This window comes from Puma concolor, chromosome B4, assembly GCF_028749965.1.
Source record: "Puma concolor isolate L17-30 chromosome B4, mPumCon1.1.hap2, whole genome shotgun sequence".
Lineage (NCBI taxonomy): Eukaryota > Metazoa > Chordata > Mammalia > Carnivora > Felidae > Puma > Puma concolor.
In genome coordinates, this window is record NC_141673.1 from 97,945,162 (window position 1) to 98,061,924 (window position 116,763).

The 116,763-nt window shown below is 41.4% G+C and overlaps 3 protein-coding genes and 1 pseudogene across 6 annotated transcripts; 3 read left to right on the forward strand and 1 right to left on the reverse strand.

Annotated features, from left to right (window-relative positions):
• The first annotated feature begins 1,850 nt into the window (after positions 1–1,850).
• Positions 1,851–27,987, forward strand: YBX3 (Y-box binding protein 3). Of its 2 annotated transcripts, XM_086714079.1 has the most exons (10): positions 1,851–2,312; positions 6,282–6,345; positions 7,397–7,430; positions 9,920–10,009; positions 11,552–11,674; positions 16,350–16,553; positions 22,614–22,711; positions 24,542–24,713; positions 25,417–25,516; positions 27,422–27,987. In XM_086714079.1, exons 1-9 carry the CDS (start codon positions 2,048–2,050, stop codon positions 25,480–25,482), a joined length of 1,116 nt encoding a protein of 371 aa, XP_086570205.1. In that variant the 5' UTR covers positions 1,851–2,047; the 3' UTR covers positions 25,483–25,516; positions 27,422–27,987. The 2 variants fall into 2 exon arrangements, with proteins under 2 accessions (XP_086570205.1, XP_086570204.1); XM_086714078.1 differs by lacking the exon at positions 16,350–16,553 and having other exon boundaries at positions 1,857–2,312.
• A 15,275-nt stretch (positions 27,988–43,262) lies between these two features.
• Positions 43,263–88,694, forward strand: STYK1 (STY kinase 1). Its single transcript, XM_025930688.2, has 10 exons — positions 43,263–43,397; positions 71,661–71,805; positions 72,473–72,607; positions 75,009–75,275; positions 76,023–76,204; positions 79,280–79,363; positions 81,726–81,934; positions 83,735–83,775; positions 84,382–84,478; positions 86,968–88,694. Exons 2-10 carry the CDS (start codon positions 71,760–71,762, stop codon positions 87,170–87,172), a joined length of 1,266 nt encoding a protein of 421 aa, XP_025786473.1. The 5' UTR covers positions 43,263–43,397; positions 71,661–71,759; the 3' UTR covers positions 87,173–88,694.
• Positions 88,695–93,732: 5,038 nt separating this feature from the next.
• On the reverse strand, positions 93,733–94,765 carry LOC147579320 (small ribosomal subunit protein uS10 pseudogene; annotated as a pseudogene).
• A 915-nt stretch (positions 94,766–95,680) lies between these two features.
• On the forward strand, positions 95,681–104,719 carry MAGOHB (mago homolog B, exon junction complex subunit). 3 transcript variants are annotated; one of them, XM_086714080.1, is made up of 5 exons: positions 95,681–95,854; positions 99,009–99,111; positions 100,279–100,389; positions 102,584–102,666; positions 104,368–104,719. In XM_086714080.1, exons 1-5 carry the CDS (start codon positions 95,694–95,696, stop codon positions 104,465–104,467), a joined length of 558 nt encoding a protein of 185 aa, XP_086570206.1. In that variant the 5' UTR covers positions 95,681–95,693; the 3' UTR covers positions 104,468–104,719. The 3 variants fall into 3 exon arrangements, with proteins under 3 accessions (XP_086570206.1, XP_086570208.1, XP_086570209.1); XM_086714082.1 differs by having other exon boundaries at positions 95,683–95,854; positions 99,053–99,111; XM_086714083.1 differs by lacking the exon at positions 95,681–95,854 and adding an exon at positions 95,969–96,708 and having other exon boundaries at positions 99,053–99,111.
• The last annotated feature ends 12,044 nt before the right edge of the window (positions 104,720–116,763 follow it).

Here is a 116,763-nt window from a genome sequence, read left to right on the forward strand (position 1 = left end):
AAACAGGTACTGATGTACGTCTTTCGTAGAAGGCAAATGGCTTAACATGAACCTTTGCAAGTTGGGGATACTTGCATATATTTTAAGAAAGGGCTTTAGGATGAACTAGATTGGAGTTTGAAGAGCTCAAGCCCTCTCATCTTTTTTCTTGCAATCCATTTCTACATGGTAAATGGCAATGATAATAATTTTGTGGGGTAAGGAAGTCAATGGCCAGTCTTCGCCAGAATAAGTCCTCCTTGTGACTTAAAGACTAGAGTCTTTAAAATTAAGAAATACTTTAGTCATGCTTAGTATTTGACCAGGATTTTTTCAAACACGCGCATTAACAATACCGAATGCTACTTACTGAAGTCAAACTAAAATATGAATCTAACATTTAGATGTTTGTAATTTTTAAAATATAGTAGTACATGGAAAAGTAAAAAATTCCATATTCTGCTATTTTTCTAAGAATTCATTTTCTTTAATTTGTATTTTTTTCATGTATGGAGTAAGAAAGAAACAAGGCAGGGTATTTTCACAATTATGGATAATGCACGTGTTGATAGGTTTGGGAAAATTTGGTCTTTTTGTTTGTTTTCATTTAGTAAACATTCCCTGTGTTCTAGCTCTATTCTAGGCACTGTGTTAGCCCTCGGGGATACAATGGCGAATCATACTCGCCAGCAACCCTCTTGATGTAGCCACAAAACAGACAATTCCGGGGGGGGGGGGGCAACCATTGGTAAACGATTCAGGAGATTAGGAACTGAAGAAAATGAGCTTTTGTTGGACTAGACATGAGAGTTACATAGGATAATCTCAACTACTTCCCAGAGTGCCTTTGAGAAACTCCCTCAAAGGAGGAAATGCACTCTGCATACCTAGTCCTAGTAAACTCCCTCAAGAAAGAGCAGTACTAGAATGTAGACCTAGGTGTGCCTGCATCCTATAGGCCCAGAACACGAAATACTCCTAAATTCCAAATAGGCGCTGGGTCCAGGTCATTGTCCCTCTGGCCGTGTGTTTAGCCTGATTCTCTAAAAGCCGGGGGGGGGGGGGGGGGGGGGGACTCCTCAAACTGGGAATATCGTTTATTGGGTGATCTGTTTCTCCGTACCTCTCATCCCTGAGACTAAGAGGGCTCAGTTGCTTAAGCTTTCGCCAGCTGAGAGATGCAATTGGAACAGACGGTAGGATGTGAATTTATTCAGTCTTCCCCAAGTATAGTATTAAACACATTTCAGCGGCTCGTTACTTATCGCCATGAAATTGGGGTACGCTCTGATATGGACATCGATTCTCTGACGTTTGCACCTCAGTTTCCTCACCTGGGGCTTGCAGGTGCAATTATCCCTAAACTATTCTCCAGGGGTAAACGGCCAAGCAGAGTTTTTTTGTTTCAGTTCTGTATTGTCGTGTCGGAAATAGTTCCTGGTGCTTCGTAAACGTCGGACGAATACACAGCAAGGGCTTAAAAGCAAGGGTTTGGGGGACGAGAAGCGCCGCGAAACTTGGAAGCCGCGTTTTCCTTCGCGCAGGGGTCAGTTTCAGGCGTCAAGATGCTGCGGGGGCGGGGCCCCGCTGCCCGGCTCCAACAAAGGGCCGGCGGCGCGTGCTCCTCGGAAAAGTCCAGGCTGCCGTGCAAGGCGCGGAGTTAGCCTGGCTTTCCTGGACTCCTCGACTCGGCCCCTGCGCTCCCGTCCCGGGCGGATTGGTGGCTCGGAAAGGGCATCGGGCGCCTTTAAATGCTAATGAGAGTCGTGCCCAACTCCGAGGCCAACTTTCCCCACCCTCTTCCCTCCCCGGCCGGTGCGCCGCCTAGAAAAACTTGTGCGGGGCCATTTTTGGGGCAGTAAGATCGAGCGAGGAGCCCAAGAGCGAGCGCGCAGCCCGAGAGCTCGAGCCGCCTCCGCCGCGAGACCCCACCTCGGCCGCCGCCGCCTGCGCCGCGAGAGCCGCCACCGGCCTCCCAGAGAGCGAGCCCCGGCCGCCGCGACCTCCAGCCGCGCCAACCGCCGACCAACCGCCACCGAGGTGCCCGAGTGAGAGCAGAGGAGGCGGCATGAGCGAGGCGGGCGAGGCCACCACCACCACCTCCACCAGCACCACCCTCCCGCAGGCTCCGGCGGAGGCGGCCGCCGCGGCCCCCCAGGACCCCGCGCCCAAGAGCCCGGTGGGCAGCGGCGCGCCCCAGGCCGCGGCCCCGGCGCCCGCCGCCCTCGTCGCAGGAAACCCCGGTGGGGACGCGGCCCCCGCAGCCACGGGCACCGCGGCCCCCGCCTCTTCAGCCCCCGCCGGCAGTGAAGACGCGGAGAAAAAAGTTCTCGGTGAGTCAGGCCCCGGAGGGTGGGGACCGCTCCGAGTGGGGCGGGCGGCCGGGCACGTGCGGGCAGCGCCCGCCGCGTTTCCCACCGGGGGCGCCGGAGTGACAGCAGGGGGTCCCCAGCGCCCGGGGCCGCAGCCCGCCCGCCCTGTGGGGCTCCCGGGTGCGCGCGCGCCGCCCTGCGCTCCTCCCCGCCCGGTGCGCGCCTCTCCCGGTCCCGGGCCGGCGAGCTGGGGTCTTGACTTTTGTCACCTTAGGCGCAGGCACTGTGGCACCTTCCCGTAGTGGGGGGGGGCTACCTCGGTCCAAAGAGGAAAGGAGCGGCGGTCTGGGAGCGAGGACGCAGGGCAGGGATGGCCGTGGATGGAGGGGAGGGACAGACACGTGGGACGGGCACCGTGGAGCCCTCGCTGGGGATCGGGGGTGAGGGGAGGATTTCCCCCGGCGGGGGGGAAGCGGGGGAAGTGGGGGCCGGGGGACGGGCAGGGCAAGGTGGAAAGGCTTCTTGCTGAGAAGGCTCAGGTGTCTGTCCCTGACGCCCTTCCCACATGGGCACGGGAAAGACGCCATACTTCTGTCGGCCACATGCCGGCGAAGGGGTGTTGCAATCCTCTCCGGGAAACTTGGGTCTCGGTCCCACGTCCTCCTCCCTCCCCGTGCCCACTGCTGCGCTCACCAGTCGCTCACGCGTATTCTCCTTCCCGGACTGTGGGAACGCGCTCGGTGCAGCAGCTGAAAAAACTTGGTCGATAGCGTGGGTATGACGTTTGTTCAGAACACCCTTATCTTGGGACTTGTAACTTAGCAGAGCAGGTGGGAAGAGGTCTCGTTCAGGTTTGTGCGGGCAGAGCCTTCGAATGGTTTTCTGTGGTCCTTGTTGGCTTCGTCGTCTTGCTTCAGCGTTTTCAGCCCTTCTGGAACGCCCTGTGAGGCCTTAAGCGGGTTTATGAAGCAGGTGGGTGGTGAAGAAACCCTCCAAAGGGTTCGTGTCTATGTCAGTCGCTCTTTTAAACAGGAAAGTTAAGAGATGGTGTCGGATGCTTCGGAGACATTTCCAGTGTTTGGGGCGGGGCGGGTTTGATCTGTCTGAGCCTTGCCTGCCCAATTTCGTGGGAAGAAAAGCGAATAATGTGAAGAGCGTGTAATACAACAGTTCCATGTTCCCTACCTTGAGAGGCCGGTTTGCTTGTTTTTTTTTTTTTTTTTTTTTTTTTTTTTTTACCGGGGCTTTTTCTCAGTTGCTGGGGAGCGGCATGCTAAAACTAACCTGTGTAGGTTAAGAGAGAAACTTGCCCTCCTCTGCACTGACAGCCTGGAACCTGCTTGGGATTCTTTCTCTCTCCCTCTCTCTCTGCCCCTCCCCTGTGCACACGCGCGCGCTCTCTCTCTCTCTCTCAGAAAAAATAAATAATAGTAATTAAAACAAAAAAACAAAAAACCCCACAACTTGCTCTTATTTTGCTGGACTAAAGGGGTACTTCAGTCTAGTCAGTATTCTGATTATTGTTTCCAACAAATGTTTCTGGGAGCACTTCTGTGCAGAGTGAGACAGCCTCCCGCTTTCCAAAGCAGAGTTAAGATATACTCTTAACGGTAACTTATTTTGTGGACAGGAACTTTTGCAGGTTTTCCCTTGATCCTTGTACCCTTCTGGATCTCAACTGAACTGCTGGATTTTAAACTAAAGCAGGCATCTTGAAAGATGAACGGAACAGAGAAATTAATTCTCTTCACCACCAACTGCTATTAAGCCTCTTCCGCATCCCAGGTGATGAGTCTGGTGGTCTTGTATCTTTCTGCTGTAACTCCCCACTCTTAAAATGAAGGATGGCCTTCTACATGACATTTCAACACTGGCTGTCCCTGCCCAGAGTGTCCTGCCATCTCCTTCCCTCTGCCAGGCAAACACAGGGGTGCCTAAAATGTGCCAGGCACAGTGCTGACTGAAATGGAATTCTGGTTTTGGAGTCTTCATTTGAGTTCCTACAAATAGTCCTTAGCCTCAGTGGATAGCCATAGGCCGGAGAAAGTGGTTTCCCCGGGTGAAAGAAAACTTTCCTTCTAATAAACATTATGGAAGCCATATGGTCTTCCTCTGTCCCCTCTTCCTCCTTGTGTATGTGACATGAGGGTATGGTTTTAAAGCAAGAAGTGTGCATGAATGTGTTTGACCCTGTGAAATTGTTGGGAGTGTTGGTGGAATTAGGAAAATTTAAAAACCTACACTGAGGAGTCAAAATAGCCTTCAGCCTGGTTTGAAGTTAGATTTGAAAACCATTTTTCATCTTTTTTTTGCTGTTCTGTTAGTATTGCCTTTCTAATCAAGATTATTCCTTTAAAAGAGTTCCTGTCTTTATATTGTCCTAGGTTATTAATTTTGGGGCAAATGACAGGAGGCACAAAAACTCTATCACTTGAAATAACTTAAAAGTGTGACATAAAAGCCTATGGTTTATCAAAAATGGGCTCCTCTGTGTACATTTAGATCTAAAACATAATTTTTTTTTCTTTCTTCCTTGACCTTCTAATTTCTAATTAAATGGTTTAAAACCGAACATTCCAAAGGTTCAGTCTCTTCGTTGGAAAGATCTTCCTCACTTGGAATTAGAGCTGGAGATTGCTCAGTCAGTGATGGGCTCTGAATGACTTTGGAGGCATAGATAGAGCTGGGTTTTTTTTTTCTTTCCTTTTTTTTTTTTTTTTTTCTTTTTACAAAGAGAGCTAAAATACTTCCTTAAGTATATCAATATAGCGAAACTCAGAACTGGCTCTGTCCACAACAAAACGAGTCCTAATTACTAGTTTAGTCTTAAATTTGAAAACTGAATTCTCATTGTTTATCCTTGGAAGTTATAAAGTTTGTATGTCATAGAGAAGCAGCCCTAGTAACAGTTAATGCTGTTGCTTTCATTCTCTTCTAAGCGTTTTTTTTTTGTTGTTGTTGTTAGGTACTGTATTGTCAGATTTCCTGTTTCATTGAGTCTTGATAATCGCTTTATGCATTTCCTGAATTTAGACATAGGCATTTCCTAGAGGTTCTGAATTTGACATTCACAAGTGATTCAAAGGAGTCTTCTTAAATCATACTTGACGGCTGACATAAATATGAATGTACGAAGTACAAGTTATAGGACCATCCTGTTCATTTAGATTCCTCCTCTTCAATTCTGTTGAAGTCTGACATGGTACAGAAAGGGCCCTACTCAGCGATGGGAAGTAGAGACATTCAAGTTAAAGAGGGAGATTTTGTAAAAACAAAAACAAAACCCAAAAAAGGATGAGTTTGACTCTCCCCAACTGCAGGGAGCAGGGTAAACAATGAAACAGAAGCCCAAATTCATCACTATGGTTTGGAAAGGCCTGTTACCTCCTGTCTTGGGGTGGTGAGTACAGAACGGGTTGAGACAGCATCAGTTCTATTATTACTCTTGACTCCTCTGATAGGCCCCCATCTGGCGGCTGGACAAGCTACTTTATGTCTTTGTAGATTAGCTAGTAACAGGGAGCTACTATTTCACTTACTAAAGTTTGCCTAATCTCAAAGTGCAAAAGTGATGTGTTAGGGTCATTGGTACTTGACCTTGTTCGTCTGTCTACATTCTCATTTCATTAGACCCTTCTTTGGCACCGGCAAAACTTTTCCATGTGAAAACTTTAATCGTAAAGAACGTTGTTTGTTTTTTCCGTGATGTCTTTCAATTTGAGTTATTGCAGAAATGTATAGACTTTCCGACCACTCCTTATGACCGTACTGAAACCTTTAACGAGGAAGAAAGCTGTAGGCTTCTGGAAAGCATTTTCCTATGGTGTCTTCCCTTGCTCCATTTTCTTTTCCTAATATATTTTAGAATTAAGCCTTTAATGGTTTCCTCGGGTATGTTTAGGCTTTATATAATGCTATCAAGACCTTAGTGATATGAGCTTTATCTCTTTGTAGGTCAGATACTAATTTATCTGCTTAATCTTATTTTAGCCACCAAAGTCCTTGGCACTGTTAAATGGTTCAACGTCAGAAATGGATATGGATTCATAAATCGGTACGTGCTTGTATCTCCGTACATGTTTTAAATGCATGCTTGCTTTGTGGCACCAGCAGTTTATAGATCCTTGACCAGACTTTTTAAATGGCTTGTGTAAGTTTTTTTGTTCATTTTGTTTTCAGTTGATGGCTGGAGTAAGTTTTAAGATTTGTAAGCACTGTGACCATTCTCCTTTCTAAGCTAGTGGTTATTAAATATGAATTAAAATACACTTCCAGAGTATGGATAAATGACATGTTTTTAAACATCCAGTCATTAAAAGAAAATTGAAGGTGAGGGAGATAAAAGAGACATGGGAAGGGCCTTAGGACGATTGAGACCCTATCTGTAATTTCACAGATGGAGAAATGGAGTCTTAGACTGGTTAAGCAACTTTCCCAGGGTCACACAGCTAGTGAGTAATTGAGCTAGATCTGTAACCCAGGTCTGGCCCAAGTCCTGCGTAGAAAGTATAGTGTTTTCTTTAAACGACGGTAGCTTCTAACCCTATAGGAAGGAGAACGCAGCTGTGGACTGTTGGCAGTCTGGTGATGTTTTTAGGTGATACAGTCATTCGCTTTGCCCCCCCCCCCCCCCCTTTAAAGATTCCTTAATTTCTTCCTTATCTGATTTGGTGGGGGGGTGGGGTGAGTTAGGGCAGGGTGGTGGGGAGGGTGCTGTTTTAGGTTTCAGTGTAAGGAGAGCCTAGTTCACAGCTGTGCCCTGTCCTTTTACTGTCTTGCTTTGCTTTTTACTGGGAAGGAAATCTCGGGCTCTGATTACATTCCACGTGATTTAGGAGGCGATGAGAGGGAAGGGATGTTTCTGTAGATTCCGTGCACTTGGATCTAAGCACTGTGGTAATATGGAGGAGTATGACGGGGATCTTGCAGGTTTGGAAGTTTTTTACCAGGGACCGATTCTGGACTTCTGAGTTAAGTTGAGGAGAAACAAAGATGTATGTTGCCTTTTTTTGAGGTCTTGGGATCTAAACTCATAAAACATCTGTTCTTTTAAGTTTTTCCCCATATCTAGTACTTTCATTTGTGAACTTTTTGTCTTCTAACAGAAATGACACCAAAGAAGATGTGTTTGTACATCAGGTAAGAGGGATAATAAATGCTACGTTTGCTGTGTGAAGAGACGGGTGTCTGTGATCTGCTCGTGTCCCGTTTCCAAGATGAAGTCCTGTAAACCATCATTCCACTCTAAACGTTTTGCACGGTTTTATTCTGGCAAGAGAGCACACTTGCACATTTTAAGATCGGCAGATAAACTCTTCTGTCCCATCATTTTAGCCTTTTATTTTTGCAGTCGAGCGAAGTAATACTCAGACCAGTTGCTAATCTTTAAAGCCTTTGACTCCTTAGCAGAACTCTGTTCCCGTGTTACCATCTTATTTTCCTGATTTTGTGGTTCCCCTTCCGTGTTTGGCTGGAACTGATGTGGCTTTTGCCTGGGTGGGTGTTGGTTAAAGCTCTTCTCCCCGAGTGGCTCTGACTTGAAGTAAATAGCGCAGCAAAGCAGATGGTTAGGGTGTGTGTAGCCAGGACATGAGAAAACTCCCCAATGCCCAGGATAATCCTCTCTCCTGTAAAAATGAGGCATGGTTAGCACATGTCCGGGTCAAAAGGTCCACATCCCTTTGGATTCGGAGATGTAGGAGATGGGTAAAATATGGGAACCATGGGCTTCTTGGCTACTGATGTCTTTGTCTTTCTTTACATTCCTGGCCTAGGATGCTCTTTATTTCATTATGCAGCCTGGACTTGTTTTACAACACAGGTTAAAAGAAGAGATGCCTGCCCTCGTTGTTCCTTTTGTATATTTATTTAATTTCCAGCCAACTGTCTCAAGTCTGTGGGGAGCTTTAGTGTGTAACAGGAAAATACAGAGTCAGGTACTAAGACCAGTACCTACCTGCAGGGCTCTGTGAAGCAGCATCTGGTTTTCTTTGGTTTTGTTTCCTTCTGTTTTGGGTTGTGGGCGAATTGGGGTGGGAGTGGTGACTGGGGAGAGTAATATCTAAGATTAAGCTCTCTATTGTGGTTTCTGCTGTTTACGTTTCTGCTTGACTGGATGTATTTCAGTTGTGCCTAGATAATCTGAGATTTTTTGTTGTTGTTGTTGTTGTTGAGACCCAGTGACCTTTAAAGTTAAAACAGACTGAAAGAAAGTGTTGCTTCTCATACCTAGAGGTTAATGGGTAGACCTTTGGGGTTAAGCAGTCTGTGTTTGACAGCTACATTATAGGGACCTCACAAGTTTGTGTCCTGGTGGCCAGCATCATTAGCCTGCGAGTCTATGACCTGATTCCAGCCCCCATGAGGTTGCGTGGTGAGTCACCTCCATGTGTTGAGGCCTGCCCCGTTGAACAGGAAAAAGGGAACGAGCCGGCAGGGAGGGGCTGTTTTTGGAATGGCTGAATGTGCTAACTGCGCGCCGATATCCTGCCCTGAGCCGCCTTTCTTCCTCCGTGGGTGAGGTCTCTGTGGCATTGGCTCCTTTTTTTCCCCTCCTCCCTCCCACTCAGAGTAAGGGAAGGGCTGGATTACACATGCCTAATCGCTTTATAAAATAAGGTTGACCTAGTTCCATAGAAACTCAGAGCCCCTTTAACTATTTAGAGATACCAGCTAAAGAAATGGAAATTCTTTGCAGGAATTATTCTCCCCGCCACTGACCGAAAAGGGGAGGCCTTTTCATACGCAGATACTGAGGTGCAGGTGTTTCATGCAGCAGAGCATCTCCATTAAACTTTTAATGTATTATCACAGAATGTGTAGGGATGAGTGAGATACAAATGGTGTGATGGGGAAAGTATTGGATAAATATCATATAGATACAGTGCAGGGATATGGATTCCCCCTACCCACCCTGCCTACCCCCCCCCCCCCCCCCCCCGCAGGCTGTATCTTTATGTCTTCAGCAAAATCCCTTACCAGCTTCATTGTTTTTCTTCTCCATAAAATGGAGGAAGGGGGAGAAGAGGCCAGATTATGATTATCAGTAATGTTTCGTTCCTGAGGTAATTGTGTGTGTTCCATCAGGTGTATTTATCCCCCCTGGCATTTTAAAATTCCTTTTCTCTAGTCTTCATCATCCCTCCTCTCCTTCGCTCCTTTTAAAATTCTTTTTGAGATTCTCTTGTCTGTAGATAGTTTCTCCACCTAAAAAGAAAAATAAAATAAAAAATATATGTGTGTTAAGCAGGACTTCATGAAGGCATCCCCCCTTTCCCCTCACCCATAGAGGTACAGTCTAAATCTTAGATGCCTAATAGCCTGAGGGAACTAATATTTCCAATTTCATGATCAGGCTGTAACGGAGGTGGGTACTAACTCTGCACATGCCGTTGAATCCACCTACCAAGATGAATTTCAAAGGATACCACAAATTAAGAAAACACGGAACATAGTTTTACTGTGTTTTTGTTCTGTTTTGTTTCGTTTTTTATTACTGTTTTGAAGATCCAGGTGAGTGGGAGAGTAATTTCAAAAAGTAATAAACTTGTATGCAGTAAACTTGCGAGATGAAATCTGTGGCCAATATTGACATACTCTTCATTTAGAATTTTCTGTTCTCTTGACAGACTGCCATCAAGAAGAACAACCCACGGAAGTACCTGCGCAGTGTAGGAGATGGAGAAACTGTAGAGTTCGATGTGGTTGAGGGGGAGAAGGTGAGACTATCGTGGCTGGGTATCGAAGTGTGCTAGCATACGGTTTTCTTGCATAGTGAGTGGTCTCTCAGCCCCTTATGAATTAACCTTATTTTGGATTTTTGACAGAAGTGACTTTTAAGTAGAAAATTTTTGATTACTGAATACCGCTATAAATGTTCTTTGATTGATTATAAAAGGAGGTTGTAATTTCTCAATAAATGATGAAGAGCCCTATTTAGTTATAGAGGGAGAAGCTAATTTTTCAAAAGTTAAAGGATGTATTTTATTTCGGTACCAAATGTATATTCCAGTGTAGATTAAAATTTTATAGTATTTTTTTAATCCCTGCACCCAACATGGGGCTCCAACTCATGACCCTGAGATCAAGAGTCAAATGCTCCACAGACTGAGCCAGCCAGGTGCCCCATAACACTTATAGTATTACAAACAGATAAAAGTTGCTTTGGGGAAAAAGATATCTTTTTTTTTTTAAGTTTATTTATTTATTTTGAAAGAGCACGAGTGGGGTGGGGTGGGGGGTGGGGGGAGAGACGGAGGGAATATCCCAAGCAGGCTCCACGATGAAAGTGCAGAAAGAGATCATGACCTGAGCCAAAATCAAGAGTCGGATGCTTAACCGACTGAGCCACCCAGGCTCCACATTTATTTAATACAGAAACTTAAATTATTTCTTTACTAATGTGATCCCTCAGCTGTGTTGCAAACCTGGAGTTTCAAATCATCCACCAGCAAATGCTGACCTGTAATGATCTCTGTTATCCCATCCAACTCTTAAAATTTTGTATTGCCAGGTTAATTTCACCTTCATATGTTTTCAGAACTTGAGGTTTTACAAATAGATGTTGAATGTGAAATATATTCTTTTGAATCTCTTTTGTCTGATTTTTTTTTTTTATGTTTTTGAAGCATTATTTTATCTCTTTGTCTGTAAGAGAATAAGAACGCTGAGTGTGTTTGAAGGATACTAAGACGGTCTAAAGCGGCACCACATTTGTGGAAACGATGTCTTACTCAATCCAGGACTCTTCTGTTGCTGCCGAGATGGGAGAAGTTTCCCTCTCAATAGCTCAGTGCTGGACAGAGCCACTCGAGCCCATGAAGAGCTGTTCTCTTAGTGCCTCTTAGAATAATCTAGGTTTCAGCGTTGTTCTAGGATGATAACATCTAATTTTTTTCCCATGGAGAAATATTCTTCCTGGTCTAGCATTACTTCTTTCACAATCGCATTACATTTACTGGTGTGTGTTCTTTAAAGAGGTACATACCGTTTTTGAAGTTAGCATAACCAAACAAGAAGGGAGAGTTTAGGTTGTGTGAGCAAAGAAACTACATTTATAATCAGGACACCAAGCACCTTGCTGATCTTATTAAGACTTGGGTGAGTATTTGAGATCACGGTAGGAATTGTGGGTACGTTCTGCCAGCTTTAAACATTCTGATTGTCCCAGGCTGGTTTTTTATGGGGGGCATGGGTGAAAGGGGTTAGTTGAGTTAGCTTCTTTTGATTTTGAGGCCGTCTGTGTTTGTCTTCTTTCTCAGGGTGCAGAAGCAGCCAATGTGACTGGACCGGATGGCGTTCCCGTGGAAGGGAGCCGTTACGCTGCTGATCGGCGCCGTTACCGACGTGGCTACTATGGCAGACGCCGTGGGCCTCCCCGTAATGTATGTTGTCTCAGTGCCCAAAAGAGTTTTCACGTGTAAAACGAAGTATACATACCTGCAGCAGATAAATGTATCTCCTCCCGGAGGCACAGAATGATTTGGTTTGGGAAGGGAAATTTGTAGTGCCCAGAATTCATCCACAGCCACGGGTCTCTTTGGAAATTTGCCATTCAGAAGTTGTATCCGTTTGTACGTATTTGGCTGCAAGTAACAGACAACTATCTTTTAAGAGGGAGGGCTTAATTAAGATAGGCTGTGCCAGGGTCGTCAAAAGGGCTTTCTCTTTATTTGGCTCTTTTATCTGGCCAGAACCTGGTCATGTGGCATTCACTGGCAAAGGGGAGCGGGATTTCCATGATTGGCCCAAAGCGGTTCATCTCTTGGCACGAGCACTGTTGACCTCTAAGAAAAGAAGTGTTTGGTTGGCAAGGAGAATGGGGGACAGCTCAGGAATAGGCAAAAAACCCAGCACTGACCGCAGAAGTATTAATTTACCTCGATTAAGTAGCTGGTTTATTCAGCGTAGCATTTTCCCATTATTTTAAAATAAAGAAGCAGTAAGTGATACTCCAGATGTTTAGTTCTCTAGATTGGTAACAATCCAGGCGAAAGGGTTTACAACCGGGTCTGTCTGGAGCTTACTTAGAAGGCTCAGTTTGAAGCACGCTCAAGGCACCCAAAAAGAATCCCATTCATTTGTGGTCATGAGGAGCCTCTTAAATTTGAGTCCTTTTTTGAGGTTTCTAGAATTAGTACTTGGGATTGGCACTTACAGAATAAGACTCGAGATGCTTTGTGAGCCCTAGACTATGACTTTGCGTATCATCCGAGGAAACCTTTTGAAAAATGTCACCAGAAAAGAAAGTCTGCAAAATGAGAATGATTTATTATTATGCTTTGATAGATTTATATCTTTCCACTTACCTTAATGCTTTCCCTCTTCATTCTGTCATCTTCACACCCTGCCTAAGTTGATTTTTTTTTAATGTTTGTTTATTTACTTTTGAGAGAGAGAGTGCGCACACATGCAAATGAGTCGGGGAGGGGCAGAGAGAGAGGGAGACAGAAATCCCAAGCAGGCTCCATCCTGTCAGGGAAGAACCTGACACGGGGTTTGATCTCATGAATTGTGAGATCATGATGTGAGCTGAAATCAAGAGTCGGATGTTTAACCGACTGAGCCACCCAGACGTGCCCCACCCCCCCACCCGCCCTCCAGATTGGTTTTTTATCAGCTACCTGATGACCTCTTATTTTTCTTTCTGTATTTTTCTTTATTTTATTGCTATTTTATTTTTATTCTTTTTAAGTTTCTATTTTGATTCCCGTTAGTTAACATAGGTGTTACATTAACATGTTTCAGGTATATCATCTAGTAATCCAACAGATGCATACATCACCGTGTGCTCATCGTGACAAGTGCCCTCCTTCATCCCCATCACCTATTTCACCCATCTTCCCATCCCCTCATCTAGTTTTGTATTTTTCATACCCATGTTTTGCTTATCTTACTGATTTTTTTTTTAAAGTTTATTTATTTTTGAGAGAGCACACACATGCATGGGGATGGGGCAGAGGGAGAGAGAACTTTAAGCAGGCTCCACAGTCAGTGAAGAGTCCAACGTGAGGAGTCCAAGGTGGGGCTGGATCCCACGACCCTGGGATCATGACCTGAACGGAGTTGGACGCTTAACTGACGAGCCATCCAGGTGCCCCCCTTATCCTGTTTGATTGTTTTTTGTTCTTTGTTTTTTTTTAACATTTATTTATTTTTGAGACAGAGAGAGAGAGCATGAACAGGGAGGGTCAGAGAAAGAGGGAGACACAGAATCCGAAACAGGCTCCAGGCTCCAAGCTGTCGGCACAGAGCCCGACGCGGGGCTCGAACCCACAGACTGCGAGATCATGACCTGAGCTGAAGTCGGACGCTTAACCGACTGAGCCACCCAGGCGCCCCTCCTGTTTGATTGTTAATAAAAACCTGTGCTGGAGGTGGCGAGTAGGAATGAGCTACTGTAGCATTTATTATATAGCATGTTAACTTTTCCAAGTTCATCAGATTCACAGAACTCTGGTTGTGATGGCAGTCGACCCTTGAATAACACGTGTTTGAATTGTGTGGGTCCACTGACAGCAGGTGTTTTTTGGTAAATACAGTACATGAATATAAATGTATTTTCCTTATGATTTTCTGAATAACATTGTCTTTTCTGTGGCTTAATTTGCTGTAAGAATACAGTGTATCATACACGTAACATACAAAATAGGTGTTAATTGACTGTATGTTGTCAGTAGGCTTCCAGGAAACAGCAGGCTTTTAGTTGTTAGGTTTTGGGGGAGTTCGAACACATGGGTTTTTGACAGCGTTGGTGCCCCTAACCTTGTCGTTGTTCAAGGGGCAACTGGATTTTGATTATTACGTGAATTCAGAAGTAAAAGTGGTAGAAAAACGTTAGCAGTTTTTCCTTAAAGACTTTCCTCCTCAGCTGGAAATTGCAAAGTCCTGCGTGTGAAAGCTACTTAGAAAACTTTCAAAATTCTGAAAGTACGTGTAAATGAAGGTGGTTTTTTTTTTTTTTTTTTAATTGGGTTGTCCTGACATCCTGACAGCTTATTGACTATCTCTCAACAGCATGTTTGGCAAGGGTGGTGCCATTATTCCTATTTGGAAACATAATTAATGCAAGATTTGGCTGTTTAAAACTCAAAAAGGTATAGAATAGCCTAAAAAGAAGAATAATGCAGTCTCACACTTACTATTTTGGTGTATGATTTCTATGCTAATGTTTCTTTTTTACTTTTTTATGCTAATCTGTGTTACGTAGTTGTAGATTGTAGCTGATACAGGTTTTATGTAGTATACAATGGCTGGATTTTTCTGAAATTACTGGAGGCGATAGCTGAAACTTTCACCTTTTGGGAATTTAGTTGCCCGTGTGGCTGATTCTGGAGTGTTCTAAATCTTAAATACCCTCACCCCCAAAAGAAATGGGTCATTATTTTATTAGTTTTTAATTTATTCATTTTTGAAAACTATAATTACTTCCCTTGATTGCCTTTTGTATTCGCATATCTATATCCTTTAGTGTAAGATTTGAAATAAATTCTTTGAGGGATGTTTGGCTATTTATGTTTTTATATAAAATATTAGTATGTGATATATAGTAGCTTAAATATAGGAAAAAATGTGGGGTCGGTAGTTTCCTTTGTTAATAAGGCCTATATTTAGAAACTGCCTGTATCTATTACTTACTACTATAAAAGTGCCATTAAAACTTTATTCCAAAGCCTATAAAGAAAATCATGCTGTAAGTCAGTGGTTCTCAAACTTACTGGTTTTTGGACCCATTTGTATATTTAATTATTATCGATGACCCCAGAGGTTTTATGTGTGTTTATATCTGTTAGCAATTAGAGCAGACATTTAAGAGATATTTAATTGATTGTAAATAAGCTCATTACACATAAATATAAATAACGTTTTTAATGAAAACTGGGCTTTTATTTTTATTTTTTGATATTTTTAACGTTCATTTCTGAGAGAAAGAGAGCAGGGGAGGGGCAGAGAGAGGGACAGAGGATCTGAAGCAGCACAGCCCAATGCAGGGCTCAAACCCACGGACCGTGAGATCGTGACCTGTGCTCAAGTCAGACACTTAACTGACGGAGCCACCTAGGCGCCCCTGAAAGCTAGGTTTTTGAATTGAGTGAGAAGAGTGGTGTTGCTTCATATTTTTGCAGGTCTCTACTTGATTTAATAGAAGCCAGCTGGGCTTTCGTATCTCCTTCTGCATTCAGTCAGCTAAGAGGCTCTGTGTCCCTGTGGCTGTTTGGAGCCTCCATATACCCATGAGAGAATAAGAGTGGAAAGGGCAAATAGTATCCTTGCACCATTATGAGAATCGTTTGAACTGGGTACCCGCCCCCCCGCCTCTGAAAGGTTTTTGGAGACCCCAGCCACACTTTGAGAACGGCTCTAGGAAGGTAGGACTCTTAGGACAAAACTGTTAACACCACACAATGTTTTTTTTCTTGCTTTGCCCTGACTCTGCCCCATTGGATGGCAGATGTTGGGAGACACACATTAGCTGGAGCTATTAAACTGTTAACAACCTTGTACATGTTTTCTTTGGTTGTTCAACTGATGATTCACCAATTCTTTTTTTGAGAGAGAGAGAGAGTGAGAGCATGCGTGGGGGAGAGGAACAGAGGGAGAGAGAGACCAGAGGGGGAGGGAGGAAGGGAGGGAGAACGTGAGGCAGGCTCCACACTCAGCACAGAGACTTACGTGGGGCTCAATCTCAGGACTCTGGGATCGTGACCTGAGCCAAAGTCAGGAGCAGGGCGCTCAACCGAGCCACCCAGACACCCTCCCCAGCCCCACCGTTATTCACCAATTCTAATGAGATGACTCGTCAATTCATTATAGATTGATTGCTTTTGCTTTTCTGCTTCTTAATATTTTATCTGCCCAGATCTACTTTAATCTTAATGTAGTTTATCCCAGGTAATGACACGATAACCTGGGCTAAATGCATTTTGTCCGTATAATAGAGGGGACTATTCCCTTTGGGGGAGATTTTGTTTTTCCTTTGGTGATATTCATCCTGAGCAGTATTCTTTGGTTCTGTCCTTGCTGAAACTTCTTCTGAATCTCTGTTTCTTTGCTTGCTAGTACGCTGGGGAGGAGGAGGAGGAAGGGAGCGGCAGCAGTGAAGGATTTGACCCCCCTGCCACTGACGGGCAGTTCTCTGGGGCCCGGAGTCAGCTGCGCCGCCCCCAGTATCGCCCTCAGTACCGGAGGCGGTTCCCGCCTTACCACGTGGGACAGACCTTTGACCGTCGCTCACGGGTCTTTCCCCATCCCAACAGAATGCAGGTAAAATTGCACCTGGGACTTTTCTTCAGCCGTCCTCACCCCTCCGTCCTTCCTCTTCCTCCTCCTCCTCCTCCAACACCAGCCGCCGGAAATCAGACCTTGCTTGTGGCTTCCTGATGCTCCAAAAGCTGTGAGGCGAGGCCTTTAGTCTGCTCTTTCGGAGCAGCCATTCTAGTGACATTTTCAAAAGCATAACCACAGGAGCCATGCCCGTAATTGGGCGCCCTGGGGAACACGGACAGTTTAAAGTAGAGAGACAGGTGGTTATGCGTTTTAAGACTTTGAACTCTGAAGTCAGCAGACTTGGATTTGAATCTTGTCTCTGCCAACTTGAGTCTGTGAGCTTTTGCAAAAACTGAGTTAATTCTCATCCATTGAACGGGCATAATAACGTGCCTCTTCCATGGGGTCATGGTGATTAAATCAAAGGCGAAGATATTTAGCTTGGTGTCTTAGGACAGAGGAAATCTATAGAGTTTTTAATTTGCGTGAGATAGTGTTAGTAAGAAAACCTGTTGTAGATGGGGATTGTTGATGAGTTATTACTCTCCTTTTTTGCTGAAAAATACTGACAGAGCTATTGTGAACCTGACCTATAATCGATAAACATTGTAACAACTCTGCAGTTCCCCAAGAAACTTGGAAAACTTGGCATAGGACATGATTTTTTGTTACCACTAGCTATAACTTTTTCCTCTTAGTGTCCTTGGTTTTTGTTTTCTGTTTTTCCACGAAGTGTTTTGACTGAACATTATGTTCAGTCTGTTCTTTGCTACCCATCTCTTATCCCATCATGCATGACTATGTTCTTTCTACATTGCTTCTTGTTATTTCTCTTCTACTCTTTAACAGCTGTCCCTGACGAATGTGCTAAAAATAACGAGTAGACTTGCATATATGGAGAGACTGGGTACATGGGGCATAGTAGGTTTCTTTAGGGCAGCACTCTGGGCTTCTAGGAAATGAGAACAGGAAGAGTCAGGGAGATTGTAATACACATTTATTTTTAGGGCATTAGTAGTACTTTCCTGAAATAATCTTTCTTAGTATTTTGCACATCCACACGTATCTTTTTTTGAGAACACGATTCTTTGCTATGTGGTTTAAAATAAAGTATATTTTACCTTAGGAATTGAAGGTTCAGAGCAAAGGGATTCTTCAGTGCTATGTAGAACATCGTTTGCAGAAGCTGGTTGAAAACTAGTTTTGAAAAACATGTGCTTATTCTGATAATCACATGGAGTTGTTTTAACTTGAGCTGACTATCTTACCCATTCCATATATGAAATAAAAGCTGTCCTTAGATTCCTTCAGTATTTTTAGAATCTTTCTAATACATCCCATGCTTGGATGTTCAGACACTAAAGAAGTCTGCTTAAGGCAATCAGGAGCATCAAATGAAAATCCCTAAAACTCTCTTCCATAATAGCTAGGCTAATGGTTTAAAAGTATAGTGAGATCTCTAGGATGTTAAATATTGAGGTCAAATAGAAAAGTCTTTGGAAACATTTTTTACTGTATAAAAACCAAAACTGACACAACAGGGGGAAAAAATGATAATATACAGACCAATAGAATTTCCCTTCTGTACAAAGGACATGATATAGCATGATACATCAGTGACCACACGACTTCTGGTTTTTCAAAGATAATACCTATCTAGCTTAATTTGAATTTAATTTCCGCTTGGAAATTAAGTCGAATCGGTTACTGAACCGATAGCAACATTTTGCCGTCTCTGAGAAAAGAACTGTATGATAGAGAAAAGGGAGCATGAATTATTTGGCACTGACGAAGTGGCAGACGTTTGAAATCCGTTCTCGTTCAGTCTTCCCTGTAGCTTTATGAAATTGGCAGTGGTTTCCATATTTTTGTTGGTGTTGTCACAAATGAAGAGATTTGCCTATTCTAAAAAATGGGCAACTTGTACCTAAGGTCCTGCGGCAGAAAGTTGTAGAACTGGATTCAAACTCAGCCTCTGCTAATGCTCTTCCCGTTCCACAGTTCTAGTAAACTCTAGCCCTTCACACATGCTAATTGCTTTTCCTGTCTGCTTTTTGTGGATCAAGGTTCCTGAGGAAGCAGCAGCTTGGCCTGTTCAGAGAACTAAAGGGAGGCTCCTGTGGTGACAGTGTGGGTGAGGCCCAGGGGGGTAGGACATGAGATTAGGGCGATGTCTTAGAGCAGATAGAGCATGTCTGGTAGACTGATAAGGACTGCTGACCTACTCCAAATGTGATGAGAAGCCAGTGAAGGGATCTCAACAGGGAAGACATATTTAGGAGCCCATCGGACTATTTATGGAAGCTAGACCACAGGAGGCAGCAGTGGACGTGGGAGAGACCGGCTGCTATAATCCCCTGTGCGGAGATGGTCCTGCCGTGGATGAGAGTACTAGCAGTGGGGGTGTGCTCAGTGGTCACATTCTGGCAATATTTTAAACCTAGACGTGACGGCATCTGATGATGGAGTGAATGTGTGGTGCGAGGCGTAAAAGATACCCCTGTGGTTTTTTATTTAAGCAAATACGGGAAAACAATAAAGATTGGGTTTAGGGGAAAGGTGAAAACCATCTGGAGATCTTCCCTCCCCCTCTGCCCCCCCCGTGCGACCCCCGCCCCCCCCCCCCCCCCCCCCCCCGTTAAATTTTACCTCCAAGTGGAGATGTGAAGTAAGTAGGCAGAAAAATAAAACACAGCCAAGAGGGAATATGCGGCTCAGGTTAGGAAGGTGTAATTTTAGATAAGGTGGCTACAAAGTCTTTGGGCTCATGTTTGAGAAGAGACCTACGTGAAGCGAGGGAGCGAGTCTTTTAGGTCCTGGGAGAAGCCATGAATGGCCGAGGGAAGGGCAGGGACAGAGGCCGAAGAGAGCCTGAGGAGGGCAGACGAGACCAGGTGCGAGTTTGAAAGGTCTGGCGCAGGATGGGATGAACTCCAAAGTGGGTGTAGGTGGAACACTGATCCTAGGACTGAGTCCTGGGCACACCAGCTTCCTCCAAGATGAGGAAGATGAAGAGTCTGGGATGATGAGATGGAGCAGATAGGGAGAACATATTTCCAGAAGGAGATGCCGTGTCAAATACTGAGGAGGAGAGGAGGGAGTTAGACTGCGAGTGGATTCCTGTTGTTGGTAACTTGGGAGTTAGTGGTCCGGTAAGGGCAAAAGTCTGATTAGCATGAGTTCAAGAGAGGGAGAAGAGGTCTCGTATTCTCCTTTGAGGAGGTTTCTGTGGTGGTTAGTTAGTGGTGGTGGTTTTCCTTTCGTCTGTAAAGGAACTCAAATGGGGCAGTAGCTGGGAGGAGGCTATGGGGTCAGAACAGGGTTTTTGTTTTTGTTTGATTTTGAGATGTAGTGAGTTCTCTCCTGGCCTCCCAAGCCCTCTCTTCACCAACAACTTTGTGAAAGCCGTTATAGGTGGACAGATCAAGTATGCTCTACGTGCACACACATATACCCACGTTTATATATGTGGAACTCATGCTGTGTGTGTGCATATATGTATTTGTATATGTGTGTTCCTTATTTCTGTCTCCAGAAATGGCCTGAAATCAGTGACTCCTTAATAACATTGAGCATACCTGTCCTCCAGTGTTTTGTTTCTAAATACCATTCTCCAATAAAAAGAAGCTCTCTTGGAGAAGTGGCTGATTTCAGAGCTGGGCCAGAGAAAGTACAATATGAGCCCGGAACATCTTGTTGTGCCAAAACGCAAGAAAGTACTCAAAGAATGTTGGAGACATGTCAGAGGGACAGGAGCCAGTTTGAAAGGGTTCCCATTGGCCAGTAATGATAGTAACAGATTATAACTCATTGAATAAAATAGAAAACCATGAGTCTATGCAGATATAAATACATAAATGGATATATTGAGAACTTGATGAGGAATGAAACATTTACACACTTTGAACGTACTGCTCCAAATCCTCACTAATTACAAAGAGGAGAAGAGTAAACGTACAGCAGAGTAGGCTTGCCAGATACTACCTTAACTACTTCTGAACTTGAACGTTGTCAGTAACGGCACAAATTGAAACCATCTGCCGCCCAACGGGATGCGATGCGAAGGGTGCGGTGTGACTTTTATGGCTTCCCTGCCAGATACACAGGAGCTAAATCATGAGGAAACACCAAACAACCCCCAAACTGAAGGATAGCGTATAAAATAACTGGCCTCTAATTTTTAACAGCGTCAAGGTCACGAAAGCCAAGGAAATGTCGAAGAACTGTTTCAGGCAAAGAGCTAAATTCAAGGCATGGTTCTGAATGGGTCTTGGCCATCAGGGACATTACTGGGACAACTGGTGATACTTGAACCGGGCCTGAGGATTAGATCTTGTACTTCCAACTGTTTTGTAAGTTTGTGATTATATTGTAAGAATTGCAAAAGATGGGTGCCCTTTCAGCATGTTTATGCACCTGGATGGAAATGATGGAGTAGAGAAGGGGGAAAAGTATACAGTGAAGGGGAGGAGGGATAGAGAGTTTAAGTGTTCTAGGAGGTGAGAGAGGGGTTGGCTTTGGATATGAGCATAGACCACTTACCCAGGGTTAGGAGAGAGAAGAAAATGACAGCAAACACGTAGGTGGGTAGATTTGAGAGTGAAAGAATGTGGAAATCCTTTGCTGTTGGCTTTTCTTTTCCTAGTGTAACATGGAGAAGTAAAAGATGTTAGTGTTGAGAAAAAAAGGTTAAGATGTGGCTGTGTTATAAAGAATTTTGGAGATGTTTGGTGGGTTTTCTTGTTTGTTTTTAGTTGTCTTTTCCTTTGGAAGTTCCACAGTAAATAAATTTTGTACCCCCAGTTTGAAATAAGTTTATTATCAAGGAAGTATGATTTTATTTTTTAAAAGATTAAATGCAAAGAGATGGAAGGAAGCAGTCAGAAGCGAAGGTGTTAAAAGGTGTGGGAAAACGTTTAAATGTAGAAACCATTAATGGTTGAAGGGATACCCTGTTCATAGAATTAGTGGATCTGAGTTTGAAAGGGGGAAGAGATTCTCATTGCTCAAATGTAGCATATCATTCTCTTTCTTTCTTTCTTTTTTTTTTTATTAAAAAAAAAATTTTTTTTTTAACGTTTATTTATTTTTGAGACAGAGACAGGGCATGAACGGGGGAGGGTCAGAGAGAGGGAGACACAGAATCCGAAGCAGGCTCCAGGCTCTGAGCTGTCATCGCAGAGCGCGACGCAGGGCTCGAACCCACGAACCATGAGATCATGACCTGAGCCGAGGTCGGACGCCCAGCCGACTGAGCCCCCCAGGCGCCGCCCCCCCCCTTTTTTTAATGTTGTATTTATTTTTGAGACAGAGAGACAGAGCATGAGCAGGGGAGAGGGGCAGAGAGAGAGAGAGAGTGAGACACAGAATCCGAAGCAGCTCCAGGCTCTGAGACGTCAGCACAGAGCCTGATGCGGGGCTCGAACCCACAAACCACGAGATCATGACCTGAGCCGAAGTCAGACGCTTAACTGACTGAGCCACCCAGGGGCCCCTCATTCTCTTTTCTTTTATAATAATGGGTCCTTTTTTCTTTTTTTTTTCATGGTAAGAGATGAATGAAACATTTCAAAGTGTTTAAATTAGTATTATCAAATAAGACTAAGAGCTCTGTGACACAAAAGACTGTTGTAGTAGAAGTAAGTTTTTCTTTCCTATCATTCACAAAGATCTAAATCATTGAACAGTTCACTGTTAAAGTTGAGGGTTCTCAGCTTTATTATGAAGCATTTTACTTTTTACTTAAAAAAAAAAATCTGATGGGGCACCTGGGTGGTTCAGTCGTCTAAGTGTCCGACTTCGGCTCAGGTCATGGTCTCGTGGTTCGTGGGTTCGAGCCCTGCGTCGGGCTCTGCGCTGACAACTCAGAGGCTGGAGCCTGCTTCGGATTCTGTGCCTCCCTCATCCTCTGCCCCTCCCCCACTCACGCTCTGTCTTTCTCAAAAATAAGGAAACATTAAAAAAAAAAAAAAAAAAATCTGAATGCAACTGTGTGCTCTGTGTCTCTTCTGTCTGGTCGTATGACATTGACTTTCGGCTCTGACTGCCTTCTTGTAGGCTGGTGAAATTGGAGAGATGAAGGAGGGAGTCCCAGAGGGAACGCAACTTCAGGGACCGGTTCATCGAAACCCAACTTACCGCCCAAGGTACCGGAGGTATGTGACATTGCTCCCTAACAGCCAGTTGAAGGACTTGAGAGAGACAGCATAATGGATGAGACTGTTGGGGGGCCTGTTGTACGGATCTATTATTGGAAGATCCATTGGAAGAAGTGGCTGCTTCGACTGGAGGTCTAAGGATTAGAGGGACTCTGCAGTGTGTTTTCCAACGGCCGTGGGACATGTCCCCCCTATTTAACAAAATATTTTGGTATTCTTGTGCAAAACCATTGGTTTGTATGGGTTAGCTGTGATACGGTATATAGATGAATATTAATTTTTTTGTTCTATTGAATGAAACAAACAGAAAATTAATTGATGGGTCGTTGGTCAGTGGCCGTGCCAGAGAAAGGAGGAAGTGAGTGCCAGCCAGCATGTGGGGTACTGAATAGTCCCATCACCAAGGCAGTCTGGGGGTTGAGTCAGGCTACAGATCAAATTGTGTGTCCGTTCCCACCTTGAAGTTAGTAGCTGTGTCTCCTTTGGGAGGTTCCTGGACTCTTAAGACTTACTTACCAGGTCTATAAAAATGGACGTTAAGGAATATTTTACAGTTTTTAAAAATACTAACGAATCTAAGCTAATGGTACCTGGTGTATATATAGTAAGCCCTCAGTAAATATTAGATACTGTTACTACACCACCAATGGTATTCATATTAGTGAAGGAGTAGGTTTTTGTGCTTTGTGCCTTGTGAAAACTGAACTGAGCTCGACTCCCTCAGAACCTTTTAAAGCTCTTTGTGTCATAAGCCTTCCTGTTCCTTTTCCTGGTCCTTGATGTAAGTGAAGAAAGTAGACCTTCACTCCTGATCGATATTTATACCACCTGGAGGTTTGGCAACATGGGTTTATTGAAAGGAGAATATATTATTTTGGGAAAGGATTTATGCCAGTCTGTGTCCTTTTCCTCACAGGATTCATTCCAGTTGTAGACATAATGACTCTTAACGATTAAATACTAAGAACTTCCAAAATAAGAGGTTTCACAGAAGTGCCTTAACAAAAACAGGAGACAGTGGTTCCATCCCGGTCAATCCCTGGCTGTGTGATCTTGGGAAAGTTACATTTGACTTTTTTCGACCTGTAAAAAGCAGCATTTCTCTACGGTCCAACCAAATACTTAACCTCTCAACACCTCTTGATTTTTCTCACTAGAAATCCAATGTACAGAATTAGCATTGAAATTAAATGTTTAACCCAAAAACATACCAGCACAGACTCTGGCACGAAGTAATGTTAGAGTTCCTTCCGTGTTTAATCCCTCCAGGCTCCACTAAACTCAGTTCGTGGAGGGCAGGTACCAGGAGCCACTCTTCTTTTAAGATTTTACTATCTGTGCCTGTCAAGTGCCTGGCAGGACCATGATATGTGTCCAGAGTGTGTTTATTCACTACAAATAGGTATTCAGATGAAGAGGGAAAATGGTGGAAAAATAGGCTTTTTTCCACAAAAATCTCTGCTCCATTTGCTGCAGTAGCCTGTGTATCATTCTTTTTCTTTTGTTTGTTTAGTGTTTATTTTTGAAAGAAAAAGTGTGAGCGGGGGAGGGGCAGAGAGAGAGGGAGACACAGAATCCGAAGCAGGCTCCAGGCTCTGAGCCGTCAGCACAGAACCTGATATGGGCCTCGAACCCACGAACCGTGAGATCATGACCTGAGCCAAAATAGGGAGGCTTAACCGACTGAGCCACCCAGGCGCCCCAAGCCTGTGTATTCTAGCAATAAATACCGATCACTTGACTTCTTAACCTTCAAAAGTAAAGATTATTCTTGCGGCCCCCTGTCCTGTTGCACTGTTCTCTTTTCTTTTGCATTCTCTGCTCTAGAGGCCCTCCTCGCCCCCGACCTGCCCCAGCTGTTGGAGAGGCTGAAGATAAAGAGAACCAACAAGCGGCCAATGGTTCAAACCAGCCATCTGCTCGCCGTGGATACCGGCGCCCATACAACTACAGGCGGCGCCCCCGTCCTCCTAATGCTCCTTCACAAGATGGCAAAGAGGTAAATCCAACCAGCCGGAAGGGGATGTTGCCACATCATCCTTAATCACGTCAAACTTTATTTAGTATTCCATCCTAAGTGTGGTTTGATAACCTGCCAACTGGCAATCATTTAACATTTTATGTTATCATTATATTACGTATGTATTTATATTTGCAAATCATATAAATGTCTACTATTTATATATTAAGGTAATATGTATATAGCATTTATAGGTATTCTATTATATAATCTGTATATGAAAGATAATACAATATTTTTAATATTTTAGTTAAGATCTATGCGTCTATATATTATGGAGAAAGAATGCCCTGTACGTAACATAAACAAACATTTGAGTTCAACTAGTTATCATTCTCTGAAAGGATTATGCATACTAATGGAGATTCAGAATTAAAATGTTGAAGGCTCTCCGAACGTAGGACAGCATTTACAGAGAGGAAGCTCTCTCTAAGCAAGCATTAAAAGCAATTGTGTATCAGAGACTTTGTTGCGGAGAGTGGTGGTGTTTAGTTGCCATTTATTGGCCGTTCTTCTCTGATACTAAATTTTGACTCCCACTTAAGAATAGTTACTTTTGCAGAGTGATTTATCTTCGTAAGCAGGAAGATCCCAGCTTTTGAGACCTTTTAGTCTTGAACTTTCCATTGTCATCCGGGTCGATTAATTTCCGGACTGTGGTTTTGTTTCGTGGCTTACTTAGACCAAGGCAGGCGAAGCGCCATCTGAGAACCCCGCTCCAGCCACCGAGCAGAGCAGTGCCGAGTAACACCAGGCTCCCCAGGCACCTTCACCATCAGCAGGTAAGAGCTCGGGCAGCCCGGGCCTTGAGTTGATTTTTTTTTTTTTTTTTTTAATGTTTATTCATTTTTGAGAGAGAGAATCAGCATGAGCGAGAGAAGGGGAGAGAAAGAGGCAGACACAGAATCCAAAGCAGGCTCCAGGCTCTGAGCTGTCGTCACAGAGCCTGGCACGGGCCTCGAACTCACGAGCCATGAGATCATGACCTGAGCTTAATGACGTGAGTCGGACGCTTAACCCACTGAGTCACCCAGGCGCCCCTGATATTTTAAGTATTGTTGATTTCAGTCTGAGCCAGTTCTGTGGTTCATCTGGATCAGCCGTCCTCTCCTTTTAGGACTCCGGAGAAAGATCAGTTTTAGTGGTTAAATATGGGATTTGACCTTACTTTGCTAGGTTTTGGGGGGCATAAGCATTTGACAGTTATTGATGGTCATTTTTTTTCTCTATAGACATAATTTTTAATATTAATACCTCTTAACTTTTGAAAGTTTTACTTTTGTGACACCTAGTGGCCAGTTTGAACAGGAGACCGATCTACAGAATAAACTAGAGTATTTTTTTCTTCCCTTCTCCCTTTGATAACTAACATAATTGATTTTGAGGCCGTGCAGTATAATGAGCGAGAGCCAAGAGGTTTATGTACTCAGTGCGGGAGCCACTGCTCATTTGCTGGGTGGTGCTGAGCAGTTTGTTTATTCTCTGCCCCAGCAATGTCTGCTGCTGGTAAAACAGGGATACCAACTAGACTTACTCACCAAGTGTTGTTGCAAAGATTTAGTGAGATAACACGTGTAAGGTGCTTAATCAGGGCGTGGTGAAGCATAACCTCCCCATAAAGGTTAGCTTGTCTTTATTGATGTTTCCTGCGTTTCTGTTTTCTTGGTAAAGGTCTTGGAAACTTTCAGTATAGAGGTAGAAATAGAACTAGACTGACCCAATTGTAGAGCCACTCCTAAAGGGATTTATAAGCCATAGTTGTTTTCTTTCTGGGTTTTTCACCTACTAACTCCTGGGGCTTAAATTTTTGAATATTTGTTGGTTGTTGTCCTTTGCATTAAATAAAGAATATGCTTTTAGTTAAAAGAGACTGTAGAACTCACAGCCTTCCATCAGGTAGACATTTGCTGTGCTGGGAATATTCAGTTTTATCTCTAGGTTGTGTGGACAGTATCATAGAAATAAACTCCCTATTTAAATTTGCTTGCATGAACTGACTTAGAAATATGTATCAGTCATTTGGCTATAACCTTCTACTTAGTAACGTTATTTCTGGGTATTGCTTCTAAGGGAATAATCCAAAATACAGGGCAACAAATATTTGTACTATTTATAATTTGTCTAACGCTGGGAAGTGGCTCAGTGTTGGGTTTGTTCACGTTAGGAGATATTGTGCAACCACCAAAATAATTATGAAGAATTATGGATGCCGTAGTATCATTTATTTGAAAAGGCGTCCTGATGGTAATTTTCTTTTATATAATTTTAAAAGAAATGTTGGAGAGAGAGAGAGTGCACATGAGCAGGGGAGGGGTGGAGAGAGAGGGTGAGAGAGAGAGAATCCCAAGCAGGCTCTGCGCTGTTAGCCTGATTCGGGGCTCAGTCTCATGAACTGTGACATCATGACCTGAGCCGAAGTCAAGAGTCAGATGCCTAACCGATTGAGCCCCTCAGACACCCGCTTTCATATAATTCTATAAAATTTTTACTATGTACTGAATGTTCTGGTTTACACAAATGTTGTATTAAATGTGTAGGGTTACAGATCTGTAGATGCGAGAATAGATTATGTGTAGACCTTCTGAAATACTGTCTCCTGAATTACATGAAAAGCATACTTTTTGCCTTTTTATTCTTAAACTCTTGGTCATTTTGTCACTCTGAGTTTGGTTTCATTTTTTTTCCAGGTGACCTAAGGAAATTAATGACCATTAGAAAAAGAAAGCACAGAGCAGACCGTGACCTTACCAACACCAAAGAGACATGCAAGCAATAACATGGAAGAGTCATGACCAAGATGTGGACATTAGAACGTTTACTATCCTTTATGAAACAGACAACTATGAAAGGAAAATGTCAGCCAAGTTTCCTAGCCAGCTGAGATCCGGGAATGCCTGCACACAAGACGAGAGAGCAACCTCCCCAGTTTCAGCAACCACTAGGTTTATATTTTTTTTCCTGGTTTTTACTGTTTTGGTAATATAAATTGAAAGAAGAAATATTAATACCACATGGGGAGAACCCCAACCAAAGAAATCTGAAATATATAGTAAATGCTTTTTTTCCCCCTTTTTTGTTCATTTTGGATGCTGGTGCTAAACTTCCAAGTGTCGTGATTTAAAAAGAAATTTTATGCCCTTCTTATTTATTTCTAGGATGAGGGGAGGATAACATTTTTGCTTTCTTACGTGACTTGCTAAAAATGTGCAGTATGGAGTTCCTCAAAAATAAAATTTTTACCCTTGAAAGGAAATGATGTATAATTGGAGTACGTTTTCCTGTCTTGGCATATGTTTTGTCTTCCCCCTGTTATGCCCAGAATTCATGATCCCCAAAGACCACTAGGGAGCCGAATCCGATGGAAAAGCAAAAGAGCCTTTATTCGAGCTAGCTTGAGCTCAATCCCCTACCTGCACCGACGCAGCGGTGAGATCCTGGGGAGAGAGAGCGCGAGTTTCAAAAGCACAAAGGTTTTATTGGGGCCTAGGGGCAGTTGGTGAGGTAACAGCTGTGGCCTCAGCCGATTGGCTGGGGAAGGGTCGGAGTCCTGTTACGCAGGTCGCCCGGGTGTGTTTTGATCAGGAAGTTTGAACGGGTGAGCGGGAGGTTACTCAAGGGGAGGAGGCGTGGTCTAGGTGAAGGACACAGAACAAGATGGAGTCGGCCGGCGTAGGCCCGCCCTTTCACCCCCGACTTGACTCATGTAATAGTAAACTCCGCCAAATGGAAAGGTGCGTTAGTGCCATTTGGTAAATGTAGGCAAATGAGCTTGAGATCGTGAGATTCCTCCTTGAATGTACAGCCGGGAATGAACAAGTTCACGTTGGGGTTTGGCAGTAGGCGTGCTTTGTTTGGTACTCTGTCTCTTGAGTAATCTTCATTGAGGTGACCTGATGGCATTTAGGTTAACAGTTTTCTTTATATAAATGAAGGAATGGGTAGTTCTAACCTTGAACTCCCAGCCCGAGGTTTTCAACACCCAGCTGCTGTGTTGTATGTTTGTAGGTCTTTCAGAAGAGAGGAAGAGGGGCTCTTTCCAACTGCATTACAGATTTCTTCCCGCAGGGGAATATGGTGCCTTCAAGTTGAGAAATGTTACACTATGTCAATCAGTGCTATGCAATTACTTCTTAGATACACTGCACAAATTACGGATCCTTTACATCAGGTACATTTGGAGCCCCAGGTTTGTGCCAAGCCACTATTCTAATGGCTGGGAGGGAACAAACCAACAAGAGATTCTAATCTCCACGAGCTTGCATTTTAGCGATACAGGGAATAAACCAATACGTAAACATGAAATAGAATGTCAGGTGGCAATAAATAGTGTAAAAGAAAAAAAAACACCAGAAAGGGATAAGGATTGGCGTAATTGCCGGAGGCACCTTTATTTTAAACGGGGAGGTCTCTAAATAATGAGAGAATATGAAAATGGTTTCGTGAGGTAGGAGAGCAGTAACCATTTGAATATCTAGGGAGAAGAATCCAGGCAGAGAGCAGATGTAAAGACCGCAGGGAGGGAGCATACTTTGGCCTGTTTCAGAAATGGCAAGTAAGGGGAAGTGGGTAGTTCAAGAACCTTGGATTGCCTTGCAAGTTAAAAAAAAAAAAAAGTTGGTAATAGACACAAAATGACAATATTCAAAGGTATAAGAAAGTATTTTATGGAAAAACATTATCCAAGTTCTGATTCCCTCAAGTCAATCAGGTAGTATTGTTTTTTTTTAATCTCTTTCCGATTTGTGTGTGTGTGTGTGTGTGTGTGTGTGTGTGTGTGTGTGTGTGATTGGCAAACTGATGCAAATTCAGGGAAGGGGGGAAGGCATCGTTTTTACTCTAACAACAACCATTAGGTAATGTCTTTTTAAAATCCTATGGGTAAGTTTACTGCCCAGCTGGTGCTGTTTTATACCTTTCCCCTCTGCTCCTGCTCATTTTAAACAATTTTATGATGCAGTCTTTCAAACATTTTTTAAATGTCTTAAAAAACACTACTCGCTCCCTGGGCTGCCTGGGTGGCCCGGTCGGTGGAGCGTCCAACTTCGGTTCAGGTCACGATGTCACAGCTCGTGAGTTTGAGTCCCATGTCTGGCTCTGTGCTGACAGCTCAGAGCCTGGAGCCTGCTTTGGATTCTGTGGCTCTGTCCCTCTCTGCCGCTCCTCCGCTCATGCTCTGTCTCTCTCTGTCTCAAAAGTAAATAAGCATTCAAAACCAAAAAACACTCTATACTTCCCGGCACTGAGATTTTTTGCCCATCTGGTATCTTTACTGTTATTCCTTTATCAGTATAGGTAGAGTCCTCTCATTTGTACTGGCTATTCAACGCTTCAGTTATATAGCTATCCATAATTTTGTCAGCCCTCTTACTGGATATTGAAGCTTTTTTTAAAATTGCAATTATACTTTATCTCATAGTTCTAACATCCTTACCTCTAAACACTGTTGGTTTCCGGGTTACATTTATCCTATCGCTGGAGGGAAAGACAATAACAAGGGATGCCGAAGAGTTGGAAAGTCTTCAGTAGTGGACATAAGTACGACCCTAAAACACTGGTTGAAGGTACAGAAGAAAGAATACGAATTGGATGGGCCTGAAGTAGGTTTGTTTTGTTTTGTTTTTTGGTTTTTGTTCCTTTACAGCAAGGTATCGGGGACTTGAATTGCTTTACCAAGAGACAGAGGCTATCTGGGTGAGAACATAGCCAGAGATTAACTAGAAGGCTATCATCCGGTGGTCACACATTAGCTGTAATTGGTATAAGGCTCATGAGTTTTGCATGTTTGATAGAATAGCACCTGTTGAGACAATCCTACACCCGAAATACTTGCATGCTTTTCATTTGCCGAGAGTGATGCTATCACAAATAGCTCAATTGACACGTTGTAAGGGGCTCCTGCATTTATTGCAAGGGTGCAGTTTTTGAAAGTACTTTTGCTCTTAGTGGAATGGAAAAATGTATTTATACAGACTAATCCTTTGAGATTCTTGAATAAAGTTCATAAATCTCTAATAATGTTAAATAAAAAAGCTCTTTAAATCTTGGAGCCAATGCAGGTTGAAACTTTTGGGAGCTTGTACTTGGTTTCAGTTGAAAAGGGGAGAAGACAAAATCTCTTGACTTCAGAGGAGTGATTTTGTATATTATGGCATAAGTGTCTTTTTTGTTTAATAGGAAAAATCTAGAAAGGAAATTGGCTGATATAAATCTCTATAAGTTAGGTAATCTCATCCAGCAAAGGTAAGACTTCATCAGTTTCATCATTCTCTTAGGGTGAAAGCAATTCATCTGACAAACGAGCTCCAGAACCACCCAAATTTTCACTATTAATAGGGCCAGTAAACTGTAACGGGACTGAAATCCACACTGCGAATGTGATACATGTTGCTTACTTTGTTGATCCCTCCCTACCCTTCTGTGGTTTGGTGGGCAGTATTCTATTGAAAGGATTGTAGAATGGAGGCATAGTGATAAAAGAGAGGAGAAATCACTGCTTTGTTATTACCATAGTATCTTTCCTTTCCTGCATGGATCTCACTGTTTAATTCATAGAAGATTTCACACGGGTGGGGTTTGAAATGACTCCTGTGCCTCCCGGGTGTACGGGACACCACTGGTGAAAGTCCCTTTCATCAGTTGAGGCAGAGCTTCTCGAGCAATAAAAATACTGGGAAAGTGTGTGTGTGTGTGTGTGTGTGTGTGTGTGTGTGTGTGTGAAGAAATTCTTAAACTATTAAGAAATTCTTAAACTATTTTCCAGAATGGCTGTTGCTGAATTGTGTCCCTCCCAAATTTATGTTCTACCCCCCCAGTAGGGTTCTAACCCCAGTAGGGTTAAGTTCTAACCCCCCAGTAGCTCAGAGTGTAACCATATTTGGAGATGTGGTCTTTAAAGAGGTGATTAAGTTAAAATGAGGCCGTCAGGGTAGGGTCCAAAAGAACTGGTGCTCTTACAAAAAAAAGAGACACGTAGGGTTTGCGGACACAGAGGGATGACCACGTGAAGATGCAGCAAGAGGGCAGCGGTCTGCAAGCCAACAGAGGCCTCCAGAGAAACCAAATCTGCTGGCACCTTGACCTTGGACTTCCACCTCCAGGAATGGGAGAAAATAAATTTTGATTGTATAAGCCACTCCATCTGTGATACTTTCGTGCGGCAGCCTTTGCGAACTGATAACCATTTTAATTTGCAGCAGCAATGTATGAGCATTTCTCTACATCCTTGTCAGCATCTGGTGTTGTCCCTTTAAAAATTGTAACACTTCTATAGTACGTGTGTGGTGATACTCATTTTGGTTTTAACTTACATTTCCCTAATAGCTAATGACGTTGAACGTATTTTCATTTGCCTGTTTGTCGTGTATTTATGCGCTGGAAAATGTCTCTTCGTGTCTTTTATGAAATTTTTTATTGGACTTTATTTTGTTTTTGCTTAAACTGTCTAAATTTTGAGAGTTCTTTATGTAATCTAGATATGAGTCCTTTGTCAAATATCTGATTTGTAAATGATTTTCTCTCAGTTTGTGGCTGGTCTTTTCACCCTCCTTAACACCACATTTTGTGGAGCAAAAGGTTTTAATTCTGATGAATTCCAATTTATTATTTTTTCTTTAGGGATTATGGTTTTAGTGTCGTACATAAGAACTCTTCACCTAGCCTAAGCCTTGAAGATTTTTTTTTCCGTTTTCCTCTCAAGATAATTTTTGTATGAGATGTAAGATTTAGGGTGAGTTTTGATTTTTTTGCCTATGGATTTCCAATCATCCCAGAAACACTTCTTGAAAAGACTATTTTTATTTAATTGCCCTACTTTTATAACTTTGCTAAAACCCAGTTGACCTTACTCATGTGAGTTTAGTTCTGGTGTCTTTCTTCTGTTCCACTGGTCTAGTTTGTCTTTCCCTCCACCAACCACACATTGCCTTGAGTACTGTAAATCTTACAATCAGGTAGCGTTCCTCCCACTTTATTCTTTTTTTCAAAATTATTTTAGCCATTCTAGTTTTTTTTGCCTCTCCATGTACATTTTGGAATAATCTTATCTATTTCCACAAAAAGTCTTGCTGGGATTTTGATAAGAAATGTATTAAACCCATAGATCAATTTGAAGAGAATTGACATTGAGTCTTCTAATCCATGAACATGGTATGTATCCGTTTCTTCAGAGCTTTGATTTCTTTCATCAGTATTTTGGTTTTTAGCATACAAAAAGAACATTCTTAGTGAATGTTCTATGGGCTTCTAAAAATAATTTTGTTATTTTTGGGTGGAGTGTTCTATAAATGTCAACTAGATCCTATTGATGGGTGGTGGTGTTAAATTTTTCTATATTTTTTGCACTGAGGGAACATCTAACTGTCTGGGACCTGTGGCTTCTGCTCCATGAACATGATACTGCTGAGTTTGGGGGGAGACAAAAGAAATCTGGGGCCCTTTAGTAACTGAGTTTGTCAAAAAGACTTATGAGCCAGGCTGTGTGAAGTAAGGGCATGATCTTAGTACCTCTCCCTCTTTGAAACCTCCTTTATGGACTCATTAGACCTGACTTAAACCTATCTTAACTCCTTCAAATGTTCAAGAAACTGGGTGGGACAAAACACAAGATCATAAAAATTTTGTGAAAAAAAGTTAAGTAATTATAGTATCATTAACTTAAAAACTTTAAAGTTTCTTGCATAAATGAAGAATATGTTAAGTACCAACATTCTCATTGTTTTGGACCTTCACAATAATCCTGGCTAGTAGTTTTTTGTTTTTTTGTTTTTTTGTTTTGTAAGTAGGCTCCATGCCCAGTGTGGGACTTGAACTCACAACCCTGAGATCAAGAGTCACATGTGCTACTGACTGAGCCATCCAAGAGCCCCCTGGAAACTTTTGTTGCTATTTAGTAAGGGCGTTGTGGATCTAGGTCACACAAATTTATTTATAAGGCTCAAACTCACAGAAATGGAGGCTACAGAGAGAAAAGCCTGGAAGTGAGTAGATGTAGGTTCAAGTCCAAAGCTGTCACAATCTTTAACCTCAGGCTACTCATCCAACATCACGGTCTCAAGGTGTTTGCCTGAAAAGAAGGAGTCATATGGATCAGAGGTTTTCAACCAGTGGTCAGAGTGAGGTCATTTAAGAATTATCCTCGGGGCGCCTGGGTGGCTCAGTCGGCTAAGCGGCCGACTTCAGGTCACGATCTCGCGGTCCGTGAGTTCGAGCCCCACGTCGGGCTCTGGGCTGACGGCTCAGAGCCTAGAGCCTGCTTCCGATTCTGTGTCTCCCTCTCTCTCTCTGACCCTCCCCCGTTCATGCTCTGTCTCTCTCTGTCTCAAAAATAAATAAATGTTAAAAAAAAAAAGAATTATCCTCAGCCCTCCCTCCACTCAAATATGTCATTGTTCTTTGCGTGTTACTCTGCCAAGGTCACGCCTAGGGATGGCACGAAAGAATTGCATTTCACTGGCTGAGATTTGTAATCTATAGCTGTACGTAATTGAAGGACGAAGGCTCTTGGAGACCACAGTCAATGTAGAGTGTTCCCGGTGTGTGGGAACATTGTGCAGTAAGTATAACTCCAATAAGGGAGAGGCTGAGCAAGGATTACACACCTTGCCTTCTCTGCTCACTTAGTGTCTCTTTAGAATACTGTTTAGAATTCTAAACAATTCTAACAATTGTTTAGAATTGTTTAGAATACAATCTAAACAGATTGTAATATGAGAGCCTTTCTGACAAGTATAGTTTGAGGTAACCCTGAAGTCATTCAAAGGAAAACATACTAGTAAAGGTTAAAAATCACTGAAGTCATTTTCTTTTTTTTTTTTTTTTTTGATTTTTAAAAAAGTTTACTTATTTGAGAGCAAGCGAGTGAGCAGGGGAGGGGAAGCGAGGGAGGGAGAGAGAGAACCCCAAGCAGACTCTGAGCTGACAACCCCTGACATGGGGCTCCATCGATGCGGGGCTCAATCTCATGAACTGTGAGATCATGACCTCAGCCAAGATCAAGAGTCAGACGCTTAACAGACTGAGCCACCCAGACGCCCAAAATTCCCTTGACGGAGCTGAACTTTTCAGGCCTTTCCTTCTTTGCTTCTCTGTTTAGTCTTTTCCTCCTCTTTCTTCTTATTCACATTAGGAGTAAATTACTGCTCGTGCTGTGTGCAATTGCTGGTCATTCCCATCATCCCAAACAAGCAGCAATCGATGGATATTGAGATAGTGATTTAATTATAGCAGTACCATCTTCCCTTACATATATGACCCCAGTTCAAAAAGTTGTAGACAAAACCCAGGAAGATTTTTCCAGTGCTTCGACTCTGCACTTCCCTTCCCGATCTCACTCCTCACAGTGCCCGTTTGTGTACTTCTAACGTAGAGTGTGCAGGTGGGGGGTGGGGGTGGGGTGGGGGGAGAGGGGTTCCCTGCCACAACGCTCAGGAATAAGTTCCCTGAAGTTCATGAACAGAAGACTCAGTGGTACAGTTTTTCTCATGATATTTTGCTAGTGATTCCAAGCAGAGTTATTTACATTTTAGATATACCATCGAGAGCAGTCATCTCTCTGTGCTTTTAATCATTCATTCTAATTAAAAAATCAATTTGAGGGGCACCTGGGTGGCTCAGTCGGTGAAGCCTCCGACTTGGGCTCAGGTCATGATCTCATGGTTCTTGAGCTCGAGCCCCGCTTGGCCTCTTTGGTGACAGCTCGGAGCCTGGAGCCTGCTTCAGACTCTGTCTCCTTCTCTCTGCCCCTCCCTGACTCCCACTGTCTCTCAAAAATAAATAAACATTAAAAAAAAAAATTTAAGGGGCGCCTGGGTGGCGCAGTCGGTTAAGCGTCCGACTTCAGCCAGGTCACAATCTCGCGGTCCGTAAGTTCGAGCCCCGCGTCAGGCTCTGGGCTGATGGCTCAGAGCCTGGAGCCTGCTTCTGATTCTGTGTCTCCCTCTCTCTCTGCCCCTCCCCCGTTCATGCTCTGTCTCTCTCTGTCCCAAAAATAAATAAACGTTGAAAAAATAAATAAATAAAAAAATAAAAAATTTAAATATCAGTTTGAATCCATTTTTTATTTTATTGTTTTCAAATTCTTTTTTATTTGAGAGAGAGAGAGAGAGAGGGACTGTGAGCGGGGAAGGGGCAGAGAGACAGAGGGAAAGAGAATCCCAAGCATGGAGCCTGATGTGGAGCTTAATCCCATGAACTGTGAGATCGTGACCTGAGCCAAAATCAAGAGTCAAATGTTTAACCGACTGAGCCACCCAGGCGCCCCTGAATCCATTTTTTAAAGTAAGCATATACCCTGATACATGTATATTTTTAGTATACAAACCCCATGTATGTACATATGAGTATCCACTCACAGCATGTGTTATAAAACAAAAAACAAAATTGCAAGATGAAATATTTTGCAAATATTTTATTAATGTAACAAACTTCTTGCTAAAGTACTTTAATACTAATCAGTATAGTGATTTAAATGTTTCATTATTTGTAAATGTGTCTACTTAATCTACTTTTTTGTTCAGTTTAATTTGATAGTTGATTTCGAGGGCTGTAACAGCAGAAAAGAATATACAGTTTCGAATGGAAGAAAGTATTCTGGCCCCGTCATACGTATTTTTTACTTCATCGACCAATTATTTAAATGTTTTTGTTGAAATTTACATAACTTCCATTTCCCTTGTATCAAAATAGTTTATGTAAACCAGTTAGAAATTGTTACATAACTTCCAAAATAAATGGAAACCACTTAGGATAATTTGCAGAGTTTAGAAAATTCTTTTAAGTTTTATAATATGTAAATATGAGAGTATTCTATGTGAGACATTTTTTACTTCAGCAACAAAAACACCAGATGATGAATAGTGACATTTCCAAAAACCTATTTTGAACCCAGCAAAGGTTCTTTTCAAAGAAATTCCATTTTCACTCACCATGAAGAGTTTTGCTCATTGTAAAAAATCACTTTCCCTTTGAAGATGTTCATTTTTTTCTAAAACTATCTGCTAGGTAGCATATTCCTGCCAGCTACTCATCATAGAAAAGAATAAATTTAGGAGACCTGACTTTATGCAAAAAGAAAATAGTTAATATTTTATTTTATTTTTTTAAAGTTTATTTATTTTCAGATAGAGAGACCATGCGCTTGCGTGCACGTGTGAGTGCAGGAGGGATGGTGAGGGGTGGGAGAGAGAGAATCCCAAGCAGGCTCCATGCTCCCAGCAGAGTCCGATGTGGTGCTTGAACGCACGAACTGTGAGATCATGACCTGAGCAGAAATCAAGAGTTGGATGCTTAACCGACTGAGCCACCCCGGTGCCCCAGGAAAATGCATATTTTAAATGTGACAATTCTCTTAAGTACTTTGACAGTTGTTTAACACTAAGCACCTGGGTGGGACAATTTTCTTTTTCTTTATTTTCCTTTTTTTAATTTGGAATTTCCTTTTAAGTCTGGTTGACATCCAGTGTTGCACTAGGTTCGGGTGTGCTTCGCGGTGATTCAAGTTCTTTATGCCATGCTCACCCTAGGACAGTTTTAGGTATTAGTCCCCTTCTTATTTCAGAGTATTGCTCTGTTTATACCATTTAGTGGTTTGGGTTTTATAAAACAAACCACACTGATCCCACAGGCGGCATCATGTTAAACCCGCACGAACACATCCATCTTGCAAATGATCGACTCCGTCCTTTCATGCATAGGCCTCCTTTGCGTCGGGCTGCCTCATCTTCCATATGCACTAACACGGACGCTGTGACACACAGACGCGGAGGGTGCCGTCATGGCTCTTCTATATGAAAACGGAGTGAATGTTAGTGAAAGCTGGCCTTCACGTGTTTCAGGATAAAAATACAAGCAAATCTTGGTATTTTCCTCCTAACTTAGGTAGCTTTCACTAATGCAACCTCGGCACCCAGCGTTGTAAATCTGTGGTCTTCTACCTTTGTTTCAAGACATACTATTCCCCATGTGGAGAACAGTGGCTCTGGAAAGTTGGAGGTGCAGAGAGATGTACTGTGGATCCCGCATGATGTACCAGTGACCACACATGCTCATGTCGTCTGATCAAGGCGTATTTCCCCCTAGGTTCCGGCTAGCTGCTGTAACGACCAGTCTGAAATTTCAGTGGCTTGATAGATTACACTTTTTCCTTGCAGATGCGCTTGGGTGGGTGGCTCCCCCGGGCAGGTTTCCTCCCAGGGGCTCCTTAGGAATAGTCTCCTCCCATGCCATGGTGCTGTCATCTTTAATATGTGGTCTCAGCTTGTCCCACTGTCATCCAGCAGGTAGATGGGGAAGTGAGAGGACAAGTCTGTTTTGGATCGTAAGGGAAACATCACTGATGCTCAGTCCCTGGGCCAAGAGCTAGTTACGTGGCTGTACCTAGATTTAAGAGGGCTGAGCAAGGCCTTAACTGCATCGGGAGAGAGGAAATGGGTTAGGTGAGCAGATCTGACCATAATCTCTGCCCCAATTCCAAAGCGTGATGTGTTAGGAGATGAATCTGGGCTTTAATCGTGGTCTGATTGACTATAAGATCTATGCTTTTCTCTTTATGCTACGTTGCCCTGCAAAGCTAAGGAAGGACCAACAAAAAAGACTAGTTGGTTCTTCGTGCTGCACTTGGTAGGGGCCTAGTCAGGTCCTCAGCTCTGCTCCCTCATAAACCTTCTACTTGTTAGCTCACCGAGCCTTGTTTATTGCTGTGTTTACAAAATATGATTTGTTACAAATGACATTTTAATAATCTAAACCTAAAAACTTCCCTAGGCTTAGTGATATTTTTCTCCTCCCTATTCTAAGATGAATTACAATGATATATGGCACAAAAAGATCAGATCAGTGAAACATTGACAAGAGAACGAGGTGAAGGACGGATGAGGTTCGAGTCAAGGCTGAAGCAGAATTGAATACGTTAGCCATGAAATCATATACATAATAGGGCAGACAATGAATTTGGTTCTAAGATTTGTAGCAACTACGGTTCTAAGATGGAAACACAGATAGTTATAGGGTGCACTGAATCTATGAGAAGAATTAAATCATTTGCTTCAAAAACATGTACAACCACAATAAATATTCAAACCAGAAGAAAATATAACCCATGGAATGTTGGTTCATCCATTCATCTATTTCATGATGGATGAATACTTATCGAGTGACTACTATGTGACTACTATGTGTCTGGGGATACATCTGTGCAAAGAATAAAATTCTGGCCTTATGTAATTAAGGAAGAGAGATGATAAATAAATGATGTTTTAGTATGTGTGGGGCTGCTAAGTCCTAAGAGGGGGAAGTGGCAAGGGGGATAGAGGTACCAAAATGGAGTGCGTGGAATGGTCATGAAAGCCTTCACTGACCAGATGACATGTGAACAGAGAACCGAAGGAAGTGAGGTGATCAGCTGTGCAAAAATCTGGAACGTTCTAGAAGCAGTAAATGGCAAGGACACTGGTCTGGGAACATGTTTAGAGTTTTTGAAAGTGGGAAGCCGGGGAGGTGCAGTCAGAGAGCTACTGTGGATCTTGCATGATGTAACAGTAACAACATGTTCACATCATCTGATCAAGGCATATTTTCCCCTAGGTGATGCTGAACGCACTTGACAAATTTCACTCGTTGGTTTTTCTTTTTCTCTACTCTACTTAGACCACTGCATTGGTATAACATAAATGAGTCCTTAACAGGATTTGGGTTTCCTAATCTCAATGCATTTCTTCATCACTTCTTAGAGACTTTAGATATTTATATATATTTTAAAGTTGAGTTTTTTAATGTTTATTTCATTTTTGAGGGAGACAGAGTGCGAGTGGGGGAGGGGCAGAGAGCGAGGGAGACACAGAATCCGAAGCAGGCTTCAGGTTCTGAGCTGTCAGCACAGAGCCCGAAGTGGGGCTCAAACCCATGAATGGTGAGATCATGACCTGAGCAAAAGTCAGACGCTTGACTGAGCCACCCAGGTGCCCCTAAAGTTGAGTTTTATTATTAATTTTCAGATATTTAAGTACAAGTATGTACTTAATAAAGCATTTAACTTGGAAAGAGATCTTGGTTCGGATCCTGACTCGGAAGCTGACTTTCTGTAACCATGGAGGAGCCACGATTACTGAGTCTCAATTACTCTACAGTAAAGAAATACACATTTGAGGCACCTGGGTGGCTCAGTCAGGTATGCGTCCGACTTTGGCTCAGGTCATGATCTCACTGTTCATGGGTTCGAGCCCCAAATTGGAATTCGTGCTGACAGTGCAGAGCCTGCTTGGGATTCTCTCTCTCTCTCTGCTCCTCCCTGACTCATGCTCTGTCTCTCAAAATAAATAAATAAACTAACTAAATAAATAAATAAACTAATAAATAAATAAATAAACTAATAAATAAATAAACTAAAAAAAAAAAAAGAAATACGTGTTCTTCACAGTATCCATTTTCTCTGCCCCATAAAGCTGTTCTAGGGATCAAAGAAGATGATGAGTCTCAAAGTATGTTGAGACTTGAGTTTAAGACCGTTACTTCTTCTGATCTGCTTCCCCTATTCGATAAACCTGTGCCAGATATTTTGCTAGGGTCTAGATATAGTGATAAATTGTGGTGTCTGCTCTCAGGGAGAATATAGCCTAATAGAAGAAATAAAGAAACTTCTACCAATGAGAGGCATTCTGGGTGCTAAGAAGATGGAGAAGGACAGTCTGTGTAGGAGAGGATTCGAAGTGAAGGTTGGGAACACTTCTCAGAGGTGAGCTGAATCCTAAAGAACCAGGAAGAATTATTAGAAATGTTAGGAGAGGAAGGGCAGTGCAGGCCTAGGGACCAGAGCGTGCAAATGGTTGTGGGGTCAGAGGACGTAGTACTTCTCATTTATTTTTTCTTATGGTAGGGAAAGGGAATGTGAACAGTATGACTGAAGGATATTGAGGCTGAGGAAGAAAGAAGGTGTTTACGGAGATGTGTAATCAGTAAGAGATTTCATTCTTGAATAGTGTCAAGATTCCAGATGGGAAGAGGTGTTCCATGGCAAAACTTGCTTGTTGGAGAAATCATTCTGGCAGCAATACGAAAGATGAGAGGGTGGTGAGGCTGAGGGTTGGAGACTCGTTAGAAGACTTACAGAGATTCAGGCAAGAGAAGAGGGTGTGAACTCAGTGGAAAAGGGGAAAGAGGAATGATAGAGATGTATAGGTAGGACTGTCCTTGGTGCCATCTGTTGAGCTGGAATGGGGTAGAAAGAGTGATAAGCCTCAATGCAGCATTTCCCAGCTTAAAATTTGCACAGTTAAGTGGATTTGGTACTCTAAACTTGAAGCTTCTTAGAGAGACCGGTAGCTTTTTGGAAAATCATATCCAGAGAGTGTTATCAACTAATTGGGGTCAATCTTTAGAGAATTATTTAATGGCACATTTTAAAACCCTGTTCTTTTACTGTTATCAGTGAGGTACATAGAATATATATATATATATATATATATATATATATATATATATATATATTATAAATATATATGCAGTCAGCACAGAGCTCAATATATAAATATTTATAAACATATATATATATTTCTATGTACCTCACTGATATATGTATATACATGTATATGCATATGATATATACCTCACTGTATATATATGTATGTGTGTGTGTATATATATATATATATATACATTTTTTTTTTTTTAAGTAGGCTATACACCCCACGTAGAGCTTGAACTCACAACTCCAAGATCAAGAGTCGCACATTATACTGACTGAGCCAGCCATGGGGCTCTTGAGGTACGTAGAAATTTTTAAATATTTATTTATTTATTTATTTATTTATTTATTTAAAGGGCACAAGTGAGCTAGGGGCAGGGAGAGAGAGAGAGAGAGAGAGAGGCGGAGCTCACCTGAAGCGGGGCTCATGTATTTTTTTCCTTGAAGCAGGGCTTGTGTTCACCTGGTGTGGGACTTGAACTCATGAACCACAGGATCATGATCTGAGTCAAAGTCAGATGCTTAACTGACTGAGCCACCCAAGCACCCCTCATTTTTTTTTAATCAACTTGTAGTTGACCATGTCTCAATAATACAGCCAGAAAAGTGTAAGTTGGAGATTTGATTCAGGATTATTTTTAATGTTTTGCATGAAGGGGACTGAAATAACATAAAATTTAAAACAACAACAACAACAACAACAAATGTACAACCCATCAGAGCTTGCACAAGTAGAAGTTAATAAAAATCTAGATTGTTATTAATACTTTCAGATAATATTAGTTAATATTTATATAGTGCTCTTGATTTTTGAGTACTTTCAAGTGTATTTTCTTTCTCTTTCTTTCTCTTTCTTTCTTTCTTTCTTTGAGACAGAGACAGCATGAGCAAGGAGGGGCCAGAGAGAGAGGGAGACAGAGAATCCCAAGCAGGATCTGCAGTCAGCACAGAACTCAACAGCTAGAACTCAGGAACCATGAGATCATGACCTGAGCCAAAATCAAGAGTCTGATGCTTAATCTACTGAGCCACCAAGGTGCCCCTCAAATATATTTTCTTTCTTTTTCTTTTTTTAATGTTTATTTATTTATGAGAGAGAGAGAGCAAGAGAGAGTGAGAGAATGTGATAAGGAGAGGGGCAGAGAGAGAGGGAGACACAGAATCTGAAGCAGGCTCCAAGGCTCTGAGCTGTCTGCACAGAGCCCGACCCGGGGCTCCAACCCACGGACCGTGAGATCATGACCTGAGCCAAAGTCGGACACCCAACCGACTGAGCCACCCAGGCGCCCCTCAGAGAGCTCACCTGCAGTAGAGAAGCCTCTAGAGAACTAAAGAACCTCAGTGTGTAAATTTATTGTACCCATATTACATTGCCCCTACCTTCTTTCTGTTCAGGTACTGCTTTCTGTTTGATATGCTATCGGTCCTCAACAAACTGGTCCCCTACTTCAGTTATCTGTGACCCGCGTTTCTTTACCAGAACTTGTATTAAGTGTTAGTATCCAATTTGGAATTACTTCAGCTGTGTATTTTCTTCAGTGTTTCCTGTGATTATAAATGCCACGTGGGCAGGTAATAGAACTACTTCTGTTTATGCTACGTCCCTAGAAGAGAGCCCAGAATGTATTTAGACAGTATGTGCTAATGACCGATTACCTACTAATGACAGTTTTGTTTCCACTCATTCCTTCGCGATTTCCCAGCAAAGGCTTGAGGTGGAGATTATCCCAGGAGAGGACTCATCAAGCTCAAATTCTCCTCGAACCCGGACTATTGCGAGCACCGACGAAGGCTGCTGCTATGAGGTCGGGCATGAGGTGGCGCTGTTGCGCTTTATCATGACTTTTTTTTTTTTTTTTTTTTTTTTACCTGGGCTGCCTTCTCCTTCACAACGGACCATGTAGCGATCTCTAGAGGAGGAACACAGTAAGCAGAACAGCAGCAAGTGCAGCTTTTACAGCTTCGGCAGAGGTTTCCTGCTGGCTGGTGCGCGGTGAGTCCCGGAAACCTCAGTTGCCCGCAGACTTCCCCTTGTGGGGAGCCCGCCCCAACTCCATCCTTTGCGGGCAGCCACGCCCCACAGTGGGAAGGAGGGACTGAAAAGCATTTCCTTGAGGCTGGCACACCTTGTCACATCCAAACCGATCATTTTCTACCCCCCTGGCTGGGCCGGTTCCATCTGAGAGCAGAGTGGCCGGAGGAGGGACACGGTAGTGAACTGGGGTTCAGGGGTAGGGCGGGGGTGGGAGGTGGATAGCTTGGGCGTTTGGGAGGGAAAGGGGGGAGAAGGCCAAGAGTGGGAAGGTTGTGAGAGGCGGTTCGAATTTTATCTGAACGGGCAATGATCACCAGGTGAACGAACCTGTATTTCTTTGGAAGGAACATCTTGTGGATTTTGACTTTTATGTTTTTATGATTGTACGATGTGATATGCTGTTCCGTGTTGACCGGATTTTTGCTTTCTTCTGAATTTGTCTTCTCTTTTTCTGTGTCTCTTTCCCTTCTACCTACCTGGCAATGTCATCCCCATTTGTCTCCTTTTTCCCTTTCATTTCTTTTTTGAAAAAAGATTTTTTTAACATTTATTTATTATTGAGAGACAGAGAGACACAGAGCACGAGCAGGGAAGGGGCAGAGAAAGGGGGAGACACAGAATCCCAAGCAGGCTCCAGGCTCCAGGCTCCGAGCTGTCAGCACAGCACCCAATGCGGGGCTCGAACTCATCAACCGTGAGATTGTGATCTGAGCTGAAGTCCCTCGCTTAACTGACTGAGCCACCCAGGCGACCCTTTGGTTTCTGTGACTGTGGCGTCTTTCTGTTAGGAATCCCCATGCCATCTGAGTTTCTCATACATTTCAGACCAAGCTTTCTTCCTGCTACTTAGCGAGAACCATCAGTGGTTGTGGGAATCAAGCACCAGAGCTCCTGTAATGTGCAGCTCACACACACACAGTGAAATGCACCTGGAAATGGTGACTTCGACCTGATTGACCCTCCTCAGTACTCCTAACACTCAGCGAGGGGCCATCTGGGTCTCTCAGTGAGACATGGGGAGATACCATTGATCCTTGAACATCCCGGGTTTGAGTTAGGTGGGTCCACTTATGCATAGATTTTTTCAATAAGTACAGTACAGTACTGTAAATGTGTTTTCTCTTCCTTACGATTTTCTTAATGGTGCTTTCTTTTCTTTAGCTGACTTCATTCTAAGAATCCAGTGTATAATACGTGTGATATGCAAAATATCATACACATACAGTGTTGCTCGATTGTTTATGTTATTGGTAAGGTCGACTGTAGGCTATTAGTAGTTAAGTTTTGGGGGAGTCAGAAGTTTTACCCCTGTTTTCTGCTGCACAGGGGATCGGTGTCGCTAAACCCTGTGTTGTTCAAGGGTCAACTCTATTGGCATACTTTGGAGATATTGTGGGTTTGCCTTCAGACCACTGCGTTAAAGTGGAATTAATATTGGAATGAAGTGAGTCAGATGAAATTTTTGGTTTTCCAGTGCAAACAAAAGTTATGTTTAGTCTGTACTGTAGCCCGTTAAGTGTGTAATATGTCTACAAAAGCCATGTGTATACCTTAATTAAAAATTCTTTTTCTCTTTCTTTCTTTCTTTCTTTCTTTCTTTCTTTCTTTCTCTTTCTTTAAAAATGTTGATTTATTTTTGAGAGACAGAGACAGAGTGTGAGCAGGAGAGGGGCAGAGAGAGAGGGAGACACAGAATCTGAAGCAGGCTCCAGGCTCTGAGCTGTCAGCACAGAACCTGACGCGGGGCTCGAACTTAACCGCGAAATCACGACCTGAGCTGAAGTTGGACGCTTAACTGAGTGAGCCACCCAGGCGCCCCCCAAATACTTTTTTTTTCTAAAAAAGGCTGTCATCTGAGCTTTCAGAGAGTCATAATCGCTGATGGCAGACCACTATAACGAATACAATAATAATAAAAAAGTTTGAAATATTGTGAGAATTAGCCAAAATGTGACCCAGAGACACGTAATGAGCAAGTGTTCTTGAAAAAAAAAATGCAAAGTTGCTACAAACCTGCCATTTGTAACAAAACAAAACAAAACAACCTGCAATACCTGTGAAGCACAATAAAACAAAATGCTTAAGGACCACACGCCTGTGTTGCTTCCGTGAAAATCATACACTCTTCCTTTAGTGTCTTCATCACTATTAGCTTGCTAGGGCTGCTCTAACAAAGGGCCACAAATCGAGTGGCTTAAGCAACAGAAATGTATTGTCTCACAGTTCTGGAGGCTGAAAGTCTAAAATCAACAGCCATGTTGCTTCTCTCTGAGCACTGGGAGGGAAGGATCTATTCCAGACCCTTTGCTTTGGCTTGTAGATGGCTGTCTTTATGTTGGTATGGCATTCTCCCTGCATATGAGTCTGTCTTCAAATTTCTTTCTTTTTATTTATTTATGTATTTATAACGTTTATTTTGAGAGCACGTGTGCGTAATTGCAAGTGGGGGAGGGGCAGAAAGAGGGAGAAAGAGAGAGTCCCAAGAAGGTTCCGAGCCACCTTTTGAGACAAAGAGAGGGAGAGAGACAATCCCAAGCAGGCTCTGTGCTGTTAGTGGAGAGCCCGAGGCAGGGCTTGAACCCACAAACCGTGAGATCATGACCTGAGCCAAAACCAAGAGACCAATGCTCAACCGAGCCACCCAGGTGTCTCCAAATTTCCCCCTTTTTAAAGGACATTGGTCATATTGGATTAGCGCCCACTTTAATGACCTCCTTTTATGTCTCTATTCCCTCTGTTAAAGACTATTTCCAAGTAAGGTCACGATCTGCGGTACCGGAAGCTAGGACTTCAGTGTATGAACTTTGGGGTGGCACACTTCGATCTGTAACAGTTCCTTGTTCTTTCATTATGTACATACTCAGAGTGAGTTGAGTGTCGCACAGAGAGTTTTGTGATTCTACGGCTCTGTTTTATTTTGTTAATGTTTATTTCTGAGAGAGAGACAGAGCATGAATGGGGGAGGGTCAGAGAGAGAGGGAGACACAGAATCTGAAGCAGGCTCCAGGCTCTGAGCTGTCAGCACAGAGCCCGATGCGGGGCTCGAACTCACAGACTGTGAGATCAGGACCTGAGCCGAAGTCTGAAGCTCAACCGACTGAGCCACCCAGGCACCCCACTACGGCTCTGTTTTAAACTGAGGGTGTTAGTTTCCTATTGCTGCGGGAACAAATCATCCTACATTTGGTGGCTTAAACCAACACAGGTTTTTCTCTTCCAGTTCTGGAAGTCAGAAGTCCAAAAGGGTTTGCATGCCTTCTGGAGGCTCTAGGAGAGAATCCCTTTGCTTGCCTTTTTTTTCAGCCTCTAGAGACTGCTTGCCTTCCTTGGCTCAGGACTCTCTTCCTCTATCTTCAAAGCCACATCAAGTGTTTCTCACAGTTCATTTGCCGGCAGTGACACCTGTGCCCTTTTCTTCCATATTCAGGGTCTTTATGATTACATCAGACTCACGGGCTAATCTAGAATAATCTCGTCATTTTAAGGTCAGTGGGTTAATTCCACCTGCAATCTTCTTTCCTTTTGCCATTTTTTTAAAAAAATTTTTTTTTCAACGTTTTATTTATTTTTGGGACAGAGAGAGACAGAGCATGAACACGGGAGGGGCAGAGAGAGAGGGAGACACAGAATCGGAAACAGGCTCCAGGCTCGGAGCCATCAGCCCAGAGCCCGACGCGGGGCTCGAACTCACGGACCGCGAGATCGTGACCTGGCTGAAGTCGGACGCTCAACCGACTGCGCCACCCAGGCGCCCCTCCTTTTGCTATTTTAACACTATTAAAAACTAACATATTCGGGGCACCTGGGTGGCTCAGTTGGTTAAGCATCCGACTTTGGCTCAGGTCATGATCTTGCCGTTCCCGAGTTTGAGCCCCACATCAGGCTCCGTGCTGACAGCTCAGAGCCTGGAGCCTGTTTCAGATTCTGTGTCTCCCTATCTCACTCTGCCCTTCCCCCACTCACTCTTTGTCTCTCTCTCAAAAATAAATAAACATTAAAGAATTAAAAAAAAGAAACGAATATATTCATAGTTCTGGAGATTCGGACATAGATGTGTTTGAGGAGCCACTGACAGCCACACTGAGCTTTGAATAACTGGGTTTTCTTTATTGGGTTTATTGTCCTGTTTTCACTCTGAAGGATCCGTGTTTTGCTTGCTATGTGTAGCAAGGAACTTTATATCCCTTTTATAAGAGAAAACCAGCATCCTGTCTAGTGATAGAGCTAAAAATGTGTTCCCATTGAGCAGAAACCTGGGTAGCATGATGCTTCTATCGAATACTATTAAAAACGACTCCCCATCCCTTGCACTTTTAGCATTACAGCTTAATTCTTTATACCCAACTAATTTGTATACGTTACTTTTTCATAAAAATGTCTTTCTAGGGGCGCGTGGGTGGCTCCAGGCGGTTAAACGTCCGACTCTTGGTTTCAGCTCAGGCTATGATCTCACAGTTCGTGGGTTCAAGCCCCTCCCTGGGCTCTGCCCTCACAGTGCGGAGCCTGCTTGGGATTCTCTCTCTGCCTTTTTCTCTGCGCCTCCCCTGCTCTGTCTCTCTGCCTCTCAAAATAAATAAATAAATAAACTTAAAAATAATTTCTTTCAGATCCAATGTTATTTTTCTTGGTGAATTTAGCTGTGTATTTATCGAACAGCCGTATGAATTTTGACATGTGGGCAGACGCTGCTTTAGGCACAAGGGACATAGCAAGGCAGAAAGGAGCTGGGGTCCTTAAATTCTTGTTGTTGTGAAGGTGTCCCTCTCACTTCCTTCTCGTCCTTCCCCCAGTCTCAATTCCCCACCACATCCCTGGCTTTAGATGTGGCTACTGCTCTGTGCCTACGTCTGGGCTGTACTAACGAAGGACCTAAGGAAGGAAATTGCCATGCCCTCGAGGAAACTACCAACTGTTTGGGAAGAAGCAGATAATAATAAGCAAGCCAATGAAGCACTGAGTCAGCTGGTTGGGTATTCAATGCTCTATATTAGCATATCACCTCTTGGACATGGTTTCTAACTGGGAAAAATGAAAGTAGAAGGGAATGAGCGCACACATACCAAAAAAAAAAAAAAAAAAAAAAAAGTGCTTGCACAGACATCAGCGTAGACCGGAATGAGTCCTGTCCTGAGTCCAGGGACCTGAAATCTGGTTCAAGCGCTTGCACCCTTTTTGCGAGCAAAGAACAAGGGACTTACTTCAGTGTCCTTCATTATTATTATTATTTCGTTATTATTATTGTTATTATTTCCTCTCTTAACAAATGAAGGGTTGAAGTAGACTGGGAAACGTCCGGGGATTCTTCCAGGCTTAAAACAAAATGAGTCTTTTATTTTTGAATTTCTCACAATTTCTCTGAGTTTCCGAAGCAGAATAATAATGAGGGGACAGGTTCGAATTCAGCTGGGGAGATGGTCACCTCTGGGCCAGAAAGGAAACTGGGGATGGGGTGCAGGGGTTTCTATCCATCCCTTGACTTCAGCCTCCTTTCCTGAAGGTACTCTTACCCGTTCAGGTCAGGTGGCCTTCACTACTTTTCTCCTGTCTACAAGGCCAGCTGAATTGGGCGGTGCAGACTCCTGCTGCCTCATGTCGTGAATGCCATTTCCTAAGGGTGAGTTTTCAGGGAACAGAAGGATCTCCCTAGGCTCATGCCTCCTTTAACCCTCATCAGTCTCTGTTGTGGCCCGACTTCTAAGAATCGTCGCCACCCACAACTCAGCCAACCATCAAGTCAATACAGCTAATTCTCGGTAATGGCCATGATCAAATCAACTTGAAGACAGTGATTGCATGTTTCAAACCTGCACTTTTAAGATTTTTATGAACTAAATTACTGGCAAGAATTATAAATGAGAAAGGAAACCTGTTTTAATTTTCTTTCTGTTATAGCCTCAGCCATAGTAAACTGCCCCATCGGTATATATTTGTAGAGCAGTGTTTTTCAATGTTGGCAGGTAACAAAATAGATAGAAATATGGTGCTATTTCCAGAATACTGATCTAAATTAAAATTATGACATGTATATAATTCTAGGCTCTGCCAGAAATCTACTAAGAACAAATTGTAGCAGATGCTGTAGGGTAAGAAAAAAAAAGTATGTTTCAAACTGTACATTGTGGCCATAGGTAAATTTTAATAATACACGTTTACATAAAATACACAATACACAATACACAATTACATTTACACAAAATACACAATACACAATTACATTTACACAAAATACACAATACACAATTACACAAAATACACAATGATACACAAAATAATACTCGTATTTTAAGCCAATTAGCTTTCTAGAGAAATCTTCCAAGTTATTAGCTTGTGTCTCATCACTTTTTTTTTTTTTTTTTTTTTTTAGTGTTTATTTATTTTTGACAGAGAGAGAGAGAGAGAGACAGAGCATGAGCAGGGGAGGGGCAGAGAGAGAAGGAGACACAGAATCCAAAGCAGTCTCCAGGCTCCAAGCTGTCAGCACAGAGCCCAATGCAGGGCTCGAACTCACAGACCGTGAGATCATGACCCGAGCTGAAGCCAGACGCTCAACCGACTGAGCCACCCAGGTGCCCCATTGTCTCATCAGTTTTGAGTGATTTAGCCAAATGCACTGGATTGTTGGGTAAATGCAGAGGTTTGTGTTGAACAACTCTAGGAGACACCATTTATTTTCTATTCATATTATGCTATCAACTCAATGTTGAAAAACATCTGCCAAAGACGATAATTTGGAGTTTGGAGAAATTGATCCAGAGCTCTTCTTTTCTGACAGAACTCTCTATCCAAGCCACCCCCAGTTTGTGTCCTTTGGGTCAACTTCTCCAAAGTCCCTCTTACGTCAGATGGGGCTGGCTTGCCTAAGTGCTCAGTCCAGGCCTCAATCTAGTGCTCCTTCTGGCCAGTTAGAGACTAAAGAAGCAGGAAAGGACTTGATTTATCTGAGTAGTAGAAGTGACAGGCTTGCTTCTGGTTCAAGGAAGGAGGAGGAGGCGTAAGAGAATGCCAAATATTTACCTCCATTACCTTGTTTTCCATCAGATTCATAATCAGATTCCACAAATCCAGCCAGTCTGGTCTGAAGCTGCCCTGCGTCCTACCTCTGTGGTCCTTCCTCGTAGGTCTCCATGCCCGATTCCTTTAGCGTTGCTGGGGGCTGATCATTAAGTGTGAGTCAAAATGAATTCTGGCAGAGGTAGAAGAAAGAAGGAGAGTATCCCCTAAAATATTCATAAAGCCCGGAAGTGCCAACAATTAAAAACACAGCCAGAATGTGAAGTCTCGAGTCTTCAACCTGGGGCATGCATGGGGTAGAGATTTCCAGAGGCTCGTCCAGACACATAAAGAGCCCAAAGACCTGGCAGGCAGAAGAAACTATGAAAGCGTACGCACATTATGAACTGTACAAACTGGGATCCTTTTCCTTACCCTCATCCCTCCAAACCCCAACTGGAAAAAAGGGGGATCAAATATCCAGCCAACCTTATGAAGGGTGGAAAATTGTAGGGAAGGAGCACTAGGTGGAGATTCAAGACACGTAAGAGTAGTCTTAGCCTGAGTGTTAACTGGCTGTTGGAAGATACCTCAATCTGTGCCTGAGTTTGCTCATCCATAAGTTATGGAGGTGAGGGTTTTTTTTGGTTGTTGTTGAGTTCAAAGGGCTCTTCCGGTTGTTTAGGATTCTGTGGCATTGGTGGAGCACGTGTTGCATTTCAGAGTGTGCTTGTCAGGCAGAATAAGCAATGGAAGGCAGGGTTGCTGTTTTCATTGTTTCTGTAGCAGCGAGTATGGCCCAGAGGAAACAGCAGTGGTTACTTAATTCGCAGCATGGGAATAGAATGGCTTTTGGGGGGCGCCTGGGTGGCTCAGTGGGTTAAGCGTCCAACTGCAGCTCAAGTCATGATCTCACACTCCGTGAGTTCGAGCCCCCGCGTCGGGCTCTGTGCTGACAACTTGGAGCCTGGAGCCTGCTTCAGATTCTGTGTCTCCTCCTCTCTCTGCCCCTCCCCTGCTCACGCTCTGTCTCTCTCTGTCTCAAAAATAAATACACATCATCAAAAAAAAAAAAAAATGAAGATGGGGCACCTGGGTGGCTCAGTCGGGTAGGCGTCTGACTCTTGATTTTGGCTCAGGTTATGATTTCATGGTTTGTCAGTTCGAGCCTCGTGTCGGGCTCTGCACAGATGGAATGGAGCCTGCATGGGATTCGCTCTCCATTTCTCTCTCTGCCCCTCCCCCACTTGTGTGTTCTCTCTCTCTCAGAATGAATAAATAAACTTTAAAATCTATCTATCAATATATATAGATATATATCTATATAACTATATAACTATCTATATAACTATATCTATATAACGATCTATAGATAGTTATCTATCTATCGATATATGTATATCTATATATATCGATAGATAACTTTGAGAAATATACCAATTCTATAGGATTGGGAAAAAAGAAATATTAATAAGCCAAATGTGACTTTATAACTATCTGTAAAGCATCACTTCTTCAGCACATCACATTTATCTTTCCAAGTCTGCTCTCCTTGGGCTGATATTGAAATTGATTATTTTTAATTCACTGAGTTAGCACTGACCACGGAATGGAGGCAAGCTGACTTCAAAACCAAAGTATGAGCTTACGTTATCTACAAACAGATGGGCAATAAAGATTTGATAGTATCAGCAAGGTTGCAGGTTGTGGGTTTATAGGTATTCAAAAACTATGTGAGATAAGTCACTCACCAAAAGGAGTTGAACGCTGGGCTAGAACTCTCTGTGCTAGATGGAGGTCCTTATAGTTTTACATGTGAGTTACGGGATTTAATGGTGGTATTAGGGACTGCTCCTTTTCACCTCTCATTTAAGCTCAATCAATAATATTTTGGGTGCCCAGGGAACAGTGTTCTCCATAGGTTTGATGTGCAGAAGCATTTATGGATAGGAATTTAGAGATGTGACTCTGGGTACCAGAGTCCTACCAAATTCAGGGCAATGTGAGGAATCAGATGAACTCAGGCCCGTCAAAGAAAATAAACTGGGTGCTGATGCTAAGAACTACAAAATGTGCTCTATAGTGTGTGCCTTTATCCAAACATGAGAAGGATCAGAAGTGGCCTTTTAGTATGCTATGGTACCATATGTAAATAGCATGTCTGGCCAGCCTCTAGGAGGCATGTATTGTCCAACCTGTTCTAGAATGGACCTTCTCAGAGACAGAGCATTCTGTGACATTGCCGAATCATACACAAATTCCGGTTTAACCTTTAGAGGCCATGGAACTGTATGTCATCATCAACAACAAATGAGACTTGCACACTGAAAACTACAAAATATCATTGAAAAAATTAAAGAGGATCTAAGAAGACTTAATATCGTTAAGATGGTAGTACCCTCTCAATTGATCTGTACGGTCAATGTAATCTCTACCCCAATTTTTTTTTTTTTACAGAAATGGCCAAGATGATTCTAAAATGCACATCATAACATAAATGTCTTAAAATATCCAAAACAGTCAAAAAGAGATTAAAGATGGAGGAGTCATGTCTAATGATTTAAAAACTAAGTTTTTTTTTTTTAAATTTTTAATGTTTATTTACTTTTGAGAGACAGAGCATGAACAGGGGAGGGGCAGAGAGAGAGGGAGACACAGAATCCCAAACAAGCTCCAGGCTCCGAGCTGTCAGCACAGAGCCCCACGCGGGGCTCGAGTTCGCGAACCGTGTGATCATGACTTGAGCCCTAGTCAGATGCTTAACTGACTGAGCCACCCAGGTGCCCCTAAAAACTCACTAAGTTTTAAAACTAAGTAATTAAAACTGTGTACTATTGGCATAAAGATAGACATATAGACCAATGGAACAGAATTGAGGGTCCTGAAATAAACTCATACCTATGGCCATTTGATTTTCTTTTTTATTAAAAAAATTTTTTTAAATTATTTTTCTTTATTTTTGAGAGGCAGAGAGAGACACAGCGTGTGTGGGGGACGGGAAGAGAGAGAAGGAGACACAGAATCCAAAGCAGGTTCCAGGCTCTGAGCTGTCAGCACAGAGCCTGATGTGGGGCCCGAACTCATGAACCATGAGATCATGACCAGAGCCAAAGTCGGACGCTCAACCGACTGAGCCACCCAGCCGCCCCGGCCATTTGACTTTCTATACAGTGCCAACACAATTCATTGTGCAGACGCACTGGATATTAACATGCAAAAGAATGAAATTGATTGCCTACTTCACAACATTTGCAGAAATTAACTCAAAATAGGTCAAAGATCTAAATGTAAGATCTAAAATCATTATTCAGCCATAAAAATGAATGAAGTACTGATTTATGCTACAACATGGATGGGATGGTTAATTTTTTTAAAAAAATTTTAATGTTTTTATTTATTTTTGAGAGAGAGAGAGAGAGAGAGACAGAGCAAGCAGGGGAGGGGCAGAGAGAGAGGGAGACCCAGAATCTGAAGCAGGCTCCAGGCTCCGAGCTGTCAGCACAGAGCTGATGTGGGGCCTGAACTCATGAGCTGTGAGATCATGACCTGAGCCGAAGCTGGATGCTTAACTGACTGAGCCAGCCAGGTGCCCCCAGGATGGTTAATTTTATGTGTCAGTTTGACTGGGCTGAGGAATGCCCAGATGATGAGGAAACATGATTTCTGGGTGCCTCTGTGAGGATGTTTCTGGAAAAGATTAGCATTTGAATCAGTGGACTGAGTAAAGAAGATCTGCCCTCGCCAGTGTGGGTGGACATCATCCAACCTGCTGAGGGCTTGAGGAAAGTAAAAAGATGGAGGAAGGGTGAATTTTCTCTCTCTTGAGATGGGACACCCATCTTCTCCTGCCCTCCACCATCGGAACTCCTGGTTCTCCAGCCCTTGGGCTCTAGGACTTACGCCCATGGTCCCCCGCTCTCAGGCCTTCAGCCTCACACTGAATTGTACTACGGCGTTCCTGATTTTCCAGCTTGCAGACAGCAGGTTGGGGGACTTCTCGGCCTCTGTAATCTCATGAGCCAATTCCCATAATAAATGTCCTCCTATATATTTGTCTATATATCTACATCTTTATATCTTATTCGTTCAGTTTCTCTAGAGAACCCTGATTAATACAATGGCTGATCCTAAATGCATGCTAAGTGAAAGAAACCAGACACAAAGCTACAGATTGTATGATTCAATTCGTATGAAATGTTCAAAATAGGTAAATCCAAAGACAGAAAATAGGTGATTGCCAGGCGCTGGGGAGAGTGGGCATTGGGGAGTGACTACTATTGGTACAGATTTCTTGGAGAGGATGATGAAAATATTCTAAAATTAGATAGCAGTGATGGTTGTACGATTTTGTGACTATAAAAACCACTGATAATACACTTTAAAAAGGGTGTGTTCTTGGGCCCCTGGGTGGCTCAGTCGGTTAAGTGTCGGACTTCAGCTCAGGTCACGATCTCACGATTCGTGAGTTGGAACCCCACATCGGGCTCTGTGCTGGCAGCTCAGAGCTTGGAGCCTGCTTTGGATTCTGTGACTCCCCCTCTCTCTGCCCCTCCCCTGCTCACACTCGGTCTCTCTTTGTCTCTCAAAAATTAAATAAACGTGAAAACAAATGTTTTAAAAGGGTGAGTTCTCTGGTATGTGAATTATATCTCAGTCAAAAAGAAAGCAATATTGAAGGTAATTCTAATTTTGAAAAAAAAAAAAAGAAAAGAAAAAGGACAGAAAAAGAAAGAAAAGAAAAGAAAAAAAGGTTTTCAAGAATCTGCTAGGAAGATGATATAATGTCAGAAAATAGATTCCAAAGCCATACAACCTGGGAGTTCCAAATCCCTGTTACTAGCTGAGTGGTCCAGAGCAAGTTACTTTACCTCTCTGTGACCCAGAGGTCATTGGTGCCATTGTAACTATATGCCTACTAGGCTGTAATGGGAAGCAAAAACCAGTATGAAGGAAGCTGTGCTGCATGTAAGTGACGGTTCAAGAGGGGCAGAGCAGGGCAGGGTCCAAAGCAGATTGCTTCATTGGTTTATTGTCTGAACTCTGCTCCAGGCTGACTCACGGAAAGACACTGGGTGTAGTGGAAAAGGAGGAAGAGATCATATGGATCCAAGATACCATATCTATATTTAACCTTTCCTGGCCCTGGAAAAGATCCAAAACTATGTTAGGAGAGACACATAGAGGAGGGCACCAGAGCAAGGTATGATGAAAAGTATTGGATAAATTTTTTGTTGCTCAGTTTAAATAAATATTAGACAGAAATGTTGAGGGTTTTCCTCTGGTTTCAGACAATAAACTTAAGATTTTGTTCTCTCGTCCTATCTCTACTGGGACCTTGCTTCATCTTTCAATTCAAAATGAGATCAGACAGGGGCACTTGGGTGGCTCAGTCAGTTAAGTATCTGACTCTTGATTTCGGCTCAGGTCATGAGCTCATGGTTTGTGAGTTCAAGCCCCGCATTGGGCTCTGTGCAGAAAGCATGGAGCCTGCCTGGGATTCTCTCTCTGTCTCTCTCTGTCCCTCTCCTGCTCATGCACTCTCTCTCTCTCAAAATAAATAAATAACCACTTAACAACAACAAAAAAAGATCAAACAAATCTTTAAAGTTCATGTCACTGCCACATTTTTATTCCCAGGACAGATCAAGAAGCTAGGACAGTGGCAGGTGTTTGTAGCAAGATTCACATTCCTTTGTTTTTTCAATTAATTAATTAATCAATCAAAGTTTTATTTAATTGTAGTTAGTTAACATATTTGCAATATTGGTTTCAGGAGTAAAATTCAGTGATTCATCACTTGAATACAACACCCAGTGTTCATCATAACAAGAGCCCTCCCTAATACCCATCACCCATCTTAGCCCATCCCCCTCCCACCTCCCTCCATTGACCCTCAGTTTGTTCCCTATCTTTAAGAGTCTCTTACCGTGTGTCTCTCTCTCTCTCTCTCTCTCTCCTCCTCCCATGTGTTCATCTGTTTTGTTTCCTAAACTCTACATATGAATGAAATCATATGGTATTTGTCTTTCTCTGATTTATTTCGCTTAGCATAATACATCTAGCTCCATCCACGTTATTGCAAATGGCAAGATTTCATTCTTTTTGACCACATCCCTTTGTTTTAAACTGCTTTAAGATGTACTTCCCATTCATGACTTTTCTTTAGATCTCACTCTTTCTGTCAGCATACAGCAAAGAAGGACTATATTACATAGCCATTTTGAGGGAATGATAGAAAGATGTCACATTTCTTACTTAAAAAAAAATAGAGAAAACTCTGTTGTTGACCTTTCCTCTGGTTTTACACTTCTGAATTCTCTTCTTTATGTGAGTATATGTTGTATACCCTTGGTTTCATCATCGTTTTCCTTTCTTGGATTCTAAATAAATAATTATAATGCCTTGTATTTTTACTCTATATATTTCATGGTGTTTTACATACAAACCTCAGACTAAGACATGTTAATTAGCTTGCTTAAGGTCACACACAAGATGGTGCTAACCCAGTGTCATAACTGAGATCTCACGTCTCCTTTGCCTGTATTAGGAGAGGATTCTTTCTTTTCATTCTACATTTCTCCTAGAACTTTCCATTGAGAAATAATCTAGGTGAGGAAAATATAACCAATTCCAGGGCAGAAGGCAGCTGAAGCCAACGTGAAGATCAGTGCTGGGGCCTCATTATACTGGAGTCCATGCTAGTGTAGAAATAGTGTTATTTAAAGTTCATTTGATCACAGGGTTTTCTCCAAAGTGCATCTCATATCTGCATTAATCTCTGGCTTCCTCAAAATCACTGGTATTGATATATGAGAGGAGAAAGAGTATGATTAGCAAATGATGGAGCAATAAGTAAGTAGAACTGGCTTGAAATTCTTTGAAATACCAAAGCCTTAACACCAGCTTAACAGATCTCCAAATCATTTACTATAGAAATGCTTTAATGGTGGAAAGCAAGGTACATCAGAAAAGAGGGCAGTGGACCTGTGGGGGCAGGGGAGAGGGAGAACATGATAATACGACCTTGGATTTCTGAATTCCATCAATTTCTTTTATTCTAAGACTTTAAAGTCTTGTCCTGTGTTTTATCTTATTTGTCTTGCCAGAATGTCTGATTAGGCAGTTCAAGGATTATGATCCATTACTTTATGGATCAGGAATTAAAACCCAGAGATGTGATAAAACCTGCTCCAAATGATAAAGACAGAAAGGGAGAGAGAAGCAGAGATAATGTTAAGATATGGCTGCCAATTTAGAACTGTATTAAACTAGATCCTGATGAATTTTATTTTTTATTTTTATTTATTTTTATTTTTTTTTAACGTTTATTTATTTTTGAGACAGAGAGAGACACAGCATGATCGGGGGAGGGTCAGAGAGACAGGGAGACACAGAATCTGAAACAGGCTCCAGGCTCTGAGCCATCAGCACAGAGCCTGACGCAGGGCTCGAACTCACAGACCGCGAGATCATGACCTGAGCCAAAGCCGGACTCCCAACCGACTGAGCCACCCAGGCGCCCCAATCCTGATGAATTTTAAATCTGCTTATATCACTTTACCTATGAACATAAGAAAAGCCCCTTTATTAAAAACTTTCATGAACGTAAAATTGATATATTTATTCTATTGTGTAGCTGTATAAAAATTTGGCAGCCCTCTTTGCATTAGAGCTTTCCAGAGAAATAGAGCCAACAGGATGTTTGTGTGTCTATGTATGTATGTATATGTATGTATGTATGCCTATATGTATCTATGTATCATCTATTGAGATCTAGTTTGAAGAATAGATCTGAGCCTGGATGGCTCAGTTGGCTAAGCATCTGACTCTTGATTTTGGCTCAGGTCATGATCTTACGGTTTGTGAGATTGAGCCCTGTGTTGGCCTCTGCACCGGCAGTGCAGGGTCTGCTTGGGATTCTCTCTCTCTCTCTCTCTCTCTCTGCCCCTCCACTGTTTGTTCTCTCTCTTTCAAAATAAATAAATAAACATTAACAAAAATTAAGAATCTGTGGATAGTTGGGAAGTCCAAAGTCTTCAAGGTAGACCAGCAGGCTGGAGACCCAGTGAAGTGATGCAGTTTAAGTCCAAAGGCAGTGTGCTGGCATAATTTCCTCTTCTGGGGAGGTCAGTCCTTTTCTATTAAGACCTTCAACTGATTAGATGGGCCATACGCACATTATGGAGGGTAATGTGCTTTCTTCAAAGTTCCCTGACTTAATTGTTAATCTCATTTTAAAAATGCCTTCACAGAAATATCTAGAATAACGTTTGATCAATTATCTGGGTACCATGGCCTAGCCAAGTTGACACATAAAATTACCCATCACACACCTCTTCATGAAAATTTAATTTTATTTCTACTTTTAATGTTAATACAATTTGCATAATTGTATAATTATAATAGTAATTTAAAAATAATAATCATTATTTATTAATAATTATTATTAATAAATAATAATAACAATCAATTATTATAATTATTAAATAAAATGATAATTTTTTTTTGCATGTTCAGAAACATCTTCCATTAAAAAAATCCTTTTATGGGGTGCCTGGTTGGCTCAGTCAGTGGAGCCTGCAACCCTTGGTCTCAGGGTTGTGAGTTTGAGCCCCATGTTGGGTGTAGAGATTACTTAAAAATAATATCTCTTAAAAAATCCTTTTATAATTGAGTCTTAGGAGAGAAATTACTGGGTCAAAATTATGAACATCATTCAGACTCTTTTCTTACATTGCCAAATTCGTTTCCATAATGTAGAAATTTAGATTCCCTGTTAATGTGTAAGAGTGGGCTTTTTAAAATAGGGTTCTTCAGAACATCAGAATTCTCTTTCTTTTTTTTTTCTTAAATGGAAATACAAAAATTTCACATCTTGGTTTTACTTGAATGTATATTATATAATTACTAGTTAAATTGAACATCTTTAATCTTAACATCACCCTTCTCCCATATTTGTTAAACACTTTTATTTGATGTATTGGTTTTCTTTTGATTTCACTGTTTTTTTAATTTTTAATTTTTATTTTTTAATTTTAATTTTAATTTTTTTTTGAGAGAGAGATAAAGAGAGAGAGAGCCTGTGTGAACAGGGAAGGGGGGCAGAGGAAGAGAGAGAGAGAATCCCAAGCAGGCTTCACACTCAGTGTGGAGGTTGACATGGGGCTCGATCCCATGATCCTGGGATCATAACCTGAGCCAAAATCAAGAGTCAGACGCTTAACCGACTGAGCTACCCAGGTGCCCCATGTTTTTCACTTTTCATGACCATTTATTTATTGTCATCTTATTAATTTTCTTACTATAGTTACTAAGTTATATAGAATTTCTGTTTTTATACATTGATCCTTTCTTTGTGGTTTTACTTTTTCTGTTGGAAGGATTCTTCTATTTACTTATTTACTTGTTTATTTGTTTATTTACCTTATGCATTTGTATCTCTTTTGTTGTTTATTATTTATTTTTATTTTTAAATCTACATCTAAGTTACTTAGCATTTAATGCAGTAATCATTTCAGGAGTAGATTCCAGTGATTCATCCCCTACGTGTAACACCCAGTGCTCATCCCAGCAATGGGATGGGCCCCTTGCTCATTTAGCCATCCTCCCATCCACAACCCCTCCAACAACCCTCAGTTTGCTCTCTATATTTAAGATGTTTAAGAGTCTCGTATGTTTTGCCCCCTCCCTCTTTTTACATTATGTTTGCTTCCCTTTCCTTATGTTCATGTGTTTTGTATCTTAAATTCCACATATAAGTGAAGTCATATGATATTTGTCTTTCTGTAATTCCGGTTAGCATAATACCCTCTAGTTCCATCCACGTAGTTGCAAATGGCAAGATTTCATTCTTTTTGATTGCCGAGTAATATTCCATTGCATATATATACCACATCTTCTTTATCCATTCATCTGTCAGTGGACACTTGGGCTCTTTCCATATTTTGGCTATTGATAGTGTTGCTATAAACATGGGGGTGCATGTGTCACTTCAAAACAGCATACCTGTATCCCTTGGGTAGATACCTAGTAGTGCAATTGCTGGGTCTGAGGGTAGTTCTATTTTTAATTTTTTGAGAAAACTCCATACTGTCTTCCAGAGTGGCTGAACCAGTTTGCATTCTCACCAGCAGTGCAAAAGGGTTCCCGTTTCTTCACATCCTCGCCAACATCTGTTGTTGTCTGAGCTGTTAATTTTAGCCATTCTGACTGGCGTGAGTTGGTATGTTATTGTGGTTTTGATTTGTACAGGAATCTTTTCTTTTAATCTTACCTAGTCCTCACCAATCCCATATAACGTACAATGTTAGTTTTTGTTTCTTAAAACATATAATCATTTGTCCAACTAAAATTTATTTTTGCACAGGAATGAAGCAAGGATCTAAATTATTATTGCCAAGCGAGTAACCATAATATGCATATGATGCATAATCCACATAATGATAATCAATCTCAATAGTTCGCAACCTGGCTGTAATTTAGTGTCTCCTGGGAAGCAGTCCCTTTTTTCAGTGCTGATAAGTGAAATCATACTTATGGGATACATAAACATCATAATTTCTTCTAAGGTAGGGAGTGAACCCCACATGGGCATTTTTTAGAAAGCTCCCTACAAGAGGCTAATGTGTAGCCAGGTTTGAGAATCTGCTTGTTCTGTTTCATGCTGACTTCTTTATATTAAATCCCTAAATATGTCATTTATTTCTGGGATATTTATGTGCTCTGTTAAGCTTACTCTCTATTTTTGAGTGTCACTGGGTAGGTTAGTGTGTGTGTTAGGCTTTGTAACATATTCAGGCCTAGAATATGCTTCTTGCCTCAAATCTTGTTTTGTTTTTGGAATGAGAGATTAATGCATGTTGGGATATCACTAGTTCTTATCCTCATCTTGCTGGAGCCCTAAGTTTGCAAAACAAAAACAAAAACAAAACAAAAGCAACTGTAACAAGCCCTTATTGAACTTCTCAACTTACTTACACATCTTAGAAAAACTACCTAAACTTTCTCCCCGTCCTCATTTTCTGTTTATTCTCTGAACTACCCCCCTCTCTAGCTCCGCTATTGTTTATTCTTTCTAGGACCATGAGTGATCTCCGTTCTGCCTCTATCCATTGGGCCACTTCTCTGAGAGAGTGATTTGAGATAAACTAACTAGGTTTTGGAGGTAAATTCTAGGTAAAGGTCGACAGTTCGGTGATACATTCACATGTAGGTGAGAGTAAGCAACTTGGGTTTATAGTGTGGCGAGCAGAACAGTAGGGGCAAGAGGTCCAGGGGCACGTGGGTGGGCGTGAAGTAGAGTATGGATGGGGTGATGGCCATTATTCAGGTGCAAGGCCATCAGGGTATCTATCAGGAGGGGGATGGCTTTCCATTTGTAGTAGGACGTCAGTAACCAGACTATACTGTGCAGTTCTAATCTCATGAAAGAGGATTGATTTAGGCAGAGAGGACAGTGAGGGCCTATCCACTTGTGAGACATTCAGGATAGGACTCCAGACTTGAGAGTACTTGGGTACTCAGCATGAGTACCTGGACAACCTTACGAGAAATGAGCGACCTGTCTTCTCAAACTAAGGAGGGCGGCAAGAAGGATAGGGAGAAGGAGCCGAGACTATTGATCTCCTTACTGCCTCCATCCGGATTAGTTCAGGAATTTTACCCAAGACTGGGTAAAAATGTAGCCAGCAGATAGGTGGTGTCAATGGAAGCAGCTAGAAGGCATTCACAGAAGGTGAATTAATTAACTAATTAATAATATACCACCATGTAGCATTCTATCTGTTTTATACCTTCGTTTACAGCATTGTGCTCTTGATCCGTCTTGTTTAAATCTCCCGTCCTCAACATGATTGTCAAATTCAGAGACCTCTTAGCAGGTGTAATACTTAGACTGTCCAATCGTACATAGTTGCCGTATGAAGTTTTAACACCCACGTTCCTTTATGATTAACTTCCTCTTCGCACACAGGATTACGTGGAGTTAGATCTACCAATATTATAAATGTCTTGACAATAGGGGTTTTGTTTTGTTATCTGGAGTTATATACGCTTACCTGATTGGTACAGCTATATGACTACCTCCCAACCTGGGAGACAGGTGAAGAAGGGAAGGGGGAGGAAGGGAAGCACTACTTTATATTGATTGTCAGTAATGGGCCCAGCACTATGCTAGGTACTATACGTAAATTATCCTGGAGAGCTTTCCACAGTCTCGGGAGAGAGACATCATGGTCTCCGCTGACAGATGGCCAAACGGAGGCTCAGAAGGTTAGAATGACTTATACACAGTCTGGAAGAATGTTGGACCTGAGATCCAAATAGAAGTCTGACTCCAAATCTCCTTCTCTTGCCACTTCCCCGGAGGAAAGTACAGGCAGGGCAGGGATAGGAAGGAAGCTTGTGAGCTTCTGGGGCTGCTGGGATATGGGTAGAAAGAGGCAGGTCTGCAGGACCTTCAGAATTTGAGAGGCAAGGTCGTCTCACTGGTTGAGGGGACTTGCTCATTGCCCTGCCCCCTTTTCTGGCGGGACTCATTCCTTGCGGCTGTCTGTGGTTCTTCACTGCCCTCAGGAGAGAAACAGGTGTCCCGCTCCCTGAACTAGGAAGGGAAGGCATGGCAAAGTCAGGTGTCCTGCCTCTGGACGCTTGATGGATCACCTATCAAACCGGAACTGGCACCTCTGTTATCATAACACCAGCTCAGTGCTGATTCCATCTTTCCCAGCTTCCAGACTGCTCAGCTCTGAGGCACACGGAGCCACTCTTTTTTTTAATTTTTTTTTTCAACGTTTATTTATTTTTGGGACAGAGAGAGACAGAGCATGAACGGGGGAGGTGCAGAGAGAGAGGGAGACACAGAATCGGAAACAGGCTCCAGGCTCTGAGCTATCAGCCCAGAGCCCGACGCGGGGCTCGAACTCACGGACCGCGAGATCGTGACCTGGCTGAAGTCGGACGCTTAACCGACTGCGCCACCCAGGCGCCCCAGGAGCCACTCTTAAGGAGGGACTCCGCTGTTTGCTCCTTGCTGCGCAGAATGAGGTTCCCGGGGGCATCGTTTTCATCTCGCCAGGCGTTTGTGGTTGTGTACCTGGGATTACCTTCTCTGTGCAGGATCTTTACAAGGACCCGCCCTGTGTGACACAGCACTTCACACATTTCCTGCTTGTGACATCCCCTGTCCATTGTCTCTCTGCCTGCCCGGGTCCGGGACTCATTTATCAGAGTATGAGACAGCGTGTGTACGTGTGTGTGCGCGCGTGTGCGCGTATGTGTGTTCCCGCCATCTTTCGCAGAATGCCTGCCTTCTGTCCCTTTTCAGTGTGGCTCTCCCGTCTGCCAGAGGGCAATGTGCTAGAATGGGCGGGAAGAGTCATAGAACAGGGTGGAGCGCCTCACTTACAGGGGAAACTGCTAAGACTTCTCAGGTTCCAGAAGTCCCCCCACTGCCCCTGAATGAAAAGTCTAGCAGAATGAATAGCAGAGAGGGGGACTGATCTTTGGAAATGCAATGTGACTGACCACAGCAGCGGCGAAGTGTTTGAGAGAAGCCCCAGGGAGGCGTCTCCTCTGGCGTGTCCAACGGGTAGGAGAAAGGAGACGCAGATAGAAAAGAGGCGATTCTGCGTTTAGAGGGGGGTGGTAGTTGTGTGTCCTTGGCTTTTCCCTTATTGAGAGCCCTTTTTCGTGGCGCTTGGGTGCCTCAGTCAGTTAAATGACTGACTTCGACTCAGGTCATCTTCTTCGGGTCAGTGGGTTCGAGCCCCACATCGGGCTCTGTGCTGACAGCTCAGAGCCTGGAGCCTGCTTCGGATTCTGTGTCTTCCTCACTCTGCCCCTCCCCCCCCCCTCTCTCTCAAAAATGAATAAACACTAAAAAAAAAAAATAAAAATAAAAAAAAAAGAGAACCCTTATTCTGGGCTGGGGAAATTGTTGATTGGTAATCTCGGGAAGAGAAAACAATCAGCGAGATAATGTCTAATTTGGGATATATCATTTCTGGGTTTTTGAGGTTTGCCTGTGGTAGATGGAGAATTATGGAATCGAGAACGTGAAAAACAGAATGATAATTATAATACAAATAAAATGTATTGAATTTGGGTGACACCTCAAAGGACCTAAAATTAATCTCTGCAATCATATTAAAAACCTCATGGGGTGGGTAGTGTTACTGCGATTCTTACTTAGATGTTAAGGGGCCTGTCTGTCTTGCAATCACAGTACTCCTCTCCAAAGCAAATTTTTTGGGAGCTTCCAGGATACAAATTAGGCTTCTTCATCTCTACTGGGTCGTACACGTGTTTTAGGAATTTCTGCAGACACGAAAGAAGGAAGACTGGGACGCCTGGGTGGCTCAGTCAGGTGAGCATCTGACTTCGGCTCAGGTCATGATCTCACATCGGCCCACATCGGGCTTGCTGCTGTCAGCTCAGAGCCCACTTCAGATACTCTGTCCCCCTCTTTCAGTCCCTCCCCCGCTTGCGCTCTCTCAAAAACAAATCAAACATTAAAAAAAAAAATAAGGAAGAAAAGCTGATAACACCCAGTCTCCTTATTACAAGACCTTTGTTTAAATAAGGTCAGGATTCCCAAGCACCATGGGAGCCTCTCTTCTAATGGTTTCAAAGTGCATTTCAAGCCCTGGGTCTCTAGGAAGGTGGGGGAGGGAGAGGGGGAGGATCAGAACAATCACAATCCTTCAGTATCTGAGGAGAACAGGAGGACAAGGGATTCCCTCTGGGTGACCTGCCCTTCTCTCTGCCTCATCCACCCTAGGAGATATCACCCGGCACAAGGCAAGTTGTCTACACTAGTCAAATCCTCTGGATCGAAAGAGACTCACCTCTCCAGTGTGCCTTTGCCTGTACTCCTTGTCCTCTGGCAAGTGTGCTTCAGGAGAAAGGTGGGGCCTTGGGCGTTGCATGGTGCTCCCAATTCTCAGGCCAGTGCCCTGTCTCCTGGGAGTTCTAGCTCCTTCTGGACCTTCATGCTCACAGTGAGAGATCGCCAGTCCTGGAAACTAGACCCTTTCCCTCAAAAAGGGATTTAGGATGGAGATCAAATCCAGGAAAATGAACAGACAAAGAAAATGATCCAAGATTCCATAATCTGGGGAGTACTGGGGGAAAGTTTCTGATTCTACCTTTATCTTCTGAAGACAGACACGCAGTCATTGTCTGTGGCCCTCTAAGACCTTGGAGCACACACTTAACAGGCAGATTCTCCTCCCTTGTGCTTTCCAAATTCTGTTGCATTTGTTGGTGAAGTTTGGTTTCTGCATTACGGTTTCTATGATTCTTTCGGATTCGGACATAATTTCTTCTTCCATGTGAGTGACAAGTACAGATGTGCAGTAAAGTGGTTTAAGGAATATTGGGTTTGTAATTAAAAGACTGGGGCATGACACCTTGCTGTGGCATTTGCTTGCTGTTTTTTTTTTTTTTTTTTAACCTGGGCTTATTCAGAATTGAATCTTTTTGAATGTTTTAATGTTTATTCATTTTTGAGAGAGACGGAGACAGAGTGTGCGCGGGGAAGGGGCCGAGAGAGAGGGAGACTCCAGGCTCTGAGAATCGGAAGCAGGCTCCAGGCTCTGAGCTGTCAGTCAGCACAGAGCCCAACGTGGGGCCCAAATTTGTGAACTGCGAGATTATGGCCTGAGCCAAAGTCAGACACTTAATCAGCTGGACCATCCAGGTGCCCCCCAAATTTAACCTTTTCGGACCTCAGTTTCCCCGTTGTGTGAAAGTGCCTAGCATCACACCTGGCACATTATAGTTGCTCGACATAGGTTTATTGGAGCTGAAAATAGGAAGGACGGCTTGCTGTTCAGAATGTTAAAGACTAATTTTGGAATCCTGTAGATAGATCTGAGCAATTCTTTTCGATCTCATTTCCAATTTAACACGTTCATTCCATTAAATGGTGTTTTGTTTTGTTTGTTTTGCTAGGACATCTCATGGATGAGGAAGAAGGGGGAGGGGAAGAGGGGAGTGAGCTGGAAGGCAACTGCCTCAGTCTGGGGGCTGCTACCTCTGTATGTTTTACTCTCCTCACCCAAAGCCTTTGGGTCCTCTGCCCCAAGGTCCATAGCTATTAGTAACTCCCTTACCCAGTGTGGCATTCATCTGGGTGGGTGGGTCACTTGTCTTTATAAAAACAACATGGCTGGCAGATCCATTTGTGTTGATACACAGGTGGTAAGGTTGAGGGTGGAGGCTGGTGTAACGTTTAACCATATTCTACGGGAATGGGACCAGATGTTATATGGAGATCAGTCAAGTGATTTCTCACAACACTTAGGCAGTTGGAGTGCAGGAGAATGGATCTAATTTTTAAAGTTCTGTTTGTACCCATTCATCAACCGATGGACATTTAGGTTCTTTCCATGTTTGGCTATTGTTGAAAGTGCTGCTGTAGACATTGGGGTGCAAGTGTGGTTTATACACACAATGGAATACTACTTGGCAATGAGAAAGAATAAAATCTGGCCTTTTGTAGCAACGTGGATGGAACTGGAGAGTGTTATGCTAAGTGAAGTAAGTCAGGCAGAGAAAGACAGATACCATATGTTTTCACTCATATGTGCATCCTGAGAAACTTGACAGAAGACCATGGGGGAGGGCAAGGAAAAAAAAGTTAGAGAGGGAGGGAGCCAAACCATAAAAGACTCTTAAAAACTGAGAATAAACTGAAGGTTGATGGGGGGTGGGAGGGAGGGAAAAGTGGGTGATGGGCATTGAGGAGGGCACCTGTTGGGATGAGCACTGGGTGTTGTATGGAAACCAAGCTGCCAATAAGTTTCATATTCAAAAAATAAATAAGTAAAATAATAATCATAAACAAATAAAGTTCTATTTGTAGATGTATTTTGGTAAGATGAGTTTCTTCTGGACACCCATGAGTAAATTGCTGATCATATCTGGGAGACTATTGTGCTCACTGGACAGAAGTGTGGCTCGTGGGGGTTGCACTATTCTTGGAAATAGAACTGTCTTTGTGTGTAATGAAACAGACAGAGAGGGGACGTGGCGTTACGCTTGCATCGTGCCTATGCATGAGGGTTTGGAGAGTTTACGTTAAATAGTTAGCTTAATTTCAGTTATAGTCATTCGACTCCAGACTCTAATTGTGCAAAGATTTGAGCTGCACTGTACTCCCCATTTCATACTCCTTTGTATCTCTTTCTTCATCGTGCTGTTTCCTCCTCTCGGTTCTCAGTTCAAGAAGGGAGCTACACTTCTCAATATGCCGACAGAAAGAAGCAACTGAGAAGAGAGAAAGTAAAGAATGATAACCACAAGTGAGGCAATAATATTGTTTTAATGAGAGGCCTGTCTGAGGGGATTTGGCATTGTAGATATAGGTATGTGAAAGCTATAGGCAGCCTACGTACATATGTTCCAGCCACCGAATAGAATGATCAGAATAAACAATTTCACAACTTTTCTAGATCCTTGATTCCAGTGGCTTGAATATAGTAAAACCTAGTGATACATGGTACCAAGGAGAGAACTGTGGGGTAATGTTTTACATGCGTGAGGATTTTACAGTCTAGGTAAGGAGAAGAAGCAGTAGCCAGTATTATTTTTTTCTTTTTGAAGATTTTTTAAAATTTATTTTGAGAGAGAGAGAGAGAGAGAGAGAGTGAGTGAGCAGGGGAGGGACAGAGGGAGAGGCAGAGAGGGAATCTGAGGCAGGCTCCATGCTGCCAGCGTGGAGCCCAATGTGGGGCTTGAACTCATGAACTGTGAGATCATGGCCTGAGCCGAAACCAAGAGTTGGACACTTAACTGATTAAGCCACCCAGGCGCCCCTTGAAGATTTAATTTTTAAGTAATCTCTACACCCAGCATGGAGCTTGAACTCACAACCCCAAGATTAGAAGTCGCACACTCTACCGATTGAGCCAGCCAGGCGCCCCTATATATTTTTTCTTAACACAGTCAGAAAATGGTCTAGATATAATAGAAGGGGATAGAGTATTCGTCTTATTGTACAGAAATGTTGGTCAAGAACATTCTTCTAATACATAGGTTAGAAGCTAACCAATAGGAAAAGTCATCCTAGAAGGTTTGGGCACCAAGGCATGTATTTTCTCACGTTGACACACTGGGCAGGCAGAGTCATGTGGTAATTGAATATAAACTGCAGAGAAGAGAGCGATGTAGAGAGGAATATTGTCGGTACGGGCAAATATGAGCATCTTCTGATATAAATGCTTTGGTGGGCTCTAAGTGTTAAGGTAAGTGTAGGCTTCCATGCATATGTGGGTAGGTATGGTTGGGTGTGTATACCTTAAAAATTCTAGACTCATGTGGTATGTTCCATATGTCTCTAGCCAAACTGTAATAATTGGAAAGAGCTTATCATACAAACACGTGGAAAACTATCTACTGAGTGGGCCTCACCATAGCCCTATACATTTGTTTCCTTGCTCCAGCATCTGATCACATTGGGCTTCTAGTTGTTAATAAACCTAGCTTCTTTTTTTTTTTAATTTTTTTTTTTCAACGTTTTATTTTTTATTTTTGGGACAGAGAGAGACAGAGCATCGGGGGAGGAGCAGAGAGAGAGGGAGACACAGAATCGGAAACAGGCTCACGGCTCTGAGCCATCAGCCCAGAGCCTGATGCGGGGCTCGAACTCACGGACCGCGAGATCGTGACCTGGCTGAAGTCGGACGCTTAACCGACTGCGCCACCCAGGCGCCCCAATAAACCTAGCTTCTTTAAAGTATCCATGCACAGGGGCGCCTGGGTGGCTCAGTCGGTCAAGCGGCCGACTTCGGTTGAGATCAGGTCATGATCTCGCGGTCCGTGAGTTCGAGCCCCGCGTCAGGCTCTGGGCTGATGGCTCAGAGCCTGGATCCTGTTTTGGATTCTATGTCTCCCTCTCTCTGACCCTCCCCCGTTCATGCTCTGTCTCTCTCTGTCGCAAAAATAAATAAATGTTAAAAACATTTTTTTTAAAGTATCCATGCGCAAATAAAATTACACACAAATGAACCTTGTTCAGGAAATGTAATAGAAGGTCATATTGTATCCAAATGACCACACTGTGCCCTGTAATAAGTGTGATATGTAGGTGCCAGGGTCTAGGCGTGGATTTGAGTCATTGGGTGTGGGTATGTTTGACCACGTGTCTGTAGTTGAGTCTGGCCCACCATGAGCAGTTCTAAGTGAGGATACATGCGCACACAGGCCTTTAGATTTCTTTCTTCAGTATGTATTAGTGGGTTCGTGGTTTGGCTTCTGGGCAGAGCTCGCAAGTTGGGGGCTGGCTGCTGACTGACTTTTTCTTACTGGTACTGTGGTTAAGAGAGATTATGTTCACAGAACATTCCCCAGAGAGCCAGACTCGTTTAACTGGCTGCTCCCTGGATGAACACAATTACATCTGATAATGCCCTGAAAGGGAAGTAAGAGGAAAGGAAAACAAGAATGAGAATGGCAGTGAGAAATTTTCAAACGGCTTTTGAATTCACCTGACTGAGCCAGTGTTTTATTATTTAAGATCTCCTTCTCCACCTTCTCGAGGCTCTCTGATTCTGGCCCCGTCCCAGGGCTTTTCCTTCCATGGGGTCTTGTGGAGTTGTGGAAACGTTCTCAACCACCTTTCCCCTTGCCTTTTTGGCTTATAATCAAATGAGATGGATGTGGATATCTTATAATTCATTGACTGCATAGATCCCTTTTTAGGCACAAGCCCACAGATAAGCAGGTGCCTCTCCTCTGTGCTATTTTCTTCCTGGCTACTCCTCTGTTTGCACGGGCTTCTGTCAACAAACCACACACCTGTCTTTCTTCTGGGTGGTAAGAAAACTGTTTAACTCTCATCTCCCCATAAAGAAGAGTGAAAAGGGGGTGTGGCTGGAACTGGAAGGTCTCTTTGTATGTGTTTCCGGCACTAAGTGACTCTGTCTCCGTAAGTCACATTGTGGTTATTAGGACCAACAATAAAGCACAACAGACAATGTAGTAAAAGACCACCTAATATGGTGAATAGCACATATGTACAATATAGTATAATATTATATAAGCTACAGCTCTGATTCGTAAAGTTTTACCTCGTTATCAAATCACTGCAAAACTAGATCATAAACTTAGGATCACCTAGACAGTGGAAAAAAAAAAAAAAAAAACCACTGTTTTTTTTCCAGGTCAGTCAGCATTGACTAGAACCAGGCAAGACTCTTGTTAACCAAGGGCAAAATAAGGTTTGTAGATGGATATGAAAGAGTGGTAACCACCAGTTCTCTTCAGAAAGAAAGAACCAAGTTTTTGGACGTGTAATTTCAAATATATGCTGATGATATAGAATTAAAAGTGATGTACATAAAGCATCTGTGGCCCAATAAGCAAGAAACTAAGAACTACCGTTTACTTGGAGGAGAATCGGGACTGGGATAAATGGAGAATGATGGGGTGGGAGAAAGATATTTATGGTATATCACTTTGCCTTATTATTTTATATATATATAAAATATACCTTATTACCTTATTATTTTATATAAAATAAAGGTAAAAATATATAAATATAAAATATAAATTAAGGTAAAATATAAAATAAAATAAGGTAATATAAAATATAAAATAAGGTAAAATACCTTATTATTTTATATATACATATATATGTGTGTGTGTGTGTGTATATATATATATAGTTTTAGAAAGAGAAAGAAGATGGCTTGGTTGCAATAATCCCTTTAATCTATCTACTTGTTAGAATGAATGCCTGTGTCTGTCTATATAGAATGCGCAGGAGAAGGTCCAATTAAAAAATAAGTAATACCCAGAAAAAAATTAAACCTGCTTAGGATTTTTTTAAAAAATGTTTATTTATTTTGAGAGAGAGAGAAAGAGAGAGTGTGGGGGAGAGAGAGAGAGAGAGAAGAAAAGAGAAGAGAAGAGAAGAGAAGAGAAGAGAAGAGAAGAGAAGGGAAGGGAAGGGAAGAGAATCCCAAGCAGGCTCTGCACTGTCAGCACAGAGCCTAACGTAGGGCTCCATCCCACAAACTGTGAGATCATGACCTGAGCCAAAATCAAGAGTTGGATGCTTAACCAACTGAGCCACCCAGGCACCCCGAACCTGCTTAGGATCATAGGGTAGGTAGATCATTCCCATATTGCCTGTGGACCACAATTGCTCAGACAGGTACTATGGACTCAAGCATTGGAGCAGCGGTCTTGGGTAGAAGGGAAGCCTTTGAAATAATTTGAGAAATAATGGCATGAAAGGATGAAGCCAGATCAGGGCTATACTCCCTCTATAATAGAAAAAAGGAAAAATGCCAGGAAAAAATAAAGTTCTTCACACTTGAGTATCAGGCAGATGGATAAGATGAATAGATGACTCAGAAAGTTCCAGGTAGTCATGTACTTAATACCTAATGATCTATAGAGGTGTCTTAAAACTCTCTATGCTCCATTTAATGTTTTTTAGAACAACTCAGTCCTTGGGAATTCTTCTCAGTGGTGCCCTGTGCATTCTCTGAGGGCCAAGCATAGAAGTGGACAGCTGTGTGGCTGAGATGAGAGGGTCATGACACGAATGCTATTGGAATGCAGTCTCAGTGACAAGCTGTGTGGTAAGGACAAACACCACAGATGCCTATCTTCTGATTCTAGGATGACAGAGACTAAGGTCTGCACAGATTGTAGAAGGAGGATGAGATGACTTCTAGTAGAAATGAAGACGGTGTTGATAAAGGAATGGGCACACAGGAGGTCATTTTCTTTTTTATTTAATGCTTATTTATTCATTTTGAAAGAGAGAGAGAGAGAGAGAGAGTGCTCGAGCTGGGGAGGGGCAGAGAGAGAGGGAGAGAGAGAATCCCAAGCAGGCTTTGCACTGTCAGCACACAGCCTGATGCAGGGCTCAGTCCCATGAATCATGAGATCATGACCTGAGCCAGAATCAAGATTCGGATACTTAACTGATTGAGCCACCCAGGTGCCCAGGTCATTGTCTTTGAAGAGGGGGGCAAGTGCCAGAGATCCAGATGTTGCATCCTTAACCCCAGCAGGAAAAATGGAAGATGAGGCACAGAGCACACTTGATAGGCTGAGAAGCAGGGACACTGGGGTCTCTGATTAGAGAGCTGCTCCCTGTAGTGGTTCCACTGTATGCAAGTAGAGGGGAAGAAGGAAGAGATGATCGTTTCATGTATGAGGAGCTGAGAACGGGTGGATAGGGGAAGTTGAGTGAATATCAGATTTTCAATCTCTTCTTTTCCTGCTTGATTTCCTACCCAGTTGTCCGGGAGCAGCAGTATGAGATCATCATCATCCCAACCATTCTGGTGGGCACTTTCCTCATCCTTCTTGCGGTCATCCTGTGGCTTTTTATCAGAGGGCAAAGAGCTCAACAACAGTCTCCTGGACTCCGAGGTAAAACTCAAAGTGGGGCTGGGGAAAGGCTCAGAGAAGATGGAGATTACAGAAAGTAAGACCCAAGTGTCAGTGAGCCCACGTCTATAAGGTGAGGTCCCCGCTGTGGGAGAGGAGGTCTGGGGCCCCTCTTGTGGAGTTGAATGGAGGTGAGCTCTTCTCTAGGAAATCATGAGTAGCAACTCAGTATGTGCTTGGTAGTTGAAACTACAATTGGCAAGAGAAACCTCATGTGGCCTGTTTCTGTCTTCTTTTCCTACTGCACTATCAACTATTTGGCCATGTGAGTGTCTACATATTGGGAAGGAAGATTAGTAGGTAAAGCCCAATGCCTTGTTACCAGCCTTGAAGGATGACATTTTACTCTGTAATACGTCCCAGCCCTGCTCTGTGCTCCTGGACTATGTGATGAAGAGGGGTAGCCTTCATAGCAGTCTCTGAAGTGTTAAGTAGGAGATGATGTCCTGTCCTGAAAATATAATGCAAGAGATTTAGCTCACATGAAACTAAGGGTGAAAAGAAGGAAAAAAATTCCCGACAGTGATCAGAAACTGTATAGTGGCTGGTCCTCAATCCCTCTCTACATTTTATCCCCACTGTCTTTGAATTCACTTACAGAAGAACTTCTCAAAGGAGTTGTCTAAACTCATTCTGATGACTTCTACTTGTCACATTCTCCGAAGCTTTTATCCCCACCACTCTGCCAAAACAATTATTTCCAAGATCACCACTGACAGCTATATTGAGTCCTCATCGTGGCCTGTCAAAAGCATTTGACACAGTTTTGTACCTCCTCCTTCTCGAAACACTTCATTTTTCCTTTTAAATCTATAGTCACTTCCTAAACGATCTCATTTTCAGTCTTATGGATTCAAACACTTTCTCTGTTCTGAGTCTAGTCCCCCTTGAACTCCAGATTCCTATATCAAACCACCAATTTTGTAGTTTGGATCCGATGCACATCTTTGTAATATGCCCTGAACAAAGGCCCTGCAATTCCCTCACAAATGTCCTCCCCCAATCGTCTTTTCTACTAGTAAATGGCAAGCCCTGTCTTCTATGTGTTCAGTCTAAAATCTTGAAGATTTCCTTGACTCTTCTCTCTCTTGCATTCCATGTCCAATCCGTTAGCAAATCCTGTCAACTCTATCTTCAGAATAAACCGAGGAAGCTCTCACCTCTCGTAGATCCTTGTAATACACGCCTAACTGGATTCTCTACTACCACTATCCCTTTATGGTCTGTTCTCAACAGGATAGCAGAATTATTCTTTTAAGGCCTAAGTCAGTCCTGGCCATCTCTCCTTGAAACAAAATAGAATGTGTTTTCTTTTTAGAATTAGAAAAGCCAAAATTCTTTCAATAACCTTCCATGACTTGGGCACTCTCTGGCCTTGTCTCATATAATTCTCCAGTTATCCCATATGGTTCCAGCTGTACTAACTTCATTTCTCTTCCTTAAATATGTCAGGCATGCTTCTTTCCTGATGCCTTTGCTCTTACTGTTCCCTCTGTCTAGAATATCCTTCCCAATACAAGTATGGTTTGCTCTTTAGTTGCTTCTAGGCGTTTCTCAATTGTCATCTTATCAGAAATCCCTTTCCTGACCTTCAAATGTGAAATAGAATCATTGGTGTTTCTGACTTTGCTATTTTCCTTCATAACACTCATCACCTGGTTTGTTATTATCTGCTTCCTTTCTCCTACCATTAGAGGGTAATCATAAGAATCTGGACTTTGCCTATTTGCAACACCTAGAACAATGCCTGGCACGCAACATGTGATATTTGTCGAATAGATGGAATGAATGAATGGAGATTTAATGAGAAGAATGAATTTCTCGTTTCCAATGGAGAAAAGTTGACTAAGAAAAGGGGAAAATACCAGACGATTTTTTTTTTTTGACTGAGGCTATAGGAAATATGCAATAATTAACTTTGGGAACATCTTAAGGGAGGAAGAATAACCATGGCTTGGAGTTGAGGAGTTATCCATACCATCCTCTCCACCTTTAAAAGCCATTGATCGACTTAATCAATCGCCCCTACTGGTAGCTACCACTACCTTTAAGTACCTGGAGGTAGAGTACCTATTCAGGAACTTCCTTAATTGTCTCCATACCAGACTTATACTGAACTATAATCCCGAGAGAGACAGAAAGGAAATGTCATTGCCACTTTCCAGATATCCATCTTGAGTTGTCTTAGAAGTAATGGGGTTATTATAAATATTCTAGAAAGGTTGCTATTGATGCTGGTTCACAGAGAAGACTCAGAAGTTATCCTCACGTTGGGCAGAGAGAAAATTGCTAAAGGGACTACCTTGCCAGTTTGTTCCAGGTTCTGTTCTCCTCGAGTCCCTGGGGTAGGGAACCGGTGGTTGGTATCATCTTTTCGTTCTAGGCATTGCCCCTGTGCCTCCATCTAGGGGCTTAAGCTTGGAGGCAGCAGGTCATGGAGGGAGCGTGTTTGTGCCACTTAAAGAGACATCGGTGGAAAGCCTCCTACAAACCATGACTCATGCTCTGGCTAAGCTGCAAGTGCCCCGGAAGCAATTCTGTGATTCTCTGGAGCAGATCCACAGTGGTAGTTATGGAGCCATCTATCGAACCAAGATGTACACTGGGGACCCTGCTAAGCCAAAGAGCGTTGTCATCAAGGCTTTGAAAGGTAAAAGGAGAAGTGTTTGACTTCCTTTCCCCTTTTTCACGTTTCCATTGCGAGCCCTCAACAGTGAATGCTGACAAGCTTGCCGACATGAAGACTAATCAACAGATACCTGGGATCACCATTGTGTGCAGAATAAGAAGGGAATAGAAAGTGAAAACTTGAGGCCGAAATGTTTTCTTTAGGGACCTTCCCTAGCTCAAGCTTGCCTATTGAGGCTGCTAGAACTCAGTTTTTCATATGGATATTACTTGCATGAGGATTTTGAAGTTGTTCCTTCTTTTTCTGCACTATCACTTTCCCTAATACTGTTTTCTTCCCTTCCTTCCTCCTCCCTCCCTTCCTTCCTTCCTTCCTTCCTTCCTTCCTTCCTTCCTTCCTCCCTCTTTCCCTTTTTTTTTTTTTTCATATGGGCCAGTAATAGGGGATAGAAACAACAGAACAAGGATAGGATAAACAAGAATACTAATCAAAAGGCCTAGGCAGTGATCATATTTGAATGTGAACACTTGTCTATTTAGGCAAATGAAAGCCTATCCAGTTCTAAAACCTATGATTCTATGTTAGCTTTGACAAAAAAGCAGTGACATTGAGGATTATCTTCTAATTAGTTCCCTTTCTATTTACTTTTTGTCTATACTTACTCTCCTTTGGAGCTTTGCCATCTGAAGTTGCTTCCTCCCTCATACCTCCCATTTTATTGGTAATGTTCTGACTGCTTACTTCCCATCGCTCTCCTGTCCTCCACAGAACCAGTTGGGCTCTATGAGGTGCAGGATTTCTTAGGGCGAATCCAATTCTATCAGTACTTGGGGAAGCACAAGAACCTGGTACAGCTGGAAGGCTGCTGCACAGAAGCGCTGCCGCTCTATATGGTGTTGGAGGATGTGGCCCAAGGAGACCTGCTCAACTTTCTCTGGACCTGCCGGCGGGTAAGCGGTAGCGTAGAGGTGTTAGGAAGGAAAGGCTTGACTTGGCTGATTAGCTGTTCACATGTCAATTAGCCTGGCAAATGACGAAGCAGAGAGACATTATAGTAACATAACAGAATGACTGAGTATCACCATCCAATAGAACTTTTTATGATGATAGAAATGTTCTATATCTGCTCTGTCCAAAATGGTAGCCATTAATCACATGCGGCCATGGAGCACTTGCAATGTGGCTGATGTGACTGAGAAACTGAATTGCTAATTTTATTTAATTTTAAATAATAAACTTTTAGGGGCGCCTGGGTGGCGCAGTCGGTTAAGCGTCCGACTTCAGCCAGGTCACGATCTCGCGATCCGTGAGTTCGAGCCCCGCGTCGGGCTCTGGGCTGGTGGCTCGGAGCCTGGAGCCTGTTTCCGATTCTGTGTCTCCCTCTCTCTCTGCCCCTCCCCTGTTCATGCTCTGTCTCTCTCTGTCCCAAAAATAAATAAAAAGTCTTTAAAAAAAATAATAATAATAAACTTTTAAATAGCCACATGTGGCTAATGGCTACCAGATTGGGCAGTGCAGATTAGAATATGAACTCTACGCTTTGCATCGTACTAGCTGTGTGACTTTGGGCAGGCCACCTCTCTGAGCCTGAATTTTCTGAATCTGTAAAATGGGGATAAAAATAAATTATTATGAAAATTAACAGAAATTATGCATGTAAAAACTCTTGTTGGTACTGCTTGTAATTTTGTTGCTGTTAGTCTTAAGTGTGTCTTCTATTCCGTAACATTGCTCTAGTATGCCAGGGTGGATGAGGCGAAGTCAGCTTGAAAGTTTTTGTACTTTAAATTCTTATTAAAAAAAATTTATTTATTTATTTATTTATTTATTTAAAAAAAAATTTTTTTTAACGTTTATTCATTTTTGAGACAGAGAGAGACAGAGCATGAATGGGGGAAGGTCAGAGAACGAGGGAGACACAGAATCTGAAACAGGCTCCAGGCTCTGAGCTGTCAGCACAGAGCCCGACGCGGGGGTTGAACTCACGGACCGCGAGATCACGACCTGAGCTGAAGTCGGACGCCCAACCGACTGAGCCACCCAGGCGCCCCTAAAAAAAATTTAAATGTTCAGAAATTTCCAGACTAAAATGCAAGTTCTTTTCCTAACAATTTTCCTACTTCTCTATATATTCGTCTTTCTGAAGCGCTGCATTTTCCTAGTTAGTTCCTCACTTACCAATGGACAAGTTCAATATTAATCAAGCCTCCTCAATAGACTGATTATTTTACTACTAATTGTGTATGATAAAGGGACCCTGTTTTCATCCAAACGAGGTACAAACAGGATGATGTGCAAGTCTTTAGGCGTTTAAATCTTTTTAAGAGGTTATCCATCTGTAACTTGTTCTCTGCTCTAACCTCACTAGCTTGTATTTTCAAACCAATTATGCTTCTCTATTTTAGACCACTGGAACATGCTTTCCTCATTACACCAAACTTCTCCCTTCTCTTTTTTGCATAGTCATTGTCCACTCATCCTTCAGATCTTTTCTTGTTGCCATCATGTGCTATTTTCCATGACTTTCATGGTGCATATATTTATGCATGATTATTTGATTATGATTCACACGTGTTTGTCACATTGTAAGATCCGGAAGGCAGCAGATAGGTTTATTTTGCTCCCTCTTGTGTTCTGAGGTCCTAAGATGGAACATGGCACATATTAGGCATTCAATGATGATGTGTTGGATTAATGTGCTTAATTATCGCTCTCTCTGACACACACACACACACACACACACACACACACACACACACACACACATAAACTATCCCAGGAAAATTGTTGCTTTATCCAGGGGATAGTCTTATATATATTTGTATTTCTTACCTGCTATTCTATTCTTCCGTCATTCTGTGATTCATCTACATTCTGTATTGTTTTTCCAGGCCAGTAAATCATTGTACTTCTCTGCATATCTGAGAATCTCTGATATTAGCCTCTCCTTGAATCTTAGTCCCTATGTTTTTGTATCTTTTCTTTTGCCTTGATACTTGCATTTAAGAACACTGCTTATTAAATTCAACACCCCCAAAATAAATAATCCAGTAAGAAATGGGCAGAAGACACAAACAGACATTTTTCCAAAGACATACTAATGGCTAACAGACATGAAAAGATGCTCAACACCACTCATCAACAGGAAAATACAAATAAAAGAAGCCCATGAGATACCACCTCATGCCTGTCAGAATGACTAAAATTAACAACACAGGAAACAACAGATGTTGGCAAGGATGTGGAGAAAGGGGAACTCTCTTACACTGTTGGCGGGAATGCAAACTGATGCAGCCACTCTGGAAAACAGTGTGGAGGTTCCTCAAAAAGTTAAAAATAGAACTACCCTACAATCCAGCCATTGCACTGCTAGGTATTTACCCAAAGGATACAAAAATACTGATTCAAAGGGGCATATGCACCCCAATGTTTAGAGTAGCACTATCAACAATAGCCAAACTATGGAGAGAGCCCAAATGTCCATTGACTGGTGAATGGATAAAGAAGATGTGGTATGTACAAAGAAATATTACTCAGCCATCAAAAGGAATGAAATCTTGCCATTTGCAATGATGTGGATGGAGCTTGAGCATATTATGCTAAGTGAAATAAGTCAGTTGGAGAAAGACAAATACCATATGATTTCACTCATATGTGGAATTTAAGAAACAAAACAGATGAACATAGGGGAAGGGGGAAAAAGACAGGGAAGCAAATCATAAAAGCTTCTTAACTATAGAGAACAAACAGGGTTGTTGCGGTGGGGCGGTGGGGGGGGGGACAATGGGCTTGATGGGTGATGGGTATTAAGGAGGGCACTTGTGATGAGCACTGATGTAATATGTGCGTGATGAATCACTGAATTCTGTACCTGAAACCAATATTGCCCTATATGTTAACCAACTAGACTTTAAAGTAAAACTTAAAAAAAGAGAATATCTCTGTCTCTCTCTCTCTCTCTTTTTTTTTTTTTTCAAATCTGTTCATGTCATTCTGATATAATGCTTTTATCTTTGTCTCTTTAGGATGTGATGACCATGGATGGCCTTCTCTATGATCTCACAGAAAAACAAGTATATCACATAGGAAGGCAGGTCCTCCAGGCTTTGGTAAGGCTGGGCAAAATGACCACAGATAGTATGGATGTTTCCTGTTAGCCTGGTATTTGAAATCATATTTCTAATATTTATATTTCCAAATGGGGTATACATTATAGAGAAGATCAAATGGAAGTTAGGGGGCAGAAACCTAAGCACTGATAAATTGTTTTTGCTTCTTTCTTTATGAAATTATTTAGATAATATACTACAAGATGGGTAATTCTGGGCAGAAAGTAGTCAACTTAGGGTTTGTAGAAGGAGCAGGACAGGTTTTAAAAGGTTTCTCAGTCTTGGGGCACCTGGGTAGCTCAGTTGGTTGCACGTCCTACTTTGGCTCAGGTCGTGATCTCGTGGTTGGTGGGTCTGAGCCCCGCATCGGGTTCTGTGCTGACAGCTCAGAGCCTGGAGACTGCTTGGGATTCTGTGTGTGTGTCTCTCTCTCTGCCCCTCCCCTGCTCATGCTCTGTCTCTGTGTGTCAAAAATAAAATAGACATTACAAGGGTTTCTCAATCTTAAAGGTCAAAACTCAGGGCCAAGAGTTAGATGCTTTATACTCTTACTTTCTCATATATACTAACATGAAGAGATATAAAATGGCAAATAATGAGCAAGTTGGGAGGAGACACAGGAAGAGAAACCAAATGGGTGAAAGGCTGCAGAGCCACAAGGAAGTGTACAATTTTGTACCTGAAAAACAGGAAAGACTAGTTCAGGACACGTTTGGTTGGAGACTTGTTTTGATACCAAATGTGATAGGAAATATATAAACTTCAAAAAGAACAAGGAATAGTGGGAGAGAAGATATCAGAAGGGGCAACAGTGAGATCAGTCCTTCATTTTAAACCAACTTAGATAAAGAGGTAAGAGAAATAAAGCAAGATTAAAGAGAAAAAAGAAATGTACCTTTGTCAGGATTAACCAGGAAATTTAGATGACAATTTCTATGAAGTTATTTAGATAATAGTGTTTAACATTAGCATTTGGTATAGAAAATCAGGGTCTGTGAGGCTACTAGTTTAAGTGTTTGGTAGATCTTGCCTCCTTGAGATGTGAAATGTACCAGGGATATAAATGGAATCTGGGAAAGCTTAGAAAAGAAGGAGTGAGGTGCGAAAGGGCAGTAGTATACATGTATAAATGAATATTGTCTACAGCGTTTGGAAGGCCTAATTGGTATGTCCCCTTGATAAAGTCTGGGTGTCAGAATACAGCCTACCTTGTATTCTGAGCCACAACTGTGGTGGTGCCCCACAGGGATGCGTTGACCAGGTTACCAGGTTCAAGATTACCAGTTACAAGGCAATATCATACTATCTTTTTTCTTAATTTTAACAACCACAAAGTCACGACATTCTTTAATTCTTTAATAATTTCTTTGCTCTAAAACTTCGCCTCACGGGGACAGAAAACTGCCAGTCACTGGTTCCTTCATCATCAAGGACTGGAAATGACCATCTTACCCTCTCACTTTTTTTTTTTTTTTTTTTTTAAATGTCATTCTTGTTCAGCAGTCATAGACCTCAATCTCTAGCTCTTTGGTCATGTATAGATTTTCAGCTTCTTATCCCTTGAATAGCCTGATGTTGGGGGGGAAGGAGTGCAGCAAATCAGCATCATCCAGGTGCAATGGTTTTTAAATGCTTTGTTGGCTGTGCTAGAATCATTGCGACACTTCATAAAAATAAAGATTACCAGGTTCCTCTTCCTAGATTTTGGTTAAGTACAGCTGGTGTGGAAAGTGTGTGTTTTTCAAAAGCTCTCAGGCAATTAATTCTTATCTGCAGCCTGGCTTGAGAATTATGAGTAGAATTTGTGGTACTTCCTATGAATTAGAATACCTCGTTCTGGTTACTACCACTCAAAGCGGTGGGGCTTTACGTAATCATTTAGATTTATCGCAAAGGTATTTCCCTAACTCACCTTAGTTATTTTAGGGACAAAATGAGATGATATAAAGCTCTGTGTAAATTCATTACTATGGCCCTCAATTTCACTGTGTATATATTACCTTGTTTGGGTGATTGCTGCTAGAGACTTGAAACCGGCTTCCTTTTCTGATAGCTAGCTGGGTCCTATCTGAGAGGAATGTAAAGTCAGGCAGGAGTTAGAGCTTGACTCAGAGCGGGTGATCATACTTTCCAAACCTTATTAAAGCTATCCGGGTTATTTGTTCAGTTTGGTAATCCTAAACACAGTGCAAAAATGTGCGATTTATTAGAGTGCCTTGGAAGTGATATGTCGTTATCAATGAGGCTTGTTCAGAGTTGAAAATGTCCGTGTCTTTTTGAGGATTCCTAGGACTGTTTCTCCTTGTCTGTGACTCGAGCCATGACCTCAGACAGCTGATCCGTCCTTATCTTATGCTGACAGGAATTTCTCCAGGATAAGCATCTGTTCCATGGGGATGTGGCAGCCAGGAATATCCTGATCCAATGTGATCTTACTGCTAAGCTCTGTGGATTGGGCCTGGCTTATGAAGTCCATGCCCGAGGGGCCATCCCAGCTACTTACCCCATACCTCTCAAGTGGCTCGCCCCAGAACGGCTTCTGCTGAGACCAGCTGGCATCAGAGGAGATGTGTACGGTTTGTTCCTGCTCTTTGGACTTCTTCCCTTCTTTTTTCTCTATTTATTTTGGGGAGATAGAGAGAGAGAGAGATTGAGCGTGATGGGGTGAGGGGCAGAGAGAGAGGGAGAGAGAATCCCAAGCGGTCTCCCTGCTGTCAGTGCAGAGCCTGATGCAGGGCTTGATCTCTCTAACCGCGAGATCATGACCGGAGCTGAAATCAAGTCAGAGCCACCCAGGTGTCCCAGACTTCTTCCCTTCTTGACCTAGGTGTCCTCCAGTCCCTGACCATGACTGTGTCTATTGTCAGTTATGTCTACATGTGAAATCTCTATTTAGAAGTCAGACAGACTCTCAAGGGGAAATGTGTGTTTTGTGACAGAGCTCATATTGGGCATCTGGCTACAGTCCTTTTTAGTGTCTTTTAAAGTTTGACTCCTGTATTAGATTAGCAGCCATAATTAGGAAAGAGAAAAGAAAAATGAAAAGATTATTCATACCCATATCCAAGGATTTAATCTAGTAGAGTCCCCTTTATCTGAAGGAGGTAGGTCCGCTTAATCAAAAGCTGTTAAACTAGTAATTATTAAAATAAAAAGAAATATACATATTTCAAATAATTTATTTTGGCTTAAAACGTATAAATATGTGTGTATTGATTGGTCTTTTAGGGGAGGGCCAAGGCTTTTTCTATGAGGACGGACCTCCTAAATGAAGTTATACGTTGTATTTCTTGTGTAAAAGCATGCATAATACATTGTTTTTGAGTTTTTGCGTGAGATGATTCTGAGTGAGAAACTTGAAAAAAATTGTGAAGCAATTTGACTGCAGACACTGATTATTATTTTTTCCAATTTTCTACTGTTGGCTCTCCCACACAATTGGACAACACTTTCTTTTTAGCAGCTTATTTTTATAGAATACTTTCAAAGCATCCAACCTAGTTTTCAGGAGCTAATGCATTTTTTTTGCATTGATATTTAATTGATTACATAATTACATTGATACATATGATGGCATAAACAGTATTGTAAAGGATCATGATTGGTTTTTGGTAACCAGATAATTCAGCAGCTTGGAGAAGCACAGAGAGGTAATATAGAATATCTTACTAGCCTGAATGTTGTGAGCAGCAGAAAAAAATTAGAACATAAGTTAATATGGTGAGTCAATCAAAAGACTTCCACTGCTGCTTCACTCATATCTGCTTTTCAATAGGGGTCTGGGAGTAATAAGTTTAACTAGGAAATATGGCTTGTTTAATGATGATGTTATAGAATAGTGAAATATACATCTCTCAAATCATATTGCTCTGGCAAATATCTATTCCCATTATGTGTAACGCTTGCTCTGTTAATGTGTTTCCTAGGTTTGGGCAGTTAGAGCTATTGAGGAAATAGTAGATAAATGATTAAAGCCTCACTGGGATTTGTGCTAAGAATAAAGGTTAGAATTTCAGCAGGAAGAAATGGAAAGGATGAAAAGGATGCACAGGGTCATTTCTTTTTGTTTGCGTAGATGTGTTTGTGTGTTTCCATAAATACACACACAGTGTAGCAAATAATAATAAACATCCATTAATGTGAAATGTAGAAGAAAGGAGACATAAAGCCAGTCCACAAAGAGATTAGACTTGAAGGGGATTGAGCAGCAGTGCTTTTTAATTACTTTGCTTATGTTATCAGACGCCCTTAATTTCCCCTTCATTGTCTTCTTTATAGGGTTCTTATTTGAAGACCTCTGAGAGTTGAAATGAGCTCTCTTTAGGAAAGGCAGAAATAGAAACTAAGTAAATGGCTTTGTTTCTTTCACAGCTGGTCCTTTGGGATCCTGCTTTATGAGATGGTGACTCTAGGTAAGGAGGGTCCCTAAAGTAGTATATACCTGGATGCAAATATCCAAGTATGTTTATTTGAGTGGGGGGTGGCATATTCTGAGGAGAGGTTTCCCTACAATCTCAGGTTTGAACTGGGCTGACATGAAATCCCCCTCATCCTTTTAGTTTTTTTTTTTTTTTTTTGCTTTCTTTTCCTTAACACTTTACCAATTCCAAAGCACATTTTAAAGTCCAAAGAATAATTCCAAGGGTGATTTTGTATAAACATAAATGTATTGTCCTGAGATGTATTAATCCATTTGATTGAGAAAATGCAGTATTTTCCCGTGCTTGGGGAGTAGAGGGCACATCTCATTTCTCACTTTGCTTTGGTACTTTTGTAAAGACTCAACATTATCCTAAATTTTCAGGTTTTTTCCTCCCAAACACCTTTTCTACCCCCCAGACTCTCTAAGCTGTGTCCTTACTTGATCACCAGGGAACACTTATATTGTCTCTGGTATTTTCCCCTTGGCTCCACCTTTTGCAGGCAATTAGCCCCGGTGCATGAAGAGTCATGTTATAGTTGGTATTCTAGAGGACCTAAGTTTCCCTTGCTGCTCTCCTTTTTTTCCATGCCAACAGGGGCACCGCCATATCCTGAAGTTCCTCCAACCAGCATCCTGCAGCATCTCCAAAGAAGGAAAATTATGAAGAAACCAAGTAGTTGCACGCATACCATGTAAGTGGCTTTTAGGACCTACTCTCCTCTCACTACAATGCCTTTTTGATCCCCGTCAATCTTGCCCTTCTAAAGTGGCTCAGATGATCCCTATCTGTCCTTTATGTGCTAATATACAGCCTTAGACATACCTATGCGGTAAAATACATCTGCTCATATATCATATATATTTACATATGTGTATATGTGTGTGTATATCTGTGTACACACACACACAATGTTGAAGCAACTACTGAGAACTATATGAGGGTTCTAAGCAGATAAAGTTCAGCTCTTTCAGAACCTTCTAAAATAGGTAAGGAGGGGACCAAATCCAACACAAATATAGTAGTGTTTTGTCTGTCTAAATGTATCAGTCAGAGACTACCAGCCTCAGTTCTAATATGGCTGCCATAAAATCCATTCCCCTAGTTACTCACTGACTCTCATTAGCATTTAACTTTTAAAAACTATGGACTATCTATTTTTTCCAATTCTGATCAAATTAGAAGTCAACCAGAAGAAGGAGGGTAGGAAGAAATTAGAAAGATGGGAGGAGTAGCCAATAATGTCAGCAGAAAGGGACAGCTGGTGAGCCAATGCAGAGGCAGAAAATGGAAAAATTAAAAATTACACACAGAGTTTCAAAACCAATGAAGTACAAAAAGGGCTTGTTAAAGAATATAAGGAAAGGTTAAAATATTTATAAGAAGTCAGGGGAGAATATATTAATATACATTTCTTATAAAATTATTGGTATTTATAAATTTTTCAGCGTTGAAAGGGTAAATTTCCATCACCTGAGTTTCACATCAATGAACAGTGACTGTATCAAGCAGATTATAAGTGTTAAATATCATAACTATACACACACACACACACACACACTCACACACATGCATATATATAGTATAATAATACTGCTCGGATACACTGGAATGATTGTTGAAAACTTTCTTGTTGGCTTTTTTAATGTGTAAAAAGCTGTCCTTTATATTGGCGGGGGGGAGACACTGAACCAATAAAGTATCTGATCTTCAAGAATTTAGTATTTGGATGAGGAGATATCTAAAAGCAATATGAAAATCAACATAAAATGGGAGGCCATATAAAAGAATGATGAAAAGTTCAGACTCAGGTCATAGAGTCAAAAAGACACATGTTCACTCCTAGTCCTGCTACTTTACTGAACATTGTTGACTTTTCTTGAAATAGGTATAATGATAATCCTACCTCAATGTTATTGTGAGGCTAAAATAAAACAATGCATGTTAAGTTCCACTACCATGCCTTATAAAATAAATAAGTTCTTGCTAAATGTCATCAGTGTTATTAAACTGGCATCTTTTACACTGTACGACAGTGAGGAGTGTGGGAGATGCAGTGTGGGCTGAGGTTTTTAAGGGAAGGTTGCACAGAATAATTGAGACCTAAAACAAACCTGCAGGAAATGATGACCATAGAGGGTATTCGAGGAATTGGGCATAGCACCAGCAAAGACAGAGTTGGGTGTTAAAAACCACATCTAAGGCATTGCAAGACACTGACTTAGCTGGAGGAGAGGGTTCAGTTAGGCAAGGTCTCTGAGGCAGAGAAGCTAGCAGGGAGGATGTCGGCTTTACATGGAAGCCACTGTAGGTTCTTGAGAGGGATGAGACATGAAAAAAGTGTCTGATAACAGACATTATTCATTCTTTGTAAACTGGGCTGAAGAGAAGACAGCTTAAGGTGGTAAGTACTTTTATCTAGATTAAGGCAATTTCCTGGAGAAGCTAAATAATAAGAGGGAAATGGCCTGGGTTAATGAAAGGAAATATTTAATTAACTAGATTACTCAAAATAATATGAATCATATTATTCTTCTTATTGTATTCTTCTTCTTCTATTTCTTATTTTCCTGGCTTAGTGTAGCTTTTACTGGGAGACACCCTATAGCCATGGCCTGTCATGCTACAAGTTAGTAACATCTAAAGATGAGAAACACTTAACTTGTGAGAGTTTTTGGTAATAGAATGAAAACAACTGCTTTGTCATACCGATTCTAGTTTGAGAAATCCTCAGTCATTCCTATTATAATTTTTTTTTTTTGGAGCTTGCTTCTTTATTTTGAGAGACAGAGCAAGCAGGGGAGGGGCAGAGAGAGAGGGAGAGAGAGAGAGAATCCCAAGCAGGCCCCACATGGTCAGCGTGGAGCCTGATGCAGGGCTCCAACCCACGAACCGCAAGATCATCACCTGAGGGGAAACCCATGAGTCAGACGCTTAACCGACTGAGCCCCCCAGATGCCCCCAGTCATTCCTATTATAAAAAGGGCCCTGATGAGAAGATGATGTTAAGAGATTTAGTATTAGGAAAAGAAAGGAATATTATTCCCTGGAAAGAATATAAGAGGACAATGAGAAGTAGATTGAAGAATCGCGGGGTGGTTGTTGTTAAGTTTTACTGGAAGAGATGTGTTCCTCAAATATTTGCCTTGTCAAGGAAGTCGGTTTCTCTTGCTCCCCTTTCAGGTACAATCTTATGAAGTCTTGCTGGCGCTGGAGTGAGGAGAGCCGCCCTTCACTCAAAGAGCTACACTCACGCCTCGAAACTGCCGCTCGATCTGCCAATGACAAGGCTGTGTTGCAAGTGCCCGAGCTGGTGGTGCCTGAGCTGTATGCAGCTGTCGCAGGTATCAGCCTGGAGAGCCTCTCCTACAGCTACAGCATCCTTTGAAGATCCTCGGGCACGAAACACTGACGGGTGATCACATCCTATTGGAAAGAACTCCTCCAAGAACAGAAAATAGCTTTCTAGCGGGACATAAAGGGAGAAATAGGACCTTCCCCTACACATTTCCCTGGATACCTGAAGTGATGCGAGATGAGGCTCTCCACACCGTCTACCATGGAGACTGAGGAGTACAGTTTCATCTCTGCTGTCTCAGTCCTGAAGATCCAGGGTAGACGGTGGTGGATAGTAGTGTTGCAAAGAAGGGCTTGGAAATCTCCAGTGTTTGTCTGGCATTGCACTCATAAGCTGGCCCTCCCACCACAGGCTGGTTTCCTCTTGAAGCATGCCTCTACCTAACTTATTACAGGGCCCAGAGAAGTTGCAGTCAGCTGAGGGGATAGAAAGCTGACAAAGAAGCTGATGAGAAAGAGAATTAAAAGGAGTATAGATGTGCACCAAGGTCATCCTTCAAAGAGGTGGTGGAGGAAGGAGATAAAATTCTTCAATCCTGGTCCATCCTTGCGGGACTGGAGGAGGACCAGGAAGGCAAACTTGTGAGCTTCCCTTTGGGTACAGATAGGAGAAAGATGGTCTCCTTTTATCTACTTATGAGACAAGTGAACTCTGCTGGAAATACTTTTAACTAGAAGCTGGAGGGGTCCTTTCATGATTAAGAACATTCAACATCTATTGTTCATCAGACTAGCTTCCTGGTCCCCATAAGACTAGGGAAACTGAGCCTAGAGTGTCCATTAGGCTGACAATGAATATACAGTTGACCCTTGAACAATATAGGTTTGAAATGTGTGGGTTCCCTTACACATGGATTTTTTTCTTGATAAATGCAGTGCAATACTGTAAATGTATTTTCTCTTCCTTATGATTTTAACATTTTCTTTTTTTCTAGTTTATTTATTGTAAGATTACAGTGTATAATACATAGAACATACGAAATATGTGTTGATTGACCGTTTATGTTTTTGGTAAGGCTTCTGGTCAACTGTAGGCTATTACTAGTTAAGTTTTGGAGTCCAAAGTTATATACAGATTTTTGACTGTGCAGGTGTCGGCGCACTTAATCCCTGTGTTGTTCAAGGGTCACCTGTACTATGTATTTAATAAGTAGGAAATGTGAATGCTTAGTAGTCCAGAAGGTCTTTAAAAGGGTTAGAAAACGATGTCATCTGAGACAGAAGGATGGTAGTTTCTGATTTTCAATCATTCACTGATGTACTGTGAAACTTCATTAAATTAATATTTATTGGGTAAAAATAGGATTCTCTAGTATATAGCTGCCAAAATCTCTATAATAGGGAGCATGAAAGTAAATAAATGGAAATTAATGTCAACAGAAAAATTCAAGAGATAATCTACATTGCCAGAACACTGATTCCTCACGTGTAAATGGGGATAATACCTACCTCACAGGGTTGTTGTGAGGACTGAATGAGAATATATATATTTGGACAATATTTGGCACATATGTGTTCAATAAATGGTAGTTTCGTTATTTTTTCCCTTCCTACTCATATCTGTTTCATTTAAAATCTGCTGTAGCCAAAAGGAGAACCTCAGTCTGCCAGTAATACTGCAAGGCAGGACATGCTTAAAGATGGTATGATACAGGGACGCCTGGGTGGCTTAGCTGGTTAAGCGTCTGACTTCAGCTCAGGTCGTGATCTCACGGTTTGTGGGTTCGGGTCCCGCATTGGCCTCTGTGCTGACAGCTCAGGGCCTGGAGCCTGCTTCAGATTCTGTGTCTCCCTCTTTCTCTCCCCCTCCCTCGCTCACACTCTGTCTCTCTCTGTCTTTCAAATAAATACATAAATGTTAGAAACATTTTTTTAAACAAGTCTCACATGACTAAAATAACGAGGTCATCGTTTTTGTGTGAGCTTCTGGATGATGATAGTAGCCTCCTACTGTTTAAAAATACTGAAAATATCATGATGATGACAATTTATCTGAACAAGTTATCTGTGATTTTAAAGAATATTCTGGGTGCTCTGGAGGGACATCTAAGGCTGCCATAGGAAACATAGCTGGCAGCTGAAAATTTTGTAGAAGTTGGAATCCTGATGGAGTCATGATGAGTCATTCAACTGAATAATGATTCTTGCATCTGTAGGAATACCACAATGATTCCTCAGGATTTAAATGGGTGTTAAGCTGCAAAAGGAGAAGGGAGATAGAGTGGCTTGGCACAAAATGATAAAGTCCTATGGAATCTCGTTGTTTCTTGCCTGTTCACATAAGTCAAATTTACAAAATACTTATGTATTTATGCAAATATTTTTAAAACGGTGAGTGTTAGGGCCAACTGTGCCAGGCATTGTTCTAGATGTTGGATAAAACAAACAGAGGGCTTTTGATTACAGTCTGGAAAGAGACTGTATGTATATATTTGTGTAGGTACAATTATAAATTATGGTTAAGCGCTATGAGGAAAAAGTATAGGATAGTAGAATGAGATGTAAAATGAGGGCCTCCCTGAAGAGATGGTATTTAAACCCAGACAAAAAGTGAGGAGAGGAACCATCCAGGAGAGGGACTGTATGTGTGAAAACTCTGGGGCAAGGACAAAAAAAAGCATAATTTATTTGAGGAACTGCAAATAGGCAAGTGGATGGGGACATACTGAAGTTAGGAGAAAAGTGGTGCATAATTAATGGGAGAGCTGCTCTTTCATACTGCATGTTAAAACATGTTCTGGTAGGAGGGAAATCAGCAATCAGATGATTGCTATTTAAAATTTGATCCATAAGGGGCGCCTGGGTGGCGCAGTCGGTTAAGCGTCCGACTTCAGCCAGGTCACGATCTCGCGGTCCGTGAGTTCGAGCCCCGCGTCGGGCTCTGGGCTGATGGCTCAGAGCCTGGAGCCTGTTTCCGATTCTGTGTCTCCCTCTCTCTCTGCCCCTCCCCCGTTCATGCTCTGTCTCTCTCTGTTGCAAAAATAAATAAATGTTGAAAAAAAAAATTAAAAAAAAAAAAAACATTAAAAAAAAAAAGAAAAATAATATTGTCCCTCTTAAAAAATATTTTAAGGGGCGCCTGGGTGGCGCAGTCGGTTAAGCGTCCGACTTCAGCCAGGTCACGATCTCGCGGTCCGTGAGTTCGAGCCCCGCGTCGGGCTCTGGGCTGATGGCTCAGAGCCTGGAGCCTGTTTCCGATTCTCTGTCTCCCTCTCTCTCTGCCCCTCCCCCGTTCATGCTCTGTCTCTCTCTGTCCCAAAAATAAATAAACGTTGAAAAAAAAATTAAAAAAAAAAATTTGATCCATAATTTTATTTCTTTTTCTGGATACAGGTTTGGAAAACTGGATACAGTAATTGTTCATTCTAAGAAAACTGGGTCTTTTCCTCACTTGGCCAGGCTCTTTCCAAAAGGAGGATTATATTTCTGGCATTTCGACTGGTCAGACAGTCATGGTATTTCCGAGCTAATGAATGGAAAAGAGAATTAAAATATCTACCATTCAATTATGTTGAATCTGGGCTAGCCTTTGTATTATTGTTTTGATTCCTTCCCTCCCTTGATCCCGTTTTCCCAATTTATGCTTTATTGTTCAAAACAGCCTCTAACACAGCCAGGAACTGAGCAAACATCCACCTGGATACAAATTAGAAGTTGAAAATGTAGTTTAACTTAGAATAGTCTGAACCAGTAGTTTCAAATCATGCTCAGGCAGAACACTAGTGTTTTTCATGGTAGATTTAGATATTTTGTTATTAAAATGGAATAATTTCTTCACCATTTTTAAAGAAAAAGTAAGCTAATGGACAGAATCTTCTTAATCTTAACCTCGCTATAATAATTTTTATTAAATTTTTGCTTTACCATATCTCATTTGAACAAATAAATAGGGCAAGTACAATGGAAAACTGGGGATTTTTAAGTATAGCTTAATTTAGAGACTGTTTTTACTTGTTTTGAAAATAAGGGTTAGTGGTCGTGCTTTGTGTTAGAAGCATATAATATTGTCATACACTGGAAAAAATTATTAGTTTGAATGATGGAATTAAATATATCATCATGTCATAATAGTGTAGCAATAGTGCTCACCATATATGAACATATCTGAGAAACAATGATGTGAAAATTTTGGTATTTCTCCAGGATAGTGTTTCTCTTACTAAAAAAGCAATACCACTGAGTGATTAAAACGACATTATGTTAAAATTCCATAGAGAAGGTATTATAGAGGAGAGAAGAGAAAGGTGGGTGGATGGAATAAAGGCTGAAATAGACCATCTCATTCTGACATTAAAAAAAAAAAACTTTAAATTACCTTAGACTGCTGTTTTAGATTATATAATATTCTTGATTTATTACTCTGGTCCATTTAATGGAAGGAGATAGTCCTGGAAGCTTTTGTTCTGTAAATACAAAAGTAAACTATTCAAAAGCTACTGATAAGAAAAGAAAAGAAAAGAAAAGAAAAGAAAAGAAAAGAAGAGAAGAGAAAAGAGAGAAGAGAGGAGAGCAGTCGAGAGGAAAAGAAAGAAAAGAACAACAAAAAAACCTGTGCTCTCTAGTGTTTATCTCACGAAATTCATAACATATTTCTGAAAATTATAAGTAGGAATAACTTGATAATTTTAAATAGTGAGGCAAAAGGCAAAAGAAGTGTGAGGATAAAGCAGATTTGAGAGACCAAAAAAAGAAAGAGTTTTAGATGCAGGGAAAATCAGAACGTTTAAAAAAGACTAAATTACACTTAAGAAATAACCATCTCTGACCATAGCCCTCTGACTTGTTTCATTACCATGAAGCTGAAAACAATAAACTTAAAATTCATTATTTTATCAATGAATATTATGTATTTGACTAAATCATGAAGTCTTATTTTCAACTGGAGTTGGAAATAAAATGTGTATTTCTTAACTGCTTCAGAAGGGTCTTTTAAAGCTAACCACAGATAGGTTACGTTAGCGAAGACAGAAATAATTCTTTACTTGGCTTCATTTAGTCAGCCCTAAACATTTATTTTCATAAATGAACTGTGGTGATACTAGTAAGTATGCTCTAATTTGAAGCCTACAGCAACTGGGATTCAGATTTATCAATGTTTGAAAAGTATTTTCACTATTTCCAGCCCAACTAAAAGTGTATGAAATGGTTCTTATATCACTTCACTGTCCAACATGGTAGCCAATAGACACATGTGGCTATTTCAGTATTATTTTAAATTCATACCCATGAAACCTTTAAAAAGAAAAAAAAAATCACTCCCTATTCTCACTAGCCACATTTCAAGTGCTCACAAGCCATTCAGAACATTTCCACATCTGCATCGTATACCATCCAAGAAGACCACTTGGCAATGCTTACCATGATACAAGAGAGAATGACACAAGAGATTACTTTTTCATATATAAAGGATTAAGTGAATATATTTTCACATTTCACCTTAAAAACCGACAGGGGTTAGAAAGGATTAGTCTTTAGCGCAGAAATCTTTTTAGGGGATTAAAAACAGTAATTGGCCTACAGATAAAGATCTTACTACCGCATTCCACATGCACTATTGGCATAGTCATAGTTCTGGAACCGGTAGCTCTCTTACGTAAGCATGAAGATGAACATTGGCACGTGAGCCAAAAATCTGATGGATATGTACTGGGGAATCTAAATATATTGAATGAGGCTCCCGGCACAACAAACAAACAAACAACCCAAATGGATTATTGCCTATATTTTCAGAGATACTATGGAATACGTGGTCAGATTTCTATGGGTTATTCTTGTAGTAAGTACAGTGACCAACTGATCTCGGTTTGCCTGGGTCTTTGCAGGCTTTACAACTGAAAAGTCCCACACTGCAGGAAACTCCTCAGTCCTGGGCAAACCAAAACAGTTAGTTACCTTAGTGTTAAGGGATAGTGCTTTATGTCTCTTGTATATTTTCCATAATGGCAGCAAATAATAGGAACTGAATAACTTTTCTATATTAAAAGATAGATATAGATAGATAAATGATATCTATATCATTTATACAATGGTTAATATAGATTTCTACATTGACAGTTATATAAGTGTTAATATAGACTCAACATAATCTGGCCCAGTCTGCCTTTCTAGTCATTCCACTTGTATGAACTTTATGTTCTTTTTTTTTTTTAATTTTTTTTTATAATTTTTTTTAACGTTTATTTATTTTTGAGACAGAGACAGAGCATGAACGGGGGAAGGGCAGAGAGAGAGGGAGACACAGAATCAGAAGCAGGCTCCAGGCTCTGAGGCATCAGCCCAGAGCCCGACGTGGGGCTCGAACTCATGGACCGCGAGATCGTGACCTGAGCTGAAGTCGGACGCTTAACCGACTGAGCCACCCAGGCGCCCCTGAACTTTATGTTCTAACTATAGTGAAGTGTTTGGCTTTCCAGAATCACGCACTTTCATACCACTGTGCCTTTGTTCAGGCTATTTTCTGCCCTGAATGCTTTCCCTCCCTTTGACCATACACTGAACTTACCCAACAAGGTCCAATTCAGATCGTACATCTACACAGCCTTCCTTGATACTTCCCTTTCTTCAATTTCCGCTATTCCCCAATAAAGTGGCTTGCTTCTTCTGCTGTAATTCCAGCATTTAAAAATTTGCTTTCTTTTTTTTTTTTTTTACAACTGATAATCAAGTTATTAAAAAAATTGATTTAAGCATCTGCAGTGGTGAGTTCACCCTCAACTCTTGGCTCAATACTCTTGGAAGTAATCTTGTTTAACAATCTCAAAAGGACTGTGCAAATCAATGAGTCACTTGTAGATCCTCATCTGAAAATGATCCTGAGTCTTAGAACCTTCACCACAAGGAGTTTTTCTTGTGGTGAATCTAGCAGGCATCTGAACTGGTCCTTTCACTTTGAGGTTCTTTCCCTTTGCATCTCTGATCAAGTCAGCATATACCTTCTCCAAAGATTTTAAGTTGCGTCTGGTTATAATAATTCTAATTCAGTGAATTGCCACCTCTGGTTCCACCGGTGTCTTTATGGTGTCTTTAAAAGCCATGGCTGTGGTGCAGCTTCTTCATGACTGGTTCCTTGGAGAGAGCTAGCAGCAGTGAGCTGGGAACAGGAGCGGGCAAGTCCAAAACTCCTTTGTAGCTGTGACTGTATCTTCCTCAAAAGAGCTAAAAATATTCTTGTAATATTTGCTTCCTTGTGCTAATACGTGACTACATGTTTGCTTTCTTTTCTAGACTAAACTTGTAAAGGGCTCTATCATTATTACCAGTGTCTGTCCATTTCTGGCACATAAGAAATGCCTGTATGTTTTTATAAATTAAAAAAAGTTGTTTATTTATTTTTGAGAGAGAGAGAGAGAGAGAGAGAGAGAGAGAAGACAAGTGGGTGAGGGACAGACAGAAAGGGAGACACAGAATCTGAAACAGGCTCCAGGCTCTGAGCTGTCAGCACAGAGCCCGACGTGGGGCTCGAACTCATGAACCGTGAGATCATGACCTGAGCCGAAGTCCGATGCTTAACCCACTGAGCCACGCAGGCACCCTTGTTTTTATAAATTTTAAAGCTTATTATATATGTATTATCTCATTTGATCTTCTCAACAAAGATTGACAAAGTTGATCATAGGATATTCATTCAGTTGGTGAACAAACAGGTGTGGACAGTGACTAAGCAACCAAGGTTAGTAGAGCATAAGTGATGGGAATGAATCGCAGGTCTTCTGACTGCCACTCTTTATTTTAAATACTGCTGAGGGTTAAAGGTCACCCAGCAGAATTACTCGGTTGGTAAAAACAGGGTGATCAATAATATTTGAAAAGTAGACTCCGTAAACGTTCCCCTTGTCTTTCCACCTCCTTCAAAACCCATTCCACACTGGAGCATTCTTTCCCCTCCCCAATGTAATTTTTTTCTGGTAAGAAACGTGGGCTAAACCATTTGATCTTCAGTCAAATTGCCAAAACTCCACAGGCTACTAAAGATTAACCCTTGCTGAATGGTATACGTTTTACTATTAAAAGGAACTCTTTTATACCGTGACTTCAGGGATCTTTAGTTTCAGTGTGTCTTTCAAATTTCATACCTCTTGTTTGATAGGCTTCTAGCTGTCAGCTAGCTAGCAACCGTGGTGCAAAGGGGGAAATCTCCGGTTAGGAATCTAACTGCAGGAAAGGGTTGTAGTCCAGGTCAACCATTCGGATTCTGGCTTTATCTTCCCTCACTCCACCAGTGAAAGGCGAATTTATGCCACACCCCCCCTCGTGAGGGCAGGGTGCCGCGAGAATTAGAGACCCGAAAAGTAAAAGCGACTTGCACACCTGAATTCTCAGCCCATAAAAAAATACTATGACATTTTCACACTTCTGTGTTTTGCTTGTAGCACACGATCTACTTAATTTTGCAAAAAAAAAAAAAAAAAAAAAATGTTCTTCCAACCTTGCGAAACCAAGTTCAGGTCTCCCCAGCGCCTCAGAGTCTCTCCCGGGAGAACCCGCCTTCCCGCTTTTCTCCGGTCACCGGGGACCAGAAAGGCACGCCCGCCGCGACGCTTTTACCCTGGGCGATGACGTCACTACCAGGCGCCGGGCGGCACGTCGGCCAGGCCTCGGGCGGGCTTCAGGGGGACGAAAATGGCTATGGCCAGCGATTTCTACCTGCGCTACTACGTAGGGCACAAGGGCAAGTTTGGACACGAGTTCCTAGAGTTCGAATTTCGGCCAGACGGTGAGCAGGGGAGCGGCGCCGCCGCCGAGCGCGCTGCGCGGCTGGGGGAAGCGGAGCGCAGAGGACGCGGAGGGGGCGGGGTGGGCTGAGCCGTCCGCGGTGGGCTGGCGAGCCTGCGGTGGGGGCTGGGGCCACTAGAGCCGAAATACACACGAACGAAAGTCTATCCGAGGCGTACATTGGTTCCGTGAAGAAAAGAAAATTGATCGGTGTAAATTAATTCAGAAAAATCGAACCCTGCCAGATACTGAAAACTTGGGGGTAAGCAGAATCCTGCATCCAGCGCACCGGAAGGGACCTGAAAAGGCATCTCGTGTACTTGACGTCATACCTGAACATTTTGAAGAACATCCCATCGTGCCGGGGTCCAAGGGATGCTGAAGGTCTTCCGGTGACCAGTTAATTTTCGGACTCCCCATTCAACCATTGTATTCATTCAGGCCCTGCCTCTCAAGCCACCTGTGTAGGAAAAGGACCTGCTCAGAAGAGGGGAGCTCTTCAGTATAGAAAAATGAATGTAATGATGTGTTTAGGGTGCTTAAATACAGTTGTTTGCCATAGGATGCGTTAAGAATACAAAAGAGGGGGATGGTGAGGGCTACGTGTAGGAGGCGTCAAGGAAAGCTTCCTAGAGAAGGTAACAGTTGAAATTGCAGCTGGTGCGCAGGGCTACAGGAGCACTTGTCTCCCGGGTTCCCAAACAGACCAAATCGGAGGCTCGTTGACAAATCCAAAGGTAGAGAATCTGCTGATGGTGAAACAAGAAAGTTTATTTCAGAGAGGCCAGCACCGGAAGACAGCGGACTAGCTTCTCAAAGACGTCTCTAAAATGCCAAAAATACTTCCAGGTTTATGTAAGGAAAAAGTGGGGCAAAGGTGGGTGGGTTCTGTGCCGGTGGACCTTGAATTTTAAATTGATCATTGTCTTGGATTTCAATCCCAGGTGAGGTCTTGATGGCTCGGGGCAGTCCTTGTTGCTTGAGGGGGTAGTTTTGGTTCCCGTTAGGAGATACTTTGCCCTTAGGGTCTTCTGCAGGAGCCGAGAGACAAGCTGGAAGGAGGAATCTAACTAAAAAGTTTGAGATCACAATGGAGGCAGCCGAAGCCCTCTTTCAAGATGAGTTTTTTTTTTTTTTTTTTTTTTTTTAGTTTTTTAACATTTATTTATTTTTGAGAGAGACAACGAGAGAAAGACAGGGGACGAGCAGGGGAGGGGCAGAGAGAGAGGGAGACACAGAATCCGAAGCAGGCTCCAGGGTGTGAGCTGTCAGCACAGAGCCCCATGCGGGTCTCGAACCCACAAACTGAGAGATCATGACCTGAGCCGAAGTCGGAAGCTTAACCGATGGAGCCACCCAGGAGCCCCAAATGAGTCTTTAAATGAGAATAGGATGTTCTGGGCCTGTGAGGGAGAAAACCATTCAGACTGCTGAAAACAGCATGAGCAAAGGGTGAACAGTCTGTTGCCGTGTAGCTGCAACATAGTCTATCTTTTGACAGCCCCGATTCTCTCTAAAGAGAAGTGTTACTCTATACTGAACTCTCCTGGCAACCTGGGCAGTCCACCCGCCTAGGCTTTTCCTTCTTTGAATGCGTGTTATGTGCTGGGCAACAAGTAAATACAAAAATTGAGGATACAGTAATGAATAAGACTCTAATTTCCATGAAGGAGTTATGTCTTGGTGGGCGACACAGACATGAAACTAGCCATAAAACAGCGTGGATATTGAGTGGTGCGATATGTTTTGGGCAAAGTTCTGTGGGAGTGAAAGAGTCGAGAAGGGGCGGGTGGGTCGGTTAAGTGTTTGACTCTTGATCACAGCTTAGGTCTTGATCTCAGGGTCATGTGAGTTTAAACCCCGTGTTGGGCTTTACGCTGGGCGTGGAGCCTACTTTAAAAAAAAAAAAAAAGAAAAAGTAGAGAAGCCTCGTATATTAGGAAAGAGGAAGAGAATCAGACGTTGAAGGAAGAACTCAAGGTAACTACAGCCATGCAATTTAGAAACTGTAATCACTTTATTCTCCCTTGTTCTCCCCATGTCTCTTCTCAGTTTAGCTAAGGAGCCAAATTTACCTGAATGTTCCATCTATTCTTTTTTGGGGCGCCTGGGTGGCGCAGTCGGTTAAGCGTCCGACTTCAGCCAGGTCACGATCTCGCGGTCCGTGAGTTCGAGCCCCGCGTCAGGCTCTGGGCTGATGGCTCGGAGCCTGGAGCCTGTTTCCGATTCTGTGTCTCCCTCTCTCTCTGCCCCTCCCCCGTTCATGCTCTGTCTCTCTCTGTCCCAAAAATAAATAAACGTTGAAAAAAAAATTAAAAAAAAAACAAAAAAACAAACAAACAAAAAAAACAACAACAAAAAAAAAACATAGGCTTTAAAAGAAATGTTAGTTCCTTTTTCAGATTCCCTGTCTAGTTCATGATAATGGCTTAAGCAAATGAGCCTTAAAAGTAACTCTCCTAAAGGGCGCCTGGGTGCCTCAGTTGGTTAAGTGTCGGACCCTTGATCTGGGCTCAGGTCATGATCTCGTGGTTCGTGGGACTGAGTCCACATTGGGCTCTGTGCTATCAGTTTGGGATTCTCTCTCTCGGCCCCTCCCCAGCTTGTGCTCCCCCGCCCCCAATAAATAAATAAACTTTAAAAAAAGTCCTCCAATTATATTGAAGGCATGAAATATTTATTTATTTATTGAAAAAAAAATTTTTAACGTTTATTTATTTTTAAGAGAGAGAGAGAGAGACAGAGCATGAGTGGGGTCGGGGCAGAGAGAGAGGGAGACTCAGAATCCGAAGCAGGCTCCTGGCTCCAAGCTGTCAGCACAGAGCCCGACGCGGGGCTCGAACCCATGAACCATGAGATCATGACCTGAGCTGAAGTCGGACGCTTAACTGACAGAGCCTCCCAGGTGCCCCAAAGGCATGAAATATTTAAAGATTATGTTGAATACTTAAAAATTCTGTTGAAGGTATGGAGTATTTGAAAATGACTAGCTTCAGCTTTAGCTAACTTTTTTTTTTACCAGCAAATACAGATCTAGCATTGATCTTATGCTAAAAAGGCAGAAACTATTAATAAAAAAAGTGGTAGTATAAAATGGTCTTTACCTTCAAAATTGCTTACAGTGTCATTTCTTTCTTTCTTTATTTTTTTTTTAGCAGTTTTTGCTGTTATAGATTGAATTTTTTTCCACTCCCCACAGGAAAGCTTAGATATGCCAACAACAGCAATTACAAAAATGATGTCATGATCAGAAAGGAGGTAAGTTCTTTTTGAATGTCTAATTTTTTACATTTAGACCATTTTCTTCAGATCTTTTTTGTTTTTTTTTTTTAATTTTTTTTTTTTTTTCCAAACGTTTATTTATTTTTGGGACAGAGAGAGACAGAGCATGAACGGGGGAGGGGCAGAGAGAGAGGGAGACACAGAATCGGAAACAGGCTCCAGGCTCTGAGCCATCAGCCCAGAGCCTGACACGGGGCTCGAACTCACGGACCGCGAGATCGTGACCTGGCTGAAGTCGGACGCTTAACCGACTGCGCCACCCAGGCGCCCCCAAATCTTTTTTGAATTTACAAAACTACATCTAAGGCTATATTACTATAAAGAAGCCACTTTATAGATTGAAAAGGGATTCTATTTAAATTAGATATAACTGTAGCATGTGTAACATCAAAAGAAGCAATCTGAATATATTAAATTGTAGACCCATCTTTGAACATATGATTTAGTTCATTTTGTCTTTATGTCACATTCACTATTTAAAACTAATTGATAGTCAATATTTAAACACAGTATGCATTTTATTTTTTTTTAAGTTTTTATTCATTTATTGGAGAGAGAGAGAGTGAGAGAGAGAAAGAAACCAAGCAGAGGAGGAGCAGAGAGAGAGGGGGAGAAGGAGGATCCAAAGCGGGCTCTGCCCTAGCAGCAGAGAGCCTGATGTGGGGTTCAAACTCATGAACTCCTGAGTTCATGACCTGAGCTACCCAGGTGCTAAACACAGTGTGAATTTAAATAAAAGGCTCAAAAGTTAGGGATAAGAAAAAGTTCAGAACAGTAGCTGTGATGTCTACTTGTATTTGCCTCTGTTCACCTTATAGATTTTCCCTTATCACCATTAACCACTCAGGTAATTGAGTCCCATGTTATGAAGTCAGAATCCAGGGTTTTAAAAGGAGGCTAGTGTAAATTACCTTTTTTTTTTTTTTTAATTTGGAGACAAATGTATATTCAAGGAAAGGGCAAGAGAATGAAGAAGCATCCTATGGATGAGTGATTCTCTCTCACCTTGTAATTTTGGAATCAGCATTCGATTCTTCCCTGATACTCCCTTTGAATATTTAGTGTCTGTAACATTGTACGATTATTTCATTCTGAGTTGGGGGAAGAAATAGACATGAAATTTTTACTGGAACTTATTTTCAGGCTTATGTACACAAGAGTGTAATGGAAGAACTGAAGAGAATCATTGACGACAGTGAAATTACAAAAGAAGATGATGCTTTGTGGCCTCCCCCTGACAGAGTTGGCCGACAGGTTGGTGTTTAGTGGTTCTTTAAATGCATACGTCTTAAAAGTTGGTAATATAATTCATTGTTACGTTTCTCCTTATTTATTTAGAATAGACCATTGGTTCTTTGGTTTTCCATTTAGTAGGCACCCAGTAAATCCTGTTTAATTTTGTTTCACTTAGGCTCATTTCCTGTGCTACCTCTGAGTAGTAAAGGAGTCAATGTGTAGCTCAAGATTTAGACCTCTTTCTGACCAGTCCTCTCTCTAGCCTCCCCAGTTAAAGCTATGATGTTTTCACGCTATTATGAATAATTTCTATTGTGTATTACTTCTATTAGGAATAAGTACAGTGTTTGTTAAATTCAAGACAGGATTCTTATTGACTGTAAAATTTACTTTCTTCATTTTTATAACTTTGAGAACCCTTGTTTGCATCCTTATGCCCAGGAGAGGGATTTGATTGGTGTCTTTGTTCGAACTGACCATTGCTTTTGCCTCATATTCCCTTTAAATATTTTTTTTTTCAACGTTTATTTATTTTTGGGACAGAGAGAGACAGAGCATGAACGGGGGAGGGGTAGAGAGAGAGGGAGACACAGAATCGGAAACAGGCTCCAGGCTCTGAGCCATCAGCCCAGAGCCTGACGCGGGGCTCGAACTCACGGACCGTGAGATCGTGACCTGGCTGAAGTCGGACGCTTAACCGACTGGCCACCCAGGCGCCCCCTCATATTCCCTTTAGAGTAATTAATGTTTCTCAGAGGGCTTGTGAAGAACTTTGAAGGTTTCATTTCACTCTGTAAAAAGATAGTTTGATTGGGTCTTTTCAACTCTTGAAGACATGAGATACAATTCCTGGAGGAAGAAACACTTAATTTCACTTTTTTATGTTCCTAAGAATTATACTTTATGTCACCTTCTTTGACTTTATATTACTTTCTTCTAGAAGAAAATGTGGAGAAATCGAATAGATGCTGACATTCTATAGCAGTCACTTAGCTCTTCTGTTTAAAGAAACATTATTTAGGAAAGCAAAGGTAATAGTTAACAGTATTTATTTTATGCATTGAAACACTTTTAAAAAATAAATTTAAATCTCAGTTTGCTTTATGCAATGGGTACATTTGTACTAAAAAACAGACAACGGCAGTAAACCTTTTATCTCTTTTAGACTCTGGGAGAACCCAGCATTTTATGTACCCACTCGATGATGTGTTTATGTTTTGGTTAGTGGGGAGGGTTAAGCACGTTCCAGAGATCATCCATTGGATCTTTGAGTCAAAGATTTTATGATTGTTTGAGAGCCTTAGGTAATTCTCCATATTGTGTGTGCCATAAACTGTGTGTAATTAGGTCTTTTGATCAGACATATAGCTGAGATTGTCTTTAATGGCATTTGTTATTTAACCTGATAAATCACTACAGACATAGCCTCTTAATCATTGGTTTTAGATTTGCAGATAAAATATAGAGAAAAACTTATCCAGTAATTATGGCACACTGAGAATGTCTACAGTATGTTGTATTTGTTTTAGTAGTGCTTAATTTTAAATGTTTTGTGAAGTCAAACAAGTGTGAGTCTTTCAGTGTTAACAGTCCAGGATTCAAATATGAGTACTATCACTTATTAGTGGTTGTAAATGTTGATGTTTTTCCCTATGCTTTATGAATCTTGTGTTTTGCATTTGTCAAATACCCTGATAAGGGTATTTTAGGGATTATAGAGTATGTTTTAAAGTCCCTAGCAGCAGGGCCTCATACACAGTAGATCCCAAAGTGGTGCTGTTAATACTCTGCATTTCTGGTAGAATGGTTAAGTGTGCTTATATTTATTTATTAAAAATAGGTTTTTACCCATATTATTATTTTTACAACATTGTGCTTCAAAGTTATTTCTTTAGTTTTTACGGACATAAGAAATGTTCATGTGTCATTCATATTTATAGTGTTTTCTTTATGAGATCTCTGGAAAGCAGTTCTTGGTTGATCCTAATATTGGGGACTCCTGAGCATTCGATGAGGTTTTTATTTTACAGACATAGTTTATGTCTAACAGGTCAAGTTCCTTTTCCTTTTTCTTTTCTTTTTTTTTTTTTTTTCTCTTCTATGACTGCTAGAAAACTCGCAGCTACAATTGGGACCTCTAGGTAACAAGAATACAGACGCTTCTGAGATGGAGTTTTATATTAACTACATGAATCTATTTTGTTTTTTTCAGGAACTTGAAATTGTAATTGGAGATGAACACATTTCTTTTACCACATCAAAAATAGGTTCTCTTATTGATGTAAATCAGTCAAAGTGAGTATGTTAAAGTATTTTGACTAAATTGACGTAATTAATTAGAGAGGCTCATTTTAGAACAGTAGCCAGTTTTCTAAGATTATTTTGGTGGCATCCTATCAGTTTATTATGCAGATGTAATTCTAACTTTTATGTCATTAAAGGCTTGCTATCAAAGTGGTTAGCAGCGTATTTTTGTGGTTATCAAAAGAATGTTAATCTGACAACTGTGTACAATAATGACCACGTTGTAATAGCTATTTTTGGTAAAAATCTGGGTATCTTTTTACCGAGTTTAAAAAAATCCTTATTGGTTTATATCATCCATTATCACATCATCCTCATCTTTGAATTTAATATTTGAAAGAATTTGAAAAAAGTCATTATAACTTAAGGATGGTTTTAGCTTCCTCTGTCTTTCCAACTTTGTTTCCTCTGGGCCTTTGTAGGACATACTGTTGTTTTTGTTTGAAAAATTTCTCTACTTGGAGTTACTTTTCTCTCTTTACCCCTCAAAATGTTTTCTTAGTATTTTGTCCTATCACCCTAAATTGTAATAACTTATTTATTTGCTTTTCTGGCTTGAATATAAACTCCATGAGAACCTTGCTCTTTCTCCAAAGTTAACACAGTGCCTGGCACAGGATAGGTGCTTGGTAAATATATGTTAGAGGAAAGGAGAAAGGAATGAATGTATAGTAACTATTAGATACAATAAAGACCGACCAGATACTTTTAAACTATCACATTTATTTCCCCACAGTGGTGAGGATGTGGCTGGCGTTCATATCCTAAGTGGGATTTTAAATTGGTACAGTGTTTTTTGGAAAGCAGTTTGATAATTGTGCATCAAAAGGTGCTAGCATTTTAAATTCATCTTTGACTTAGTAATTCCATTTCTGAGCATCTATTTTAGGGAAATACTGTCAAATAATGAAAATGCTTTATTAGTCATAAAAATGGTCATTGGAGTCTTATAATTGGGGAAAAATCCAACTGTTTAACAAAAAGAGAATTGTTAATTAGAAATCATTTGCGAATTATTTTTCATGTAATGGAAAACAACGTTAAAAAGGGTACAAGGAACAGGGGTCCCTGGGTGGCTTATTCGGTTAAGCATCTGACTTTGGCTCAGGTCATGATCTCCCGGCTCATGAATTGAGGCCCCAAGTCGGGCCCTGTGCTGACAGCTCAGAGCCTGGAGCCTGCTTCAGATTCTGTGTCTCCCTCTCTCTGCCACTCCCTCACTTGCATTCTGCTTCTCTCTCTCTCTCTTTCTCAAAAATAAACATTAAAAAAAATTTTTTAATCAAAAAGGGCCAGGGAATGCTTTTAGTTATGAAAATAGAGAAATGCCAAAATATTCATAGTTTTTCTGTAAGGAGTGACATTTTATAGTATTATGAGTATTATTTTTTCTATCTTTATAATTATATCTGCTTTATACATTTTTGCTATGTATAGTTCTTACTTTGATAAGAAAATAAATACTTGAGTATGAAATGAATACTGGTGAATAAAATTTATATTTTTTGTAGAAAAGCTAGAGAAAGGAAATGAAAATTATTCAGTATGTTCATTTTAGTTGCAGCAAATCCTTCCTTTCTCCTGGATTCCTTTGTTTCGTTTTGTTTTTTAGTTTGTTTTAGGAATTAACTTACAAAATTATATGTTTCATTTTAGGAACAAAAAAGTAACTTTTACCTTTTTAAATTTTAGGGATCCTGAAGGCCTTCGAGTATTTTACTACTTGGTACAGGACCTGAAATGTTTAGTTTTTAGTCTTATTGGATTACATTTCAAGATTAAACCAATCTAAGTTGTATGTTTTTTTAAAAGCTGTTTTTATATTTAATTAAGGGATGGGTTTGTCACTTACAATATTGGGATTTTTATAAATGTGAAACTCTTGTTTTGTATGCCCACTGAAAATAAGAAAATACATAAACAGGCTTAATGGTTCTTCTCACTTGGGTCCAAGTGGTTTAGATAGTCCTCACACATATTAAATTCTGTAAACGAAAGCAACTTTTTGTTGAGATTTTGCTCCAATAAAACATATCAAAGCCTGCATGGAGAGTGGTTTTTTTTTTGTTTGTTTGTTTTGTTTTTGTTCTTTTTTCCAGAAGGGTACGTCTTTTTATTCACTTTAAGATCATAAAGAATTGTTATGGTAGGACATCCTATGGCAGAAGTTCTTTCATGCAGCCAGAGTTTCATCCATTAAAGGCAATTACGTGTTACCTTTATTACTTCCATACCTAATGGGACTTAATTTTTTGGTGCCTATAGAAGTTGTTTACAGAAGGTTCTGGATTTTTTACATTTATCACCAACCCCCCAGGAATTATTAAAATTTAAATATTTTTGGTATAATCAATAATGCCTAAAGGGTTACAAGAGTAAAGTCAGCACCCCAAGTTAAACACATCTTTTATTCTGCCCTTATTCCTTATTTTCACAGTAAATTTTGTAAATAAGATATTTCACAATATATTTGTGTTTCTGTAGGAACTAAATGAGTTCTCAGCATGACAAATTATTAAAAATTTAGGCTTTCACACGCACATGTGTGTGTGTATTTTAATTTCTAATGACCATAGTTTCCACTCGTGATTTTCAGTTCCCTTCAGCGTCTTTCTGATAGACTTGGTCTTTCATTATTTCTCTTAGTAAGCATGCCCCTGGTATTCTTTCTCCATCTGAACCCCCACTTTTTAAAGGGGGCAGTCCTTGTAGTGACGATTCACTTGCCCGGGACAGTGAGGATGACCTTATTGGGAAGAATGTGTGCAGTACTCCTGAGCTACATTATCTAGAGAGGTTCTGGCCAGTAAACTTATTTGAGATAATGGAGATGTCTTTTATCTGTAGTTCAGCAAGGTAACCACCAGCTACTATGTGTAGCAACTAGTACCTGAGATGTGGCTAGAATAACTGAATTTATAGTCCTATTTCATTAAAAACATTTTTAAAATTTTATTACGAAAAATTTCAAGCATAGAAAATGTTAAAAAAATTGTAAAATGAACACCCATATGTCAAATCTAGAGTCTATAATTTTTTTTTTTTTTTTACTGAAGTAAGGCTTATAAATCCTGTCCTGTTGATTTTTGACTTAAGAATGGAATAACTAGTATAATTTGTGTCAATAAATAACTTTTTTTAGTGCTATTTAGTTTTGGTTAAATTTTATTTATTTATTTATTTATTTATTTATTTATTTATTTATTTATTTATTATTGTCAAGTTAGCTAACATACAGTGCATACAGTGTGCTCTTGGCTTCGGGAGTAGATTCCCATGATTCATCCCTTACATAAAACACCCAGTGCTCATCCCAATGAGTGCCCTCCTCAATGCCCATCACCCATTTTATCCATCCCCCTGTTCTCCCACTCCCTTCCACCCTCAGTTTTTTCTCTGTAATTAAAAGTCTCTTATGGTTTCCTTCCCTTTCTGTTTGTATCTATCTATCTATCTATCTATCTATCTATCTATCTATCTATCTATCTATATTTTTTCATTTCTCAACTTCCACATATAAGTGAAAACATGATATCTGTCTTTCATGGACTGGCTTCTTTCACTTAGCATAATATTTTACAGTTCCATCCGTGTTGTTGCGAATGGCAAGATTTCATTCTTTTTAATTGCTGAATAGTATTCCATTGTGTGTGTGTATGTGTGTGTGTGTGTGTGTTTGTGTGTGTGTATACCATATCTTTATCCATTCATCATTTGATGGACATTTGGGCTCTTTCCATAATTTGGCTATTGTTGATACCATTGCTATAAACATTGGGGTACACGTGCCCCTATAAATCAGCATTCCCTAATCCTTTGGATAAATTCCTAGTAGTGCTATTGCTGGGTCATAGGGTAATTCACATTTTAATTTTTGGAGGAACCTCCACACTGATTTCCAGAGTGCCTGGACCAGTTTGCATTCCCGCCAACAGGACAAGAGGGTTCCCCTTTCTCCACATCCTCACCAGCATCTGTTGTTTCCTGAGTTGTTCATTTTAGCCACTCTGACCGGTGTCAGGTGGTATCTCACTGTGGTTTTGATTTGTATTTCCCTGATGATGAGCAAAGTTGAGCATCTTTTCATGTGTCTGTTAGCCATTTGGAGGTCCTCTTTGGAAAAAATGTCTGTTCATGTCTTCTGCCCATTTCTTCACTGGATTATTTGTTTTTTGGGTGTTGAGTTTAGTAAGTTCTTTATAGATTTTGGATACTAACCCTTTTTAAAAACAACTTTTTTTAATGTTTATCTTTATTTTTGAGACAGAGAGCACAAGCAGGGGAGAGGCAGAGAGAGAGGGAGACACAGAATCAGAAGCAGGCTCCAGGCTCTGAGCTGTCAGCACAGAACCAGACGCGGGGCTTGAACTTGTGAACTGGGAGATCATGACCCGAGCCGAAGTCCGACGCTCAACTGACTGAGCCACCCAGGCGCCCCTGGATACTAACCCTTTATCTGATATGTCTTTTGCAAATATCTTCTCCCATTCTGTCAGTTACCTTTTAGTTTTGTTGATTGTTTCCTTTACAGGGCAAAAGCTTTTTATTATGATGAGGTCCAGTAGTTCATTTTTGCTTTTCCTTTGGAGAACATGTCAAGTAAGAAGTTGCTGCGGCCGAGGCAAAAGAGGTTGTTGCCTGTTTTCTCTTCTAGGATTTTGATGATTTCCTGTTTCATGTTTAGGTCTTTCATCCATTTTGAATTTATTTTTGTGTATGGTGTAAGAAAGTAGTCCAGTGTTGTTCTTCTGCATATTGTTGTCCAGTTCTCCCAGCACCATTTGCCAAAGAGACTGTCTTTTTTCCATTGGATACTCTTTTCTGTTTGTTGAAGATTAGTTGGCCATACATTTGTGGGTCCACTTCTGGGTTCTTTATTCTATTCCATTGGGCTGTGTGTCTGTTTTTGTGCCAATACCATACTGTCTTGATGATTATAGCTTTGTAGTAGAGGCTAACGTCCAGGATCGTGATGCTTCCAGCTTTTGTTTTCTTTTCCAACATTACTTTGGCTATTTGGGGTCTTTTGTGGTTCCATATAAATTTTAAGATTGTTTGTTCTAGCTTTGAGAAGAATACCGATGCAATTTTGATTGGGATTGCACTGAATGTGTAGATTGCTTTGGGTAGTATGGACATTTTAACAATATTTGTTCTTCCAATCCATGAGCATGGAATGTTTTTCCATTTCTTTGTGTTTTCAATTTCTTTCATAAGCTTTCTATAGTTTCCAGTGTACAGATCTTTTACCTCTTTGTTTAGGTTTATTCCTAAGCATCTTATGGTTCTTAGTGCAATTGTCGATTCCCTGATACCTCTGTTGCTTCATTATTGTTGAATAAAAATGCAACCGATATCTCTACATTAATTTTATATCCTGCAACTTTGTTGAATTCATGTATCCGTTTTAGCAGTTTTTTGGTGGAGACTTTCAGGTTTTCCATGTAGAGTATTATGTTGTCTGTGAAGAATGAAAGTGTGACTTCTTTGCCAATATGGATGCCTTTTATTTCGTTTTGTTGTCTGATTGCTGAGGTTAGGACTTCCAACACTATGTTATACAACAGTGGTGAGTGGATATCCCTGTCATTTCCTGATCTCAAGAGGAAAGCTCTCAGTTTTTCCCCTTTGAGGATGATATCAGCTGTGGGCCTTTCATATATGGCTTTTATGATGTTAAGGTATGTTCCTTCTATCCTGACTTTCTTGAGGGTTTTTATTAAGAAAGGATGCTGTATTTTGTCACATGCTTTCTCTGCATCTATTGGCTGGATCGTATGGTTCTTACCCTTTCTTCTATTAATGTGATGTATCACATTGATTGATTTGTGAATATTGTAGCCCTGTAGCCCAGGAATGAATCCCACTTGATCATGGTAAATAATTATTTTAATATACCGTTGAATTTGATTTGCTAGTATCTTGTTGGGAATTTTTGCATCCATGTTCATCAGGGATATTGGCCTGTAATTCTCCTTTTTAGTGGGGTCTTTGACTGGTTTGGGTATAAAGGTAATGCTGGCTTCATACAATGAGTCTGGAAGTTTTCCTTCTGTTTCTATTTTTTTGGAACAGCGTGAGAAGAATAGGTACCATGACTGGTTTAAATGTTTGGTAGAATTCCCCTGGGAAGGCATCTAGCCCAGGACTCTTAAATGTTGGGAGATTTTTGATAACCAGTTCAATTTCTTCACTGGTTGTGGGTCTGTTCAAGTTTTCTATTTCTTCCTATTTGAGTTTTGGTAGCGTGTGAATGTCTAGGAAGTTGTCCATTTCTTCTAGGTTATCCAGTCTGTTGGCATATAATTTTTCATAGTATTCTCTAATAATTGTTTGTATTTCTGTGGTATTCGTTGTAATCTCCTCTTTCATTCGTGATTTTATCTATTTAGGTCCTCTTTCTTTTCTTTTTGAGAAGTCTGGCTGGGGGTTTATTGATTTTGTTTATTTTTTCAAAAAACCAGCTCTTAAATTCATTGATAGGTTCTACTGTTTGTTTGTTTTTGTATTCTATATTGTTTATTTCTGCTCTAATCCTTATTATTTCTCTTCTTCTGCTGGCTTTGGGGTTTCTTTGCTGCTCTGTTTCTAGTTCCTGTAGGTGTGAGGTTAGATTCTGTATTTGGGATTTTTCTTGCTTTTTGAGATAGGTCTGATTTATGATGTATTTTCCTTTTAGGATTGCCTTTGCTGCATGCCAAAGGGTTTGGACTGTCATGTTTTCATTTTTATTTGCTTCCATATATTTTTAAAGTTCTTTAATTTCCTGATTGACCAATTCATTCCTTAGTAGGATATTTTTTTTCTTCCTTCCTTTCTTTCTTTCTCTTTCTTTCTTTCTTTCTTTCTTTCTTTCTTTCTTTCTTTCTATTTTTTTAAATTTATTTTTTTTAATTTACATCCAAATTAGCATATAGTGCAACAATGATTTCAAGAGTAGATTCCTTAATGCCCCTTACCCATTTAGCCCATCCCCCCTCCCACAACCCCTCCAGTAACCCTCTGTTTGTTCTCCATATTTAAGAGTCTCTTCCCTTATGTTTATCTGTTTTGTCTCTTAAAGTCCTCACATGAGTGAAGTCCTATGATATTTGTCTTTCTCCGACTAATTTGGCTTAGCATAATACCCTCTGGTTCCATCCATGTAGTTGCAAATGGCAAGATTTCATTCTTTTTGATTGCCAAGTAATACTCCATTGTATGTATGTGTGTATATATATATATATATATATATATATATATATATATATATACCACATCTTCTCTATCCATTCATCCATTGATGGACATTTGGGCTCTTTCCATACTTTGGCTACTGTTGATAGTGCTGCTATAAACATGGGGGTGCGTGTGTCCCTTTGAAAACAACACACCTGTATCCTGTGGATAAATGCCTAGTAGTGCAATTGCTGGGTCGTAGGGTAGTTCTATTTTTAGTTTTGTGAGGAACCTCCATACTGTTTTCCAGAGTGGCTGCACCAGTTTGCATTCCCACCAGCAGTGCAAAAGAGATTCTCTTTCTCCGCATCCTCGCCAACATCTGTTGTTGCCTGAGTTGTTAATGTTAGCCATTCTGACAGGTGTAAGGTGGTGTCTCATTGTGGTTTTGATTTGTATTTCCCTGATGATGAGTGATGCTGAGCATTTTTTCATGTGTCAGTTGGCCATCTGGATGTCTTCCTTGGAGAAATGTCTATTCTTGTCTTCTGCCCATTTCTTCACTGGACTATTTGTTTTTTTGGTGTTGAGTTTGATAAGTTCTTTATAGATTTTGGATCCTAACCCTTTATCTGATATGTCCTTTGCAAATATCTTCTCCCATTCTGTCGGTTGCCTTTTAGTTTTACTGATTATTTCCTTCGCTGTGCAGAAGCTTTTTATTTTGATGAGGTCCCAGTAGTTCATTTTTGCTTTTGTTTCCCTTGCCTCCAGAGACGATGTAAGTTGTTGTAAGAGTAAGAAGTTGCTGTGGCCATGATGAGAGGTTTTGCCTGCTTTCTCCTTGAGGATTTTGATGGCTTCCTGTCTTACATTTAGGTCTTTCATGCATTTTGAGTTTATTTTTGCGTATGGTGTAAGAAAGTGGTCCAGGTTCATTCTTCTGCATGTCGCTGTCCAGTTTTCCTGGCACCACTTGCTGAAGAGACTGTCTTTACTCCACTGGTTATTCTTTCCTGCTTTGTCAAAGATTAGTTGGTGTCATCTGCGAAGAGTGAAAGTTTGACCTCCTCCTGGCCAATTTTGATGCCTTTTATTTCTTTGTGTTGTCTGATTGCAGAGGCCACGACTTCCAATACTATGTTGAATAACAGTGGTGAGAGTGGACATCCCTGTCTTGTTCCTGACCTTAGGGGGAAAGCTCTCAGTTTTTCCCCATTGAGGATGATATTAGCGTTGGGTCATTCATATATAGCTTTTATGATCTCGAGGTATGATCCTTCTATCCCTACTTTCTTGGGTTTTTTTTTATCAAGAAAGAATGCTGTATTTTGTCAAATGCTTTCTCTGTATATATTGAGAGGATCATGTGGTTCTTGTCATTTCTTTTATTGATGTGATGAATCATGTTAATTGTTTTGTGGATATTGAACCAGCCCTGCATCCCAAGTATAAATCCCACTTGGTCATGGTGGATAATTTTTTTAATGTATTGTTCGATACGGTTGGCTAATATCTTGTTGAGGATTTTTGCATCCATGTTCATCAGGGAAAGTGGTCTATAGTTCTCCTTTTTAGTGGGGTCTCTGTCTGGTTTTGGAATCAAGGTAATGCTGGCTTCATAGAAAGAGTTTGGAAGTTTTCCTTCCATTTCTATTTTTTGGAACAGTTTCAAGAGAATAGGTGTTAACTCTTCCTTAAATGTTTGTAGAATTCCCTTGGAAAGCCATCTGGCTCTGGACTCTTGTTTTTTGGGAAATTTTTAATTACTAATTTGATTTCTTTTTTGGTTATGGGTATGTCCAAATTTTCTATTTCTTCCTGTTTCAGTTTTGGTAGTATATATGTTTCTAGGAATTTGTCCATTTCTTCCAGATTACCCATTTTATTGGCATATAGTTGTTCATAATATTCTCTTATTATTGTTTTTATTTCTGTTGTGTTGGTTGTGATCTCTCCTCTTTCATTTTTTATTTTCTTTATTTGGGTCCGTTCCTTTTTCTTTTTGATCAAACTGGCTAGTGGTTTATCAATTTTGTTAATTCTTTCAAAGAACCAGCTTCTGGTTTCATTGATCTGTTCTAATGTTTTTTGGGTTTCTATAGCATTAATTTCTGCTCTAATCTTTATTATTTCCTGTCTTCTGCTGGTTTGGGGTTTTATTTGCTGTTATGTTTCCAGCTCTTTAAGCATAAGGTTAGGCTGTGTATCTGAGATCTTCCTTCTAGGAAGGCCTGGATTACTAAATACTTTTCTCTTATGACCTTCTTGGCTGCATCCCAGAGGTTTTGGGTTGTGGTGTTATCATTTTCACTGGCTTCCATATACTTTTTAATTTCCTCTTTAACTTCTTGGTTAGCCCATTCATACTTTAGTGGGATGTTCTTTAGGTTCCAAGTATTTGTTACCTTTCCAAATTTTTTCTTGTGGTTGATTTCAAGTTTCATAGCGTTGTGGTCTGAAAATATGCATGGTATGATCTCGACCTTTTTGTACTTGCTGAGGGCTGATTTGTGTCCCAGTATGTGGTCTATTCTGGAGAACATTCCATGTGCGCTGGAGAAGAATGTATATTCTGCTGCTTTAGGATGAAATGTTCTGAATATATCTTAATTCCATCTGGTCCAGTATGTCATTCAAAGTCTTTGTTTCCTTGCTGATTTTTTGATTAGATGATCTGTCCATTGCTGTGAGTGGGTGTTGAAGACTCCTACTATTATGGTATTACTATCAATGAGTTTCTCTATGTGATTAATTGATTTATATATTTGGGTGCTCTCACATTTGGTACATAAATGTTTGTAATTGTTAGGTCTTCTTGGTGGATAGACCCCTTAATTATTTTTTTTTATTTTTTATTATTTATTATTTTTTATTTTTTAAATTTTACATCCAAATTAGTTAGCATATAGTGCAGCAATGATTTCAGGTGTAGATTCCTTAATACCCCTTAACCATTTAGCCCATCCCCCCTCCCACAACCCCTCCAACAACCCTCAGTTTGTTCTTCATATTTCTGAGACTCCTCTATTTTGTCTCCCTCCCTGTTTTTATATTATTTTTGTTTCCCTTCTCTTATGTTCATCTGTTTTGTCTTAAAGTCCTCATATGAGTGAAGTCATATGATTTTTGTTTTTCTCTGACTAACTAATTTCACTTAGCATAATACCCTCTGGTTCCATCCACGTAGTTGCAAATGGCAAGATTTCATTCTTTTTGACTGCCGAGTAATACTCCATTGTACATATATATCACATCTTCTTTATCCATTCATCCATCGATGGACATTTGGGCTCTTTCCATAGTTTGGCTATTGTTGATAGTGCTGGTAAAAACATGGGGGTGCATGTTAGACCCCTTAATTGTGATATAATGCCCTTCTTCATCTCTTGATTGAGTAGGATCTTCTTTAACCTCCATGTACTTGGAGGCTTTCCAAATTTTTTCTTGTGGTTGATTTCAAGTTTCAAAGCATTGTGATCTGAAAATATGCATGGTATGGCTCAGTCCTTTTATATTCGCTGAGGGTTGTTTTGTGACTCAGTATGTGATCTTTTTTGGAGAATGTTCAACATGCATTCGAGAAGAATGTGTATTCTGCTTCTTTTCAATGAAAAGATCTGAATATACCTGTTAAGTCCATCTGGTCCAGTGTATTATTTACAGCCATTGTTTCCTTAGTGATATTCTGCCTAGATGATCTTTCCATTGTTGTAAATGGAGTATTAAAGTCCCCTACAATCATGGTATTGTTGTCTATACATTCATTTATGTTTATGATTAATTGATTCGTATATTTGGGGGTTATTATGTTCGGGGCATAAACATTTACAATTGTTAGCTCTTTTTGATGGATAGACCCCTTAATTATGATATAATTCTCTTCTTCATCTCTTGTTATAGTCTTTGTTTTAAAATCTAGTTTGTTTGATATAAGTATGCCTACTCTAGCTTTCTTTTGACATCCTGTAGCGTGATAGTTGTCCATCCCCTCACATTCAATCTGCAGGTGTCCTCAGGTATAAAATGAGTGTCTTGTAGGAAGCATAGAGATGCGTCTTGTTTTTTTATCCATTCTGATATCCTATGTCCTTTGATTGGGGCATTTAGTCAATTTACATTTAGAGTGATTATTGAAAGATGGGTTTAGTTTCATTGTGTTATCTGTAGGTTTTGTGCTTGTGATGTTGTCTCTGGTCCTTTGTAGGTTTTGGTGCTTTCCACTCATAGAGTCCCCTTCAGGATGTCCTGCAGGGCTGGTTTAGTGGTCATGAACTCCTTCAGTTTTTGTTTGTCTGGTAAAGCATTTATCTCTCCTTCTATTCTAAATGACAGCCTTGCTGGAAAAAGGATTTTTGGGTGCATATTTTTCCTAGTCAGCACACTGAATATTTCCTACCACTCCCTCTGGCCTGCAAGTTTCAGTGGACAGGTCTGCTACTACCCTTATGTGTCTACCCTTGTAGGTTAAGGTCTGATTGTCCCTAGCTGCTTAACAGAATTCTCTTTTCGTCTTTGTATTTTCTCAATTTCACTATGATATGTCATGGTGTTGATCTGTTTTTGTTGATTCTGAAGGGAGTTCTCTGTGCCTCCTGGATTTGGATTCCTGTTTCTTCCCCAGATTAGGGATGTCTCAGCTATAATTTGCTGAAATAAACCTTCTGCCCCTTTTTTCCTCTTATGGAACTCCTATGATATGAACATTATTTTGTTTCATTGAATCACTTAGGTCTCTGATTCTCCCCTGTGGTCTATTAATTTCCTTTATCACCTTTCCTCAGCTTCTTCCTTTTCCATAATTTTATCTTCTATTTCACCTATTCTTTCCTCTGCTTCTTCCATCCTTGCTGTCACTGTGTCTAGTTTATTTTGCATCTCATTTACAACATTTCCTAATTCATCGTGATTATTTCTTAGGTCCTTGATCTCTGCAGCAGTACATTCTCTGCTCTCTTCTATGCTTTTTTGAAGCCCAGCTATTAGTCTTATGGGTACTATTCTACATTCTTGATCAGATATGTCGTTTCTATCTGTTTTGAGCAATTCTCTGGCTGTCATTTCTTCTTGGAATTTCTGTTGAGAAGAATTCTTCCCTTTCATCATTTTGGCTAGTTTTCTGTCCTTTACATGTTTTAATAGCTTGTTATGTGTCCTGCACTTGCGAGTACTACTATATTAAAAAGGACTGTCCAGGGTCTGGCACTTCAGGAAATGTTTTTGGAGTGTGTTATGTGCACTCCGTTGTTGTGCCTTGGCTGCTGTATCTCACTACTTCTAGTGGTGTATTGGACCGTCCACCAGGTATGCTTTGATTTTTCATTGAAGCAACCCTGGAAAGGAGGACAAGGTGGGGGGAAGAAACCTTATTGCAAACTAAGAGATAAATGATTAGGGTGGATAGAGAGACCAGTCAGAGAATCAAATAATTTATAGGGCTTAATCCAGAAAGAGATGAAAGTAAAGAAGAAGGAGATACAGAAAAGGTGTAAAAAGAATATGGCAAAAGGTCTGATTACACAAACAACCAGACCAAGAAAGAAAAAAAGAGAGAGAGAGAAAAAAAAAAAAAAAAAGAAAGAAAAAGAAAAAATATGCGTAATAAGAATCGACTAAAAATCAAATCAGAAACTGTAAGTCTGAATCCATGAGAGGAAGAAAAAAATTAGGAGAGCAGAAAGATAAGGCAGGGAAAAAGAAGAAAAAAAAGAAGAAAAAAGTAATTAAAAAAAGAAAGAAGAAAACAACAACAATAACAAAAACAGACTCACATACAAAACCACAGGACAGTTGTCCGGTGGTGCCTTGGACCCCGTGGCTGTGCTTGTCTGGAGGAGGGGCCTACTGGTTCCGTGAGTGTCAATCTCACTCCTGGAGAAAAGCCATTGCTAGCCTGGGAGGGGTGAGGTTTGGTGTTAGTGGGTCCTGCCTCCACTGGGTGCCCCCTGCACTGGGTGCCGCTATCTCCTTTCCTTAAGCCCCACTGTGTTGGTGACGGGGAGGAAACTGGTGACACCCTAGTCCTCCCCCTGCACTGGGTGTCTCGAAACACACTGTTCAGGCAGCGCTCCCCGAGCAGCATGGGCAGGAGCAGGCCGGGTTTGTCCGGCTCCCCAGTCTCCCTGCGTCCCGGGCACTCTACTGGGATTCAAAACTCGGTGGCTTAAAGGATCCCACTCTGCACGGACCCAGAATAGCACTACTCCGCCCGGTGGACAACGGGCCTCTGGCTGGCGCCTGCAGCGTCTTTTGTTCTTGAAGCATTAGTAAACCCTCTTCTCACAGCACTGCATGGAGGGGACAGCTTTCTTGCAGTGCGCCCCCAGGGCATTACCAAGCTGGGGGCTGGCTCTCCTCCCCACCAGGTGCACGCAGGGCAGCCCGCAGGCAGTGGCTCTGGTCCGGAGATAGTCCTGCAACCCTGAAATCTCCGATCTTCACTGCTGGGCTGCTTGCAAAGTAGAAACGGTCTCTCATCTCTCTTTGTATTGTTGTTTTCTGGACCGTGGTCCAGAAAGGTTTCTCTCTTGTCCAAATACAATCCCACACTTCCATAGCCTCTTTCTGCTCCTTTTGTTTCTCCACCGACGGGGTTACCCCCCTCTTCCTTGCCTCTGCAGCCACCCGATTGGTCTCTCCCAATTCACAAACACGCACCTCTGAACTGCCAAGCTTCTCTCTCGCTCCTGGAGAGGTTTCTGTCGGACTGCAGCCTGGATTCCTGGAATTCCAAGTGATCTCAATACTGCCGAGTTTGAGGGAGGAGGGAAGTTCTGGTATCCCTCTTGTTGACTCCTCCCTCTTGATTAAATTTAGGTAGCCAGTGTCCCTTGTGGCTCTCCTTTGGACAGTGTAGCTCTAAAGCACGTCTTGGTAGCCTGTTTGCCTTGGAGTACCGTCTGGTCTTTCGCCCTGCATAAACACGCGTGA

What these genes read in the sequence shown, in the direction of transcription:
- YBX3 (XM_086714079.1), top strand. Translation starts at nt 2,048, where the DNA reads ATGAGCGAGGCGGGCGAGGCCACCACCACCACCTCCACCAGCACCACC. An exon ending in TACCGCCCAAGGTACCGGAG is followed by an intron (nt 22,712 to 24,541) that starts GTATGTGACATT and finishes TCTCTGCTCTAG; the next exon opens with AGGCCCTCCTCGCCCCCGAC. An exon ending in CTTCACAAGATGGCAAAGAG is followed by an intron (nt 24,714 to 25,416) that starts GTAAATCCAACC and finishes TGGCTTACTTAG; the next exon opens with ACCAAGGCAGGCGAAGCGCC.
- STYK1 (XM_025930688.2), top strand. Translation starts at nt 71,760, where the DNA reads ATGACACGAATGCTATTGGAATGCAGTCTCAGTGACAAGCTGTGTG. An exon ending in TGTCATCAAGGCTTTGAAAG is followed by an intron (nt 75,276 to 76,022) that starts GTAAAAGGAGAA and finishes TGTCCTCCACAG; the next exon opens with AACCAGTTGGGCTCTATGAG. An exon ending in GCTGGCATCAGAGGAGATGT is followed by an intron (nt 81,935 to 83,734) that starts GTACGGTTTGTT and finishes TTTCTTTCACAG; the next exon opens with CTGGTCCTTTGGGATCCTGC.
- MAGOHB (XM_086714080.1), top strand. Translation starts at nt 95,694, where the DNA reads ATGACGTCACTACCAGGCGCCGGGCGGCACGTCGGCCAGGCCTCGGGC. An exon ending in ATGTCATGATCAGAAAGGAG is followed by an intron (nt 99,112 to 100,278) that starts GTAAGTTCTTTT and finishes ACTTATTTTCAG; the next exon opens with GCTTATGTACACAAGAGTGT. An exon ending in ATTGATGTAAATCAGTCAAA is followed by an intron (nt 102,667 to 104,367) that starts GTGAGTATGTTA and finishes TTTAAATTTTAG; the next exon opens with GGATCCTGAAGGCCTTCGAG.